The sequence below is a fragment of the Lissotriton helveticus genome, chromosome 6 (genome assembly GCF_964261635.1).
Source record: "Lissotriton helveticus chromosome 6, aLisHel1.1, whole genome shotgun sequence".
NCBI classification, from domain to species: domain Eukaryota; kingdom Metazoa; phylum Chordata; class Amphibia; order Caudata; family Salamandridae; genus Lissotriton; species Lissotriton helveticus.
This window is the reverse complement of record NC_136067.1, coordinates 393,995,910-394,140,088: the sequence shown is the minus strand read 5'-3', so window position 1 is coordinate 394,140,088 and position 144,179 is coordinate 393,995,910.

Sequence of the window (144,179 nt, the reverse complement as noted above, 5' to 3'; positions counted from 1 at the left end):
TGCAGAATGACCAGCCATTTCTAGACTTTAAATAAGCTGTGTAATGTCCTGATGTTATTGAAGGACCGTCATGATATATAATTGCTGCAGTTACAAAAGTCCTTCTTGATATTGACAACTGTGAAGCCACAAAATTTTTAATCACAGTTGTCAATTTTGTTCCATCATGCCTACATCGTTGGAACATTAAAATAACATACTGGCCATATGTTTGTATAAATAATGTTGACAACATTTCAGACTTACATTGGCTACACTCCATGTTGTGATCAGCTGCTTTTACTAGCTTATTAAAGGACACTGATTTACTGTCTGGCAAAGTTAAATATATAAATTTTTCTGAGTCTACACTAGTAGTACTTGATACCCTACAGTTCTCGCAGTCATGCTGCCATTGATAAGAAAGCCCAAACAGGTGATCTACATCTACACCTTCATCATGCAATACATCAAGCATATACATTAAAAACTCCTGACAATCTTGCTGAATATTTTGAGAGAATTGCGTTTGACCTGAACACTTGTCTAACAGATTTCGAATTTCAGACACACTTTCTATTTTTGTTCTATCAGTGCTACATTTCTCTAACACAGAATTCAACAAACTGCAAAATCTCTGATCCGAATTGACCACAATCTCTTGTTTTAAAGTTTCTAGAGAAAACAAAACATTAACCACTACATTAGCATAGCAGTTGACACCAGAACTGTTTTCAAATTGAAAACCAACAACATCTTCAACAAAATCCTTTTCCTTTCTGCTTATAATTTCTGGTTCATCAACTTTTCGTCTTTTTGCTACAACCTCCCTACTATTGGTCACATTTCTTCGTTTCCGGCCTACCACACGTTTCTCAAACAAAGGATATTGAGGCAAATGTGGCGCATACTCTCTTCTTAACCTATTGTATTCCTTAACACAGTCTAGATCCGCACAAATGTTTGTGACATCACACTCAATCAAGTACAATCCCGATAAAGTTCTGACTCGTGACAATGCCACATATGCCATACCCTCCTTGAACACAGAACTGCCAATATTCACCAATGCACTGTCTACACTTAAACCTTGCGATTTATGGATTGTCACCGCATATGCCAAGCAAACAGGAAACTGCTTACGGCGAACATATAAGTCTTTCACAAGCAAAAACCTAGCAGAGCAACGACCAATTAGCTGTACTTCCTCAATGCCATCAAATGTAATTTTTAAAAATTCAATTTCATCCCTATTTCTGTATTTCACAAAATCCACAACAATACCCATTGATCCATTTACCAGACCTCTTTCAACATGTAAATTCCTTCTTAAAATTATACGGCAATTTAAGCACACATTCAGAGTCTTTTCAAAACCCGCAGTTTTAGATATACTCTTCTCTAATGAATCCAATTTTGATTTCAAATTCTCAGACAAAATAATTGTTGATCCCATATGCTCTACTCTGTCAATAGCTTCCAGTTTCACAATCTCTTGGTTTTCTAAATACAACATTTTGTTGTTGAAGATGGCACATTCTGCAAGAGTTGGCATCAAACATATTCCAGATTTCTTCTCAGTAATTTTCTGAAAAATATTCTCAGGCACAACGTCTTGTTCTGGATACAAATTTGACAGTAATCGTGCATGTAAAGCTTCTTTCCCATGCTCGGTCACTTTTCCAATTCTAACATCTTGTAGAATATTCTTGTAATCTTCATCCTTCGCCTGACGCATATTTTCATGCAGTTCAGCATAATTGAAGTTTAACCATATATTACCGTTGCCAATGCTCCCTAGGCACTTCCTGGTATCTTCATGCATGAGCATTTTGAACACAGGTTGTCCTTTCACTGGTGTCAGCTGCAGAAGATCACCGAAAACAATTATGTGTTTGCCACCAAATAACACATCATACTCTGTTTTGAGAACTTCTTGCATTCTCAAATGCACAAAGGCAAGCATGACATTGGAAACCATGCTTACTTCGTCAATGATAAGAAGTTTCATTTTCTTCAAGACTCTTGAAACTTCACAACAAGCATCTCCAGATAACTTGTGGTATTGTAATTTGTTATCATGCTCCACTGGCAGCATCAGTAGACGATGCAAAGTAATACCTTTAATGTTATGTGCTGCCAGTCCAGTTGGAGCGGTGACAACACAAGACAGCGATGACTCAGTCCTTTTCTGCAAATACCATGAAATTGCTTTAATGAGGAAACTTTTTCCAGTTCCCGCTTCTCCACTCACGTACAGTCGGACAGGTTTCAATGACGTACATGAGCACTCTTTCTTCTCATGACTTAATCCATGATCAATTTGGTTGGTAACTTCGTCATATATTTTCCTCTCCTCAACGTTGAGTTTTCTTTCCAAGTCTTCTAAGTTAACCGCATCCTCTTGAGCATGGGCCATGGCTCTTTCCACTTCAATCATGGCAGTGGCAGCTTCATTTTCGATAACTGGTCCTCCTAGTGGATCCTGACTCAATGAAACAGAACTCTGACTGTCCTGAGAACTGTCTCTAGCAATCTCGGCTGCAATCGTTGCTTCCTGCTCGATTTCCGCATTCAACATTTCTAGATATTTGAGAAAAACAGGACATTCTATGGTCTCCTTGGCGGCATTGAAAGAGTGTTCGTAACAGAGGAAATCTCCAAGCAGTTCCTCTTCTGCACGCCAAGGCTTGAAAAGTTGCAAAAGTGCTAAATAGAAAAACTCTTTTTTTTCAGGAGATTCGCCACTCACTTTTCGATGGTTTACCAAGTGGCATTTTCTTTGCTTGACGAGACATCCCTCACTTCCAATTACAGCATACACTCCTTTATCAATATCTTCTTTGATGTTCCTCTTGAATATGTAATTTTGTAGAACCTCATACAGACAAACATTCTCGAGGTGCCTGCTTCTATTTGGATAATATGTATCCAACATGTTGGTCTTCAAAATATCAGTACTGTTTGGCTCCTTTTCCACCAAATACTCAATTTCCCGCACAGGTTTCAGAACTCGATTACGCGTTGCAGCAAGACCAAGACTCGCCCAAACGATACTCCTGGATTTGGCATAGAGACTTGCTGAAGACAACCGGTCAGAACATTCGTAAACTCCGATTTCTCGATGTGACAACATCTTCAGACTGAAACTGTACAACTTCTTACTGAGGCTCTTTTCATGGGAAATGTCCTCCCACATATCCTTCAATTCTGTCTTTTCTTTTTTGGTGATGTAAGATGTCACATACCGAGCCACAGCCATACAGTTATCAGCCACGAACTGTATATCCATGTTAGCATTCCACATGGACAAAATCACTGGGTTGTAGTCGTTGATATACTTGGACTCTTCGTTCCTTTTCAAATTGTACGTATTTTTGGGTGATTTCTTCATCACATTATGTCGCAGCGAAGACATCAAACTGTTCACTCTTCCTTTAGAAATCACCGGTCGTGGAAAGGCGAAACGACATTTGGTGTAGAACTTGTCCTTGTTTCTGAATTTACGACGACAGTACTTTCCACAACGATGGCTTTGGAAGCGTAGAACTTGTTCTCTTAGGCTTTTGTCCTCCTTTGCGTTTGGAACAGCACATGTAGAATACTGTTCTATGAAACTCATCACTAAGTCTTCTGGATCTGTTCCAAATGTAGGTGCATCCTTGATCCACAGCAGCATATGTATATGAGAAGCACCTCTTGCTTGGTACTCCTTTCTCCAGAAGAAATCCAACACCTCTCCAAGAGGTGGATTTTTCTTGTTCATGATGAAAGACATCATAGCTTCAAATCTATGATTGAAGTACCTGCATACATTCACTGGATCCAAAGAGCACAGTTCTCCGGGTGTCTTGAATTCGATATTTTCAATGTTTCCATTTGCCTCTCGTAGAAATTCAAGCAAGTCTTCCCAGCCATACTCGGCACAGCTGAGAGTGAGGAACCATGTGGGAGTTCCTAAGTTCCTCAGCATACATTTTAAATCACCATGACGACGGTACCAGTACTCATTAGTACCACGCTGACACGCCATGAGATTAATCAGGTGAGAATCCAAAATACTGTCTTGCACATTGACTTTATCCATAAAGTCACTTGCCGAGATGTTTTGCATCTGTATACCACTTTTCAAGATGTGGTTCACTGCATATGACAGTCCAGACAGATCGCTTTTAAACAGGAGATGAAACAAATAGGGAATGCATTGTCGAAATCTAGGATCTTCTGCATACAATCGTAAAGTCCGGTATTCAGAAGCAGGAATTTGATGAGGTCGCTCATCATATCTTCCTCCTTGACCTGTTGGAAATAGCTGTGGGAAACACCGAGCTTCCAAACTTTCCTCCCAAACACTAATGGGACTCCCTTTGGCTTGTTTCATTTGAAACAACTCAATAGCATTCCCCATGACTTCCTTGGAATGCAAAGGATGAACACTATAATGTTCATATACTTCTTCACTTTTAGAGGGTTCTACTTTCTCAATTTGACCAACACACAAATCGCTATCCTCTTCTTCACTTACTTCCTCTTCTGCAACATATACATTCTTATAGTACTTATTGCTTTTTTTCAAATACAATGTTGCCTTTTTGACTTTCCTAACATCCACTAAATCTTGCCATATTTTCTTACTCTTTGTCGGAACCCCATTAACTAAGATAACCAGAGATTCCTCTTCCACTTTTTCTACTCCAATTGTATTAATGTTTTTCTTCAAATCTAGAGGCAAATAAACAACTCTTCCATTTAATCCTCTCTGTAAATCTGATGGAGGCAATTTCCCTGTCTTTGGCTCCATTCTTACAATAGCCTGAAAGGGATGGATACTTTGAATCAAAATAGATTCATAAGTATTTAAATCCTTCAATTCAGAAGGAATCTCAACCAATTCCAGATTATTATGAACCGCTCTAGCAGGCATCCGGTTTTGATTTAATTTGTTACAACAATAAGTACACACACGTTGATCCAATCCCAAATCAAAACAATTTTCTACCATCAAGTATGTTGCGAAATCCTTCCATTCACTATTATTTTGCCTTTCACTTTTCGCATATAAATCCACTAACTTAGTCTGAATCTTATAATAAGTGCGTCGACAACACACACAAGTGAAATTAGGCCTCTCACTTGATTTCACCTGAAACGTGGCAATTTCCTTCTGAAAATTATCTGTACTGGAAACCTGTACACTATCTTCCACATTACCCTCTTCTGCTGGGTTAATTTCAACATTCTCCTCTTTACTTCCAAAGTAACAAAACTCAATTTCTTCACAAATATTCTTCACATCTATTTCAGAACCATGCAAAAGAGCAGTGCATAATTGTTTAAGCATAATTGCTGGACTCTTAGCATAATACAACATTCTAACTAATGTCCTCACTTTATTATGATGCACTGCTAGCATCCTGAAATGATGAAAAACACTCTGGCATACTCTCCTGGAAAGACAAGCCAGTGAATGACCATGCAAACCTGTCACTTCTCTCACTCTGCAAGGATCTAATTCTTGCAACATCATCATTTTCTGCTTCAAACTTTTCTTATTAAATGTCCGTACAAAATCACAAAGCAAATTGATGGAATCCTGTCGCACACTGCAAATACTACTACACTTCCAGGTGTACACAGGTCCCTTAGCACGTCTTCCTAAAACCTCATTACCTAACACCTCTTCTGCCTCTGTTGTCACAAGTTTTTCTTTTTCAACTGGACAACCATCTTTCACCTCATAAGCTCGACCACTGGTGTCAACTGCATGCACCAAATCATTATCCTGGAAATAACTCTCCTCATTAAAAAATGCCTCACAACTTGAACTATGCATCCATTCTCCTGAAAAAACTTCACAAAAATTACTACGATTAACTGTTCTCTTCCATCTACTATTTCTTTTCAAATCATAAATTGCCTTGTTTAGCTTCCTAATTCTATTGATTATCAAAATAAATAACTTTCGCTTAATTTCAAATGCCTGATCAATAACTTTCTCAACTTTTATTTTTCTCTTATAAAAAACCACTTTCTGTTGACCTTTCTTAATATTTTTTAACAAATTGCCAATTATCCTGTTGCAGAACATTCGTCTACGAATGTCCCTAAACTGTTGTTTCCTTCTACTATCATGCACAGAGTTATCTCCTGCTCTAGCAGTAACATTTTTGATTGGCCTTTCCTTTCCGTTTAAATTGCTTCTCTTTTTCTGGACTAAAACATTTTCTGTAGTACTACTTTTTTTTCTACAAATGTTTCTTATGAATGATTTCGTTGTCTTACCCGGAGCTTTCTTGGTGACTTGACGAGTTTTTATTGTAGAGGACTGCTGCAACAAGTTTTTAAGCTGCTGTCTTTGACGTTTTGTAGCCTTTCGGATTCTACCCTTAGACGGCATTCTCTAATTTCGAAATGATCTCCAGTTGAATCTGTGGTAAAATATAATAAAAAATGTTATTAACCACTATTACCAAACAGTAAATCAATAACAGTCGTCAAAAATTTAACACACTACTTTTCATTTTTACATAGAATAATTTTTAGTGCATTGGCAAATTTAGTAGTTACAAATAGTAGCAAAGAAATGGAATGCTTCTACATTTTACCTGTGCTGTTTTATATGTGAATTTGAACTAATTTTATGAGCATATTTTTGTATTTTATTAAAGACACTACACACAAGCTGTTTTTGAAGTTGTGTTTAATTTTAAATGAAACGGTTTACATGTTTACTTTTCATTTCCAGTAACTTTTAAAAATAAATGTTTATAGTTCCATAGGCTCAAGCAGGTCAGCTTCCCAGCCTATGTCATACAATTCTGACAAATCGGCATCCTCATCATGTTCTTCATCATCCTCAGGATTTAAAACATCCAAGGGATCTACTTCCACTGATGTTTCAATTACAATTTCAATGATAATATCGAGATCAACGGATTGCTCATTATCACTCATGGTTGATGTTGTCGTTATCTTTAAAGAAAGAGAACAACAATGAGATGTTGCAGAGTAAGAGACAAATCTCAGAGACTATAATAGTAAAATTGTTTAACAAGAGTAACATTTTGCAGCTATTATTTAGCCATGTCCAGCGATGCTGAGGAGGTGAGGCCTATGTCCAAGTTTTCAGTGAACAGGACTCATCTCTTCTTAACCTTGGATAAGCCTCACCGACTCTGTGTCCCCTGCTCATACTTAAATGTAAAGGGGCAGATTTATGTTAACTGGCGCATCCCCACGGATGCACCAGTTAATGTGCACCGCTGCTCTGCCACCCATGGTGTGCCGCATTTACAATGTGGAGCACCATTGAGTAAAAACAGCACAGATGCGTCACGCATCTGTGCCGCAAAAGCAGCACATTGCAGGAATCACGTCGTAAGCGCGACTTGTCTACTGCAATGCACAGGAGCAAGCCACACATTGCATGGTGCATCACTCCTTATGCCTGTTTCAAACAGGCGTAAGGATTTGATTCAGCAATGCTATAAAGCTGACTCAGTGAAATCTTCTAAATTTCACTGTGTTAGTTTTACAGGGCTTTCATGCAAATGAATGCCCACCCTGCAACAAAACGCCTATATGAAACCTGACGCAGGTTTAATGTGGCACAGGACTTTACAGCATGACACATCTGCCTAGATACATCAAGTTGTAAATATGTCGCAATATAGCGCATCTTTTGCGCCGCCGCTACGTCACAAAAGTGACGCACAGCGGCGCAAAAGAGGCACACACCTATCATAAATCTGTCCCTAACATTTTAAATGATTGATTCAGGATGACGATAAGGTGTGCCCTATCCAGAGGTTTGTTTGAGGTGAGGCCTACTCAGGGTTGCAGATGAAATTTACGCTTGTTGAAGAGTACAGAGGAGATAATACATGTTCAGGCCTACCAATGAAGTGAGTCATGTCCACTTCACTCTTGAACAAAGGCCAGACCTCTTCTGTGTCCGTGGACAGGCCTAAACCTCATCTGCACAATGTCATTCGTAAAGTTAGGAAACACAGGTGATGTAATTGAAAAATGTGGAATTTCTTTTCCTCATTTCACAATCACATCACCTGTCTTTCCTTTGCTTAGGTATCTCATAGTGCAGATGGAGTCTAGCATATCAAAGAGTACACAGAAGTTGAGCACTGTATACAACAATTTTGACATTTACAGAAGATTCAGCTTCTTATCTTGTTGGAGATGAAGTGAGGCCTGTCTTGCAACATGGTGCATCTTTTGCATCACTGCTGCATCAGTTTCATGTGGCACGGGACTTTACAGCATGACACATCTGCCTAGATGCATCAAGTTGTAAATATGCTGCCACATAGCAAATCTTTTGCACCGCCGCTGCGTCACAAAAGTGACGCACAGTGGCGCAAAAGAGGCACACACCTATCATAAATCTGTCCCTAACATTTTAAACGATTGATTCAGGATGACGATAAGGTCTGCCCTATCCAGAGTTTTTTTTAGGTGAGGCCTACTCAGGGTTGCAGATGAAATTTACGCTTGTTGAAGAGTACAGAGGAGATAATACATGTGCAGGCCTACCAATGAAGTGAGTCATGTCCACTTCACTCTTGAACAAAGGCCAGACCTCTTCTGTGTCCGTGGACAGGCCTAAACCTCATCTGCACAATGTCATTCGTAAAGTTAGGAAACACAGGTGATGTAATTGAAAAACGTGGAATTTCTTTTCCTCATTTCACAATCACATCACCTGTCTTTCCTTTGCTTAGGTATCTCATAGTGCAGATGGAGTCTAGCATATCAAAGAGTACACAGAAGTTGAGCACTGTATACAACAATTTTGACATTCACAGAAGATTCAGCTTCTTATCTTGTTGGAGATGAAGTGAGGCCTGTCTTGCAACATGGTGCATCTTTTGCATCACTGCTGCATCAGTTTCATGTGGCACAGGACTTTACAGCATGACACGTCTGCCTAGATGCATCAAGTTGTAAATATGTTGCCACATAGCAAATCTTTTGCACCGCCGCTGCGTCACAAAAGTGACGCACAGTGGCGCAAAAGAGGCACACACCTATCATAAATCTGTCCCTAACATTTTAAATGATTGATTCAGGATGACGATAAGGTGTGCCCTATCCAGAGGTTTGTTTGAGGTGAGGCCTACTCAGGGTTGCAGATGAAATTTACGCTTGTTGAAGAGTACAGAGGAGATAATACATGTTCAGGCCTACCAATGAAGTGAATCATGTCCACTTCACTCTTGAACAAAGGCCAGACCTCTTCTGTGTCCGTGGACAGGCCTAAACCTCATCTGCACAATGTCATTCGTAAAGTTAGGAAACACAGGTGATGTAATTGAAAAATGTGGAATTTCTTTTCCTCATTTCAGAATCACATAACCTGTGTTTCCTCAGCTTAGTTATCTCATTGAGCAGATTTAGTCTAGCATATCCAAGAGTACGCAGAGGATGAGGACTGTATCCAACAGAGCAATGTACATTACTTACCTCCTTTGACACTTACAGAAGCCTCAGTTTAATATTTCTCAGTTCAATATTTATTTACAGAAGCACACAAAATATGACCTTCTCATAAATGTGAAAAGCGTTTAAAAAAAAAAAAAAGATTTTCTGGTCATAATTTGAAAACACAACACAGGTTCTATGTAGAAGCACATCCTATCAGTACTTAAATTAGCCAAGCACACATGGGGGCGTATTTACAAGTACCTTACACCACAGGGAAAGGTCTTAAATTAAAATGGGAAAAATAACATCAGAGAGACTCAAAGGCCTTATAAATATGCCCCAAGCAACCTATGAAACTCTAGCACTACATATCAAGAAACCTAATTGATTTCAAAAATCGTTTTTAAACACATCATCTAAATCAATTATATACCTACATTCAAGGGGAAATGACTTAAAATGCTCTAAGACACATGAAAGCGTTTTTTTAAGTCCCTTGCACCATTTTTGGGTCATTTTTAACATGGCTATCTGACTCAAAGAATCAAAATCTAAATTTGCCAAGCACAGATATGGGGGGGAATTTACAAGGACCTTGCACCACAGGGAAAGGTCTAAAATTAAAATGGGAAAAATAACATCAGAGAGACTCAAAGGCCTTATAAATATGCCCCAAGCAACCTATGAAACTCTAGCACTACATATCAAGAAACCTAATTGATTTCAAAAATCGTTTTTAAACACATCATCTAAATCAATTATATACCTACATTCAAGGGGAAATGACTTAAAATGCCCTAAGACACATGAAAGCGTTTTTTTAAGGCCCTTGCACCATTTTTGGGTCACTTTTAACATGGCTATGTGACTCAAAGAATCAAAATCTAAATTTGCCAAGCACACATGGGGACGTATATACAAGGACCTTGCACCACAAGGAAATGTCTTAAAATAAAATGGGATAAATTACATCAAATGAACTCAAAAGCCTTGTAAAAAATAACATCAGAGAGACTCAAAGGCCTTATAAATATGCCCCAAGCAACCTATAAAACTCTAGCACTACATATCAAGAAACCTAATTGATTTCAAAAATCGTTTTTAAACACATCATCTAAATCAATTATATACCTACTTTCAAGGGGAAATGACTTAAAATGCCCTAAGACACATGAAAGCGTTTTTTTAAGGCCCTTGCACCTTTTTTGGGTCACTTTTAACATGGCTATGTGACTCAAAGAATCAAAATCTAAATTTGCCAAGCACACATGGGGGCGTATTTACAAGGACCTTGCACCACAAGGAAATGTCTTAAAATAAAATGGGAAAAATTACATCAAATGAACTCAAAAGCCTTGTAAAAAATAACATCAGAGAGACTCAAAGGCCTTATAAATATGCCCCAAGCAACCTATAAAACTCTAGCACTACATATCAAGAAACCTAATTGATTTCAAAAATCGTTTTTAAACACATCATCTAAATCAATTATATACCTACATTCAAGGGGAAATGACTTAAAATGCCCTAAGACACATGAAAGCGTTTTTTTAAGGCCCTTGCACCTTTTTTGGGTCACTTTTAACATGGCTATGTGACTCAAAGAATCAAAATCTAAATTTGCCAAGCACACATGGGGGCGTATTTACAAGGACCTTGCACCACAAGGAAATGTCTTAAAATAAAATGGGAAAAATTACATCAAATGAACTCAAAAGCCTTGTAAATATGCCCCAATTAACCTATGAAACTCTACCAGTACATATCAAGAAACCTAATTGATTTCAAAAAACGTTTTTAAACACATATTGTAAAGCAATTATATTCCTACATTCATGGAGAAGTGAGTTAAAATGCCCTAAAACACATGAAAGCATTTTTGTAAGACCCTTGCACTATTTTTGCGCCACTTTTAACATGGCTATGTAACTCAAAGAAACAAAATCTATTTCTAAAACACTTGACACAAAGCAACATTTTAAATACACAACTTTCTTCATAATTTTCTCCTTAAAGCATACTATTCTCTATTTAAATTAAATGAATCTTTTCTCACCTTAGCAAATACTTTATGAGTTTCAAAACAGTCTCAGACACACACCAATTTGTCTTTAGCAGAGCAAAAGGTATGCACTCCAGAGTCTGCAAGCAACAATGCCACAGAAATGCTGTAATTCATCACACATATCTCTCATGTCACCCGATCAAAACTCTTCCCTCACTTTTTTCAAATCAACACCCTTCCCCCCTCTGCCCTTTCTGCCTTTTTTGCATAGCAACCACCTCCTGAAAGACCTCTCATGTTTGCAAGTTCACACAACAATGTTTCAATTGAACTCTGAACTCTCAGTACACCTGCGTATCCAGTGCAATCTTTCATAAAATGATTTTTTCTTCACCATTCAAATTACATCTTTCAAAGAACTCATCCATGCACCCTAACTTTCTGTTTTCAGCAATCAAAATCCACCAATCACTGCTACTGATTAATTACCACAGAAACTCCACAGTTTTTTTCATTATACACTCTTATTTTTTCAACTGCCATTTCATTGCCACACTTCATCTGACTGCAGCAGAACCTTCTCTCACCATGTTTTCTGTCTGGATTGTTGGACATAGTTATATCCACTGGGCTCAAAGGTTTGCTGATAACAGAAATTTACCTAACCTCAATTTACAAAATGTGGAAATTAAGTGGATTAGCCACAGAGGATTAAAATGTCACCAATTGATACCATTGGTGAAAACCTTTATGCATTTGCCAAAACCTGACCTGTTAATTGTGCACTGTGGAGGAAATGACTTGGGCACTTTGACTGGTGTAGGTCTGGAAATGTTTTTAAAAGACACCTTTGACCAATTGATGGCACTTTTTCCTCAAACTGCCTTGGTATATTCAAATATATGCCAAAGACAGAAATGGAGGTGGTCGAACCAATTTTGTCCACAAATTGAGAAATCGAGGAAGCATGTAAATAAGTCTGTTTCAGCTTACATGAGAGACCATGGAATGGGCTCCATGTACAACAATAACTTGCGTTACTACATGCAAGATATCTACAGAGGAGATGGAGTTCACTTCTCAGATGAGGGGAACAGAATTTTCATTCTGAATTTAAGACTGTGCATTGGTACCTACTTATAAGTACCTAAATCTACCATAAACCCAAAAGCTCTTCTCAGAGCTACCCTAACTATGATCACCATAAACAAATTTTAAATGTACATTTTTTTTACTAATTTTCACAATTTACGCTTCCTGGAGCGCTACCCGGTACGTGCACCGGACGCTAACCACGCGAAAATTTAAAAAAAATGTTTTTTTTTCGCACATATGGACCTCCGCAGCCACCCTCAGAAAACCTAGGGGGTCAGGATACGTCTACCGTGCCCCCTTCTACCCATTCTGAACATGTTTTGCCCTCCATCTTGTATCTCAATTCTACCGTAATACAAAATGGAGGACTCCCGTAACGCTGCCGGTTTGCGTACCGGGCGCGCACCGGGAAGCGCTCGCTCAAAAAAGGTAGGAAAGTAATTCACAGAAAAACCACTGGAGACACTTTCACCAAATATAGATTAGCTCATACTACATACCAATCCCTACCATTTTCACAAATTTGATTGAAATTCCATTTAGCCATTTAGCCTGTAGACCTCTCTAAATACCCTGAGGTAAATTACTTCACAAAACACATCTGAAGTGTTGGAATTGACAACCAATTAAAATGTTACTTTCATTTTCTACTTTTTTTACCTGACATTTGATTGGTTATGTACCTGAATATATATAAAGAAAGAGAGAGAAACACAGCCATTTTGACTACTACTTCCTGAACTACATTGCAAAATCATTTTCACTCACAACTTAAACTTGTTTTTAAAAGGTAAGATGTTATTTTATAAATTTGAAAACATTTTCAGATAGTTATATACTATCCCTCTGTAAGAGTTAGACATTGAGAAAGGCTTGTTTATTATAATTATGGATTGATTTAGGTTTCTGTGGTATAATTATGAATTTACTTAGGCTTTTTCACAGGCACTTTTTAATAGTACTACTTCACGCCTCAAAAGTACCTGTCTGAACTTAAACCCAACAGTGCCCTATCTCTACTGATATATTTATTTTTTATGCAAATTTCAGCACAAAAATGGAAGGAGAACAGAACGTTTCCTTTGAAATTGTCCTAGAGATTAACAATGAGGAAATCATTGAACCCATTGACTTGGAATTCATGGATGAATCACGGGACCATGAACTTCTACAATGTGTAGAATCTGTGGATTTCTTACTTCATTATCAGGACGGTCAAATGTGGGAAGTTATTTTCACTCAACAAGAGGACATATCGGACAGTCAAATGTTAGACGTTCTATTAAATTTTGAAAAAGAATCAGAAAAATAAAATTATATTCAATATTAAAAAATTATTTGAGTCTTTAATCATTTTTATATGTAATTCATAAACTAGTACCAAATTGATTATAATGTAAAGTCAGACTTATAGTATACTGTGCACAATCCCAAAAATAAATTTATATTTAATAATCATAAATACTGCTACTTAAATAAAAAAAATAAAAAAAACAACAAAAAGAACAATCAATAAACCTACAATATTTCAAAATATCATAGTCTATCATTCTTTTTTCCTTATAGTACGCTCCCCAGACCGTTTCCCGGTGCGCGTACCGGGCGCTCCCCGCGGGGCCCTTTTAAAGCCTCCACATCAAACCTAGGAGGTCAGGGAGGATCTACTATGCCCCCTTATGGTCATTTCCCCCTTTGTTTTGGCCTCCTCTTGTCTCTCGATCCTACAGAGAGACAAGATGGCGGCCACTCCAGACTGTTTAGAATGTTGACAGACACCAGAGAGCCAATCAGCTTCGCTTCGCAAAGTTCCGTTACGCGTCAGGTACGCGAACCGGGGCGCTGCCCGGAGCGCGCTTACAGATATATATATTTTTTGAAGGTTAATTTATCAAAATCCACTGGAGCACATATATTGAGACCTAGCAAAGCCACATCGGGCTACCAGTCCCTACAATTTTGCCAAGTTTCGTGCAAATCCATTCAGCCGTTCGGGCTAAAAGTGAGGCCAACCGCCCTATGGAAATTAACATGGGAAAAACGCGTTTTGGGACCCCCCTTTTTTCTCGGCCCCCCCTTGACGAACCCCCCCCAAATTTTCAGTGGCTGCTCAGACACAAAATGTTCCATTTTCCTGATAATTTTAGCCAATTCCGTCCACAAACGCCAGAGTTATTAGACATAGAATTTTCAAAAATCCCATAGAGAAAAAATCCTAACTATATATACCTACTGGCGACCGCCAGTAGGTAATATATATATATATATATATATTCACTGAAAAAACAATAGGTTTCACACCTGTTATAGTTAGCTGGAAGTTTTACTCGCATAACACCATTGAAATTCCCACGTTATAGTTAGTTGGACTCACTATAACTTGCGCGTGCAATGCACTGCTGATGACATCACATATTACATCACTCATGGCATGGTCAGTGACATCACTCATGACATCACTGATGACACCATCCAGTGAATGTGTGTATTTTTTAAAAATAAATATGTGTTATATATGTATATGTAAAAGTTGATGGAAGAATAAATGTTTAAATAAGGGTTTACATGGATGATTTTTAAAAAAAATTGATTGGTTCACTGGCTTATTAAGTGTATACATATATTAGTGAGTAATGTTTAAATATTTAAATATATGGATTAGTGTTTCACTTTGTGTATAAGTAGCTGCATGGGTTGGTGAGTAGCTACATGTGTATGTATATGGGTTATTAAATGTTTTTTTTTAATATCAATATGAGTGTCTATATGTTTGGTGGGGGTATTACTTAGAACATAGATGCATGAGTGACTGACTCTCTGTTTTTATATGTTTTGAAGACAGCATATGTGCAGGACTGTATGGGTGGATGACTGTGTATATGTGTGTGTTACTGACTGAATGAATGTCTCACTATTGTCTTTATCAGTAACTACATATGTTTTAATGTAGTATATGTGAATATTGATGTATATAAGTGACTATATGTGAGAGTAAGGGATTGTAAGAGTTCCTGTTTAAATAAGTATGTGTTTCTATAAGTGATTGTTTAAGAGAGTAAGTATGTGTAAGGTTCCTTAGAAGTAAGGTGGTAGTGTGTGTATAGCTGTATATGCAAATAAATGGATGTTCAATAGTTTATTTGCATGTGTGAGTATGTGTGATAGTATCTTTTGGATGACTGTCGGTGTGTAACAGGATGCATAGGTGTATCACTACATATGATGAGTGAGTATACGTATGAATGATTATATAGAACGGTTGGTGAATGAGTGGATGTGTATATAGATGGTGGAATTATTGAATTGGTTGTTGTAACTGGTATGGGTATCTCCATTTTTTTGAAAATTTTAGTTTCTATTTTTGAATATGTGTTTCAAGGGTTACATTACAGTGAAAGGAGGTCTGTCACTCTGTCACAAGGATGGTGTCATCAGTGATGTCATGAGTGATGTCACTGACCATGTCATGAGTGATGTAATATGTGATGTCATCAGCAGTGCATTGCACGCGCAAGTTATAGTGAGTCCAACTAACTATAACGTGGGAATTTCAATGGTTTTATGCGAGTAAAACTTCCAGCTAACTATAACAGGTGTGAAAACTATGGTTTTTTCAGTGAATTTAATAGGTTTTTTAAATGCTAATTCCTAACTATAACTGGTGTGAAACCCATGGTTTTTTCAGTGAATTTCAATGGTTTTTTAATAGCAAATCTCTATAGGTATAAAAAGTAAAAAATGTTATAACGAGTTTTATATTGTATAATTATGTAATAGTTTTTTTTTGCCCAGAGCGATCCCGGGGCGCGTACCGGTGAACGCACGGGTAAGCGCAATGTTACGGCGCGCCCCGGGGCGCGTACCGGTGAGCGTCCCGTTATCGCAATTCTCGCGAACGAAAACAACATCGTGACGTTTCGCGTAACCGCGTGATGTGTCATATGACGCACTGTGTAAGCGCACCCGGAAGCACGCGAGCGCATACGATCACGCAACGTCCTGACGCGCTTACGCTACGCGCCCCCGGGCGCGCCCTAGCGTTAGCACGTCGGGTCATGTGATCTGAAAATAACACTTTTCATTGGTGCAGATCAGTTTTGGTTTCCAAATGATGAAAACTCGGATCATGTGACTTGAAAATAACACTTTTCATTGGTCCAGAACAGTTTTGTTTTCCAAATGATGAAAGCCCCCACCTTTTTTCCTTATTCTGAGTTTGTCCTTTGACTGAGGAAGACCTGTTTGGAGATCTGTCTCTAATCTTTTCTACTTTAAAATTGCTACAGTAGCAGCAGCAGCTGGAGCATCTGCACCACCACCACCACCAAGAGGACCACCACAACATCACTTTGGTGGTCAGGAAGAAGAAGAGGAGGAGGAGGATGAGGAGGGGAGAAGGACATTCCTCCAAGAAGACAATACCCCATATAGGCCAAAGGAGCACATAGTATGGGAGTTTTTTTTTATTCCAGAGGGCAAAAAGAAAGTCAATGCACCAAAGGTGACTTGCCTAATCTGTGGCATGGAACTTTCAAGGGGGAACCCTAATAGGAAATATTCATTTGGTAATTACACCATGATTAGGCATATGCAGCGCAAGCATCCCAGGAACTATGCTGCTGCAGAGATGAGAGAAATGGCCAGTAACCTTTCCCAATCTTCAGCCAGCACCTCCAAAAGAAAGCAACCCACTCCATCGGGACCAGACACAAGGGAGACGATGCCAATCATCCAACCACGGTTTGGTGAATTCAGGGTGACTTGTATTTTTTGTGGTAAGACCATCAGCTATGGTGAGCAGAGCGTTCTTGCTGGTGACAACCACAATTGCCCCAAAAAAACCCTAATTTTTTCCTGACTTTTTTTTTTGCTCCAGTTGAGCCTTTTTTTGTTTCCCCCCATAAAAAATAAAAACATTTTTTAAAAGTGTTCAGAAAAGCCAAAAAAAGTAAAAAAATTCAAAAAAACAATAAAAAAATATAAAACAACAAAAAGAATAAAAATACCAGTTCTTTTCAGAACTACCTTTAATTTATAAAAATATACCTATATTTTTAAAGAATCTCTGTCATTCTTTTTTCCTTAGGGTAAGCGCACCGGGGCGCGCACCCAAAAAAAAGAAAAAAAAAATAATGAAGGAGTGAGCATGAGGGAAGAACACAGAGAGAATAATGTTAAGAGGAAGAGAGCTAGAGAGAGCAACACAGAGGGATTGTTTATTACATAGTAAAAAACAGAGAAGGTATAATAGGATGTTATTGAGAAAAGGAAAATGAATAAGGGAGCGAAATTAGGGAAGAGAGACGAAGAAGAGTAAAGTAGAGGTACTGGGAGAATGTGAGTGGGTGTTGAAAGAAAAAGGAAGGACAATAAAGAATGGGGAAAGAAGGGTAGTGATGGAACCGGGATAAATGAAGAACGGTGAGGGAGGGTGAGAAAAGAGCAGTGAGTGTAAGTAAAGAGGGGTGAAAGAGGGTGAAAAAACTGAATTAGGGTAAGACATGGGGAGTGACAGACAGAAAAGAGAGAGCGAGTAAAGGAAACAGTGACTGAAAGGGTCTGAGTGAAACAGGAAAGAAAGGTAAGTAAGGCAGTGTGGATGACTTATAGGGAGTCAGTGGGTGTAGGTGGGGGTGTGGGTGTGTAACATGTGTGTGTCTGGGTGTGAGTGTGTGGGGTGTTTGGGTATGGGTGGAGGTGTGGGTGTGTAAGATATGTGTATGGAGTGTGTGTGTGTGTGTGGGTGTGTGTGTGTGAAGAGTGTGTGTGTGGCTGTGTGTGTGTGTGTGTGAGGTGTGTGTGTGGTGTGTGTGGGGTATATGTCAGAGGTGTGTGTGTGTGTTGGGGGAATGTGTGTGTGTAGGAGTGAAGTAAATGATTAAGGTAAAGACAATGAGTGAGGGAGCAAAGGAAGGGAACTGAGGGTAAGGGAAGTAAAGAATGGGGACTGAAAGAAGTTGAATGTGGGAGGGGAAATAGGGAAAGGGTATTAAACATGGAGAATATGAATAAGTGAGGAAAGCAGAGTAAAGAAACAGGAGTGAGGTAGGTTGAGAAAATAGTAGTGAGGTTAAAGCAAAGGGTGATGACAAACTACATTTTTTTAGTCACACTTACCATATAATAAATGTAACTTTAATTGCATTATTTTACTACATTTTGTATCTGTAAAGAGAGAAGAAAAAATAAGTTATAAATAGTAAAATATATATTTTAAAATTAAAGATACAAATGAAGAGGTTAAAAATCATAACAGTGTATTTAGAAATAAAGTAAGGTAGAAGGACAAAAAGAGGGAAAAAGAAATAGAAGGAGAGCAAATTACTAAGAGTAAGGCATATAGATTCACTGACAGAAAGGAAGAGAAGAAGAGAAAAATGAACTGAACGTAAGAAAGATACTAAAAGAATATGAGTTAGCAAAACTAAATCAAGAAACAGGAGTAAGTAAAAAGATAATAACTGAGAGGGAAAGGAGTCTAATAAAGGATGCATTTAGAAGAATGAGGAATGGAAGATAACTGAGAGTAAGTGAAGGAGACTCATAGAGTGAAGGGATGAAGGGAGAGAGGATAATATAGAAGGATTGAGGGAAAAGGAGTGAGGGAGTTAGTAGACAGAGAGACTAAGGGAAAGACTGAGTGAAGTGGAGTACAATGAGTGAGGAAAGAAAAATGAGTAAGGGAGCAAAAGAAGGAAAGAGAGGAGAAGAGGACTAAAGCAGTGGTACTGAGAGAAAGTGATTCGGTGATGAAAGTAAAGAGAAGGACACTGAAAGATAGGAAATGAGGGGTAGTAATGGAACCGGACTAAAAGAAATAGGTTGAAGAACGATGAGAGAGGAGTAGTGAAGTTGTTGTAAGAGAAATGATAGAAGGTAGATAAACACAAGTGAACATAACACAAGGAGAGTGAGGGACTGAGGACATAGAGGTAGTGAACGGAAAATAGAGAGAAGAGGTCAAAAGAAAGGAGGAAACAAAGATAAGCGAGGGAGAGTGGATGATTTATAGTGATAGAGTGCGACAATACTGGTGAGTGAGTAAAGAGGAATTACTAAAAGAGCAAAGGAGGAAAACACGGAAAAGGAAAGTAGGGCAGACAGACTGCAAGCTTAATAGTTATGCAAGGGAGAGAGGGGATGCAGACAGTTGAAATGAGAATGAGGGGTTGTGAAAGAAGTGGAGTAAAAGAACGGGGTTGAAAAAGAGTGAAAGAAAGACATTATAGGTGAGTAAAAAGTGCTGAAAGAGGGTGGAAAAAGGAAAGTGAGTGTGAGACAATGGGAATATAATTTAAATTACAGAATACAAACTATAGATTAACTTGTACAACATGTTACATAGTTTATTTTTGCTGTTCTCAGGATATATTGAATTTCACTCAAAAAAGTGAATTCAAACTACTCATCATATGACAGCGGGGAAAAAAAACCACAATCAAAAAGATTGTGTTTTAAAAAAAAAACATCTAAACTTAAAAATAACAAATGTACACTAATCTTTGATTCACTTGCTTTTCCTTTAGGCCAAATAGTATATCATGGAGGTCTTTTTCGTTGGAAAGTACTCTGCTGTTCTCTAAAAATTCCATTTCATCGACTTTCTAGAAGAAAACCTCGAAGAACATCTGAAATATTTTCATTATTTTCATGTACTCCTTCTGTTCAGTCATAACTCTTTGCTCATTCCTTAAGGCCAAATAGTGTCAGATGTATCAGTATATTTTCAAATTAATTAAAACAAACTCTAAAATTACAGTTTTTCCGACGTTCTGAAAGAAAGGCTCAAACAACATTTTCACAATATTTAAATTTTCGTAATTCCATCTCTGACTCACTCATATTCATCATTTCCTATAATACTGATATCACTTACTATGAGATCCACTTACAGTACCTATATGACAACTCAATTTTTTATATTATCTTGATCACTTTTACTCAGAATATAATTTTAAACAGCAAACTAACCTTTATTAACTGCTCCCGTCTTCATAGGCCAATTACCTTTACTTAAATTTTGGTTCTAAAAACACTAGATATGAATTTTTTAAGTCAAAAGGCAAACGTTGTTTGAAAGTCAAATGAGTGTCATTACAAAGGGTCCAACCTTTACAACTTTTTAAATAGCATGTGTAATGCCCTGATGTTGTTGAAGGACCGTCATGATAAATAATAGCTACAGTTGCAAAGGTTCTTCCTGAAATTGATAACTGAGAAGCCACAACATTTTTAATAGAAGTTGACAATTTACTTCCATCAGGTTTACATCGTCGGAACATTAAATTCACATATTTACCATAAGTTTGTAAAAATAATGTGGACAGCATTGCAGACTTACATTGGGTACACACCATATTGTGATCAGCTGCTTTAACTAGATTATTAAAAGGCACTGATTTGCAGTCTGGTAAACTCAAATATATAAATCTTTCAGTGTCTATTCTAGTACTACTTGATAAAGTACAGTTGTCACAGTCATGCTGCCATTGATAAGAAAGGCTAAAAAGATGTTTTATATCTACTCCTTTATCTTCCAATACATCAAACATATACATTAAAAATTCCTGACAATCCTGCTGAATAATCTGTGAAAATTGATTTTGACCAGAACATATGTCTAGAAGATTTCTAATTTCTGAAACGCGTTCTATTTTTGCTCTATCACTGCTACATTTCTCAAACACAGAATTCAATAAACAGCAGAATGTTTGATCCCGATTTTCAACAATCTGTTCTTGTAAATTTTGAAGAAAGAAAACAACATTAACCACTACATTAGCATAGCAGTTGACACCAGAACTGTTTTCAAACTGAAATCCAACAACATCTTCAACAGAATCCTTTTTCTTTCTGCTTACAATTACAGTTTCATCTACTTTTTGTCTTTTTGCTAGTACCTCACTGCAATTATTCTCGTTTCTTCTTTTTCGGCCTACCACACGTTTTTCAAACAGAGGATATTGAGGCAAATGTGGAGCATACTCTCTTCTTAACCTATTGTATTCTTTAACACAATCTAGATCAGCACAAATCTTTGTTTCATCACACTCAATCAAGTACAATCCTGATAAAGTTCTGACTCGTGATAATGCCACATATGCCATACCCTCTTTAAACACAGAACTTCACCAAAGCACTATCTACACTTAAACCTTGAGATTTATGAATTGTCACTGCATATGCCAAACAAACAGGAAACTGTTTTCCGCGAACATATAAGTCTTTCACAAGCAAAAATCTAGCTGAACAACGACAAATTTGTTCTATTTCGTCAATGCCATCAAATTTCATTTTTAAAATTTCAATTCCATCTCTATTTTTGTCATTCACAAAACCAACAACATAACCCATTGCTCCATTTACCAGACCTCTTTCAACATTTAAATTCCTTCTCAAAATGATACGACAATTTAAACACACATTCAGAGTCTTTTCAAAACCAGCAGTTTTAGATATAGTCTTCTCTAATTAATCCAATTTTGATTTCAAATTTTCTGACAAAATAATTGTTGCTCCCATATGCTCTATTTTATCTATAGCTTCCAGTTTCACTATCTCTTCATTTTCTAACTTTAACATTTTGTTGTTGAACATGGAACATTCTTTCAGAGTAGGCATCAAACATATGCCAGATTTCTTCTCGTTAATTTTCTTAAAAATATTCTCTGGAAGAATGTTTTCATTTGGGTACAAATTTGAAATTAATCGTGCATGTAAAGCTTCTTTCCCATGCTGACTTACTTTTCCGATTCTTACATGTTGTAGAATATTTTTATAATCTTCATCCTTTGCCTGCCGCATATTTTGGAGTAGTTCTGCATATTTGAAATGTAACCATATATTAACGTTTCCGATGCTTCCTAGGCACTTCCTGGTATCTTCATGTGTGACCATTTTAAACACTGGTTGTCCTTTCACTGGAGTCAACTGCAGTAGATCTCCAAAAACAATAATTTGTTTTCCTCCGAATAACACATCATACTCTGTTCTAAGAATTTCTTGCATTCTCAAATGCACAAAAGCAAGCATTAGATTTGAGACCATGCTTACTTCATCAATGATAAGAAGTTTCATTTTCTTCAGGACTCTGGAAACTTCGGAACACGCATCTCCAGATAGCTTCTGGTATTGCAATTTGTTATCATGCTCCACTGGCAGCATCAGTAAACGATGTAAAGTAATCCCTTTAATATTATGTGCTGCCAGCCCAGTTGGAGCAGTAACAACACAAGACAGCGGTGATTCAGTCCTTTTCTGCAGATAAGTTGCAATTGCTTTAATCAGAAACCTTTTTCCAGTTCCCGCTTCTCCACTCACGTACAGTTGGACAGGCTTAAATGATGTACATGAGCACTCTTTCTTCTCATGACTGAATCCATGTTCAACCTGTTCTGTGACTTCATCATATATCTGTTTCTGCTCAAGGTTTAATTGTTTCACCAAATCTTCTAAATTAATTACATCCTCTTGAGCTTGCTCCATAGCTCTTTCCACCTCATCCATGGCAGTGGCAGCTTCATTTTGGATAATTGGTCCTCCTAGTGGATCCTGACTCAATGAAGCAGAACTCTGACTGTCTTTAGAACTGTCTCTCGCAATCTCTGCAGCAATTGTTGCTTCTTGCTCTATTTCTTCATTCAACATTTGCAGATAATTTGGAAAAACAGGACATTCTATGGTATCCTTCGTTGCATTAAAAGAGTCTTCGTAACAGAGAAAATCTCCAAGTAGTTCCTCTTCTGTACGCCATGGTTTAAAGAGTTGCAAAAGAGCCAAATAGTAAAATTCTCTTTTGTCTGGATTTTCACAACTCAATTTTCGATGATTAATCAAATGACCTTTTCTCTGTTTCACTAGTCATCCTTCACATCCAATGACAGCATGTATTCCATTATTGATATCTTCTCTGATGTTCCTCTTATGAATATATCTTTGCAGAAATTCATTGAGACAAGCGTTCTCAAGATAAGGACTTCTATTTGGATAGTATGTATCCAACATGTTTGTCTTCAAAATATCTGTACTTTCTGGTTCTTTCTCCGCCAAATACTCTATTTCCTGTACAGATTTCAAAACTCGGTTTCGTGTTGCAGCAAGACCTAGACTCACCCAAATGATGGTTCTAGATTTGGCATATAGACTTGCTGATGACAATCGATCGCAACATTCATATGCTCCAATTTCTCGATGTGACAACATCTTTAGACTGTAACTGTATAATATCTTGCTTATACTCTTTTCATGTGAAATGTCCTCCCACATTTCCTTCAGTTCTGTCTTTTCTTTTTTGTGATGTAAGACGTCACATATCGAGCCACAGCAATAGAGTTGTCAGCAACGAATTGAATATCCATGTTAGCATTCCACATGGACAAAATCACTGGGTTGTAGTCGTTGATGTACTTGGACTCTTCGTTTCTTTTGTATGTATTTTTGGGTGATTTCCTCGTCACAGTATGTCGCAGAGAAGACATCAAATTATTTACTCTTCCTTTAGAAATCACTGCTCGTGGAAAACCAAAACGACATTTTGTGTAGAACTTGTCCTTGTTTCTGAATTTTTGACCACAGTACTTACCACAACGATGGGATTGAAAGCGTAAAACTTGTTGCCTTAAACTGCTTTCTTCAGTAGTTTTCGGAACAGCACATGTTGAATACTCTTCAATGAAGCTCATCACTGTCTCATCTGAATCTGTTCCAAATTTGGGTGCATCTTTAATCCACAACAACATATGTATGTGAGGAGCACCTCTCGCTTGGAACTCCTTTCTCCAAAAGAAATCCAAAACCTCTCCAAGGGGAGGATTTTTTTTGTTGGTAATGAAAGACATCATAGCTTCAAATCTATGATTAAAATATCTGCATACATTCACTGGATCCAAAGAACACAGTTCTCCAGGTGTTATGAATTCTATATTTTGTATATTTGCATTTGCCTCGCGTATAAATTGAAGTAAGTCGTCCCATGCATACTCGGCACAGCTAAGAGTGAGGAACCATCTAGGAGTTCCTAAGTTTCTTAGCATACATTTCAATTCCCCATGACGACGGTACCAATACTCGTTTGTACCATGCTGACATGCCATGAGATTGATTAGATGAGATTCCAAAATATTATCTTGCAGATTAACTTTCTCCATAAAGTCCCTCGCCGAAACATTTTGGAGATGTGCTCCACTTTTCAGTATATGGTTTACTGCATAAGAAAGCCCAGACAATTCACTTTCATACAGTAGATGAAACAAATATGGGATGCATTGACGAAACCTTGGATCTTCAGCATATAATCTTAAAGTCCGGTATTCAGATGCTGGAATGTGAAGTGGTCGATCGTCATATCATCCACCTCGACCTGTTGGAAATAGCTGTGGAAAACAACGAGCTTCCAAACTTTCTTCCCATACACTAATGGGACTTCCTTTTGCTGATTTCATTTGAAACAAGTCAATTGCATTCCCCATTACTTCTTTGGACTGCAAAGGATGAACAGTATAATGTTCATATATTTCTTCACTTCTAGACACATCAACTTTTTTTAATTTGGCCAGCTGAACAATCACTGTCTTAATCTGCAGCTGTTTTCTCTGCTCCAACACATACATGTTTGTAGTACTCATTGTTTTTGACCAAATACAACGTTGCCTTTTTGACTTTCCTAACATCCACTAAATCTTGCCAGATTTTCTTACTCTTTGTCGGAACCCCATTAACTAGAATAACCAGAGGTTCCTCTTCCACTTTCTCTACACCAATTGTATCAATATTTTTCTTGAAATCTAGAGGCAAATAAACAACTCTTCCATTTAATCCTCTCTGTAAATCTGAAGGAGGCAATTTCCCTATCTTAGGCTCCATGCGAACAATTGCCTGAAAAGGATGGACACATTGAATCAAAATACACTCATATGTATTTAAATCCATCAATTTAGGAGGAATGTCTACCAACTCAAGATTATTATGAACAGCTCTAGCAGGCATTCTGTTTTGATTTAATTTATCATAACAATATTTACAAATACGATGATCAGAACTCAAATCAAAAGAATTTTCCACCCACAAATAAGTTGCAAAATCCTTCCACTCATAATTATTTATCTTTTCACTTTTTACGTATAAATTAACTAATCTAGTCTGATGCTTAAAATGAGTTCATCGACAACACACACAAGTAGAATTCGGCCTTTCACTTGATTTCACCTTAAACCTGATAATTTCCTGGTCAAACTTTTCTGTAGTTGAAATCTGTACATTGTCTTCCACATTACCTTGAATTTCTGTGTTAATTTCTACACTGTCCTCTTTTTCACTAAAATAACAAATCTCAATTTCTTCACAAATCTTCTTCACATCTGATTCAGTTCCATGCAAAAGAGCACTGTTTAATTGTTTAAGCTTAAGTGCTGGACTTTTTGCATAATGCAACCTTCTCACTAATTTCCTCATTTTGTTATGATGCACTGCTAACATCCTAAAATGATGAAAAACACTCTGACAGACTTTTCTAGAAAGACAAGCCAGTGAATGCCCTTGCAAACCTGTGTTTTCTCTCACTCTGTAAGGATCTAATTCTTGCAACATCTTCATTTTCTGTTTTAGAGTTTTCTTACTATATGTACGTAAGAAATTACAAAACAAATCGATTGATTCCTGTCGCACACTACAAATACTACTACACTTCCAAGTGTACACTGGACCCTTAGTACGTCTCCCTAAAACTTCATCAGTTAACACCTCTTCTGGTTCTCTAAGCACAAGTTTCTCTTTTTCAATCGGACAACCGTCTTTCACCTCATATGCTCGACCACTGGTGTCAACTGCATGCACTAAATCATTCTCCTGAAAGTAACTCTCCTCATTAAAAAATGGCTCACAACTTGAACTGTGCATCCATTCTCCAGAAAAAACTTTACAAAAATGAGTCCGATTAATTACTCTTTTCCATTTACTGTTTGATTTGAAAACATCAATTGTCTTGTTAAGTGTCCTAACTCTATTGATTATTAAAATAAATAATTTTTTCTTAACTTCAAAAGCATGATCAACAATCTTCTCTACACTTTTCTATTTCTTATAAAAAGCAGAACTCTGTTTACCTTTTTAAATATTTTTTAACAAATTTAAAACCACCCTATTGCGAAACATTCGTTTAGGAATGTCCCCAAATTGATTTTGCCTTCTATTCCTATACATAATATTGTCTCCTGCTGCAGTAGTAACATTTTTTCGTAATATCTCCTTCCTCTTCAAATTTGCTCTCTCCTTCTCTTTTTCTACATTCTGTCCAACATTTTTTTTTGATCTACATATGTTCCGTAAGAAAGACTTAGTTGTCTTACCAGGAGCTTTTTTCCTGTTTTTTGAAGTATTTGTTGTAGGAGACTGCTTTAATTTCATTGCTGTTTTTGATTTTTTCCGCTTAGAACCTTTTCGTCTCCTTTCCCTTGAGGGCATATTTCCTTACTATTGAAATCTTGATTTAAATCTGTGGAAAACAAAAATAAAATAAAAAATCATTATAGACCACTATTACCAAACAACAAAACAATGACAATAAGCAAACAATATAAACACTATAATACTTCTACATATGACCTTATCTCTATTTTTTAAATATAATTCTGAAAAAATATTTCGGGCACATGAATTACTTTTACATTATTGACAAGGATTAGATAGTATCTGCATGTTTAAAAAAATATATTTGCACATTTCACAATCATATCACCTGTGTTTCCTCAGATTAGTAAGCAGATTGTACACATGAGGTAAGGACTGTCCTGAGGAGCATAGGTGGTGAGGCCGGTGTCTAAGAGTGCACTGGACTGCACTTCATGAAGCCTATCCCCCACTGCACTCTTAGACACAGCCCTCACCTCCTTTCCACCCCTGGACAGACCTCTCTTCCACTACACTCCTCAACACAGGCATCACCTCCTATGCACCCCTGGACAATCCTCACCTTATCTGCAACCCAGAATAGACCCCAACTCATCTGCACCATTAGACAGGCCTCAGTTCATTTACACCCCTGAACATGCCCCATCTCATCTGCACCCTGTTACCATCAATTATACTCAATGTATTGAGGACTGTCGAAGGGCCACAGATTAGATAATGTTTGTCTAAGGGTCAGAGGAGGTAAGTCCTCTCAATTGCACTCATAGGCACAGGCCTCAACTCCCTGGACATGCCTCACCTCATCTGCACAATCCACTTTCTAATTTGAGGAAACACAGGTAACATACATTTCCTCTCTCTTGCAAACATTCCTACCAAGCATTACCATAAAAATGACACAAACCAACAGCAAACAAGCTCAGTCTGCTTCCTAATCTGAGGTAACACAGGTGACATGATTGTGAAAGGTTCAAATATGTTTATGTAATCATGCACACACTATTTATTCCTTCTCAAAAATGTAAAAGCCATTCATTTGCCCCAAAATCGTTTTTTGAATAACATTTTAGAAACATAACACAGGTCCTATGTACAAGCATTCAACTTCACTACTGAAACCTCACTATTTCACAAAATAAAAATCCTCTATCTTGCAAATGTAGATACCAAGCATTATCAAAAAGCATGACACAAACCAACAGCAAAGAAGCTCAGAGCCTCATTTATGAGGCCCTGCATTAGTTTTGCGCTGGTGATGCGTCACTTTTTGTGACGCATCGGCAGCATAAGACATGTGCCTTGTTGCACCATATTTAAAAAACGACACATCTAGGTAGATGCGTCACTTTTTAAACCCCAGCGCCACATTATACCTGCGTCAGGTATAATGTATGCAGAGGGGGCGTTCCCCCGTAAAAAACCTTGTAATAGTGACGCAGTGAAATCTTTGAGATTTCACTGCGTCACTTTTAGGACACTGTTATGTCAAAATGTTGTACCTGCCTCACAGCAGGCGTAAGACTGACGCAAACCCTTTCACATGGGGCTTTCCCCATTTGAAAACACGCATTGCTGGAGTTGCGTCACTTTTGTGACACACTCCAGCAATGTGTCACTTTTGCGCTTACAGATACGTCAGAAATACTGACTTATCTGTAACTCCTTGCGACATGATGCGTCATACATTAAATATGACGCATCATTGGTGTCGCAAGGAGTGCGCAGTGAAAACTGACGCATCACTGTTTTCATAAATAAGGCCCTCAGTGTGCTTCCTAATCTGAGGTAACACAGGTGACATGATTGTGAAAGGTTCAAATATTTTTATGTAATCATGCACACACTATTTATTCCTTCTCAAAAATGTAAAACCATTGATTTGCCCCAAAATCGTTTTTTGAATAACATTTTAGAAACACAGCGCAGGTCCTATGTACAAGCATTCCATTTCAGTTCTGAAAACTCACTATTTTACAAAATACATTTCCTCTCTTTTGCAAACATTCCTACCAAGCATTACCCAAAAAATGACACAACCCAACATCAAAGAAGCTCAGTCTGCTTCCTAATCGGAGGTAACCCAGGTGACATGATTGTGAAAGGTTCAAATATTTTTATGTAAACATGCACACACTATTTATTCCTTCTCAAAAATGTAAAACCATTGATTTGCCCCAAAATCGTTTTTTGAATAACATTTTAGAAACACAGCGCAGGTCCTATGTACAAGCATTCCATTTCAGTTCTGAAAACTCACTATTTTACAAAATACATTTCCTCTCTATTGCAAACATTCCTACCAAGCATTACCAAAACAATGACACAACCCAACAGCAAAGAAGCTCAGTCTGCTTCCTAATCTGAGGTAACACAGGTGACATGATTGTAAAAGGTTCAAATATTTTTATGTAATCATGCACACACTATGTATTCCTTCTCAAAAATGTAAACGCCATTGATTTGCCCCAAAATCGTATTTTGAATAACATTTTAGAAACAGAGCACAGGTCCTATGTACAAGCATTCCATTTCAGTACTGAAAACTCACTATTTTACAAAATACATTTCCTCTCTATTGCAAACATTCCTACCAAGCATTACCCAAAAAATGACACAACCCAATAGCAAAGAAGCTCAGTCTGCTTCCTAATCTGAGGTAACACAGGTGACATGATTGTAAAAGGTTCAAATATTTTTATGTAATCATGCACACACTATTTATTCCTTCTCAAAAATGTAAAAAGCCATTGATTTGCCCCAAAATTGCATTTTGAATAACATTTTAGAAACAGAGCACAGGTCCTATGTACAAGCATTCCATTTCAGTACTGAAAACTCACTATTTTACAAAATACATTTCCTCTCTATTGCAAACATTCCTACCAGGCATTACCCAAAAAATGACACAAACCAACAGCAAAGAAGCTCATTCTGCTTCCTAATCTGAGGTAACATAGGTGATATGATTGTGAAAGGTTCAAATATTTTTATGTAATCATGCACACATTATTTATTCCTTCTCAAAAATGTAAAACCATTGATTTGCCCCAAAATCGTTTTTTGAATAACATTTTAGAAACACAGCGCAGGTCCTATGTACAAGAATTCCATTTCAGTTCTGAAAACTCACTATAATAAATTTCCTCTCTATTGCAAATATTGATACTATGAATTTTCAAAAAGCATCACACAAACCAACAGCAAATAAGCTCAATGTGCTTCTTAATCTGAACTCTCTATCTATATTGAATGAATCATAACTCACCTTTACAAATGCTTTGGGAGATTGAGAACAGTGTCAGATACACACACCAATATTTCCTTAGCAGAGCAAAAGGTATGTACTCCAGGCACTGCAACCATGAATGGCACAGAAAACCTCTAATTCTATACACATATTCCTCATGGTAACCAATCAAAACTCTTCCCTCTCTATTTTCAAATCAACACCCTTCCCCGCCTCAGCCCTTTCTACCTGTTACCATAGCAACTCCCTCCTCACTGAGCTCTCAAGGTTAAAAGTTTATTCTACAATGTTGCAAATGAACTCAGCAAAGATGTTTGTCCTATCAATAAACCAGCTTATCAGGTGCAATCTTTCTTTTAATGACTTTTTCTTGACCATTCAAATGACTTCTTTCACAGAACAGAACCATGCACCCTAACTTTCAGTTTTCAACTATCTGAATCCACCAATCATTGCTTGTGATTCAAGAGCACTGAAACTCCACAGTTTTTTTTGTGCAAACTCCTACTGTTCCAACTGCCATTTCATTCCTACACTTCATCTGACTGCACCAGAACCTCCTCTCACCATGTACTATGGGGTCGATTAGGATCGCGGACGGAAACGTGTACCGTCCGCCGCGGAAGGTGGCAAGATACTCCGGACCTGTCCGCGGAAAATCCACTACAGCAATTAGGATAAAATATGCTAAAAACGCCGATCGCGGCGTACGGAGCACACCAATCCCCGTCCGCGGCGGTCAGAGTACACCTGAGTCCGCGGCAGGCGGACGGAACAGAAAGAACACCGACCGCCGCGTACGCACATGACCGCGAATACATCCACTTCCCCCGCGATACCTGCGCAGTGTCCGTGTCCGCAATTAGGATAACTCCGCAAGTACCCCGGTAGTCACCGCCATCCACGTCCGCAGCGGTACCAATGCACCGAGAATCCGTGCTCCACAGCGGAGCGCCAACACAAACAACATCCCTACTGTCAAACCAATGCCATACATTGCGACGGAAGTTATCACCAAACACACGAAAATGAACGACCACCCACCGAAAACATCCAAACCAATCACAACACACAATGATCCACCGCCAAGCACCACACAATGCACACCTGGCAACACACCCACCTAGCACCTGACTGCCAATAACCATTCAGACACGGCCAAGACACACACCATAAAATAACTCCCACCCACTCCACAAATCCTCTGCATCACTGCATAGCTGCTAGCAGGATACACGACTTAACTGACAGCAAAGACATATATCATTCACATAACCTACACCCAAACACACCCACCACACAAAGACCCACCACACCATTCCTACACACCACACACCTGCACCTCCCCATTCACGCAAACCCACACCCCGAGCACCAGACACCATGGCACCAAAAAAAAATAAAAAATTCACTGACACCGAGTTAAAGGTTATGGTAGATGAGATAATCCGTGTCGAACCCCACTTATTCGGGGCCCTAGTGCAGCAGACCAGCATAGCCAGGAAAAACAGCATGTGGGACCGGATAGTCACCAGGGTGAATGCCTCCGGGAGCGTCCCGAGGACGAAGCAGGATATACAGAGGCGGTGGCATGATCTCAAGACCCGAGTGAAATCCATTCGAGCCAAGAACTATCTCCGGGCAAATCACACAGGTGGTGGAACCCCCCCCCCCGGAGCCCTTACCCTACACCGAGTGAGAGGACAAGGTGATGACCATCATCCACCCTGAGACCCTTGATGGACTTGCTGAGGGAGAAGAGGCTGGTAAGTACAAACCAAGCACCACGAGCACAACTACATGGTGTGCCTCACACAACTGTGAAGACACATCTCCCAGACCCCAACCCATGCATGCAGTCCACATACTCACCAACGTCGAAATCACTCCAACAGGCCCCCATGTCCATAGGGATGGCGGTGGTGGGTATGAGGGGACGGAACTACAACTCCCAACAGGCCCCCATGTCCATAGGGATGGCGGTGGTGGTGGTGGGTGGTGGGTGTGAGGGGACGGAACTACAACTCCCAACAGGCCCCCATGTCCATAGGGATGGCGGTGGTGGTGGTGGGTGGTGGGTGTGAGGGGACGGAACTACAACTCCCAACAGGCCCCCATGTCCATAGGGATGGCGGTGGTGGTGGTGGGTGGTAGGTGTGAGGGGACGGAACTACAACTCCCAACAGGCCCCCATGTCCATAGGGATGGCGGTGGTGGTGGTGGGTGGGGTGAGTACCAGTGCAGACAGAATCGGCAACAAAATGAAAACAACCTGTCAAGTCCACATTACTCATACTCACATTATCGTTTTGCAGGTCATCCTAATCTGACAGCTGGAACCAACACCCGCCCTCCAGACTCGCCACACACAGAAGTCTCAGGGGACGATTGGGCAGCCACCTCCGGGGCAGAAGATGATCCCGGCATGAGCAGGCAGCCAGGGCCATCTGGCTCCCAGGTCACACCTGCACCAACGACTACGGCCTCTGCCATTGTCACAACACCGGCCACTGTGACCTGCACAGCCACCACCAGCACCACCTCCACCACCACCACTACTACCACCACTCCTGCCCCTGCCACCCTGCCCAACCCACAGGCCAACGCCGTGCCAGCGCCATCCCAGCCACGCAGGGAGAGTGTGAGGCAAGGCAGAGATGCAAGGCCAGATCCGGCAGGCAGGAGCATAGGCCAAAGACGACATGAGGATACCAACACACACAATGCTGTGCAACAGTCATTGGAAGCACTGGCCAGGGTGGAGGAAAGCTATCAAAGTGGTCAGGCACAGGCAGACCGGGCCCACCAGGACTTTGTTGACAACACTGCTATGTTGGGGGCCATTGAGAGGCGGCTTGGCCAACTAGTGGACATTTTTACCATGACAACCAACATGCGGATGCCATGTACATCCGCCAACACCACCCTCCCCACAACCCCACAAACAACGCCACCGCCACCGCCACCTGCGGCGGATGTGGTACCTGATGCGCCAGCGCACCCAGCTGACTCCGTACCGTCACAAAGACGGAGGGGCCGTCCGAGGCTGGAAGTGGGCGAGAGCAGTGTGGAAGCAGCTGGCACACGCTCCAAGAGGAACCGAAAATGACTATAACAGTACCTGAGCATGCCATTCACCCTGCCAACTATCCGGTCCCACCTGCCACAGGCCTGCTGCACTAGGCAGACACCACCCTATGTGGTGTCAGCACGGACATTTCATCTGCCATAACCTTCTACTCTCACTCCCCCACCCCTTCACTCATTTGTAAATATGCACCTACACCCATGCACAATTTGTAAATAAATGCCACTTACTCACTCAATCATGTGTTGCCTCCATGTTTATTCACATGAATGCATCAGAAACAGATGTTACTAGGTACAGGTATCCAACTGGTACAGAATCATGGCGCTGCGGGAGTGACCTAGGGAAAATAGAAACCGCAAAGACACGTCAGGAAACATGATCACACTCATCAGAACACACTGCAGTGCAACATTGAACAACCCACACGCATCACAACAGTAATGGATGAGACGACACACATCATGGAGACGTGCATTGACCAAAAATTAACACACACACACACATGCATGCATCACATTGCAGAACACAGAGATGAAGCACACCACAATGCCACAACACCAGCACACATTCACAGGGCATACCCAAGCAGCACAAGAGGAGCACACTCACAATCAAGGGAAGTAGCGATCAATGATCTGGCGCCTCTGGTCCACACCTTCCTCCTCACCACTATCCTCATCAGTTGACATGGGTGGGTCGGGAGGGCGAGGAACTTGCAGTTCATCAGGGTCCAAGAGCAGTTCAATGTTATTGCGCACAGCCAGGTTGTGGAGCATGCAGCACGCTATCACGATCTTGCATACTTTGCCTGGTGAGTAAGGCAGGGCCCCTCCAGTCTTATCCAGGCACCGAAACCTAGACTTGAGCAGGCCAAATGTTCGTTCTACCACTCGACGTGTCCTACCATGGGCATCATTGTATCTCATTTCTCCAGCTGTAGTGGGATTGCGTATGGGACTGAGCAGCCAAGGTCTGTTTGGGTAAGCCGAGTCGCCTGTGTTGGTGGAAGAGAGAGAGAGAAACATCACAACCTGCATTGTGGGGCACACCATGCCACACAGATATCACTCCTGTCACCACAGCATACTCACCAACAAGCCACGCTTGTGCCGGACGCAGATTAGCCATCAGTTGGGGGACAATGCTGCTCCGCATGATGTGGGCGTCATGTGCAGAGCCAGGGAATCTTGCACACACATGTGAGATGATGTTGTCGGCCTGGCACACCACCTGCACATTGAGGGAATGGAAGTGTTTCCGATTCCTATACACCTGCTCACGTGCCCGTGGTGCAATGATAGCGATATGCGTGCCATCAATGGAACCCACAACGTGTGGTATACGACCCAGTGCATAGAAGTCAGCTTTGACCGCTGCCAACTCCGCCGCCTGAGGGAAATGTATATAGTCATGCTTGTACAGCATCATGGCTGTCAGTACATCCCGGAGTACCGTGCTGAACATGGCCTGTGACATTCCCCCGGCATGTCCAACTGTGTACTGGAATGTGCCTGTTGCAAAGAAATGGAGTGCCGACATCACCTTTTGCGTGGGTGTCATGGAACCTGGATAGGTTCTTCGCGGCAGCAGGTGAGGAGACAATAGGGTCACAAGGTCCAACAATCGACGGCGATCCAGCCTGAATTTCCGGATCACCTCCTCGTCCACCATATCCTCCAGCACAGTGTATGGGCGATGGACATTTGGAGCCCTCCTGTGTGGGAGTAGATGGAATGGAAGTCAATTCACATACAACGCATGTGTGTGCAACTCACTCACATGTCAACGCCCTCTACCAACATGTAGTATCCAGTGTATGATTGTCATATGTGTGACTTCTCTGATTGTCAGGACAACATGGATTGACGTAGCAACAATGTGCACCCACTAGCAACATGATGTTTAGCAACATGTGCAATGCACAGTGTCTCACCTCAACATTACTTCCAACCAGACATGTCACATGACCCACATGTGTAGGCCCAACATCACATGCACACATGCAAGTACATGCACACATACTAAAATAACCCCCCCCCCCATTTCATGATGCACCAATGGCAACACCAATAATGGTGGCCATACGGACATCACATGCATGGGGACACAATAGGCAACACACATGTACAGTACACAACAGAACCCCCACCATAGTCATCATCTGACACATACCACTCACTGACAACTGATTCACAGGTGCCCATACATACGGGATCTACTGTGTAGATGTGAGGTACGACAAACTTGTGTAGGGTACTACCCGATGTGGACATGCAGACGTGATGGACACTTGTGGCTCACCGATGGCCATGGTATGGACACACATGGGATAGTGCATGACATGTGTAGCCACGCAATCACGCACACAACCGTCAGCAGGCAGCTGCAGACAATGGTACAAGGTGCATCATCAGCGAAGATTCAAACATTGACCCCGCCATGGCGGTGCACTGCTTCCGCTGTTTACGTCAGGGCATATTCGGCCTGCCTTCGACATTCACATTGTCTGCACGTGCACAGACCGTCACGCTCACACACCGGCAAGTGCATGTGCAAGGTTCCGGGACGGATGGTCGATTTGCAACAATGTTGTATCACTGGCGCCAACATGGCGGGGCACGTGTTCGGCGGGGGACGTGCAGGCCAACACATCCATTAGCTGATGTCAATGCACATGGCAGGTCATGCCCCCCCTTACAGTGACATTGCATCATCCAGCCTTCACCGGCCGGCCGGCCGGCCCTGCCCTACCCAGGACCGCCGTGCCGGCCATGCCAACCACCGCCGTTGCACGGCCCTTCCACTACCGCCGTGCCAGGCCCTGCCCAGGACCGCCGTGCCGGCCATGCCAACCACCGCCGTTGCACGGCCCGCCAGGGAACGCCGGTAGTGGAAGGGCCGTGCAACGGCGGTGGTTGGCATGGCCGGCACGGCGGTCCTGGGCAGGGGAGGGCCGGCCGGCCGGCCGGTGAAGGCTGGATGATGCAATGTCACTGTAAGGGGGGGCATGACCTGCCATGTGCATTGACATCAGCTAATGGATGTGTTGGCCTGCACGTCCCCCGCCGAACACGTGCCCCGTCATGTTGGCGCCAGTGATACAACATTGTTGCAAATCGACCATCCGTCCCGGAACCTTGCACATGCACTTGCCGGTGTGTGAGCATGACGGTCTGTGCACGTGCAGAAATGGGAGGTGCGAACAAGGGCGGCGTGTGCCCAATAGAATGTACCGTATGCTGTGCAGCGCAACACCAGGGCCAGTCATTGGCCCATTTCCAAACACCCTTCTAGGGCTGACCAATGGCTGTCGCCGTATGCCACTGACATGGCCACAGGGCCCTATAAATGTGTCATGTGCAATACCACACATTCCACGATGACCACCGACTGCTGCCTGTGACCATCACCTCCAACTGCTGCTGCGGAGCTGACCACCGACTGCTGCCTGTGACCATCACCTCCAACTGCTGCTGCGGAGCTGACCACCGACTGCTGCCTGTGACCATCACCTCCAACTGCTGCTGCGGAGCTGACCACCGACTGCTGCCTGTGACCATCACCTCCAGCTGCTGCTGCGGAGCTGACCACCGACTGCCGCTCTTGTGCCCTACTCCGTGACCTTGCCATGTCGAGAGTCAAAGAGATCCGGTCTCGTCCCTTCACCGCCGCGGAGCTGGATGTCCTCGTGGACGGTGTGCTCCGCAACTACGGACGCCTGTACGGCGCACCCGGACAGGTGGTAAGTGCAGTGGGGGACAAGTTGGTGTGCATGAGGTGTACCATGACACCTGGGCTCTGGGATCTTGGCGGTGTGATGTGGGACCAACACATGATTCGCAATGTGCATGGCTGCTGAGAGTAACGTGTTGCCCCAATCTGTGTGACTGGCCAACTGTCCACTAACTTGCACCCTTTTGTCTCCCATCATGGTAGGTCAAGCTGCACCTTCGCAAGGACGTGTGGAGGAGCATTGCACGTGATGTACGAGCAGTGGGGGTGTCCAATAGACGACATACACACTGCCACAAACGCTGGGACGACATTTCCAGGCTGAGCAGGAAGGTAGCGGAAATGACACTAAGGATGATTCCAAGAACGGCACGACTGGCCCGACGCTCAATGACCCCTCTCATGCACCGTATCATAGCTGTGACGCATCCTGCCCTGTCCGAGCGGTTGCGTGTGGATGACCAGCAACGTGGCGGTAAGCATACTGTCAGTGAATGTTGCTTGTGAGTGCAATGCATGTTATGTTGGCCAGACACATTAGTGACTTCCGTGAATCGTGCGTCTCGTTGCAATGCCATGTTGGTGACATTGGCGCAGTTAAAAGTCACTTTCCGGTGCGGCATGTTGAGACGGCACTCGCTAAGCGGTTGAGTGTTGATGCACATGCTGTAGTGCTCCGTCACCCCATGGCAAGACTGGTGTGCAGATGTAGTTGCTCATGCCCTGTCCGCATGCTGTACATGTCGCACGGACAACGCCACTTATTTTGTGTGAGGATGACTGGTAGGGGTGGCCCGTGTGCAGGTTGGGGGATCAAAGTACATCGTCAGCAATGGCAATAGGGATTCCGTACCAGTACTGTACGTGAGTGTGGCCGTGACTTACACCTCTTTTCTGTGAATTTCAGCTTTTGCAGAGGACACTCAGCCACAGACCGAGGAGATGTTTGAAGCCAATGCATCCGGATCAGACGTCGGGCACACGCAGACTGACACAGAAGGGGGCAGCGCCGGAGAGGGGGACAGGACCGTCCCGGAGGACTCGCATCTGGAGACAACATCGTCAACATCTTCCGACAGTGTTGGTAAGTCAGCACTGTTGTCACAGACTGGGAGTGGGCAATCAACACCTTTGGTCGGGACACAGCACACAGGGCCCACCCTGCCGCCAACTGCACCATGTACTGTTCGTGCACGCAGGAGTAGGGGGAACAGAGTAGCGTTCGGTGCCGGAACCGCTGCCCCGGCCTCCGTGAGCCAAAATGCTCTTTGTGCTGAGGCTGTTGATCTGCTGCGACAGCTGTGTGTGGGGCAGACCAATATGATTAATGCTTTCCAAGACCACGATAGGAAGTTGGGGCAGGTGGTAGCTTTCATGGAAGGTATGCATGGCGATCTGGCTGCTCTACACCGGACAGTGCAGTCATTGGGGAACAGTGTGTCGTCTGCCATTGTACAGTCGCAGGGACTGGGTGCAACTTCTGTTCCACCATTACCAACACTGGATGTCTCAGGGGGGAGTCAATTGTCTGACCAGGACTCGAACACAGGTCATTGCACTAGAAGCAGCGTCAGCCAGCACGTCAAGTCTCGGAGGGCTCAGACACCATCCCCTAGGTCAGCTAAATCTGTTCACAGAGACACCGTCAGAGACAGTGGAGTACAGACACGTGATCCAATAGAGGGTTTGGGTTCAATGACTACACATGCTGCACAGGCATCCCACACACAAGGTACTCCCAAGGCAAACCTTACTCCCAGTTCCATTGACACTACCTTGGACATGGACAGTGAGAAGAGGAAGGCACCTCATGAGAGCAGGGACACTCCCAGGGGCAGGGAGACTAGGAAGGGAGGAGCCACTCCCAAGGGCAGGGAGACTAGGAAGGAAGGAGCCACTCCCAAGGGCAGGGAGACTAGGAAGGAAGGAGCCACTCCCAAGGGCAGGGAGACTGGGAAGGAAGGAGCCACTCCCAAGGGCAGGGAGACTAGGAAGGAAGGAGACACTCCCAAGGGCAGGGAGACTGGGAAGGAAGGAGCCACTCCCAAGGGCAGGGAGACTAGGAAGGAAGGAGCCACTCCCAAGGGCAGGGAGACTGGGAAGGAAGGAGCCACTCCCAAGGGCAGGGAGACTAGGAAGGAAGGAGCCACTCCCAAGGGCAGGGAGACTAGGAAGGAAGGAGCCACTCCCAAGGGCAGGGAGACTGGGAAGGAAGGAGCCACTCCCAAGGGCAGGGAGACTAGGAAGGAAGGAGACACTCCCAAGGGCAGAGACAAGGACAGTCACAAGACATACGCACCTAAGAAGAGCACGGACACTCCCAGGGGCAGGGACACACACAGGGAGAAGGTGTGTCCTGGGGATGTGTACACCAAAGACAAGTCTGCTGCCTGGGACAGGGCACCATCCAGGGAACAGGGAAGATCCACAGACATCATTCCTCCTACGGAAATAGGACATCCAAGGGCAAAGGCATCTCCCATGGACAGTGGTGCTGTCAAGGACAGGCATACATCACCCCTTGATGCACTGCGGTTGCTGTTTTCTGGGAAACGGAATACAGATGTCTCCACAGTGGAGTCACCCCTTACCTCCACTCCCATCAGGGCCCGTCAGGAGCGGATGGAGGTTGACCCTGTAGTAGCATCCCCCATGCCACATGTTGCAGAGGCCAGAAGGCAGCCACACAGCAAACGACAAGCTGGCTCAAGCACGTCCCCAGAGAGCATTCCCCCGCCAGCAGATGCACCTCCCATGGTGGGTGATATTTCTACCCAGTCAGGCCCACTTGCCAGTCCTGTCCTGTCCAGGGTGCAGTCACATGTCACCAAGAAACGGAAACACACACCATTGACACATGCCCAACCCGATGTCGGCCAATTGCAACTATCCCCCGCTCCCAGAGCCACCCTGCCTCCTGGCCCATACAGCCCTGTGGCTCATCATTTCAGTGGTCCCAGTGGCGCCGCTGCAGTTGACTCGCATGTGTCAGGTAGTGGCACTGTGTCTGTTGTTTGCTGTCATGCATCATGTAGTGGCACTGTATCAGTTGTGCCTCATCCTGTATCAGGTGCTGGCAGTGTGTCTGGGTCTGTGGCGCATGTGTCGGTCACTCGGGCTGTGGCTGTGTCTCACACTCCTGTTTCAGGTGCTGGCAGTGTGTCTGGGTATGTGGCGCATGTGTCGGTCACTCGTGCTGTGGCTGTGTCTCACACTCCTGTTTCAGGTGCTGGCAGTGTGTCTGGGTCTGTGGCGCATGTGTCGGTCACTCGGGCTGTGGCTGTGTCTCACACTCCTGTTTCAGGTGCTGGCAGTCTGTCTGGGTCTGTGGCCCATGTGTCGGTCACTCGGGCTGTGGCTGTGTCTCACACTCCTGTTTCAGGTGCTGGCAGTCTGTCTGGGTCTGTGGCTCACGTGTCAGTCACTACATCTGTGGCTGTGTGTCACACTACGGTTTCTGGTGCTGCCAGTCTGTCCGATGCGGGAACTTCACGCAATCCACCTGATAGTGTGATGTAAGGTGCTGTTGTCTTCACTCACATGTAATTGGACATGGTGTGTGAATTGTCCATTGTACACAGTCTTCCACTGCTGTGGACCTTGTTACGGGTTGTTGGTGATTCGTACTTGTGGTGCCTCAGATACTGCTGTATGCCCTGTGATGTACCTGCTCTGGTGTCCACACTGCCCTGTTGGTGTTCTCATGCTGCTCTATGCCCTGTGATGTACTGCCTCTGATGTACCTGCTCTGGTGTCCACACTGCCCTGTTGGTGTTCTCATGCTGCTCTATGCCCTGTGATGTACTGCCTCTGATGTACCTGCTCTGGTGTCCACACTGCCCTGTTGGTGTTCTCATGCTGCTGTATGCCCTGTGATGTACTGCCTCTGATGTACCTGCTCTGGTGTCCACACTGCCCTGTTGCTGTTCTCATGCTGCTCTATGCCCTGTGATGTACTGCCTCTGATGTACCTGCTCTGGTGTCCACACTGCCCTGTTGCTGTTCTCATACTGCTGTATGCCCTGTGATGTACTGCCTCTGATGTACCTGCTCTGGTGTCCACACTGCCCTGTTGGTGTTCTCATGCTGCTCTATGCCCTGTGATGTACTGCCTCTGATGGACCTGTGCCTTGCCAAGGACTGTTGGTGCACTTAGCCCCTCTCATGTGCTGCCTCTGATGGACCTGTGCCTTGCCAAGGACTGTTGGTGCACTTAGCCCCTCTCATGTGCTGCCTCTGATGGACCTGTGCCTTGCCAAGGACTGTTGGTGCACTTAGCCCCTCTCATGTGCTGCCTCTGATGGACCTGTGCCTTGCCAAGGACTGTTGGTGCACTTAGCCCCTCTCATGTGCTGCCTCTGATGGACCTGTGCCTTGCCAAGGACTGTTGGTGCACTTAGCCCCTCTCATGTGCTGCCTCTGATGGACCTGTGCCTTGCCAAGGACTGTTGGTGCACTTAGCCCCTCTCATGTGCTGCCTCTGATGGACCTGTGCCTTGCCAAGGACTGTTGGTGCACTTAGCCCCTCTCATGTGCTGCCTCTGATGGACCAGCTCTGGTGTCCACACTGCCCTGTTGGTGTTCTCATGCTGCTCTATGCCCTGTGATGTACTGCCTCTGATGTACCTGCTCTGGTGTCCACACTGCCCATGCTCGAGCCTACATTGTGATGTTACCCCGATTATGTGTAAATAAAGTTGTCATTCATGTGTCGTGGGTTGTCGGAGTCATTCTTGCGTGTGTGATGCTGGTGTGTATTTGTTTTTCCTTCAAGGCAGTGTGTTCGGATAAATGTCTCTCCCCCCTACCTAGGTCACGACTCTTGCAGGTGCTGCCGTCCACACGACTCAGTGGTTTCCGGTACATGTGACTCCCCCCTACCTGGGTGACGACCCTTGCAGGTGGTGCCCTCCACAAGAATCAGTCGTTTCCGCTACATGCCACTCCCCCCTACCTGGGTGACGAGCCTTGCAGGTGGTGCCCTCCACACGTATCAGTCGTTTCCGCTACATGTCACTCCCCCCTCTCTACGTCACGTCCCTTGCAGGTACTCCTCACCAGGCAGCGAAATGTTTGTTGCCTACCTGCGTCGTCCTCGATGGTGGGCCAAGACTAGGACGTGGTGGATCGCGTAGAGTATCGGGTATGCGTGTAGTGCAGGGTCCATGTCGGCGAGCGGCTCGTGGTGGGTATGGTCGCTGTGGTGAATCCGCTGTGTTCAGGCAGGTTGTTTTTCCGCGGCGCTTTTATGTCTATTTTCCGCTATCTTGATTTGGTGGACGGGCGTAGACGTCAGTCCGTACGGCGGCGTATCTGGATTGGTTACGTCCGCTGCGTGGTTGGGTGAGGTTGTGCGGCGGACCGTCATCTACCGCAGCGGACGGATTTTGACCTCTATTTGCTATCCTGATCTGGCGGACGGAGTGTCCGCGACGGGCGGACGGAGAATAGGCATGTTCCGCATACTCCGGTGCTGCGGAGGCACTTCCGTCCGCCATCCTAATGACCCCCTCTGTCTGGATTATTGGACATAGCTACATTCACTGGGCTCAAAGGTATGCAGCTATCAGACATTTTCACAACCTTGATTTACCAAATGTGCACATAAAGTGGATTGGCCAAAGAGGATTGAGATGTCATCCATTGATACCATTGGTGAAAACCTTTCACCATCTGCCACACCCTGACCTCATAATTTTGCACTGTGGTGGAAATGACCTAGGCACTTTGACTGGGGTAGGTCTGGAAATGGTTTTAAAGGACACCTTTGGGCAATTGATGACACTTTTTTTCCACAAACTGCCTTGGTATATTATAATATATGCCAAAGACAGAAATGGAAGTGGTCCAACCAATTTTGTCCACAATTTGAGAACGCACGGAAACATGTGAATAAATCTGTTTCTGCTTACATGAGATACTATGGAATGGGTTCAATATACAACAACAACTTGCATTACAACATGCAAGATATCTACAGAGGAGATGGTGTGCACTTCTGAGATGAGGGGAATAGAATATTCCTCCTGAATTTAAGATTGTGCATTGGAACCTACTTGTAGGTACCTAAATCAGCCCCAGAACCCAAAAGCTCTTTTCAGGGCTACCCTACATCTGATCACTCAAAATTGTTATTTTACTTTTTTCACTAATTTTCACCAAAGTACGCTCCCCGGTACGCGTACAGGTGCGCGTGCCGGGCGCTCACCCCGCGAAAGTTTAAATCGGTGAGCGCTCCCAAAATTTTTTAAAAGTTAATTTACATAAAAACCTCTGTAGAGAAGTTCACCAAATATAGAATAGGCAATACTACATACCAGTCCCTACCATTTTCCCATATTTGGTGAATTCCAATGAGCCATTTGGCCTGTAGCCCTGTCTAAATATCCTGAGGTAAATTACATGACAAAAACACATCTGAAGTGTTAGAATTTACAACCAATTAAAATGTTACTTTCATTTTCCACTATTATTTCCTGACATTTGATTGGTTATGTACATGAATATATATATATAAAAAAGAGCGGGAAACACAGCCATTTTGACTACTACTTCCTGAAGGATTTTCACTGAGAACTTCAACTGCTTTCACAAAGGTAAGTTGTTATTTTGGAAAGTTAAGTATGTTGTGCACTTTAAGTTAATTTGGGAAAATATTTTCTGATAGTTATATACTATCCCTCTGTAATAGTTATAGATTGAGATAGGCTTCTCTGTTATAGTTATGGATTGAGTTAAACTTCTCTTGTATAATTATGAATTTACTTAGGCTTCATCACATACACTTTTTTATATTTCTACTTCCAGCCTGATACCATACACTGCCCAAAGATAACTTCACTGTTAAAAAATCAAAACTACCTGTCTGAACTTAAACCCAACAGTGCCCTATCTCTACTGATATATTTATTTTTTATGCAATTTACAGCAAGAAAATGGAAGGAGAACAGAATAAAATTTATATTTCTTTCGAAATTGTTATGGAAAACAACCCTGAAGAAAATATTGCTGAGAATGATGACTTTGACTTTATGGATGAGTCTCTGGACCATGAATTACTTGAGTGTGTGGAAGCAATAGAATCACAGAATGAAAATGAGGACATTCCAGACAATATATTGTTAGAAGTTTTATTAAATTTTGAAAAAGAATCAGAAAAATAAATGTATATTTAATAATCAAAACTTGTTCGAGACATTATTCATTTTTATATGTAATTCATGAAGTAGTACCAAATCATTATAATATAAAGTGAGACTTATAGTATATTGTGCAACTTTTTTGTGCAACATAAAAAATATTTTTAAAAAATAAATTTGGGAGACAAATATAAGTAAATAAATAGCTAAATAAGGAAGCATTAGAATGGAAATTGTCAAAAGCAAAACATATATATATATACCAAAAAAAACAGGTAATTCTAATTAAAGGGTAAAGAAACAAGGGGTAACTAAATAGGAAAATAAAAGACAAGACGTAAGAAATACGTAATAATGCTGCCAATTAAAATAAGCCCACTGGAGGGCAAAATTGCATTATCAATGGAATACTGCAGTCTAACAATACTGCGAGTCTTGCACAAATAAGAATGTAGGAAGACTTTAAACTAACGGGGATCCAATAAATGAAACCCTTAAAGCCGTTAAAACTGCGATACCGGTTTAAACACAAATTATTCAGCCCAAAAAAAAGCATTGAACTTTGGCGAGGCTTATAATGCGACCTTTTTAAGCTAGTGGTAATCTCCTTAAAAGCTCATGAGATCGAATCACACAAAAAATAAAATAGAAAAATAAAAGTAACAAATAAAAGAGAATAAGGAAGAACATGGTAAACTACATCTCCCATAAAACACTGCACAAGGAGGAATGTTGTTATGAATTACATGTTGGTGCAAAATGTTTTTTATTGGCTGCTTTGAAACCCAACCATTGTACCGTGATCAAGCTATCAGCGATAGCGAAACGCGTTGGTGTGTCTCCATATACCTGTTGTTTAATGGATTAAAAAGAAGCCTGGGGATTTAATGAAAATCTGTGAGTGCGAGGTCATTTTTCTGAAAAGAAAGTGTACGGTGATATATATATATATATATATATATGTCGATACATCACTGCAAAAAGCAATCAGAGGCCAGAGGGGGTTAACAGCACGGAGGCACGTTTATTTGGAACCAAAACAGTGGCGGCGAATGCATTTCGACCTTAAGGCTTCTTCAGCGCCCTGCACTGCGTGGAGTCCTGTTTCCTGTCGACCCAATCCTGCTGCTGTAGATATGCATGCCCTAAATGCTCCTCCCCTAATCCACAAAGGAATGTACTTCGGCACACCTGTTGCTCGTTGCACGAGTATCCCAACTGCAACTCCCAGAGTACACCATGGCTGTGTCTCCAGGTCGGCGGCATGGGGAGCAGAGAAAACACGTTGGTGTGGGCCTGCTAATATTCCGCAGATAGGTGGTACAGAGGTCCCCAAGGTAGGTTCCAAAAATTCGCGCCCGCCACACTGAGTCCCCTCAGACTGCTGCTACCAAATGTGAAGCACGACCGCAGTACATTAGGGGCCATCATTACAACAATAAAACCCCTACCGGAGGTAAAATACCTCAGTTCTCCACTCCTTGTTTTTCACACATGTAGGTCTCCGGACTTCTCGGTACCCCAAGTAACAAACACTGTCAACCAACGTGGTGCCAGATTGTAGTCCGGGTCACTTGTGCAGCAGGGCCCTCTGTTCTGCGCCCGTGGCTGGCGCAGCAATATATGTTCATACATCACTCACACCCTTGCCACACAAATACGAGAAACCCTAAAAATTCCCTGCCACCCAAATACCCTTAAACCCTAAGCCTTAAAAAATATCCCACCCTAAACCCCAAAAATACCCTTTCCCTCCCTAAACCCTAAAAGTACCCTAGCCACCCATAAATCCCTGCCCACTCTAAACCCTAATAATTCCCTGAACCCCAAATACCCTTACACACCCTAAACCCTACAAGTAGCCTATATCCTCATTTACCGTCTAAACCTTAAAAATGTCTGTTTCCTAATATATCTATATTACCTACTGGAAGTCGCCAGTATGCAGTTATAGTTAGGACCAAGTTTCCATAAGAAAAGCATTTTTTGTTTTGCGAATGACTTTGGCGCTGTTTGGCAAATCTTCATGAAAATTTTCAAAGCAGTTTGCCACTCACTTCAGCTGCTGTCATGAAAGTGTTGGGGGATATGTCAAGTGGGGGTAAGAAAAAGAGGGATCAGAAACCACATTTCCCCCATACAATTTCCCATGGGAATTTTAGAGCCAACTACAGCCCAAGCCTATGAATAGAATTGCACCAAATTTAGCAGAAAACTAGATCTTGGTCCAAAAAGAGTGTTTTTTTGCGATTTGGTGTGAATCTGTTTAGTAGTGGCAGAGTTATTAAATAAATAGGAAATATAGCTATCTAGGGATGCTAACCCTCCATGGATCAGAGAGATCGCGTGCTGAGATCTGATTGCCTGCCAACATTTCAAAAAGGAAGTGCTGGCAGCCATTTTGGGAATCAGCTAAGTCCCCAAAAAAGTAAATATAGAGAGAAGGGGACAGGGTAGGAATACCCTGACCCCCTAAGACTGGGTGTGGAGTCCCCTCAGGTCCCAACATTTTTTTTCTCAATTTTGTAGCAAAATTGCAAGTGGATCGGCAAATTTGTGGCATAATTGAAAAAAAGTAAGGTACTTACTGATGAGCTCGGCTCTTCCCCTTGGCTCATATCAGCCTGGGGACCGCTACCTCCCCAGGGTCGAGCCAATGTAATAAAATGCAGGTGAGGGGGCCACATGGTCCCCTCCCTGGGCCGTTTAGAGCACTGTGGACTACCACCTCCCCAGGGCAAGGCAGCAAAGTAAATAGTAGTGGGGGGCTGCATGGACCCCCCTCCAGGGCCCTTTATGGCCCTGGAGATCACCACCTGCCTGGAGACAGCCTGAGTTGAAAATAAGGGTGAGCGGGTGAGTGTGGAGAAGGCACCTCCCTCCCAGGCCATTTACAGACCCAAATTACCACTACCGCCCAGGGGCTTAGAAAAATCTTAACTCGGAGGAGGACCACATGGCCCCTTCTGGTGCTACTTTTGGCTTCAGGGACCACCAGCTCCCCGGGGCTCGCCCTATATAAACAAAGGAGGGGGGCACATGCCAACCCTCCTGGAGCTATTAATGGCCATGGGGACTGTACCTCCCAGGGCTGGCTCCCTATGTTCTGAGGTTCCCACCCTCAGGACATAGTAGTTTGCTGTTACTTGGCAGTAGCTTTGACAGCTCCCCCCAAGTGAGAACAAACAGTAAGTCCAGTCCCAGCAGGCGGGAGAAGGAAACCTGCTCCTGCTAGCTAGGAACGGACTTTTCATATGTTGTCCTGCCCACTGTCAAGCAGGATGGAAAACACATGAAAGAAATTGCTCCCACAGGCAGGAAGCAGCATTTTTTCTGCTCCCTACATGTTGGAGCAATGGTGGCTGGGAGGGGACCTTGGGATCGTTGAACTTTCCCCCCCCCCAACACTGCACACTGGGTTCCCTTGGTGGGCTTTAGGGCACTAAACATCAAATGGCTTGGCCCTAGGGGATTGTGTCCTCAGGACAAAAATCGGCCTGGATAGGGGGCCGCGAGCCCCCTCTCTTTCTTTAAAGGACCTCCTTGGTGGAGGTGAATGCATTGTTGATCTATCGGAGCATAATTTGTAGTGAGTATGACAAGTGGGGTCTTTCTTGTGCTCACATGGTGAGAGCAAAATCCATGGTTCTCCCTTTAAATTACTATGAGTATGCAAATGATCGATGGACAGCTTACCAAAAAAAAGCGCCATTTCTAAAGATTTTAGTGACACATTCTTGATGCCAAAGAATATGAGGACATATCAACCAAACAAAGAAGCACTTGCTTTGTCTATTTAATAGGAAGTATCCTTGTTTGGTGGATATTCACCTCTTTGCAGTCTTGTTGTCTTCTCTATACAATGATTCATGTTATCACAGATTTCTGGATGAAGATGCACGAGGAACAATCCCATTGTCGAAATGCACACAAAGTCACTGAAGACATTTCCTTGTTGCCCATTATGCAGTTGTAGTGTAGAATATTCACTAGACATTTACCAAATTAGGTAGCCCTTACTAATTAACCAGTAGATAGTAATCCAGTTGGGTAGACATGTTATGAAAAACTGTGGGATCTTGTTGTAGAAAGGGCCATGTGAGACTCTGTTCTTTCCCAGCCACTCACCCAACTACTAGCACACCCACATAGACACTCAGACACCCACTCACACCCATTTTGCCACTCTCACATCCACTCACAGACCCACAAATCCATTCACACACTCACCCATATATCCATAAATACACTCACATACCCAAAAAACCACTCACACACCCACTCACAGACCCATACAGTCACTCATATACCCACATAACTACCCACTCACCCTTAAAACCACTCACAAACCCACTTACAGACCCATGCAACAACTCACATTGTCACACTCTCATACAACCATTCATGCACCCACTCACAGACCCCATTAGCTATTGAAACACCCTCTCATCGACTCACAAATCTACTAACACACCCACTCACATACCCTCAAAACTATCCACACAGCCACTCATACACTCACATACCTACTCACAGACCCATACAGCCACTCACATACCCACTCACCAACTTATTCAGCCATTCACACACCTTCTCTCAAATGTTACAAGTTACAGTTAGGAACTAAAATGTTAAAAACCTTCTAAAATCACTTTACAAAATGTACAGGGACAATATAGTTAGAAAACAACACTAAAAAGGTATAGAAATTCACTGGATATTCCAAAGGTTACAGAGACATTACAGTTAGGTAATATTTTACATGCACAAAACCATAGGAATTCAGCAGTTATAGTTACCTGTGCTAACTGTAACTTGCGTTCCATAATGCTTTGCTTATGATCTCGCATATTACATCACTCATGACATAGTCAGTAACATCAATGATGATATCACTCATTTCTCATGACATCTCAAATGACATCACTGATGACATCATCCACAGAACCGCTCACACACCCACACAACTACTCAAACACCCACTCATACAACCACACAGCTCACACCCACTCACAGATCCATACAACCACTCACAAACCTTAGCACACATCCATAGAACCATTTACATACCCACTTACAGACCCATAGAACCATTCACACAGCTACTCACACAGGAAATGTCCTTTAGGACGAAGCCAAAATCACGCTGTGCCTTCACAGGTCTGGCAACAGAACAAATGCATTTTTAGAATGCAATTGTTCTGCACACAAGTCTATATAATGAATTGCTTTAGGGGGCGCAATAGTGGAGTGGTGTTGGAATTAAAGTCCAACACCTTCCCAACTGTTGCGCAGACTGGAGTAGGATTTCTAAATTATACTATTCCAATATCCAGTGCCCCCCTAAGGCATGTCGTTAAAATGACTTGCGTGCAGAACAATCCTATTGAATGGATCACCTGAGTTATTCTCTTTTGAATACCCAAAGACCCATACTCACCTCCTAACCGGAGACATCCATGGTGGTAGAGACTATCCTCCTCGGCTAAGTGAGTAACCCCTTTGTATTGGCTGTAGGTTGTTCAAACTTGAACCTTTCAAAAGATTATACTGTTGTGTTACCCTCTCTGAATTCCATTCCCTATTATGTCAGAAACAGACAACCTTAACGTTGCTGAAAACTGCAGACATGTGGTTACTCAGAAATTGTGACAACATGGTCTAACACTTACAGGTGGAGATGTGGTCTTCATCGTTAATGCTTATGAAGCATATAGGACTGAGATATTCTATTCATGGATTCCATTCCCAGCAGCAGACATTACTACAAGGCTGTTTCACAACTACACACCAGCTGAAGATCCAAATAACTACTCACCATATGAAGAAATAGAAATACCATTAACATACCTGGAGGACAGGAATTGTTTTTTGGGCACCCTACCACAAACAACAGAAGATGTTACACTAGGTCCCCTTACCAATGAGAGAGTGACATGGCCAGTCTTAGCCAGTTACATACCACATGCTGATGTAGTAAATATGACAACATCATAGGTGCGCCGATTGTATAACAATTTAGTAACCTTGTATAGGTACTTGATACATTTGTAATGTATATATTAACATTAAGTTCTGCAAGTACCTCTCAAGTTGCACAATCACAAGTGGGTACACTGGAGATCAGCCCACAAACACTCAATGCAGTCATGAGTAAGGTTCCCATCAGGCGGGAGGAGATTCTGCTCTGATTGCACAGAAGAAACAAGTCAGCTTGAAGCAGTGTTCACCTATATGGGACCCCAGGAAAAACACTGAGTTTTAACAATATGCTTGCCAATGGGGATGGCTCCCTCTGTGGAAGACTGCACCACTTGAGGTACAGTTTTTGCAGCAGTATATATCCAAACTCATAGCACCCCATCATTAGATGTTTTGTCAGAAGTGTTTAAACAGATCCAGACTGAGAACAAGGCAGGGCCTGCCCTGGATAGGCAATTTTGCTTCAGTATCACTGTCATGTTAAGTACCATTAAAGTGGAAGCTCCAGCATTGGCTATATACCATTGTCCAAAGGATTTGGCTACTGGACAACAGGAGAGCACATTTCTTAAAATTATGAATGAATCCAATGCAACATTACATAGAGATCATTTGGGAGCCAAAATAGAAATAAAGATTAATTCAGAGAAGGATCATTTGTAGCAAGCACCCAGTCTTCTCCAAAGAATAAGTGGGATAATAAGAAAAACAAAGATAAAACTAAATCTCTGAGTGTGTCTCCTCAAAAGGGAGCTACTGAGAAGAGCTATAAACTGCACAACTGTGATAACATTGAACAGCCTGACAGGTAGAAGAATACTGATACATGTTTGTCATGTTCCTTTCAGAAGTCATCCAAAAACTGTTCTGAGAGAGGTGGTTGATTGGAGCGTAAATCGGAGCAGTTCCTGAAACTGACTCACAATTCTCATGTGACTACAAAATTAAACAGGAAGAAAAACCTAAAACATCCAAACCTCAATTAAAAAGAAGGTAGCTATACTTAAGCTCAAGCATGCTGCATCTCTGCTTCTGAATAGGGAGTGGGATCTGACCATGCTGGACAGTGCAGCAGAGGTCACAATAGTTTGCCAGAATCTGATGGATTGTATGATGGCAGTAGTGGTTAGTGACAATATCCAGGTAGGAACTCCAGATACACGGATAAGTGTTCTGCATCGCGTTTGGGAGATGCAACTCCAGTCGGAGGAGGATATAGAACGACCCATTCTAGTTCACTTTTCGTTTGCCTATGGCATTCTCCTGACCAAAAAAGGCTGGCCAACAAAATTTGTCATGTGCTTCCCAAATAGAGAAACTGCAATTTATCCTACCTTCTCTGACCTCATTCCAGAACATGGAAAATGCCAATATGCACAGGAGTGGGCATTAGCTGAAGCTCCGGCATCATACTACTTACATGTGGGGTGGAATGATGGTTCCCATTATCATGAAATGCTATTGAGTTTGACCCCACAACCTCAAAGACAATACCCTATTAAGAATGGAGCTAAAAAGCATGTTAGCATACCAATGAATAATCATATCACCTTGTATGAGATTACAGACATTTGAACACAGATAGTGAGTGACAGAGCTTCTATAAAATTGTTCTATGTCAATGACATATATATGACATATAATCGACGGATGACGGATGACAACCTTTCAGTACACTTGACAAGAGTAGATTGCATAGTTCTGGAATTTGCTCACATGGGCTAGAAATTGAATTTGAATAAATCAAAGACTGCCCCCCTCAATGACCTGTTTCTGGGATACAAGTTGTCAAGTTAAGATAAAAGCCTGGTGACACATTTCTTTAAAAAAGTGTGTGCTTCTACAGCCTCCAACTATGTTGAAGAGGTTACAGTCCATAATGGGATTCCTAAATGTTGGCAGAAATTACATTCCAGATTACACAGAACAGGTGAACACCTCTACGAACACCTCCACGAAATCATGCGACCTCTGACCCTGCTTGCAGGCAGGTCGCTCCCCTTGCTGCAGCTGTGGTTTGCCAGACTTTGCTTTGCTTGCTTGCCTAATTTCATTTTCTTCCAGACCTTTGCTTTGATTGCCCATTTTTGGTTTCCATCTGCATCTTTCCTGTGTTTGTTTTTTCCCTTGTTCCCCCCACCGCCCCTCACCCGCCTTTTCCCGCCCCTGCGTCCCTGCGGGCCACCCCCCTGCTCTCCTATTCGCCACCCCGCTCCCACCTCCCAGCTGCTCCTCACTCCCACCTCCCCTCATATGGAGGCTGCGCAGTGGCGAAAGTAGCGACCTCTGACCCTGCTCGCAGGCAGGTTGCTCCTCTCACTGCTGCTGTGGTTTGCCAAACTTTGCTTTGCTTGCTTGCCTAATTTCGTTTTCTTCCAGACTTCTGCTTTGATTCCCCATTTTTAGTGTCCATCTGCATCTTTCCTGGACCTGATTTTTCTCTTGCTCCCCCTGCCGTCCCTCACCCACCTTTTCCTGCTGCTGCGTCCCGTCGGCCCCGCACCCCTGCTCTCCTATTCGCCACCCCGCTCACACATCCCAGCTGCTCCTCCCTCCCACCTCCCCTCATATGGAGGCTGTGCAGTGGTGAAAGTAGCGACCTCTGACCCTGCTCGCAGGCTGGTTGCTCTCCTCGCTGCTGCTGTCGTTTGCCAGACTTTGCTTTGCTTGCTTGCCTAATTTCGTTTTTATCCAGACTTTTGCTTTGATTGCCCATTTTTGGTTTCCATCTGCTTCTTTCCTGGGCCTGATTTTTCCCTTGTTCCCCCACCGTCGCTCACCCGCCTTTTCCCGCCGCTGCGTCCCTGCGGCCCGCCCCCCTGCTCTCCTATTCGCCACCCCGCTTCTGCCTCCCAGCTGCTCCACCCTCCCACCTTTCATATGGAGGCTGCACAGGAGAGAGGTTCGCCTTCCTGCCCCATACGCGGCTCCGCACTCCGAAACTCTCTTCTTGGGATTGTATCAGATTGGCACGACAGTCCCCTACGCTAGGAGGCTCATGAGGCATACCATATTGAGGATACAAGTGTGCAATTCTCAGAAACTTCGAGACAATTGCTGTAGGTCCATACTAGACTGCATTATTTTCACTTTTCTGTAAATATACAGATTTTGTGTAGAAATACGTGAGTAAGGTGGGGATTTGTGCACCCCGTCCTAAAGAAGGAGTTCTACTCTGAAACATGTTGACGCACACATGAGGTGATGTACATTGCATTACTTCAGTACCTCAAAACTCACCCTTTTTAATAGTGCCAGCCCGGGGGCCCATTAAAAGTTGTTTCTGAGTTCACCCAACGAGCCAGGTACTTTTTAACCATCACTTTAATCACTTTATAACACCACCACTCACTCACATTTACAAAAAAACCCACACGCACCACACATAGTCATTGATATTAGTGCTCCCGCGTAGCCGTAGGTAGTAGCACGCCGCATCGCGTAGAGGGGTGCGTAGACCCCAATGATGAAGCATGGGTCCTTTTGGTGTGTGAGGGGTATTTTAAGAACACTACATGCTCCCCACCATTGTAGGGAACACGCATACCCACTGGTGGATTCCTTTTTGTTTATTTATATCAAGTTAGGGAGAACAAATCCACACAAATTTTCTCTCGCTCTCCCCTTATGTTATATTCAGTTTCTACACCGCCACCGTCCAGTTCCGCTCCACCTCCCTCGCCATCGCCACAGTCCCCCGCATCTGAAGAGCAACCACCGGCAGCAGATCGTTCTCCCACCTCGAACACCCTCCCCATCCACCTGCATCAGACCCAAGACCTGCTGTCCTTCAGAAAACTCCTCAAGACCTGGGGCCTCATTTATGAAAAGTGACGCATCGCTTGCGGAAAACAGCGATGCGTCACTTTTCACTGCGCTCTCCTTGCGACATGATTGATGCGTCATATTTATAATATGACGCATCATGTCGCAAGGAGTTACAGATACGTCAGTATTTCTGACGTATCTGTAGGCGCAAAAGTGACGCATTGCTGGAGAGTGTCACAAAAGTGACGCAACTCCAGCAATGCTTCCTTTCACATGGGGAAAGCCCCATGTGAAAGGGCTTGCGTCGGTCTTACGCCTGCTGTGAGGCAGGCGCAAGATTTTGACACAACAGCATCCTAAAAGTGACGCAGTGAAATCTCATAGATTTCACTGCGTCACTATTACGAGGCTTTTTGCGGCTGAACGCCCCCTCTGCATACATTATACCTGACGCAGGTATAATGTAGCGCAGGGGTTTACAAAGTGACGCATCTAAGCTTAGATGCGTCACTTTGTAAATAGTGCGCATCAGGAGGCATGTTTTACGCCGACGATGCGTCACAAAAAGTGACGCATCGGAAGCGCAAAACTCACGCAAGGCCTCATAAATGAGGCCCCTAGCTTTTCGAGCAGTAGCAGCACCTCCTACCTCCAGCTCCTTAAGACCCTCACGGGTGAGTAGTGTGCTATACAAATGTAATGATTGATTGATTGATTGATACGGCCAGACTTTTCAAGCACACACTGGACATTACAGCACATAAAAATGTGCATTCAAAGCAAGCTGACATGCTAGCTTCAAAACATCTACTCACACATGTAAACATAACAAACCTGGTGATTCATGTAATTGCTGGGGCATCAGGCCATACTACATTACATTCAATGAAGGTCACACTGTACCGATTCCATATATATCACATTTATACACTAATGTGGAATGTGTTTTGCTTCAACATAAAAATTACTTGGATCCAGACTGCAGTGCTGAGGGAGAGACCACTGGCCTAGGGAAAACGTATAATTGTCGTTACCCAGGTGCCAACCTTAGAGGCTATCAGAACAAGTGTTCTGAATGCAAAAGCATCCCATCCATGGTGGATACAATGGGTTAACTCACTCACCGCAATAAATGTAGACTACAAATTTGAATCTCCACTACAAACACAAGCCTCGCTGCAATACGAACATGAATATCCTCTGCCTAATGAAGTCATGTCTCTATATCAGTATGTTTACATCATGTATACTGATGGTTCTGACAGCCTGCTGTAAGAAAAAACACCAATATTCAGCAGCTAAAGCGTGCTAAAGCAGCGCATGCAGAATGGATAATTCCATCCTGAAAAGACCTACCTGCGTGACTGAACTGCATAGTTGGCTGTACTTAATGTACTTAATGCTCTAATACTGGCACTAGAGAATTAGGATCTGGATTCCCCACACTGTTAGTGCCCAATTCGTATCATTGTGCACAGTCCATATAATGAGTATTTACACTCTTGGAGTCAGAATAGATTCAGAGATTCAAAAATGTGCTCAATAAAGCTCAATATGCTTTGGGAACAGGTAGCTAAGTGTACACGTTGCAGGAAATTCCATGGCTTATGAAGACACAAAAGCAACAGTGCACACTGCAGCAGTTACCACAATTACTCATTCACGTACGAGAATAGATGGAGATAAAATGATGGCCATCAATATTGCACGCAATGACACCCACCTGTTGAAAGGTTTTCCGCTCAATTACTCCTATAAGTTAGATGCACAAAATGGACCACTTGCTCACATTCCTGGAGTGGGCTATAGAATAATACCAAATTAGGACCGCAGGTTAGGTTTAATCCTATGAGAAACCAAAATACCAGAGCTCTCTCAATAACTGTCAAAAAAGAACATTTGGTATTTTGGTTTTCCATGTATACACAGAGGTACTCTGTACTAAAGTGCTTTATGCAACCATGGTAGTATGGTGCACGTATACCAAAAGAGCACCTAGGTGATATTACACAGATTATCTTACGATTGTGGCTCATTACCAAAGAGGTGCGGTCTGTAGAACCACTACTACCTGTCCTATTTTTTCTTAGGTTTAATTCTAGATGCACACAAGAGTCTAGCATCTGAAAAATGTCATTATTGCAACATCGCTACTTATGGCCAGGTCTCTACAAACAGAACAAGGACCTCAAATACGACATCTGGCAGCAGATGAAGGGCTCCACCGTGGCATATTATCCACCACAAACACTTCTAGTAATTTCAAATAAGCCTCTGGCTTGTGTTTTTCCCTTAACATCAGCTGGAGCTTACAAGTAGGCATAGGTGTAAAACTCCGCTCTGCTCCTGGAGTTCGGCAACTCCGTATTCGGTGTGAAAGGTGGACTTAACGATAAGCTCTGCACTTCACAACAGAGCAAAGGTTTTTTTTGTTGGTGCACTCAAAATATCCTTTCGCACATGTAGGAGCAACTTGCTGGGTGCTAGCAATTGCCCACAAGATTTCATAGCTGTTTGGCAGTGCCACAAGATTTGGTAGCTGGCGGCAAGCCCATTTCGAGATTTGGCGGTCGCGAACACGTCTTTTGGGAACACCAGTGACTTCTGGTGGATGTTTTGTGATGAACGTGATCCTGAACACGCAGGATATATCACAGCTGCAATCTGGGGAAGATTCTCGCCTCGAGAAGCATCAAAATCTTGCCAAAATGACAATTTGGAGACATATACCTCCTCAATTGGACAGTTGGTGTTGCTTTTTTGTACATGGAGTTCTTTGTTTTTTTAAAAAACGTTTTTCACAACTAGAAAGAAGTGCCCCAGAGTCTCCAACTTCCTGTTCCTGTCCATCAGGCCCCTGCCACTGCTGGTCACTTTTCATTAGAATTAGGAGCTGGTAGGATCTCTCTTTGTGTCTGCTGCATATACACACAATTGGATGTAAGGACTTTGTAGTTGAGATTTCACAAATATGTTAAAAAACTGTTGTCTAAGGTTGTTGTTTGTTTGATAGAGGGCATGCACCAGGATTTATTTCAATGTTTATTTAATTTTTTGTGGCAGCGGTGGCCTGTAGATTCAGTATGGCCTAGCTATTTTTTGCACATAATAGTTCTTATTTTGTAAAGCAAAATGTAACACATTTTAGTACATATTCTCCATGTTTTTTAATAAAGTTGCAATAGTCTTTTAATTCACTATGTGATCTAGTCTGCAAATGGGCCTTCTGGCCAGTAGACCCAGAACTAGCCATGGGTGCATAAAATAACTGTTTCTGTGGTTTCTGTTGAGTTGAAACATCATTTAGGCCATGGATGGTATTGAATTAAAATACAAAATGTGTTTTTTTGTGGTATTTTGCTCTAAAGGTTCTGAAGTTCTCACTTGTGCTGTTTAGGCAGGGCACAACATCCTTCTGTTGCAAAAATGGACTGTTGACTAGAAAGTTGTGCATGCTGTCACTTTACATGAACATCAATGAATCAACCCCATGTCTGCTATAGGTGCACAAGATCATTCAATTTTTAAGGATTATTCCATTGCTATTTGTCAGCTGCAGCCCGAGTGCCACATCCCATGTGATGCACAGAAAGCAGACAGATATATCTGTATATTGTTGTTTTTGCTCTTTCTTATGCTTCCTTAATGTACACCATGAAAGTTGATGTTGGTGAGGCTTTATGAATGGATACACTGTATTGTGAATTATTAATAATAACTTAAGTGACCAGTGATCATACTAAATGATATTGTTTGTTTGTACTACTAAATGAACTGCAACAATGTCACGTTTCACTGATGTTCTTCTTGCTTATTTGCTTTTAGGGGCACAACAAGGCACAACATCTCCCAGAGCACTGCCAGACAGAAGGCCTGAGCATGACGTGACACGTGAACACAAATCACGGACATCTCTTCAACTTGTGAAGCTAAGTGCCCCTGCCAAATGACACCTTCAAGATGGCCCTAAAGAAAGGTACAACCAAGAAAGTATCCAGTTAATAGAAGGAGCTTACCACCACTGGTATGTCAATCAAGACCTTATATGGGCAATAAAAAACATGTATCTGCGGCCTCCGGGGAGCAAGATGGGAGCAGCACCCCACGCATCAGCAGACCCACCTCAGCCTAGGCCCAAGCCCATCAGAAAGGATGCTAGTCAGGTCATGGCAACACTGACGAGCAGTGATGTTGAAACTAACTTATCTCATTCACAAAGTAGTAACCAATTGATGCAGGGAACTCAGATAGGTGGACAACCACCACAGTATTCCAGCAATAGTTGTTCCTCCTGAAGTACGAACAGTTCAGGACATTGAACTGTGAAAGGCATGATCATTGAGATGGACCAATGGGGCCTTGTCAAATGCCTGACAGAGATGCTGCTTCCATTTGAGGTGTTCACACAGGAAGTCAGTTACGAGGACAGTACCATTGACCAAGCTATCCAGTTGTTGCATATGCAGCAGGAACAGCTAAAGGAGGTGTCTGAAATGCATGCAGGTGTGGAGGAAAACAAGATTTGTATGAGTTGGTGGAAAGCTTAATCCTTCACTTATTTTTTAATGCAAGGATGCAAAGAGACATTGTGTCATCCAAACATCACATCTGTGCCACAATTCTTGATCCATGGTACAAACCATTGCTTTCCGCTTTCATTCCTTTTTCAGATGGGGATGTTGCAACCTACAAAATATGGATTGCTGAACAAGCCAGTGGGCTAGAAAAAAATTGGTCGGGAATTAAAGGCCCAATCCTCCGGGGCACAAGTTCTACGGTGCATTCGTCAGCTTCAGAGTCTGAGGGCAGTTCTGTTGGCTCATAGCAGCCAAAACCAACAACAAGAACACCAGCAACAACAGGAATATGAGCATCAGTCCCAAAATCTGCATATGATTGGATTCCACTTCCAGGGCTTAAGTCCAGTTCAGATGCAAAGGAAAAAGAGGTAGACCACCAATGACTATTGAGTGGATGTTCCAAGCCTATCTAGATTGTTGTGTGTCAATTTAGATACCGTATATAGATTTCCCGATTCATTCCCTTATATAGGTACAATTCACTGTGCCCTTATTTAGGTATAGAAACCCAGCCTTTATTTAGGCATTGCTCATGCTAACCAAATACAGGCATGGTCAACTACATCTGATCCTCTTCGTCACAACAAGTTCTTGGAAAACCGGACTCTTAAGCCTTTAGGACTTCCCCTTGCCTGGATATTGATTTCTCCAAGAACTCATTTATTATGCATGAACATCTATTCCTTAGGGGTTCATTCATGACGTTCTTATGTCTGACTTGTATATCAATACTGGCATTCCTAAACACCTTCAGGGTATAAATATACCTTCACTTGCTATGGCAAGGCACAGTGCGGTTCGGCTACCTACTTGCACGACGCGGCTCGCCACAGCAAGTCCCGAAGGAAGTCAACTCCCCAACTGACGCACTGACCAGACGCTGTCATCCTCCTCACCGAGAATCCAGCTCCAGCGTTTCTGACTCCCCTTGCGTGGTGTTAGAGAGTGAGTCTCGGGAAAGAGATACCAACCTCTCTCATTCTAAGATATGGAGTTGATTAGAGCCTTGAGAAACTTTTGGCAATTATTGGCACAACTAAACTATAGCTAAAACAGCACCTACTTCTTCCCTCGTACTAGACTTAGGTTAGGTACACCGGGGTAGGATTATTTTAGAAGCACAAGTTGAGGATATTTAGCCTGTGTTATTTATGTATGTATTTTTATATATGTCATAGCTACAGACCATGCTATTGCAGTATTATTTTATATTACTGCTTACGCTGTACGCATTTTACTTCGCATTCTGTCTTACAATTGTAGCAGTTCATATCTCTTGCATGAGAAATAAGACTGTTCAATAAACCCTTTTATTGAAATGCTCGTCTCTCTATTTCTGTGCAACTCTGTAGAAACGAAGCATGCACAGTTGACTGAGTGAAACTGTAATCTATTGTTTCCACAACTCTGGAGATATTGTTCCGACTCTAAGGGAAACAAAGTTGTCATGTTTATGCGGTTGTCAGAAACTAATCTCTTCTTGTTCATTCAAGAAACTTTCTAGTGACCTCTGAGTTAGCTGGCACACACACGTAATTACGTTTGATGTACTCGATAAAGACATACTGACCTCAGTCCTATGTCAAAACTACAGTGTATATTATTCCAATGCGCAGAGCCTATCAGGGATATAGGAACTACACTACAAGATGACCCAACCGAGGTCTATCTTGATCAAAACCCATTGGTTTATTGATTTGGGAAGAGGCGCACATGCCTAGTGCTCAGCAGGCTGGCAAAACACTGTCTGGCTTGCCCAGTAGCCAGTGTCTCCGCTGAGAATGTGTTCAGTGCTGCTGGTGCAGTTGTCACATTGAGAAGGACCAGTCTTTTGCACAAAATGTGGACGATTAACCATGATCAAAATGAATCAGTACTTTATACCACTGAATTACTCCAGACCTGAAGTATGACAGGAGGAAGATGAGGGTGATTGGTCAGACGCAGGAAATGGAAGTAGTGTGCTAGCTGACCTACTTCTAGGTGAATCACCTGAGCTTGAGGACAAACTCTACTTTCTTGACTACTAGGACTGGGAAAACAACCATATAATTTTCTCTCTCTATCACCAAACTACTTTGATGCCAAAAAATAAACCAGCTAAAGCTAGGGGAACATTGTTTTATTTTATTTGTTTGTGTGCTAGCTGACCTACTTCTAGGTGAATCACCTGAGTTTGAGGACAAACTCTACTTTCTTGACTACTAGGACTGGGACAACAACCATAGAACTTTCTCTATCACCAAACTACTTTGACGCCAAAAAATAAACCAGCTAAAGCTAGGGGAACATTGTTTTATTTTACTTGTTTGTGCGCGACGGGATGATGCAGCCCCATCATTTAGACTCATTGTATTGCCGGATTAGAGTAGCACCAGTGTGCAGTTAAGAAGGCCCCCATCCATTTCCCTCAAGGACATTGGAGATACAAATTTGGAGCTGCCTTCATCCTGGGTCTATGTATGCTTTCCTAGTTTACTCCCCTAGTTGTACTGCCCCACAGTATATGAGATTTACAAGACTGGCCAATGTCTGTTTCATGAAACAATGGATCTGCAATGTACCAAGGTGACCATGCTGGAATTCGAAGAACAAAAAAATAGCATGCATTGCACGCAGAGTGATTGTTGTTTGTGAGTATGTTGAACAGCTGCGAACTGGCAGTAGAGCTTCACCCCCCTCAAATACTGTAGAAAAGGAAAAATAAAACAACACTAATTTTATTTATCCTTTCCTGCTGAGTCTTGAGGGCAGGACCTGGGGGGTGACAGCACTGAGGGGTGTGGTAGTGCACTCATTTCACTGCGCATGAAGGTTTGGCTGGCTTTCTGAGGCCAGCCAAACATTCATGCACAGTGAAGCTCTCTCCAACACGAGTTGCCATTGCTAGGGTTTGAGAGAGCAGGCACAGACTCCAAGTCTGTCCTGAAGCAATCATTCTACAGCAGCTTCAGGCTGGGCCACAGTGCAGGCTGGGAACCTGCGCCTGAAAAAGAGGTGCAGAGGAGCTCAACACGGGATGAAACTGGCCTAAGTTACTTTTTTATCATTTTTTATTTTGCTCCCTCTTTTTCGACCCCTCGCCCCCCTCATACCACCTGCCTGCCCACCCCACAACTCGTCCCAAACACAGGCTGCTACTGGTGTTGGGAATGATTTATGTGGTGGTAGACAGTGACACTGGGTGTTTTTTTTAACTGTAACTATTAAGCTTGATTGTGTATGTGGTGATTTACGTTGGTGGCTTAACGATGGGTGATCATTATTTTTCTGAAAGTGATTTTTTCCTTCACCTTTGACACTTTGATTTGTTCACCCTATCCACTCCACACAGCTTTTTTTCTGATTTACACTCGTTGAAGACTGGACCACTCCCTTTAGATGACAAACACAAATCTAATCTGCACAAAAAATAACTCAATGTTTCTTTTGTTGCGCATAGACAGTATTGAACTACCGGTCGATCTATCACATTTGAGTCAGGACACAGTTGGTATGGAGTTGGAGTTGGACACCTTTCTCAGAGTCAGAGTCAGGAGCTGTACAAACACATGACTAATTATCATTAAATGTTCTGTTTGCAACATTATGGTCACCATTTCTTGCATAAAGCAAGCTCTCCTTGTGCTGTCTTTAATTACACACAGTGGGAATATTGTCATACACCAACACAGGGTAGTTCAAAAACATTTGCACATAAATGTGCTTGTTTTTTCTGGTTTTGATACATTAGACCAGTGTCTTATTATTATAAGTTTGCACAGTCACCTGCAAAGAAAATTCTGCTGACAAACACCAATCTGATATAATTAGCTTCTTATCTTTCCGCCGGCCCGGAGGATGCGAGAAATCCGCCACGGATGAATGAAAGACCCACCGCCAAATTAGGATGGCTGGTGGGTCTTTGAATCTGTCCGCCGTTTTTCCGCCGCGGTCGGAAGGCGACCGCGGCGGAAAAGCATTAACATGGCTGGCGGTGTCTATCAGACCCCGCCAGCCATATTATGATGGAGTAGGAAGTATGCTTTTCCACGGCGGCTTTTCTGCCGTGGAAAAGCATACGGACCTTCACTGCGGGGGCCTGTTGCGGCCCCCCTGGGTGAAGGAGGGGTGGGGGGTGCACATGAGGGGTACCTATGGTACCCCCCTGCATTTGCGTGGACAAAGCGGCAGGCACCGCGCGGTGCCTGCTGCTTTGTGCACGCAAATGCTGTGCATGCATTTTTAACATTGCGGCGGGTGCAGCTTGAAGCTGCACCCGCCGCAATGTTAAAAATAGAGGATGTGACCGTCACCCTGGCGGTCACATCCTTATCTGCATTGAGGGATCGCCGCTGCCCCTGCGGACGGTCCCTCCTACTCTATGGTGGCGGTCGGACTCAGGTCCGTCCGCCATCATAATCGGCCCCAATGTTTTGACTTTTGAAGGGACACTGCCAATGTTAAATCAATTTGGGGAACACAGGGTTGGCAGGTTCAGGGGGACGAGGCTGTATTTACAGCATGCCTTATACCACAACAAATGATTTTCCTGAACAAAACTGTGCAACAAACGTACCTTGGGCTGGATAAAATCAAGTATTTAAACACAACAAATATTTCCACATTTGCATGTTTTGCAAACTGGCAACAGTTTACATTAGATGTGGAGGAGCACTAAACGCCATGCAATGCAATGGCACATGCAGTTCATGAGATAACAATGGAAAGGGTTGGTTAGTGTGGCCTTTAGACACTAACAGATGTCAGGCATGGTTCCTGGGTTACACCAAGAGTATCAAGATTAGAAGGCCTGATCTGCATTACGTGCAAACAGAACACTCAGCTGGTAACAACTTACAGTATTAGGAAGTTGCGCCTTGATTGTCTAAAAACCTCAACATTGTCACAGATAAAACAACACTTGTAACTTCTTTTTGATGACATGGAACTATGGGACTTCTTGCTAGGTTCTCAAAAACCATGTCTAAACAGCTCCTTGTATGCAATATATAATGAAGTGTGGAAAGTTTTTCAGCAAGAAGCTGTTGAAAAACTGCCCGAGTTTGACAAAGCTTATATAGAAAAGGTTCTAGCAGTGGTTGATAATGGTATGACCACATTATCTTCCAGGATTTACTCTCTGGGTAACATAGTATTGTGCAATAGACATAATACAACATGAAATTTCCACACTATAACATTGGCAGTCACAACTTAGATCGATCAAGCTATTGAGTTGGACACTTCAGGTACTTTGTTCTGGTTGCTTACCAGAGGAACATATTAAAGAAACAAGCCTGTCTTCATCATGCAACCTTACGAAATAGCAAATATTCATGACATGCAAAGATGTGACCGACACGCTATTACACAGAGAAGTTACCTTTTAATGTTGCTGAAATGCCCTTAGCCGATTGGATAATCCACGAGTTCATTACTCAGTGGATTCCTAGATTACACTTCCTTTTTTTTTTTATAAATTTGTATTTGTCAACTGGAGGTTAATACACAAATACAAAATAGTATACACAATGTCGAAAATATACAGATAACATTACCTAATTCAGTAATTATACACTTGAACACAAAACATTTAGACCCCCAGATTGCCATAAATGTAGCTATTGAGCTGATACCTCTTGCCTAAGCCAGTGCCTGTTCCATATCATATGTTTACCTTACTAACAGCCACCAATCCATAACAGATGGGGGTTTTGGTAATATCCACTCCCTAGCTATAGTTAATCTTTCTGAGACTAATAAAATAGCAAGCAAACTATTGCTTTTAAGATGCACAGAACTATTTCCCATCATGATTTCATTAATTGACAAAGATGCCCCTAACCCCAACTTCTGAGAGAGAACACTCCCATCATCCTGCCAGAATATGGCCAATACCGGACATGTTACAAACATATGTTTTATGTCAGCCGCATATAAGTTACATCTGGGGCATATGTCCGATCACAAGCCATGGCTTTGTCAGATGACCACTTAGCTATTCTTTCGGGAGTATAATATAAGAGACACAACATACGATTTTGTTGCAGTCGCAAGTTGGTAGAGCGGACGGCCTTGTCTATTGTGCTAAGAGCTTGTGATATGGTACTAGCCACTACCGGTGCCCCCAGCACCTTGCTCCATTGATCCGCTAATCTCCCACAGTCATCTGTTCTGTAGCTACTTAACCATTTGTACACCCTACTGATTAGTTTCTTTGATTCTTTTTTTTGTGTCCTCATACTGCCAAAGCTCTTATTAGGATTCCTCCTCTCTCTCCATACCAACATATACCGGCCCTCGGAAGAAGTAAAGAGAGAGAGGAGCCTTCCCTCAAAGATAATACTGTTTCCATTTCTAACTCCTGTTCACTTTGGATGTTACTAAGGAGGCAACGACCAACAGTGAAATCGGCTTAATCATAGGACCCGCTTGTCTTCTCCCTCCAGTTCAACAGAGCAGCACAGATCTTAACTTTACTACTTTGGTCACAGGCCATGTCTGATTCACTAGTATAGATAATAATCTTTAAACATTCAACAAAAGTCGGAGGGGCTTCTGATTTCCACATCCTACAGATTTCTCTCCTTGCTAAGATTACCTCATAAAACATGAAATTGGATCCAGGTGCATTAAAGTGATAGTCATTCAAAACACCAAAGAAAATCAAGCTGGTACTTACATCATTTGATTTCTCCAGCACTGCTTCCAAAAATGTACATACCTCAGTCCAATAGGATTTGATTCTCGGACTATCCATAAACATATGTATATCATCAGCTGCAGGATACTTGCACCTGGGACAATTATACGTGTTTCCTGTCACCTTACACAGCTTTTGTGAAAACCAGTAAACTCTGTAGGCGGTGTACAAGTGGTTCCTTCTAAGCGCAGGTGGTTTTACAATAGCCTGCAACATAACAAAAGAGTCAGACCATATTTTATATATATCAGTATCGTCATTTCCATACTCTTCACCCCAAAGACTTATGACTTCAGTTTCCACATCATCCTCAGCGTCGAGTAAGGCCCAATACCAAAACGAAACTTCCTTTTCCCATTTGTCCGTCCTAGTAACTTGATCCAATTTCGCGTTATCTTCCTTATTGTGCCAGTTATGTGTCACCCACCAAGAGGATATCTGATAGAACTTGAACCTCATCAGTGTTGCTCCAGTTAACCTGCTGAGCGCTTCCCAGCTTATTAAATTAGATTCCTCTTGTAGATCACCCCAGCACCTTATACCTCCCATTTTCAGAGGCAGACTAAGTTGATCTTGTAGGCATTCAGGGGTGCCGGGGGAATCCCAAATTGGGTCCTGCGCTGCATAGTATGAAAGTTTCATTCTTTTTCTTATATACACCCAGATATTTAAGGCTGCTCTTAACATTTTTAGCCTTACTTTTTTGTAGAACTTCGGGTCTCCATATTTATAGAGAAAATGTTCCTGCCCTTGCACCACATCTTTCAGCATGGCCTCAAACAATAACTCTAATGATGAAGTATCTGTCTTATCAGCCAACATTCGGAATTTTTGAAAAATGAAAAGCATAACAATATGTGAGTAGGTCTGGTAGTGCTAACGCACCCACAGTAAGGCTTCTTCTAAGCTTTTTCAATGCTATTCTCGGGCCTTTCATTGCCCAGATGAAACTACCTATTTTGCCTTGTAGCTTAGCTATATCTTCTTTCCTGAAGAGGAGTGGGATAGAATTATATAGAAAGGTGATTTTAGGTAGAATTATCATTTTCACAAGGCTAACCCTCTAATAAATGTTCATAGGGAGGGTAGCCCAGCGTGTGAGTAAACTCACAAGCGCCTTACAAACTCTCTTCCAGTTAACTGTAGGGATATCCTCTAATTTCTGCACCCCTAAATATCTCATTTGGTCTTGACCCCCTGACTTCCCTTTACTTGATTCCATTCCATTATTTCGTTTTTTTCTCTATTAATTTTAGATCCCCGAGACTTCACCAAACCTCTCCGCCTTCTCAATTAACCTAGGGATTGCCTCTATGGGATGTATTCTGTATAGGTGCACATCATCAGTATATAAAGCAAGTTTAAGTTCTAGCTCTCCCATGGGGTGAATTTGGGAGTCTGCTCTGAGCAAGCTGGCAAATGGCTCAATGTACAAATTGAACAAGACCGGCGACAGGGGGCATTCCTGCCTAGTGCCTCTTGTGATGCTAAACCAATCCGTCAGGGCCCCGTTAATCAACACCTTTGCTTTAGGACTGAGATATAATTTTTTCAGCGCCTCAACAAGATTATTCAGAAAATCAAAACTTTATAGTGTCTCCCACAGATATACCCAATTAACTTGGTCAAAGGCTTTAGCAACACCTATTGCTACTACCATTACTGGAGCCTTCCTTGCTTCTACTATACATAAGTGGGTCACTGTAAGGCGAATATCAAGGGGATTCTGAAGCAGGGAAACAGCACCAAATATAAAGCAAAAAAAAAAACTGAATCCTATTCACATCAAAACAGTCCCACACAGAAAGCAACCATTTTATATAACTTTTTTGTGTTTTATTTTCCAAAAATATTTATTCATTTCTTTCAATTAACTATCCATAATTTGTCAATAAATACGTTATACATATGATTAATATATTTAAATATGACTCACATCTAAATCTAACTCATGGGAGTCCCAATATAGACGAAGAAGTGTGGAAAATTGAGGTACATGTCTCAACAACAACAAAAACAAAATAATATATACATAAACAACAACCACTGAAATAGTGAAAAAAGTTGTTTAACCAAAACAAAACATACATCATAGACATTCACAACAACTAAAGATGCGCCGAGGCACGTTTCGGAATCTCATGTACCATCCTTCCTCAGGGCAATGATGGTATATTACATATTTTGATAACTTATACATTCATTTCATTTGGCAAGGCATAAAATACTCATAGTTGAAGCTTTGTCAATAAAATTTGTTGCAAATAGGCAAAATTCGGATGAAGACTATACAGAGCAGAGACCTCATCCTGGATTAAACACTGTATGGCGACGGCCGCCTAGACATAGGGCTCAGAGTGTCTTGATAACTAGTGGGGAGCCAAAAATTCAGTGGGTATTTGTACGTTAGACTAATCCAATAGCAAATGGGGGCTGTGAATGATGTCCTTATACATATAGAGATCAAAAGAAAAGAGCGGATCGTTGTAAACTGTAGATGAACAACCACATCTCCAGCACTAGGACCCACTCAAAAAGCTCCATCCATCGTAGCTCCTCTACCTCAACTGGGTAGGAGAAATTTGTAAAAAGGAAAAATCCCTCAACGGATAGAATCCCGCCATACACCTCGCGTTCTGTATGTACCGCCAAATATCTCATTTGGTCTGGACCCCCTTACTTCCCTTTACTTGATTCCATTCCATTATTTTATTTTTTTCTCTATTAATTGTATACCCCGAGACTTCACCAAACCTCTCCGCCTTCTCAATTAACCTAGGCATTGCCTCTATGGGATTTATCGTGTATAGAAGCAAATAATCAGCATATAAAGCAAGTTTAAGTTCTAGCTCTCCCAAGGGGTGAATTTGGGAGTCTGCTCTGAGCCAGCTGGCAAATGGCTCAATGTACAAATTGAACAAGAGCGGTGACAGGGGGCACGCCTGCCTAGTGCCTCTTGTGATGCTAAACCAATCTGTCAGGGCCCCGTTAATCAACACCTTTGCTTTAGGATTGAGATATAATTTTTTCAGCGCCTCAACAAGATTATTCAGAAAACCGAGTCTCCCACAGATATACCCAATTAACTTGGTCAAAGGCTTTACCAACATCTATTGCCACTACCATTAATGGGGCCTTCCTTGTTTCTGCCATATCTGTGGCCCCCATTACCTGAAAGGTAAGTTCATTCAGCTGCCTCCCTGGTATAAAACCTCTCTCATCTGAATGGACCACCGCCTTTATAACCTTTGGCACTCTTGCTGCCACTATATCTATGAATTCCTTATAATCAAAATGTAATAGCGATATTGGTCTATAAGAGTCTATCTTCTGGGGTCTTTATTTGGTTTTAATATCATGGTCACTGTGGCTTCCGCCCATGAACAGGGTGGATTTTCCCCTCCAATGTAAATTTTATTAAACAGATTTTTTAAGATTGGCACAACCTTGTCCAAAATACCTAGATACTACTCTATCGGGAGCCCATCCGGGCCTGCAGCTTTTCCCCTTGCCATCTTCTTACATTGTACTCTTACTTCTTCCTCAGTAATACCTCCTCGCAAGAATGCCTTATATTCAAAGTGTTATTGATTTTAACCACTCCTGAATGACCTCTTGTCCTGGCGTAATATCCTCCTTATACAGTTCACTCGTAAAGTTTCGGGCTTCTTCATGAATTTCTTCTTCCGCATATATAATTCCTCCCAACCCACTTTTAATTAAGTTCTTGATCGTATTCCTTGCCCTATCTGTTTTAGCTTTCCATGCTAATAAGGAGCTGCATTTCTCCCCATATGCAAAATGCTGAAGCTTGCTGACTTTCCACCTATCTAGAAGCTTCTTGTCTAAGTTAGCCTGAAATTCAGCCTGTAGGGTCTCCAACTCTTTCTCGAAGTATGGTACTATTCTTAAACTTTCCATTTCAGCTTTCTGTAGTTCTTCTTCTTTTTCCTTAATCTTACTTATTTTATTTGCTTCATCATTTGTCAAGACTTTCCTCCTTCCTAACGGTATGGAGCTAAGTATCCCTCTTATATAGGCCTTAAAAGCTACCCATACTATCTGATCCTTAGCTGTACCAATATTAAACCTGAAATACTCATCCGTCGTATCCCCTAATTCCCTAATCACTTCTTCATTCAATAATATAGTCCTATCTAGTGTCCACCTTTTTGTGCCTCTTTTTGCCTGAGCCCCAAAGTCATAACTACTGCTGAGTGGTCTGATAATGTAACCGGGATATGATTTATTGTCTCCACCTCTGTAAACAGCCCCTGATCTATAAGGAAATAATCAATTTGTGAGTGGTGCTTATACTTTTTACTATAGAACGTAAAATTTCTAGTCTGCCCCTTTCTTGCTTCTCCAAATATCAAGCAAGTTAAACTCTTTAATAAAATTTTTTAACCTAGCAAACATTTTTGGGGGGCTATTATATTTAGCTTTTAAAGTACGATCTATTTCTTTATTTAGAACTAAATTAAAAACTCCCCCAATTATAATCGGCCCAGTTTTATTTAACTAACAGACTTCAAGATTTAGGAATGCCCCCGGATTGTCTTCATTGGGCCCATAAGATACTACGCAAACCAAGGGTGTAGCCTGAATTGTTATAGTAGCCACCAACCATCTCCCTGACTGATCTGTTTCCTGTTTTACCACATTTATTCCTGCATTGCTTCTTATGATCAGTGCTACTCCCCTAGTGCTTCCTCTTTGTTCTGAACAAAGCACCTCCTGAATCCATCTAACTTTACTAAAACCCTGTTTGCACTCTTGGGTCTCCAAATGAGTCTCTCTTGTAGGCGGCAAATGTGTGCCTCACTATTTTTCAAAAATGTTATACCCGAGACATCTTCTCCTACTCCTCAATCCATTCACATTCCATGTTATTAATTTAACTTTATTAGGCCTATCCATCCTTGCAACTCCCTAAACTCTTCCATCATAAACCTGAGGCTTGTATGAGGACTGAATTTTTTCTTAATTCCACCTTGCTCCCCACACCCTGTGCTCCCCCCACCCTCCCTTGAGGAACCCTCCTACTACTCCCTTGGCGATTAAAAAAAAACGCAATTCGGGATCCTCCCTTTACAGCAAGATGCATCTACTCAGAAAAATAAAATACATAAATTGGAAGAAAAAATAACTCACAAATGTGTGCTAAACAGTGTCATATTTACTTATGTATTTAATTATATCTGTATTTATTTATCTTTTTTTCCCGATTCTACTGCATACAGAAAATCCCATATCTCAGAATCTCAGAATCAGTTGTATTTACCAAGTGTATGTCTCTTGGAAAATAATCCTGAATCTGGTAGTATTTAAACAGCATATAGTTGGGCAGTTTATGCTTAATCTGCAGTCTCTCGAATCAGACAACGCCGCTGTAGTCATATAGCAATGGTATTTTTGCCATCTTAATTCCATCCTTAAAGGTTTGAGCACCAGAGAAGATTGGGCCAAGTGTATTTAGTGTATGCTGTATTTGGGGAGGCCCTCTATAACAAACTAACTTACAGCAACTACTTTCTCTAGTTAATAGGGTACTTCAATATTGAATAATTTCCCCTCAGTTATGACTATCTGTTGTGCTTCCATTAAGATGGTTCTTTGTCACCCCAGTATTATCTTTTTCCCTTAGACACCGGGCTTTTTGTTTAGATTTCTAGAGACAATAGATCTTTCTCTCTTAAACCTTAAATACCAATGGAGAGAATTTGTATCGCAGGCCGTGTGAAAATCGTACGGGGAGACTGACGGTTCTCCTAACACACCATCCAGTGCGTGTTTTACAATCTATTACGATTAGCGAATCTGGATTGGTTTTGACCAAGAATTAACCTTACTCTGTTCGTATGACACATTGACTGGTTAGTCAGATGTTGCACCCTTCCAATACAATTACCATTGCCCTTCAAAATGAGTCTATGGTCTGGTGAGTCACGTTACATCACCACGTTCGACTCTGTTTCGGCATAACTTGAGAAGAGCACTGCATTACGGACGAGAGAGGGAACACTGCGAAGCAAGCTAGTGAAATATTTCCCTCGCTAGTCAGCAGACTAATTAGAGGAGAGACTGATGATTCTCCGTATGCTAATAACCAGCCTTGGTATAGCCAACCTTGATAGGTACATTATTGAACCAATCCGAGTTTTAGAAACGGATATTTAAACCGGGCGTGTTTGACTTATCATCGGTACACGCCACGGAAAACTTAGAAGCCGGGCTCTAAGATCCATTGAAAAAGGTAAGCCGAATTAGGAGAGCGTAAACTATTATAACGTTAGTTTAGAGCTAGCGCGCATGGACTTTGTAAATACTTTGCTTTACAAGATATACCGCTTTTATTTTTATAGCGGTTGATCTCTGCAAACAGAGAAGTAATACGGCTGCGCTTTTAACTGTTGAAAAAGGAGCATAACTTACGGCTCGACTTGTCAGCAAAGTCACTTCCTAACAGCCATCGATACAGGTATGCCTGTCTCTTTTATGAATAGTGTCACAAGAGATAAACGGTGCAGGGGCATGGCCACAGAAATTCTTTTAGACTGACTGCCCTCATCTTATATACATTTACAGGTCATCCCCTGGCTTATGGTAAACAACACGAGACGCTTTAAACCGGTCTGTGTGTGGCGACGTCACTTTAAAACAGCAATCTATATGCAACATCTTCGACCACATTAAGGTATTTACTCATGATTTCGCATTACAACAGATATAGTTGGATAGCGGTATAGGTTGTACATAATGTACCGTTATCCCCTCATGTCCTCCATCTCAGGTCAGATACTCTGATTCCGGGCATTGCGCCGTATACCCGCAGATAGAGGGACGTATTTGGGAGCTTACTCAATTACTACAGCTGCTTACACAAGGGTAAGGTATATTTCCTCAGCATTTAGACGAATAAATTAAAACAGTACGTCCATGAACATCTCCTCCTTACCAATAGAGGCTTGGCTTAAATACTTTAGCATGTATTCCTGAAATCAGGGTTAGCCTAACATGGTCCCAGACAGATTTGTATAACCTAGTAGGCCTGAATTGAAATGAATGCTGTTCCAAGAGAGCGCAGACACTATGTATATAGGCTAATTGGGTCCCTATTGGGCTTCTCTCTGAATCACAATTATAAAGGATTGTTTTGATATATATATATCTGAGGAATGTGTTATTTCTGTGTTATTTAATTTCTGTGTAAGAAAGGTCACATACAGTATGTTTTAATTAAATGCAAATTGTTGCTAACAAATATGGTTTGTGTAAGAGATCTAGAGACTCTTTTTAATCTATTGTATATCTATTCTAGGGAAATTTTAACGACCCCCTGGTCACGACAGACATTGTGCAAAGTCTTGATAAAGGTGGTCATAATCTTGGAAATCCACCGAAACGCGTCGACGCTTTCTTGTCCTGTATAATTCAAGACTCTGTCATCGTTGTCGACGCATTGATTTTTAGTGTACATAACACCGATGTTAGAAATCAGGAGTCCGAATATACGATTAGGATAGTACAATTTTTCTGTCCTACTGTTTCTGTCTTTGTGTACCAATTAAGCGGGTCATAATTGAATGTCATAATTGAATGTTATGATTTATTATGAAATGTTTTTAGGTCCTAGATTAGTTTGTCTAGTACCCACTGTATTTTATTGTATGTATTCATAATAAATTGTGATTCCTTTTCCCTATTAGTTTGTGGATTTGTACCACTTTTTTTAATTAGGTATGGATTGTCTATGTCATTTTATCTGAGTTTAGTTCAAGGGAACGTTGCTTTCACATGGTCATATAGATCCCCCAAACTTGTAACTCCACAGCTTGCCCATTTACTACCCACAGCGTCCCGAAACATCTCTGGCAATCTTGGATTATGCCATAACGGGAATTTATCATGATAGAGAGAAATAGTGTTGCTAAGCAAAATAGCACGCCATGTTATAAATCATCCTGTATAGTCTTAAATCGAACCCTTTTAAAGTCGTTTGGGTTGTGGATTCTATACAGAAACATCTTGCTCTTGGCCGCTAGCTTAAACTCATGACAAAAGAGGGTACCGGCAGGATTGATAAGACTATGGAGATGGATAATACAGGCTGACCAAAAGTATGTTTTAAAATCTGGAAACTCTAGACCCCCTTGGCTGAAAGGAAGTGTCAACCGATCTATCGCTTGCCTTGCTTTTTTATATCCCCATATAAAACTGCTTAATATTCCGTCTAACCGCTTAAAAAATAAGTTCGGAACACGTAGCGGAATAGAACGAAAAAGATAAAAGAACTTGGGCAGGATCTTTATTTTTATAATATTAACTCTACCAATGATACCAATAGGCAATTTGTGCCATTTTTTTTAAAAGACTTAGCCGTCTCCTTCAACAAGGCTTCGTAATTTAATGAAAACATTCTGTCTATTTGTGCTGTTATCCTGACCCCTAAGTAAGTAACCACTAAGCAGACTCGCTGTATAGGAGTAGGGGCTTTATAATTCAGCAGGACTTGGGTCTTATTGAAATTTAACTTATAGCCTGAGATTGAACCGAACTTACCAGCTACATCTGTTATCACTTTTAGCGCTTCTCCTGGTTTTGGTGAAAAAACAGCTATGTTGTCTGCATGTGCGATTACCTTAAGAGAGTTTGTTCCAGACATAAAAGCACGTATTTGGGGATTATTTTGCAAAGCTTGAATGAATGGCTCTATATAGAGAGCAAATAATAAAGGTGAAAGAGGGCACCCCTGAAGAGTGCCACAAAATACCGGAAAGATTGATGATTGTAGTCCTGAGTATGTTAATTTAGCACAAGGCATATCATAAAGAGATTGTATCTGCCTTTTAAATTGACCCTTAATCCCAAAAGCTGAAAGTGTGGCATAAAAGAAATTTCCACCCCTCTCTCGGTCAAAGGCTTTCTCTGCATCTAATAGTATCATCCCGAGTGAGGTAGATCTTATATCTGCCAAATCAAAGGCTGCCACTGCCATGCTGACATGGGCTGTTGTATTTCTTCCTTGGATAAACCCATATTGATGGGGCACACCAAGCTAGAGATTATTAGGGATAGGCGATTTGCAAGAATTTCTGCATAGATTTTTTTTTTGCATCGGTGTTTATGAGTGAAATTGGTCAATGCGACCCACACTCTTCTGCTGGTTTGTTCTTTTCAAGAAGAAAATTATTTGCGTTTTACTCCCTGATTCAGGGATTTTACAGCTAATTCCAACAAACTCCTGGCTAAGTGGCTCCAGCAAGACATATTTAAAGGTTTTGTAAAATTCCAGGGGAATAGAATCCTCCCCTACTGCCTTGCCCGATGGTAAAGCACTAATTGTCACTTCTAGCTCTTTTCCTGATATGCCCTCATCAAGAAAATCAGATGTCTCACTCCCCATATTTTTCATAGAGCTGTTCTGGATAAAACTAAGAATGTCTTCTTGCTTTGGTCGAATCGCTGGAGTGTACAACGTTTGAAAATACGAAACAAACTGTTCGAGTATCTGTTGTGGCTGCTCATACAAAATACCATTCGCCCCCTTAATTGCCTTTATATGAGTCTTAGCCCTATCATCTGCAACTTTAAAAGCGAGAATCTTACCAAGTTTTTTCCCCGAATTCGTATTGCGACAGACAATATTTAATATAGCTTGCCATACTTTTCTCCTTAAATTTATTCTTCAACTTTGATCTGAGATCTAATAAAACAGACCCCAGTTGTTCCAGTTGTTCAAAATCATTGGTCCCCCTCAAAGCAGCTTCTGCTTGCTGATCTTCTGCCATGCGTATTGCTAGGATAATGCCTTTAGTTACATTTCTTTGATCCTTATTTTGCCACCAAATATACTGTTGTGTAGCCTCTGATAAAGGCCTTGCATGTATCCCATATCACTATGGGAGAAGCAGATCCTGCATTTTCCTTAAAAAAAGCTTCGAGTTGACCTCTGGTCCTGAACCACATACTCATCATCTGTTTATAGATACCTAGGAAACTAGAAGATTCTAGGTACCTTATTCTCCTCTGGGATTTTAAGTGTTAAAAGTATAGGGTTGTGATCTGAGGTAACTTTCGGGCAGATTTCCATATCCATTGACCATAGAATAGGAACTGTAGCCCAAGCCATGTCTATTCGTGAATATGATTTGTGTGGAGCAGAATAGTACGTATAACCTGGAATATTTGGGTATAATGCCCTCCACACATCCCTCATAGCCTGTAGCCGCCCTAACTCCTTGATTGCAGCCCTTATCCTTCACATTCTATGGAATTCTCCTTGTCGAGTTGTGTCAATTCCATAATCCATAACACAATTAAAATCACCCATCACCACCCCTTCCCCCTCCCATTTCAACATTTCAATATTTATCACATCAAAAATAGAGGGATGATCTGTGTTTGGACCATACACTGCACAAAGTACGTATTTCTTCCCTTTAATCATCATCTGAGCTATAGCCCATCTCCCATTTTTATCAGCCATTGTCTTACAAACTACCCCATAAACCATTTAGGCTTTAGTATGGCGACCCCCCGTATGGAAACACTTAGTGCTGTGCAGACTATTACTTAAAATCCCAATTGCTTTAACAAGCCACGATCCTTATAGGCAAGGTGCGTTTTTGTTAACACAATTATTTGTGGGTTATACATTTTTAATTCTTCTGCCACTAATTACCTCTTAATCTTATTGTTCAACCCAGCCACATTCCATGTTAGACACTTAAACCATTCCATGTCAAAAATAATACTCTGCTACCTGTAACCTCAAGCATTTTCGTTTCAATACATCTTTCCTTTATTTTATTATCTTTTTTATTTCTTATTAGCCTCCCGTTGAATTTTACCTTTTTTAACCCCCATCCACCACCACCCACACCCACAGCTCTTACCTCCACTGGAGGCTGGCCCACCCACGTGTATATAGAAGGAAGAATCATCCTCTTCCAAAGCTGCCATTGGATTTGGCAGCCACCTGAGATCCAGTCTCCACGGCGCCTCCTGAGGCTAATTTTCCCTTCATTCATTTTCAAGAGAAAGGCAAAACATGAAACAATAAAATACAATTTTAAAGAAAAAATGTTAACCCTGACTTATCCTTAACAACAAACAAGCCTAGCGCTTCGTCCCTGCACTGCCCCCGCCTTCTGCCATCCATAAAGTGCTTCCTTTGCTTCCCGTTCAGACAGAAAAAAATATGACTGCCCCTCTCGCACTGCTTTTAAGCGTACCGGTTCCTGCAGATACACGTGCGCCCCGCTACTTTTAAGTGGATCTATCAGTTGTCTGAGCTGCCAGCGCCTGTCCATTGTTGCTTTACAAAAATCCGATCGAAAAGAAATTGAGAATGATTCAACACAAATGGGTGATCTGTGTCCCGCATTCAGAGAAACAGCTTGTCGGAGTAAATAGTTTCCAAAATAGATGAGGAAATGACATGGATAACGTGCATCTTACCTACGTTGCACCAATGGTAATCTATGGGCTCTCTGTTTCTGACAATCCCAGTCCTAGTCCCCTAAGTCCGGAAAGGCTTTCTGCAATATCTGTAGTACATAAGCACTAGGGTCTGGCCCTTCTTTCCCTTCTGGAATCCCACACAATTTCAGGTTTTGTCTCCTCTGGCGATTTTCCAAATCCTCTATTTTAAGTTGCATTTTCCCAGCAGATCATCATGCTTTAGAACCATGCTGGTTGTTTTAGTCGTTGTTTCTTCAGTGCCAGCAACTTTCGACTGTAAATCCGTTACCTCATTTGTGAGAGTTCTGACCTTCGAGGTTACTTCCTTCAGAGTTTGCAGTATCCCCTGGTTATCTGCCCTGACTTGGGCAAAAAGCTCCTGTGTTCCCTCTCCCTGGTCTTTGAGGGATTGCAAGATTAATGAAAGCATTGATGCTTCGCCCACTTGAGCATCTTTACCGCGAAGATCTCCCTTCTCTACGAGTGTACAGGGCGCTTGATGGAAGCTTGTTTCCTCAGGCATTTCCTCAGGAGTACCACCCACTGATAATCTGAGTGCCCCACAGATATCATCCACCAAACCGGCATCCGACAGCCTAGAGATCAGGGTTTTTACCCCCCCTTTGCTTGTACCCATCGTCGTATAGGGCTGACAACTTCTGAGTTTTTGTCACAATTTGCTCCCTTTTTTCTCATACCCTCCACCAGGGGGCCACATACTGGGACTTTCCAGTCTTCTAATTAGCTTCCAGACCCATCCCCTGCATGCATTTCCTGACTTCCTGCCATTTGGACACTTATAGGGGACTGACATGATCATCCATTCCTAATCCATGCCGGGTTTTGTGAAAGCCAGCCTGCTTATACTTGAAGCCAGCCTACTCATGCCTGAAACTCCATTACCCAGAATTCCCTGGACACTGCTTTGTCTCCACCCTTGCAGGCCAAGGATGGGTGGATGAATTCAGCTCACCTGTGAGTGGCTGCTGCTAGCCTGCTCACACCTGCTGCATGTGATTACTCTGAGCACTCATAAGCCCCCAGCTCCCTTCAGGCCAAGGTTGGTCATTGTAGCTGTTTACCGGTGAGACAGATCCTTGTTTCCAGTGCTCCCTGAGCTTTTGGTATTCTTGTTTCCAGTCTTTCTTGAGCTTTAGTTATGCCTTGTTTCTGACCTGCTGCTGTTTTCCTTGTTCCTGAATTAGCACTGCCTGCAGTGCTGCCTTGATCCTTGAGCCTTAGTAGTCCTTGTTCTATTGAACTGCAGCAGTTTCCCTTCTCCTGAGATATAGCTATTCCTTGTACCTGAATTAGCACTGCCTGCAGTGCTCTTGTTTCCTGAGTTCCTGAGCTATAGTTATCCGTTGTTCCTGTTCCTGGGCTTCAGCTATTCCTTGTTCCTGATTTGCATGGCTTGCAGTGCTCTCATGACTCTTGTTTCCTGAGCTGTAGCTAATTCCCTGCTCCTGAACTAGCACTGCCTGCAGTGCTACCTTGACTCTTAAAGCTTTAGTAATTCCCTATTCCTGTACTAGAACTGCCTGCAGTGCTACATAGACTCCTGGGCCTTAGCTTAATTATTGTTCCTGCCCAAGCACTGCCTTCTATGCTACTTTGCTTTCTTGATTCCTTAACCTGTAATATTCTAGTATACCCTTGTAGCCTTCCCTTCTGTATATCCTTTTCTAGTCCCTGCCTTTCTTCCCATTTCCTTGGTTTCAGTTCTAGTTGCTGTCTTTCTATTCTGCTGTCCTGCTTCTGTTGCCTTGTATGTTTGTTACTTGCTTCCAAGTGTGCCCTGTGATTTCCTTTCTTTCCTGTTAAGCAGTCCCCCTTGCTAGCACCTTGTCTATTGTGCTTGTGTTTAGTTCTACCCTCTTGCTGTTACTGCCTTGCGTGTTCCTGTTTGATCGCCAGGATCCGTGGGAACAGCTGACTACCTAGGAGGTGTTTCTTGTTCACTGTGAATATTGTCTTTGAGTTGCATTTATAACATCACCATAGGTATAAGCTCCACAGACCCTGCCTTTGCATATCCTACATGTGGGTATTTGCAGTCAGTATCTGTAACAGCAATTGTGGGTGAGAAACTTACTGAGCTTTAGTCTTACCGTGTGGAGCTCCTGAGTGCTTTACCCCATACTCCCCTTTATTGTTAATGTTGTATTATATATATGTCTTGCACATCTGTCCTGGGTGTAGTTAGTCTGAATGCTAAATTGCCTCGTGAGTGACCTTCCTTTCTGAGTCTTATCCATCTTGTTCACTTGTACAGGCATCCCTTTTGGATCCCTTTTTCTCCTCTGACTCCCTGTATCATCCTGGGCAGCGCTGTACTCCTTTTTCTGTGTACATTTTCTACCCAGCTCCCAGTCCTTGCCCAAGTCCCTGGCTGTGTTCCCCACATAGTTCTGGACAGTCCCTGACAGTTTTTTGGCTACGTCGATCTCTGGCTACTGGACTGCTGGCCTGATCCAATTGATGTTTTTTTCCCTCCACCCCTCGGTGTTTTAGACTTGAACTTTGAGTTTTTCTTTCTGCCATCGTGTAAGCTTGAAGTTTGCTTTTGCTTTGTTGCCATTGGGTTTTGCGGTGCAACAGTTCTTTGCCCTTTCTTACATATATGCCCCACCTCAGGCCTCCCTTATATAGGAGTCACATTGTAATTATCCAATACAGACTCAATAAGGAGTCATTAATGGGGGTGGTTTAGACAATACCATTTGCTTCTGAAGTGGATAGAATAGTGCCCTCTGTATCATGTGCACTGCTCCCTGTTAGACTCACCCCTTCTATCGCATCTGTTATTAAGTTAGGTTCTGCGTCCGTTGATTTTATTAATGTAGAGGTAGGTGATTGATTATTCGTGTGACCCAGTCTCCCTCTGAGGACACCACAAGTTGGATCTCTTTATTAGCTTCTTCGGGTTCTGAATCTGGTACGAAATCTGATACAGTCTCTATTACTGTTTCCACCCTCTCATTAGAAATATCCGTTGTTTCTCCATGATTGTTAAGCTTTCTAGGGCTGTTTCTAGGACTATATCTAGGGTCATTAGGAACACTAATCACACAGTTCTCGAGTGCCCCATCTCGGTTCCCACTGCCACCAAGGCTGTTTAATACTGGATCCTGAAGCTGGTACGTAACTCCCATCGGGCTATTTATTTCACTGAGGCCTGAAGGCGTGGGTGGTGCGATACTTTGTTGCTCTCCTATAGCGTGTTCAGAAAAGGGGGTGGTGATGAACAGAGTGTCTGAATTAAGCAGACCACTCTTACCCAGTCCAAAGATCAGGGCTTGATCCATCACCGTTATTTAGCTCACTGCCCCATCCCAGCTCAGAACCTGGCTATATGCAAATTAGTCTGTCCCTGGCCCAGTGCATCATGGGAACAGGGCAGACCAAACTACCAAGCCAATTCTTCACCAGAAAGGAGACAAGCTTCCGGGGACCGGTTTCTGGCATTTCAGCCGTCGTCGGCCCGGCTTGCTTGAATCCTGATGGAGCAGTGAGCAAGGGACTCATGTCTGAGTATACCCTGCCACACCTATAGTGGCCAAAAACGATTCAGAAAAGGGGGTGGTGATGAACAGAGTGTCTGAATTAAGCAGACCACTCTTACCCAGTCCAAAGATCAGGGCTTGATCCATCACCGTTATTTAGCTCACTTCCCCATCCCAGCTCAGAACATGGCTATATGCAAATTAGTCTGTCCCTGGCCCAGTGCATCATGGGAACAGGGCAGACCAAACTACCAAGCCAATTCTTCACCAGAGAGGAGACAAGCTTCCGGGGACCGGTTTCTGGCATTTCAGCCGTCGTCGGCCCGGCTTGCTTGAATCCTGATGGAGCAGTGAGCAAGGGACTCATGTCTGAGTATACCCTGCCACACCTATAGTGGCCAAAAACGATTCAGAAAAGGGGGTGGTGATGAACAGAGTGTCTGAATTAAGCAGACCACTCTTACCCAGTCCAAAGATCAGGGCTTGATCCTTCACCGTTATTTAGCTCACTGCCCCATCCCAGCTCAGAACCTGGCTATATGCAAATTAGTCTGTCCCTGGCCCAGTGCATCATGGGAACAGGGCTGACCAAACTACCAAGCCAATTCTTCACCAGAAAGGAGACAAGCTTCCGGGGACCGGTTTCTGGCATTTCAGCCGTCGTCGGCCCGGCTTGCTTGAATCCTGATGGAGCAGTGAGCAAGGGACTCATGTCTGAGTATACCCTGCCACACCTATAGTGGCCAAAAACGATTCAGAAAAGGGGGTGGTGATGAACAGAGTGTCTGAATTAAGCAGACCACTCTTACCCAGTCCAAAGATCAGCGCTTGATCCATCACCGTTATTTAGCTCACTGCCCCATCCCAGCTCAGAACCTGGCTATATGCAAATTAGTCTGTCCCTGGCCCAGTGCATCATGGGAACAGGGCAGACCAAACTACCAAGCCAATTCTTCACCAGAAAGGAGACAAGCTTCCGGGGACCGGTTTCTGGCATTTCAGCTGTCGTCGGCCCGGCTTGCTTGAATCCTGATGGAGCAGTGAGCAAGGGACTCATGTCTGAGTATACCCTGCCACACCTATAGTGGCCAAAAACGATTCAGAAAAGGGGGTGGTGATGAACAGAGTGTCTGAATTAAGCAGACCACTCTTACCCAGTCCAAAGATCAGGGCTTGATCCATCACCGTTATTTAGCTCACTGCCCCATCCCAGCTCAGAACCTGGCTATATGCAAATTAGTCTGTCCCTGGCCCAGTGCATCATGGGAACAGGGCAGACCAAACTACCAAGCCAATTCTTCACCAGAAAGGAGACAAGCTTCCGGGACCGGTTTCTGGCATTTCAGCCGTCGTCGGCCCGGCTTGCTTGAATCCTGATGGAGCAGTGAGCAAGGGACTCATGTCTGAGTATACCCTGCCACACCTATAGTGGCCAAAAACGATTCAGAAAAGGGGGTGGTGATGAACAGAGTGTCTGAATTAAGCAGACCACTCTTACCCAGTCCAAAGATCAGGGCTTGATCCTTCACCGTTATTTAGCTCACTGCCCCATCCCAGCTCAGAAACTGGCTATATGCAAATTAGTCTGTCCCTGGCCCAGTGCATCATGGGAACAGGGCTGACCAAACTACCAAGCCAATTCTTCACCAGAAAGGAGACAAGCTTCCGGGGACCGGTTTCTGGCATTTCAGCCGTCGTCGACCCGGCTTGCTTGAATCCTGATGGAGCAGTGAGCAAGGGACTCATGTCTGAGTATACCCTGCCACACCTATAGTGGCCAAAAACGATTTAGAAAAGGGGGTGGTGATGAACAGAGTGTCTGAATTAAGCAGACCACTCTTACCAAGTCCAAAGATCAGGGCTTGATCCATCACCGTTATTTAGCTCACTGCCCCATCCCAGCTCAGAACCTGGCTATATGCAAATTAGTCTGTCCCTGGCCCAGTGCATCATGGGAACAGGGCAGACCAAACTACCAAGCCAATTCTTCACCAGAAAGGAGACAAGCTTCCGGGGACCGGTTTCTGGCATTTCAGCCGTCGTCGGCCCGGCTTGCTTGAATCCTGATGGAGCAGTGAGCAAGGGACTCATGTCTGAGTATACCCTGCCACACCTATAGTGGCCAAAAACGATTCAGAAAAGGGGGTGGTGATGAACAGAGTGTCTGAATTAAGCAGACCACTCTTACCCAGTCCAAAGATCAGGGCTTGATCCATCACCGTTATTTAGCTCACTGCCCCATCCCAGCTCAGAACCTGGCTATATGCAACTTAGTCTGTCCCTGGCCCAGTGCATCATGGGAACAGGGCAGAACAAACTACCAAGCCAATTCTTCACCAGAAAGGAGACAAGCTTCCGGGGACCGGTTTCTGGCATTTCAGCCGTCGTCGGCCCGGCTTGCTTGAATCCGGATGAATCATTTTGTCCACCATAAGCGTGGAAGGGTATACTCAGATGTGAGTCCCTTGCTCATTGCACCATCAGGATTCAAGCAAGCCGGGCCGACTACGCCTGAAATGGCAGAAACCGGTCCCCGGAAGCTTGGTTCCTTCCCAGTATAAGAATTGGCTTGGTAGTTTGGTTTGCCCTGTTCCCACCATGCACTGGGACAGGAACAGACTAATTTGCATATAGCCAAGTTCTGAGCTGGGATGGTGCAGTGAGCTAAAAAACGGTGATGGATCAAGCCCTGATCTTTGGACTGGGTAAGAGTGGTCTGCTTAATTCAGGCACTCTGTTCATCACCACCCCCTTTTCTGAATCATTTTGTCCACCATAAGCGTGGAAGGGTATACTCAGATGTGAGTCCCTTGCTCATTGCACCATCAGGATTCAAGCAAGCCGGGCCGACGACGCCTGAAATGGCAGAAACCGGTCCCCGGAAGCTTGGTTCCTTCCCAGTATAAGAATTGGCTTGGTAGTTTGGTTTGCCCTGTTCCCATCATGCACTGGGACAGGAACAGACTAATTTGCATATAGCCAAGTTCTGAGCTGGGGTGGTGCAGTGAGCTAAAAAACGGTGATGGATCAAGCCCTGATCTTTGGACTGGGTAAGAGTGGTCTGCTTAATTCAGGCACTCTGTTCATCACAACCCTCTTTTCTGAATCATTTTGTCCACCATAAGCGTGGAAGGGTATACTCAGATGTGAGTCCCTTGCTCATTGCACCATCAGGATTCAAGCAAGCCGGGCCGACGACGCCTGAAATGGCAGAAACCGGTCCCCGGAAGCTTGGTTCCTTCCCAGTATAAGAATTGGCTTGGTAGTTTGGTTTGCCCTGTTCCCATCATGAACTGGGACAGGAACAGACTAATTTGCATATAGCCAAGTTCTGAGCTGGGATGGTGCAGTGAGCTAAAAAACGGTGATGGATCAAGCCCTGATCTTTGGACTGGGTAAGAGTGGTCTGCTTAATTCAGGCACTCTGTTCATCACCTCCCCCTTTTCTGAATCATTTTGTCCACCATAAGCGTGGAAGGGTATACTCAGATGTGAGTCCCTTGCTCATTGCACCATCAGGATTCAAGCAAGCCGGGCCGACGACGCCTGAAATGGCAGAAACCGGTCCCCGGAAGCTTGGTTCCTTCCCAGTATAAGAATTGGCTTGGTAGTTTGGTTTGCCCTGTTCCCATCATGCACTGGGACAGGAACAGACTAATTTGCATATAGCCAAGTTCTGAGCTGGGATGGTGCAGTGAGCTAATAAACGGTGATGGATCAAGCCCTGATCTTTGGACTGGGTAAGAGTGGTCTGCTTAATTCAGGCACTCTGTTCATCACCACCCCTTTTTCTGAATCATTTTGTCCACCATAAGGGTGGAAGGGTATACTCAGATGTGAGTCCCTTGCTTATTGCACCATCAGGATTCAAGCAAGCCGGGCCGACGACGCCTGAAATGGCAGAAACCGGTCCCCGGAAGCTTGGTTCCTTCCCAGTATAAGAATTGGCTTGGTAGTTTTGTTTGCCCTGTTCCCATCATGCACTGGGACAGGAACAGACTAATTTGCATTTAGCCAAGTTCTGAGCTGGGATGGTGCAGTGAGCTAAAAAACGGTGATGGATCAAGCTCTGATCTTTGGACTGGGTAAGAGTGGTCTGCTTAATTCAGGCACTCTGCTCATCACCACCCCCTTTTCTGAATCATTTTGTCCACCATAAGCGTGGAAGGGTATACTCAGATGTGAGTCCCTTGCTCATTGCACCATCAGGATTCAAGCAAGCCGGGCCGACGACGCCTGAAATGGCAGAAACCGGTCCCCGGAAGCTTGGTTCCTTCCCAGTATAAGAATTGGCTTGGTAGTTTGGTTTGCCCTGTTCCCATCATGCACTGGGACAGGAACAGACTAATTTGCATATAGCCAAGTTCTGAGCTGGGATGGTGCAGTGAGCTAAAAAACGGTGATGGATCAAGCCCTGATCTTTGGACTGGGTAAGAGTGGTCTGCTTAATTCAGGCACTCTGTTCATCACCACCCCCTTTTGTGAATCATTTTGTCCACCATAAGCGTGGAAGGGTATACTCAGATGTGAGTCCCTTGCTCATTGCACCATCAGGATTCAAGCAAGCCGGGCCGACGACGCCTGAAATGGCAGAAACCGGTCCCCGGAAGCTTGGTTCCTTCCCAGTATAAGAATTGGCTTGGTAGTTTGGTTTGCCCTGTTCTCATCATGCACTGGGACAGGAACAGACTAATTTGCATATAGCCAAGTTCTGAGCTGGGATGGTGCAGTGAGCTAAAAAACGGTGATGGATCAAGCCCTGATCTTTGGACTGGGTAAGAGTGGTCTGCTTAATTCAGGCACTCTGTTCATCACCACCCCCTTTTCTGAATCATTTTGTCCACCATAAGCGTGGAAGGGTATACTCAGATGTGAGTCCCTTGCTCATTGCACCATCAGGATTCAAGCAAGCCGGGCCGACGACGCCTGAAATGGCAGAAACCGGTCCCCGGAAGCTTGGTTCCTTCCCAGTATAAGAATTGGCTTGGTAGTTTGGTTTGCCCTGTTCCCATCATGCTCTGGGACAGGAACAGACTAATTTGCATATAGCCAAGTTCTGAGCTGGGATGGTGCAGTGAGCTAAAAAACGGTGATGGATCAAGCCCTGATCTTTGGACTGGGTAAGAGTGGTCTGCTTAATTCAGGCACTCTGTTCATCACACCCCCTTTTCTGAATCATCTCCTATAGCGTGTGTCACAATCTCTGCTATTCTGTTACCAGCATCAGCTTCAATTGTGCCTTCTGTTGTAAATAACTCCGCTGATTGTTTTAATTGCAGAAAGCGCAGTATCGGTTTTCCGAGCCTCCCTGCGCCTACAGTTTGGCCTGAGACATCCGCCTTATGAACCCCTGCACCTGAGTCACCCTCCATACTGCCGGCAGCACTTACCAACAGGCGATTTGTTGCCCGAGTGCTCCTTACCATGCTCGTCGGAGGTACCATAATCCCAGATCCCCGAGGGATCCCACACAATTGTACGCAGAGCACGGGCCGATAATAAGATCCCGGAAAAGTCAGCCGAGCTGCCAAACACACAGCCACCCATGTGGACGGTAAGCGCTGGAGGCCAATTCGTGTAACTGCCTGCATTCAGTTCGGCAATGCGGCAGTACCTCATAAAGAGAAGTCAGCCAGCCTGAGTGGGGCGGAGCAGCACGGTCTACCCAGAATTTACATATTTCTCTTCTGTCTATAAGGATTGCGTAGAAAAGAAAAGATCTGGCTTGGCCCGTAACGTTGTCATCAAGGCCGAAGATGATTAAAGGAAGAGTAATAGACACTGAGATATTCAAGATGGAATCCAAAGTTTTCTTCACCTCTTCCCAGAAGAGGCTGATTACCATTGAGTCGCACTTCCAGCTCCCAGCGACACGTAGGCTTCGGCAGACAGAATTCCCAGCAAGGAAATTCAGGGGGGAGCTGGTGGTGAAGTCTTGTAGCCCTGAGACTTCAGCAGGAGGCAAGCACAAGCTCACGCCCTTGGAGAAATATTCTGCAAGATGATGAAAGTTCCTTCTCCTTTCCTTGGCAATAAAGAAACCACTGCAGGCCAACCCAGCAAACAACACACTGGCAGAGGGGCAGTCCAAACTCCTGCAGCTTCCTTGATCCTTCTTCTTGGCAAAGGTTTGTCTTGTTTTCCCAGAAGTGATCTAAAGTCCTGGGGACTGGGTCCTAATATTTATACCAGTAAATCCTTTGTCCTCTGAAGGCAGAGGGTCCTGTACCTAGTCAACACCGGGTCTGGGTGCATTCTGCCAGAGTACACCTTCTTCCTTTGTCAGTTTGGGCCAGGGTCCTCAGACACACCACACGAGGTGGAGCCAGCACTTTGGAAGGCAGGCACAGTCCAATTCAGGTCCAGATGCTACTCCTCCCACCACTCTACATGCAGATAGGTCTATTCAACCTTGTGCTGACTCACCATGTCTCCTGGAGCCACCCCAGTCCCTGTCACTCACAAACCAGACATGCAATACACAACCTAGCAGGTAAGCTTGGATGGTTAGGCAAGAACGATACCTACTTTCTAAAAGAGGTATTTTCAAACACAGAATGTTAAAACCAACTTCACTAAAAGATTTATCATTGTGAGTTCAGGAATACTAAACTCGAATTCCTAACATGTTCCCTGCGTCAGTTAGGATTATAAGGTGGTATAATCAAATAGCCCATTCTGGCCTATGGGGACTGGGAGCCTTGCAATAGTGAAAAACGAAATGGCTGTAATTCACTATCAGGACAGGCTACGCACATCAGCATGTCCTACCTTTCACATACAATGCACACTGCCCGAGGGTCTACCTTAAGGGTGTCTCATATGTAGACTGCACACAGGCTCTGTAATGGCAGGCCTGAGACACACTTTACAAGCTGCTTCTGTGGGTGGCACAACCAGTGCTGCAAGCCCACCAACAGTATTTGATTTACAGGCCCTGGGCACACATGGTGCACTACACTAAGGTCTGACAGCTACATCAAATAATCTAATCATGGAGCCACTAATCAATTACAGCAATTTAACAGTGCCCAAAGTGTCTAACCAGCAAAACATATCAAAAACAGAGGAGACAATCCATGAAAAATGGATAAGAGACGCACGCCAATGGTACCAGGTCTAACAATGACCGCGCAGTTATGGCACTACACTGTGTGTCACCGGAACGTCAATTAAATTTACGTGCCAGTGGCGCACAGGGGTTTGTAAATAAGCCCTTTGGTGATGGCTCACCAGTCTGTGATTCTAGGCTTTCAGTAACTTTCAGCCATGCTGAAACATAGATGGCTGCTAGACATACACATTGACAAGGCCAATACCTCGGGCATTAAAGAGACCTATTGCCTTTGCCATTGCCTGTTTGTACTGGGATTGCAGGCTTCTGTGTGTTACAAATAAGGATTCCAGTTTTCCATTTTTACTGATTTTTATGGATAAATATAGTCAGAAAACAATATGCTTACTGTCTGTATTTATTTTTAATTGCAGAAAAAAAAAGTTTTTCTTTTGTGAGAGACAATGAAGGATATTTTCTTTAAATATAGGCATTTGTTAACATACATTTGTATATATTTCTAATATTTTTCTGTGGGTGTAGTGTTTTGGTATATTTGCTGCTTACTTTTCTAAAATGGGATGGCCATCATAGCTTACACGCTTACCAGTTAAATTAATATGGAAATATACCATTTTACGACTCCATTAATTCTCAAAACACGAATTAAATATGGATAACTACCAATACGATGGCAAAAAAATAAAGATGGATGAATGCATGAAGGAAATGTTAAAAATATAAATACCATAAAACCGGGACCCCTAATTATAAAGGAGTCTAATGCTGAAACATGTTTGTAAACAGAAAACCAATGACATGCATTAATAAGGAAATTACACTCCCCCATATACAACATTTTTATATTTTCTTTTATGTTTTATTAGACTCCTTTTATTCACATCCGCATTCCATTTGATTGGCATTTTCACATATAAAAAAGGGCTACTCTGATTTTGGCTTCGTTTTTCTGCCTCCTCATCCTTCCAGTGATAGTAACATCCTGAAATGGTCCTGTCTCATCCAAAGGTTTCTTCGTTTTTTTATAAATGTTCTGCCCATATACCTTCTATGGTTATTCTATCTTTATCTATACATTAATTGTTGATTTGAGCTTGGACTGGGGAAGCATCTTTAGAGGTAAAGTGTTATTATTGTCAGGCATAAGTTAATACGAAAGTGTTAGCTTGAGCACCAACCCTCATAAGATTTGCCAAATTCTTGTTAATGTCATGAATCAGAAATGTTGTCTAGTTTTAGGAATTTGAGCCTTAAGAGCAAAGAGAACTTCAACAGGAAGGTTTTAAAAAAAAAAATAATTTTAATCAAGGCCAGCTTAGAATACTGCTCAGAGGCTCTCCATTAACAAACACAGGGCAGAAAGAAATTCGTGAGGATAATGGCACATGCATTGTGCTTCTGCGTCCAATATTGAACGAGTTTTTAAGCTAGTATAACTGAACAAAACAGAGAAAATGTAAGGCCAGTGTTGAAAGAATTAATCGCGGACAGGTGGCTGGGTGGGTGTCATGGCAAAGAAAGACCAATACGAAGCCAAGGTAATTATAATTAGAATCTGGCTCATGTGCTTTCAGCTGAGGATGTACAAACCTCTGTAAGATAGATTGCAAAGTCCACATGCCAGTCAAACTTCCGCCAAGTAAAAACATACATGGGCACAGAAGCACATCTGTGCATCTCATTCAGACAACCCTACACATGTCCGAATTGTCTGTAGTGTCAGGTCGTAATATTATGTAGTATTTTGTTCCTTGAGCCCTGGGATGACATAAGGGTTCTTCCTACACCGGCATGTTTGTTTGGGGCTGCCACAATTCATCTCCGCTTACTGATGCAGTATTATTCACAGGGGGCAGCTCCCAGACACACAAACGTCAGCAGCAGATGTGTGTGTGGCAGCACTGCTTCTTATTATGTTGTGTAATTGATGCGGTCTGTGAGGGCACTGCTAATTAATTAAAACCGCTAAACCTCTTGTTTATTTGAAAATTGCACCAGCTGTATGCTGCAAAAAAAAAAAAAAAAAGAGCATCTTTTGAGAAATTTCCAGAGGGAAAGGGCCAATGCGTGTTAAATGTTACTCTAATGCATCGGACAGTCCGGTTGATTGGCTTGTTGTTCTTTATTTTTTTTCTTGACTCTTTGTTACCTATATAACTATATGTTTAAAAAATATTTTTTTGAAGTGGGTTTAAATATTACATTTCCTTATAAACATATCCTTACATTAAATATAATATGAAACCAACACCAGGACTAGATACTCTAGACTAGACAATCCTACAGGAGCATTTTGAAAAGTTCTTCATACCACTCATTTCGGTTGCAGGATTAAACGGGTTAAGTCTGGAAGCTTTAATTACACTGTTGGCCTTGCAAAACATTTAGTATTACAATAGAAAAAACAAATTATTAAAAAAACGGTCATACATGATACATGATCCTTGATAGAAATGTCACGGAGGACCGAACTTGGGGGCATAATACCAACGTTAAGCGATATTTATCGCTAACTATGCTTAGCAACAAATTTTTTACCGCTAAGCATCGTCAGAAATTATCGCAGATAAACCTTGCTATTATCAAGGTTTATCGCAAATGCGATAAAAAACGGCCGCAATGCATGAATATCGCTGAAAAGTCAGAGATATTCATGCATTACCGAGCTAATGCTCTTAGCCATGTTATCCACCTCCCATTGGATAACATGGCTAAGAACTGCTCAGGGCAGGTGTTAGTTTTTAGAGATATTCGCGCTTAGCGTGAATATCTCCAAAAGTTGGTAATAGGAGATAGCGATGTTAGCGACTGTTTCCAGTCTCTAACATCTTGGCACGCCCACTTTGCATGTCATTAGTGATAAATATCACTGACATGCAAAGGGGGGCCCAAGATGGTCGCTATCTCCCACTAGCGGTCGCTACCTGGTGTTAGCGGCAGCTAGGTAATAGGGAGATAATTTTATCTCCGCTTTCTTGGCTTTTAAAGCCAAAAAAGCGGAGATAAACCCCTTGATAATATGCCCCACGGTTTCCTCATATTATTCATTGGAGTACTACAATCATTCCGCCCCTCTAAGGTTATGCAGAAAAGAGGCAAATCCTTGCACATATCCACTCAGTTGTTTTCAATCTTGTTTCAGGAAACTGTGTGTCAGTAATCATTCAATCATCTCAGGAGACAAATTATACTGCATTTGATTGTATCTGTATAAAGACAGGTTGAACTCCTTTAATGATTCCAATATCTTTTCCTGAGAAATCCCAAACTCCAGCCTTCATTGAATCTCTAAGGTTTAAAGGCAGATCTTTGCAAGCCATCATGGGATACATAACAACAACTTAAGTGTTGCTGAACATTTTAAAAGCCACTTCTCCAACGTGGTTCTGAAACTCCACAACTCTCGGTGTAGTAAATAGTGCAGTTTAATTTGCACAGTAAGTCACGTACTAACTGATTTACTGGACTTGAATCACAGTCCATGAACTTGTGATTATCCTAAAAATTCCTTATTATAACAGGGAATTCCTGTGGCATGAGATCTCTCATCTGTCGATTAGCAACTCCAACAACTTGGATTGTTCTTCCCGATAGGAGTAGCTTCAGAACTTACACTGATCTTACAGTAGAACGTGTAGCACCAGTATCAACCAAGAATGATAGTTCATGGCCTTTTAGCGCACCATTTACATAAGTTCCACTCTGGTCTACCTTCAGGACTGCAACAAATACACCACCCCCTCTCCCCCTCAGGCACCATCAAGCTGATTAATCTGCACTAAAATTGTCTAAAGTCTCAAACATGGGATAATGATGATGCGAACCAGTTCCCTAACTTGACTTCTGGTTTAAGTTTGGAACCTGATTCAAAACAAATCTGGGAGAAGCTGCATTTTGCTGGGGCATTGGGGGTTGTGGCAACTGCATCCCTGGGACCTGAGGTACATTGACATTTTGAGCTGTTGTTCAAGGCACCTACTGCATCGGCGTAGAATTGTTAACTTGTTGAGGTGCAAACTCTGCATTCTGCCCTTGATTCACTGGATTAAAATAACATTCTTGCTTCCAATGCCCCAACCTAGAGACTGAAATCCACCTCCACCCTGGGAGGTGAGGACTCCCTGCTTATACACTCCCAGCATAGGAAGTGCATTTGCAGTCACTAGCAGGCCTTGATTTCCTCTCTGTGCTGCTTTAATTTGTGCCACCATAAACTTTTCATTTAGCTTTTTCTGCTTCATCTCAATCTCGTCACTGCATTATTTTGCATAACGCACAAGTTCACCTACAAATGTATTTATGCCACCATATCAAATGCTGCTGTATCATCACGCTAATCTCAGGTCTCAATCCTGTTACATACCTGGACAAAATATGTCCCATTTCCTTCAGTTACATTGCATCCATCTCACTATACTGCTTAATTGTCTGCAACAATCTCTCATACTAAGCATGGATCATCTCTTTGGGTTCTTGCATTTTATGTTCAATGTTAACAGAATTCATATCCTTGGGTGACACCATAGACTTCAATCATATCATTACTTAATTATACTTTCTCATCACCATCTCAGATGGCCCATTAGCCACTGGATCTCTCTCTGGCTCTATTTTAGGCCAGTTGTTAACTATTTTGCATTCCAACCACAAATCACCCATTACCACAATGTCAAACATAGTATTTAAATCGGTCTACAAAACCTTTGAAATCTTCACAAACCGCTCAACTTGTTTGTACCAATCTACAGGTTTCTCTCTCAACTTGGGAAAATCATTAAAAAAAGGATGCAAGATCACTTCAAATCCATTGTACATGAACATAACCTCCACTAGGCACTTCTTGTAAAGGTAAAACCTTAATATGTTGTCCTCCGTCTCCAGAAGGAGGCTACTCTCCTAACAATGTTCTTGGGTTATTCTTCTTTGACCATCTAACCTCCCACTACTCAAATGTTCCCCAAATTCGAATGCTTTGGATTAGTTTCCTACTTTGCATTTTTTAGCCTATCGTCCTCATATTTCTTAAGTCCTGATTGGAAAAATCAAGTAAATTACTTTTCTGTAGAGTCCTAGTTTGTTCTAAATCTACCTCATATTTCTGTGCCAATTCAGACAATTTTTCATGAGTCTGTCTATCCTTTCGAGCCACATCCTTGCTCATAAACAAAACCTCATCCAGTTGATAAATGTACATTCGATTTAACTCCAAACTTCGACTGATCATTTCATCCATTTCAAGTTTTAATTTGCATACATCTACCAAATTCACCTTCACATCTGGCTGAATTGTCCCCTGACTTTTTTTGGTATTTTAAGTCTCATACGAGGGAACATTGCATTCCTTTTGAGGAACGTTGCGGTCCCTTGAACTGTCCTCTATGTTCTCATCCGTCAGTATACATGTCACCTCCAGTGGCCTGGATACCACCTTAGAATTACCCTTCCGGGGTTCGATTCAGGCGCTATATAAATAAATAAATAAACCTTAGGCGTGCTCTTGAATACATTCAAAGGGTTTCTCATATAAGGGATCCCAGTTCTGACAATCCCAAAAATGAACTTAAAGGCCCAAATCCTTCCTGACTCATAGATGGATCTACACTCAGAGCACAAGGAGGATCTTCACATATGGGAACTAGAGGGACAAACTGCACATTAGGTCTAGTTGCAACCTTTTGTGGGGGTCTCATTTCTCTTGAAATGGAAACATCACTTATAGCACTCTCTGTATGTAGTACTGGGGCTATTTATCGGAACTATGGGTCCAATCGCGAATGGGGACGTATGGACATTCAGCATATTTGGGCAGTAGATTTATTCGAAACCATGGGATGACTGATCACACAAGTTCCTAAATTAGATTGTGTCTTATTCTGATTCCAATTCGGACAGGTATCTTCCTCTGCATTGGTGCTTGTATTCCTCGGCACAGTAGCAACCTTCGAATTTCTGTTTATCATAAAACTCTTGCATTACTTTACTCATGTTTCCTTGTATGGAGGTGATGCTCAGACTGGAAGATACTTAAATAAGCATTTGCAATGCAATAGGTCTCGCATTTGCAAGGGTTTCAGCTATTGGCATTGTAAATGACAATGCCTTTTTATGTGTTTTTTTTTAAAACAGATAAACTAAAGGCATTGTCATTTACAACGCCAATAGCTTACAATGCTCGCAAATGCGAGACCTATTGCATTGCAAATGCTGGATCTGTGCCCCATGCAGCCTGCAGGTTGCGATGCTGTCACGACCATGGAACCAATAAAAGTTAGGAGAAAATACATCTATAGTTATACACTGCTACAATTAGGACGTTGGTAGTGAACATCTTAATTATAGTAGTGCATAATTATAGTTTTCTTTTCTCCTAACTTTCACAATGCAAAGGGGAGAGGATGTGGCCTCACGGCTAGAGCTGCCGACTTTGGACCTGGGGAATAAAGTTGGAGCCTCTGTGCCAGCTCAGCAACATGTGATTCTGGCCGAATCACTTAATCTGCCCATGTCGACCAAAAAACTAATGTGTCCTTGTGTATCGTAACTGGTGCTTATGTAAAGGGCTCCACTATCTTCGGGTCGAGTTAGCGCTAATAAATCTGCAAAATATATTTTTTAAATGCCTTCAAATGCCAAGCAGTGGAGGCAGCTGCAACGCTGATATGCAGTATAAAACAAAAGCGGAGGGGTGCCACATTTATGCAAGGACAGGGTGGGGAGATGATGAGCCCAGCACTGCAGCATGTCCGGAGCCCTTTGGGGCCAAGCGGACTGCTGTTGAAAGCAAAATTAAGTAAAGCACTTGAAATGTAAGCTTTCCTTCCAGGGAACTGTCCTGCATTCAACAAATGCGTTTTCGCAGAGAGGCGGAGTGCCTTACAACTTTTACTGACATAGCATGCATTTGTTTTTCTCCTCTTAAAGTGCAAGCTTTGCTGCTGAGGTATGTTTTTTTCAACATTTAAAAACAAGGTATCCCTCAATTACATCGTCCCAGAAAATCGGGTGTGAGTTGCAGTCGTGAATGGCGCAAGGACGGTGCTGTGCCGATTATGATACATTGGTTTGAACTCCCTTTTCCATAACCGTGCCAGCACTGAGCCTGAAAGCCGCACTGTAGCCATGATTATTTTGCACTTAGCAAATGCCTGAATCCCAGAGCATTACCCACGGAGAGCTCGCTTTTGGCGTTCGGTGTTCAAAGTCTTGAACTTTACCGCGGATTCAGATCGCGGTTGACACCATTTCGAGGGTTGACCAACGGGCGACCCACTGGAATAATTCGCCACCTGACCGTTTCCCTTCCCCTTGTCTTGATAAAGACCCGCCGCGACCACCAACTGGGGCGCTATCAGGGTCGAAACGTCGACGCTATTATTTTGGCCAAGCTAAACTCCAGGAACTTGGACATTAACCATTTGTTTTTCCTTGGAATATTTACTTGTAAAAAACTGGCCTCAGAAACGACAGAAAACACCTCGTTTTCCTCTCCCCTCCCCCCCCCAGGTCCTTTCCCATTGTGGTTTTATTGTAAATAATTGTTGTGTATATAAGTGTCACCATATACATTGCACTTGTCACTTTAATCACTATTGTCACTATTCACGAATTTAAACGTATTGACTAGCAATGTAGTGGAATGAAGTAATTCCAGGATATTGTCTTTCGTTTTCTGTTTTTAATACATATAAAAACTTTGTCTATCAGAGAGTGTGTGCTTGTTCTATGTTTTGGAGCTGTCTTTAGCTTCTACCAAAGGAATTGTTTTTGCTACCCAACAGAACCATTTTGTTTGTTAATTGAATCCCAGGGGGCTGCCTGCGCTCTTCTGCTGGGCAGCGCGTTAGGACTTGGGCAGAAGCCCTGGCTTTCCCCGTGATGGGCTGCCCCTGAGGCGCTGTGTATTTTTCCAGCGGTAAAACCCTGTAAGGAAAATGAAAATGGAAGACGCCAATAGAGGAAAGGAGAGGGGACGGGAAAGGAAAGACGCACTGCAGAACTGCTGAGACACCACTTGCTAATATCTGTTACGCTGCTGCTGCCGTGTGCACGGAAAGGTGGGATGGGAAGATGGCCAGGAAGGCAGCCGGAAAGATTCATCCCCTCACCAAGACTCACAAGAACACGTGAACGGAAAATCTATGGGATAGAGGGACACACAAACAGATGGGCTGATATAGAAATTATTTGAACCAACAAACATGCTGAGCTATGCAAGAGTGCAACCGTCACCGACAGGCTGACTATAGGAGACAGGATCAGGCAGACATGCTGAGATTATGGTACGCGCCATGAGCGTGCACATCTGCTGTCCGGGTGCAAGCCATCACCAGAGAAGACACGCTGTGAGCATGCACATCTGTTGTCCAGGCAAGTACACATCTCCATTCCCCTTTCGACACAAAACTCACAATAGATCTCACCAACATGACAGCGCATGCGCTGTGTCGCTAGGCGAGACCTAAAAATCATTACTGAAGACCCTTACATCAATTTTAGCTCCCTCATCTACTTCCTTCAACCCTTCACCTCTCATTTTCTTTTTACTTTCATTTCCAAACTCTTCACCCGTTAATGCTGGATATAATTTGGTTCCTTCTATTATGTCCACATTTTCGGTTCTGCGTCCCATCTCACATCTGCATACATATGTACTGCCCTTCTAGCACTTCCCTGAAACCTCTTTTTCTCTCTAGCATTTGCAGCACATTCCCATGCACTAAGCACCTCAAATTGTGCATGTATGGGTTGTAGCCTAATTTCATGTACATTTTATCTCAAATTGTTAGTGATCGGTATATTAAATGTAGAATAGAGAGGAAACGCTAATGCACCCTCCTTTTCTGTGATCTTACGCCACTGTTTAAGCTAAACACAAGTGTGGAGACCTATATTTATCGCCATATAAAAACCTGCTGTATTTTCCAGAGGCGCCTTTTCTCACTCTATTACAGGGATAGACACATCTCCTCTAACCAAATCCCATATCACTTTAAAACATTTCATTTTTAATATATGTCATTCAACAGAAAACATGAATTTTGCACCATTTGTTGTTAGATTCAGCAACCAATACCAGCAAGGCATAGTGTAAAGCAACCAACCAATAACAGGTCGGCTTCACAGTAACCGACCAATCCCAGCACAGTGTAACGTCGATCCTTTACAATTTTCACGTTTGTACTCTTTCAGCCTCACACAGACAACCAAATACAATACAACAATTGTCTGCTTTACAAAAGAGATCGACAAAATTGTGTCACAGAAAAAGTCTTGTCAAGCACACATTCAAGTGGCACCTCAACGAGCAAAGGATCACCTTGGTCAGCACAGCATTCTCCTGCGAAATAGGTCCAATGTACTAATCATACACCCCAATCACATAAAAGAAAAGTCCCTATTTTAATTTGGGCTACCGACGACATCTCACAACAAACCCGAAAACATTTAGTAGACAACGCAATATGGTGTCTTCTATATCTTTTAATATTATTCCTGGATTTTAGGCCACTTTGGAACCGTTAACAACTTTACCATTTTAAACACCACATTCGCACAACATAGACAACACCTCCACCAGACATCACACAACCATTACAACAACACAAGCTAGATGTAAGCCATGTGCAAATAAATCCAATGATACTCATTCCTTCCAGTGCTATAACGCCATCCCCGGACACTAGTACTAAGCCGCTTCGCCAAATCAGGAACAGGAACTTCAGAGTTGGAAACAACCTAACCTGGGAGCATTAAATAACTCCCTATTTCAAGACCATAACCATCCTACGTTAACATTTGCTCCAGCAGAGGGGATTTGGGCCCTTTTTGTCCCTTCAGGTTCTAATCTTTTTAGGGAACTTGAGGAATAAAGGAGTTAGATTTCAAAATACAGTGCAACCCATGTGGCTTCACAGTAAAGCTTCAAGCTGGGATAGCAGGTTAAACATGCATTTATTACAAATTTAAAGTCAGCGTCATGTAAATCAATCTCAAAAACATTGCATGACAGCAGGAAATTATCAGGGGACTTTCAGCTCTATGAACAAAGTTAATTTTCAATAGTAGGTAACCAACAAGAACCTCAGTAGCAATGGAACAAAACAACAACAACGCAGCAGAATGAGATGATTGAAAAGCCTCATCTTCCTGTCTATAGTGCATGAAAATGTCGAAATCTTCAATTAATCTACACTATAAAAGGCTAAACTAAGCTTCAATTAGAGTTTCAAGATAAAGAGAAGGGTGTCAGCATGAAACCTCAGTAGACGTTTCCATAGCATGAAGCCATACAGCGAGAAATGTAAGGGACAGAGGTCTAAACCTCTCCTCTCCTAAAGAATGCTCAGCATAGTATGCGTTTAAAGCCACAAACATAATCTTGTTATACTCTCAAAGACCCTACTAAATTATTGTCATGGACCCAATTAGAGACCACCTTCAAACAATACATTCTTTAGCAAGACATGGTCATAGTTCCTTCTTTTTAGATGTATGTTCCAAAACACGTTGATAACTCTTTCTCGTTTGATCTACATATCTCTTGACGACCTTGAGTTCATGCCTTCATTCCACACAGACTAGACCGACCTCGCCTCTGGTTAAATTTTCTTTCACCCATTCTTGCTGCCTTATTAGTTCCACACAAAAAGCATTCATTCCATTCATTAGGTCATCATACCAAGCATCTGGAGAGGAGAGAAACATTCCATTGAAGAAAAACATTCACATTGAAGGTTCAAAACTGTAAAACCCAAGTGCTTAAGGCCTTTGGTCAAGTTAACTAATGCAGAACTCCAACACACGTTATAAATGAATAAATGCTAATACACAAAAAGTCACTTTATTATATAAATGAATCTCTTATGTATACATATTCCATTATATAATAAAGCAAAACATATTCTTACAAAGGCATATAGATTATAACTTGTTATTACTGGAAATAAAACATTAGTGATCACACATTTATAAATGTTGTGTTTACATAGCATGTGCACTTCATATATGACTTTAAGTGCACTTTTCTCTTGCAAGTTACATTATGAGGTCAATTCCGAATCGTGAAAAAAAGCGTCCGTAGGAATCGTATCCGGAGCCCTCTCCGTACGAATCATACACGTCTGTCCAAATCGTGTAGTACAATCCATATCCCGTCAATCAGTCCGAATCGTAGCGAACCGTACGAATTGCAAGGCTGGAACCATACGACATGGACCCTCACAGTGAACCGTACAATTCGTCAACACGCCGTACGACCCGACGAGTATGATCCGGACCGGGGTATGAGGACGCGATTCGTACGGTCCACGTCAGGTAAGGGCGATTCGTACAGACAATCACACAATCACATACACACCGTACAGTGCGTACACCCCATGATCGCAGGGGTACGGTGGTACCCCTACAATCCTGGGGTGTACGCACTGTACCCCATGATCGCAGAGCGTACACCCTGCGATCATGGGGTACGGTGCGTACACCCCATGATCGTGGGGTACAGTGCGTACACCCCATGATCGCAGGGGTACGAACCGTACCCCTGCAGACATGGGGTGTATGCACCGTACCCGGGGTGGGCCGTTCCATACCTTTTTCGAGGCATACTCTGCTTCTCCGGACGTATTGGGTTCCCGTAAAAAAGCATCGTACGGTGCGTACCCGAAACGAATCGTACTTGCTGGGTCAGGAAAACCTGCTTCGAACCGTACGGATGTCGCGTACAGCGGGTTCCGAGGGAGATTCGAACGGAGATTGGAGTCGTACGGTTTTTGTACAATTCTTATGGAGTCCTGGTCCTGGTACGAATCGTACTTCATCGTACGTACGGGGGAGGCTGCAGGGTACGATTCGTACAGGAAAAACGCTCCGTACGGCTATTCGGAGTGGTTTTTCCCGAATCGGAATCGACCCCTATGTCTCATGAATACATAAGGCCAAAATATACATATGTGGCCTATTTGATAATAATGAAGGTACAACCGATTTAATGCTGCTCCAATGGAGTACTCTTAGGTCGTTATACTTCAGTAGTATCACATAGACTATTTGTAAATCATGTGCTGTGTATTTTGGTCTAATGCTCAGTTAAACATGTATACCTTTAACGGGGGTGAAACAGTTTTGAATTGTCTTCCCTCTGGTCAGGGGAGGCCAACTTATAAACAGACTTTAGACAGAGTACATCACATTCCAGACAATAGTTTTTAGAAACTGGGTATCTAGTTGGCAGAGGTTTGCAAACTGTCCAAATAGGGATCACAATTCTAGTAAGGGTAAGCTAGAAGAAACAAACTTTAAAGTAAACTGTGCTCACCCTCTGGCAGATTTAACTTAAGATGCAATGTGTAAAGTATTTCGCAACACACACACACACACAAAATAACACAATGGAGAAAACACAAAAAGATTTCAAACAGGTTTAGAAAAATAGACAATAATTGTATGACAACATAAAGACCAAAACAATATAAATCCAATAAGTAGAACCTGGGTATATTCAAAGTTCAGGTCGTACTCGATTCAGGGCAGGTTGACAGGTTCCACAAAAAAAGTACCTTGGATGGAGCAAAGCATTGACAATTAAGACTCGAAGCAAGAAATTGAGGAAGCGATGTGTTGTCGTCGATCCATGGAATCAGGTGAGCGCTGATCCGTGCCATCTATGGGGCTTCATCGATAAACCCTTTTTTATGATGCAGGGACTGTGTCATCGTCGAACTGTGCCGTCAATCGCCTTCGTACAGAGCCGGCTGTAGAACCGCTGCTTCGAAGGGTGATGTATCGGTTCCGATTGGTGCAAAGTTGCTGAGCCCAAGACTGGAGGAGGCACCTCAGTCAAGGATAGGCTCACAGATTGCAGATTCCAGTAGCACAAGAAGAGTTATAAGAAGAATTTTTTGACCCTGAGACATCAGAAAACAGGAGGCAAGACAGAAAGCCCTTGGAGTCGCTCTGGGTTCAAGTGAAATGGGTCAAGTCCTTGTCCTCAGCTGGGCAGAGATCAGCAATCAGCATTCCTGGTAGCACAGCAGTCCTTACCCCTGGCAGAGTTCTTCACAAGTTTAGTAGTCAACTATCTTAGTAGGCTCAAAGCGCAAGTACTTATATCCAAATGTGCCTTTGAAGTGGGGGTGACTTCAAAGCAGCTTCTGGAAGGGCACGTCCCCTATCATCCCATCCCTGTCTCCCAGTCTATCTTGGGGGATGCTCAACCCCTTGTGTGGGACACGGGACACTGTCTATTAAGATGTGACAGATCACCACTACATCACCTTCCTTATAACGAACCAACTAAGACACATAAACCCCAACTTAATAAACCTAAACAATGGAAAAGGAACACCTCAATGATCTAACCTGCCTCAGCAACAACATTCTATGGCCGCCAATAGAAATGATAGAGGTCCTCGACCTCACTAACCACTACAACTCGATGACTAGATTCTTGACACAGTTGCACCCCTTCCTCTTAAGACTCCAAACCATGGTTCAATAGAAGCCTAAATGACCGAAGACACAACCTGAGACTAGCTGCATGGACATGGAGACCCTCACTAATGCTAGAGTACCTTAAGCAATTGAGATCTCAAAGAAGCACCTACAACAAACACATCATACTCTCAAAAGCAAATTTCTTCAAAACTCAGCTAAACAAGGCTAGAAATCAACCAAGGAAACTCTTCAAAATGATCAAGCAACAATCCGCTCAACAAGCCAACGCTTCCACACTAGGTCCAAACTCCCAACCAAACTGCAACATACTTGCCTCCTACTTCCTTAAAAAATCTAAAAAAAAAAAAGAATTAGCTCCAAACATCAAAAATATACCTTCTCCTACCCCTCACTCACCCCCTTCTGTACAAACCCCTAACCAAAATGCTCTCTCCCTCAAAAACAAAGCGTCCTGGAACACTTTCAAATCTCTTAACGAAAATGACATTCTCCAGATTTAACATCACTTAAACCACCTAAAAACGTCTGCGACCACTTTCCAGCCAATATCTTCAGTGAGATCAAAACCTCTCTAATTACCCTCTGGACAAAGATAGTGAATGTCTCCCCACTGCAAGGAACCCTTCTAAAAACAGGTCCGGTAATCCTAATCCTCCTTGACCTATCCTCAGCCTTCAACACAGTCAAACACAATAGTCTCCTAGACTTAATTGAACACAGAATGGGGATATCTGGGAATGTCCTAAAATGGTTTGCTTCCTTCTTAGACAGCCAAATGCAAAGAATCAAGCTCAACCAATCGATTTCAACCATTACGGCAGTCACCCTAGGAGTACCTCAAGGTTCCTCCCCATCACCTACCAACTTCAATCTATTCATGCAGCCCTTAACTGAATTTCTGAAAGTCTCCAATGTTCACTACCACCTATATGCGGATAACACCCAACTATACCTAAAAGTATCATCACCTGATGATATCCGCGCACTCAATACAACTCTGCAAAAACACACAACTGGCTAACCACAAACCACCTCAAACTCAACACTATCAAAACCAAATTCCTCCTAATTACCCCTCCGCGAGGACACGTCAACCTTGAAGACTGGATGAAACACTTAACAGCCTTCAACTGCAAATCACACATCATAGACTCTGCAAAATCTCCAGGAATAACAATCAACAAAAATCTCAACATGCAGGAACATATCAGTACAGCCACCAGATGAACAAACTTTGATATGAACATTATAAGAAAACTAAAACCCTTCCTTCCCATTGACGACCTCACATCAGCAGTGCAAGCCCTATTAATACCCAGATAAGACTATGCGAATACAACCTTATGTGGTCTGCCGAAATCCAGTCTGGCTCCACTAAAAGCCTCACTCAATGCGGCCGCACAACTTATCACCAGCTCCAAAAGGAATAACCACATCACCGCTGACCTAAAGGCACTGAACTGGCTCCCTTTTGAGGCAAGATCACAGCTAAAAATCGCATGTATGACACACAAAACCTTGCACTTCAGCACACCAAAGTATCTAGCTGATAAACTGGAACTATCATGCAGTGGGAGAGCATCGAGAAGCACCAGCACCTGGCTACTGAAACAGCAAAAATTCCGGGGGAAAAACACATACAACTGTACTTTCTCCGGTCTAGCACCTAGAATCTGGAATTCCCTACCCCCGGAAATTAGAATTAACCCCTCTAGCACTTCTTTAAAAAGTCAAACTGCTTTTACTGAACAAATTCCTTCCTGACCCCATCACTTAACTTGCTCTCCATAGAGAACTTACATATGGTCTTCAAGACCAATGACTATCACACTCTTGAGTACCCCTGGACCCACTAAGAATGTTTGTCATCAAGTTTACCCTCCCTACTTTCTACTCTCATTTTGTACCTATTGTATTAAACCTCTATGTGATGTAACCTTTGTAAAGCACTCTGATACCCTTCCAGGTTCTAGTCCACGCTATAGAAAACCTTTCAAATAAATAAATAAAAAATGTGTCAGCTCCTACTTCCCCTTCCTGCCTCAGAAGGCTATAAGAATGCGGATGAGTCCTCTGTTGCACCTACCCCTCCTGTGTAAGTGGCTGTGTAGAGGAAATGCACATAGTGTAGCTGACACCCAGTCCAGACGTGTTTTGGAGACAGGATGCAAGGCACATATAGCAGTAAGAACTGAGAAATGTCCACGGTCTAAAAGCATAATTTCTACGTCCAGGACATGTAAACCTAAAAGTACGTGTCCTACCTTTTACATACACAGCACCCTGCCCTTAGGGCTATCTAGGGCCTTTCTTAGGGGTGACCTATGTGTAATAAAAGGGGAGTTTATGGCTTGGCAAGTTGTTTTAATACTAAAAGTTTCAGTAAACTGCAAACTCAGACTCTGCAATGGCAGGCCTGACCCACGTGTGAAAGGCTACTTCTGTGGGTGGCATAATTAGTGCTACAGGCCCACTAGTAGCATTTAGGTTACAAGTCCTGGGTACATGGTATACCACTTTACAAGAAACTTAGAGGTAACCTTAATATGCCAATCAGGTATACACCCACACCTCAATGTTTAGGGGAGAAACTCATGCACTTTAGCACTGGTTAGCAGTGGTAAAGTGCTCAGAGTCCTAAGGCTAACAATAAGATACATCAAAAAGTGGAGGCAATCAGGCAAAAAGTTAAGGGAAGACCAATCTAAGTATGAGAGGTCTAACAACAGTAGCATTCGTTCATAAATGAGAGCTTAATTTTAGTTAAACTGGTGGGGGCCTGTTTAGGCCATTTATTGCCCTTACCTATGGCAGTTCTGTCTTGACTTTGGAACCAATGTTATGTTACTGTTAGGGGTGGGTGAAGAACTCTGCTCCACCGGTATGGAGCAGAGTTTTTTCTCTTCAGCCGCTTGCCAACATTACGTTGGCGAGCGCTCGCAAGAAGTAATTGCACGCTCGACCTCCTTCTGGCAAGCTTTTTTAAAGCGGGTGGTCGCAACCACTTGTGTTAAGAAAGGTTTACTGCCCTACTCCAATTTGAAATTACAGGAATACACTATATTTCTAAGATATGGTGCATTCATATGCTTTCAGTCAGTGACGGTTCTAATTTTGCAGCTGTGCAGCAACGCCGGCAACCCGTGCATCATGGTGCAAAAGTGTCTGTGTTCTTGGCATGACTGTTTTGTGCAGGAAATGACACTTTCCTTCACAAAAGCAATCATGGGTGATTTTTATCCCTTTCTATGTGGACTGTGGAATGCCTCACAGGTGGAAACAGGAAAAAATTAGAAGAAATGTAAACATTTCTCCTTGTTATGCCTGCTCTAGGATGGCACAAGTTTGTGGAGCTGCTCCAGGTTTATCTGATGTTATAAATCTGGGGTAACATCAAAATACATGGGTGTTCAGTTGGAACACCCACAGCAACACCAATGGAACACCTTTTTCATGCAGAGTAAGGCAGCGACTTGCTCTGCCTCACCTTACTCCATATCTACATGGCCATAAAAAGCCATGCAGGATCGCTTTACATAGATATGGTTAAGCCCTGTGCACCACCGGAACATCACAAAAACTGACATTCCAGTTACATACAGGGCTTGTAAATGTGCCCATACGTGCTTCTGCAAATGTTAGCAATGTCTTCAAGCCCCTACAGAGAGCAAACCTCCTATCCCTCACAGACCTCACGCAATATCCAAATACAAACAAGAGGAACCAGGGTTCCAACCAGAACCAGCCAGCACATCATCACATTTGTACAAAAGATATTATAGCACCATATTTTGGAATGTTACATATATAGGAATACATCAGAAGAATGGCATGCACAGTCGAGGTAGCAATATGTCTATACATAGAACCACAAACTGTAATATAATTCAAACAGGGTCAAACAGCATGTACACCAGTGAATGTGACCAAATGGCAGGAAACAGCCAACCCCTCACATCAAAGACCCACATGTGTGGGGATAATGCAGGTTTAATACACTTTGACCCAGTAGCAAGAAGCAATGTATTATTATGTAGCCCCACAGGGGCTAGGAACAGGGGAGACAGATCTGTTTCATGCCCAATTTAAAAATGGTTGCCATATATCCCGAGGCCTCGAGGTCAGGGGCATTAGTTCCCAGAATACACCAAGTTGAGTGTGACCATAAGTTACGTCTGATAGCCCATCCTTGAAAATAGGTACCTTTTTCCTCCCCCACTTGATAGCAACCTGCCTTCTCACATATAGCAAGAGAAGTGCATGCAACTTGTGCTGCTTTGGTGGTGTGTCCTGCACACAGCCTAAGAGGCCTAACGCCGGTGAGGGAGCATCTGTCCTGCCAACAATCTGGTTAATCGCAGTAAAAATCTCCTGCCAGAATTCAAGCAGCAGGGGACAGTCCAAAGCAACATGTAAAAAGGAGGCCGAGGCATACCCAAAGCCCCAACATTTATCATCCTCCCTTAGCTTCATGCGATAGAGGCTTATTGGTGTTCTGTAGTATCTGTGCAGAAATGTAAAATGTATCAGGCGTAGCCAATAGTTCGGGGAAAGTTCAGTTAGCTGCCTACAGCAGAATTCCCATTGTTTTTCCGTCACCTGGGGATCGAATTCAATATTCCACTGTAGCAAGGACTTTGGCTGCACCACCGGGGCTGTAGTTTGCATACTAGTATACAGGCGCGTAACTGATTTCCACGGTGAAGGCGATTTCAGGATTTGCTCTAAAACTGGCAGTGTCGGGGGAGCTTCCGGAAAAGCCACCCAAAGTGCATGACATGCGGTTTTCATTTTGTGATAAAAAAACAACTCTGCAAAGGGCACAGCGTGATCCTCAGTTCCAGCAGGGGGGGGCCTAAACTCACTGGTTCGGATATAGGTCCGCAAGCGTGTACCAGTTCATTTCCTTGACCAGGGTTTTACTCACCCCATCTTCAATGCAGGGCAACATGGGGTTTCGCGCCAATGGCACAGATGGTGCGTACAATATAGGGACATTAGCTCTCTTCTGAAGCATAGTCCATGCCCATCGCAGGATGCCTGCCGTATCTACATCTCCCCTAGGGCGGTGTGACTTCTGGTACAATGCCATCCCATGTGCCACAGAGGCCACTACATCAATCTCAACCGCCACATGAGGCTGGTACGGCATCTGATGCACCCAAAAGTGGAGAAAATGTGCCTGGGCACATAGTGCATATAGCTGCATATCCAGGGGCGCCCTGGCCACCCTGTCTCAATGGGAGAGTCAATAGGTCCCAAGAAACCCTGGCCTGCCCTCCAGCCCATACCAGAGACAGTAGCTGCGATCGTAAGCGTGAGAAAAAATGCTGTGTAAGGGGAACTGGCACGTTAACAAACAAATATAAAAATGTTGGCAGTATGACCATTTTTGTCAATGCAATCTTTCCAGCAATAGACAGGGGCAATTTAGACCAGACGGCCACCTTGCCCTCAAGCCACGTGTATGCCCTGCCGAAATTCAGATTCCAAATGTCCTGCAGGTTTCTGCTTATCCACACCCCTAGGTACTTGACAGCCTCGGCCTCCCACCTCAGGGGAAATTCCGATGTCACTCTGGGAGTACCGTCCATCAGTGGGAAAATTACAGATTTCTTCCAATTAATGGAGACACCCGCCAGCCCTCCGAATCTAAAAATTCCCTAAGGACAGGGTCCAAATTCTCTTCTGGGTTGAGAATGTACAGGGTTACATCATCCGCATATAGCGAAATGAGAAGGCTTCGCGTGCTGAGACCAATGCCCCATGCTGTGTGGTGTTGCCGGATCCTGGCAGCAAAGGGTTCCATGGCAATGGCAAAGAGTAGGAGCGAGAGTGGGTACCCTGTTGCGTGCCCGCGCATGATACAGAGCTGATCTGACAGCAAGCCGTTCACCCTGACCCGTGCTAAAGGCAAAGTATACAATAATTTAATATGATTTATGAACTGGAAGCTTAACCCCATGCATGGTAGCATTTCAAACGCTTTCATGGCGTCTAAAAAAAATGGCAGCAGCCTGCACTTCCGGGTGGAGGTAATGCAATATCGAAAACAACGTGTACAAATTGTGTGACGTCGACTGCCCAGTTATGAATCCTGATTGGTCCGGGAGTGCGATCATTTGAAGGAGTGGTTGTAGTCTGTTTGCCAAGAGTTTAGCATATATTTTGACGTCTACGTTAATCAGTGACAGTGGCCTGTAGGAGTCTCTGCCTTCTCCATCTCTGCCTTCTCAGGCTTCAGCAGTGTAATAAAGACAGCCTCTCTCATTGAAGCCTGCAAAACACCCACCTCCAATGCCTCCTCATACACTGCAAGCAACCTGGGGGCCAGTTCCTCCACATAGGTCTTCAGGCCATCTGGCCCAGGGGCCTTATCAAGCGGTAGGCTTTTAATGACCTGAGCCACATCATCCACCGTAATGGGGAGGTCTATATATGTTCTATGGGTATTATTAAACCACAATAATGGAGTCAAAGAAATCCTGCAATTCTTCTGGGCTTGAAGTCTGGGTAGCGGTATACAGGGAAGCATAAACATTGGAGAACTCAGTAAGGATCTCTGCTTGGCCCCTTACAGTGCCCCCATTGGCGGTGTGTATTTCATGGACAAATGTTGTGGACCTAGATGGACGGATCATGCCAGCCAGCATGCGGCCCGGTCTGTCTCCCTCGCCATACCATCTCGCCTCTGCATATTTGCCTAAAAATTTGACTTCCCGTTGCGATTCCTCCTCAAATTCTAATAGTTTTGCCTTTAGAAGTACAGCTGTATTGGGGTGATTTAACAAATAGAATCATTTCTCTAATTCCCGTATCTGTCTCTCCAAGGAAGCGATAGTACCCCTGATAGCCTTCAACACCCAGGCTTGCCTTGCAATGCATTGACCTCTGATAACGACCTTGAAGGCCTCCCAGAGCGATGCCTCTGTGTCTACCAACCCAGAGTTGAGAGTAAAGTACTCCGTAATGTTGGATCGTATTTCCTCCTTGAATGCCTCGTCTAACAGTGCATGGGGGGGTAAACGCCAAGTGAAAGCGCGCGAGGGTACACCAGGCAGACGCAGCTTAAGCAAACTAGGGGCATGGTCCGATAACGAGCACGCCAGGTGGACCACCTCCAGTGTCCAAGTGGCCACGTCCCCTGAAATCAACCAGTAGTCCAAGCGGGACCAAGCGCTATGATGGCTGGAGATGCATGTCCCCTCCTGGAGCCCCGTGTGTCTAGTCCTCCAAATATCCCACAGATCTCCATCTAGAATGATGTCTTGCAGTGCAGCGCTAGCTTGTGGATGCAATGCGTGAACCGAGCCCTGTCGATCAATGGTGTCATTTAATATGGCATTAAAGTCCCCGCCCCAAATCACCACACCACAACCAGTTGCTCTAATTCTTGACCAGACGTCATGGAAATTGTCTGGAGAGTCCACATTTGGACCATCACTACCATGCCTCCCAGCTTCCCCTGCAATATAATGCACCTTCCCTCAGGATCAATGTATGCATTATCCTCTGCGAATCAACACCGCAACTCCCCGTGCATAACTAGAATAACTAGAAGTGTGTGTAGTCCCCCATCTACTGTGGCGCAACGGTTGCGATGGCGCCACATGGAGATGTGTTTCCTGCATGAAGCAATTTTAAAATTGCACTTTGTATTTCGTGTTTGCTTTCTGCACTTTTAAATCGCATTTCCTGCACTGCACGCTAATAATTGGGGATTTGAGCTGTTTGTTGGTCTCTAGATATGGAATAGTTGTTACTGACACTCACCAATTCAGGATTAGCCTTCTAAACTTCTAAGCGGCACCGCCGAGTAGGCGCGGTAAACCGCACGTCTTTACGAGCTGCTGACACACCCCACGCCCACCTGGAGGCGGGGCGGCTGTGCACAGTCAGCTGACGCGATCGGCGTCTGTACAAAAGCATACGGAGATGCCTCCGCGCAGCGGACGTGGGCAGCGGGCGCACCTTGGGCCCGCCGAAGGTGCGCCTAAGGTAAGCCCGTCTGTGCCCATCCGCGACAGGCCAGGACACGGGGCAGGAACCTCTATTCCATCTGAGTTAGGCTCAGTGCAGGCTAATAGACTGGTTTATTCTGCCGCATCGCTCAGACATATTGGGAGGATTAGGGCCAGCACACAGGACGTGGCTCTAAACTGCCGCTCCAAGTTTCCCCGCATATCTAGAGGGCCCAGTGGCCTGTGGAACATGCTTGTTTCAGAGTGATCCTTCATTCAAACCTACCAGACCAGATTGCCTTTGGAACTCCCAGGCGAGTGTAGAACACCCTACTTACTTGTTGTGTAATGTAAGGTCTCTAGTAAAACATCAGTTTGAAATTTGGGATATGATTAATTCGGAATCGCCTGAAATCATTTTTATGACAGAAACCTGGCTAAATCCCGCTAATCATCCAGCGATAAACATTGCCATCCCAGCTGACTATAAGTTCATTCACTTGGATAGAGCAGGAAAGGTGGGAGGTGGAATAGCCATTGCCTGTAAACACCACATAAACATCTTGTGGCTGAACTCCATATCAGAGGAGGAGCTGGAAATTGGTGTTTTTAAAGTAACCTTCTCTGCTTCCGAGAGCTGGTCAGGAGCCTTAGTGTATCGGCCGCCTGGCCCCAAAACTGATTTTCCGATAGGTTAATCGACCTGATAGCTATGAATGCTCTGGCAACCAACAAATTCCTATTCTTAGGAGACTTTAACTTTCATGGTGAACTGACTGCCACGGCGGAGGTGAACAAACTCCTTTCGGACATGGCACAGATTGGGCTAGTACAAAGAATCCAAGGCCCTACCCACATAGGGGGACACACTTTAGATTTAATTTTCACTAACATCACCTCTTTAGAGTATGAGCCACCGTTGCCCCTCACATGGACCGACCACTCCCTGATCAAGTTTTCCTCCTCACGGGCCTCACAGGACACTAACAGCCGGGCTAGAGTTAGCCGTAATACGTCTCTGAGACCATGGAACAAACTCACCCTACAAGCCTTTGAGGCGGTCTTCCAACCCATTTTCCAGTCGGAGGAAAAGGGGGTAGAGTCAATGTTGGCAGGATTTAATGAAGGGGTAAGGAAGGCACTGGACTCTATTATCCCTAGTAAACCTAAAGCCTGTCCAAACCGAAAAAGGCCGTCAGCCAAATGGTTTACATCTGAACTCAGCCAGGAAAAGTCGTCCTGCAGAAAATTAGAGAGACAATAGAGACGACTAAAAACTCCTGTATCCAGACAAATCTATAAAACAGCCTTGATGACTTACCACCAAAACCTCAAGGCGGCACGTTGCCTGTTTATTGCCAATCAAATTAAGGGCTCAAAAAATTGTGCCAAAGCACTATTTGATATTGTAAAAGGCTTTGTTGAGCCAGAGGTATGCAAGCAAGCGGTAATTGAATCCAAAGACCTATGTAATTCACTGGCTGATTTCTTCCAGGAGAAGATTGAGAAAATCTATACCATTTTCCCTCAAACTAATCAGGCAAGCTCACCTTGTCTGATCGACCCCCCCCCCCCACTAGAACAAGTACTGTGTGCTTGTTGGAAAATGTTGATCCCATCTCCCTAGCGGATACGGAAAGGGCCTTAGTATCAGCAAAATCAGGCTCTCCTGCAGACCCTTGCCCCCCTAAGATCATGCCATTACTGGCCCACGCCTTAGCCCCGTGGGTACAAAACATTTTTAATTGCTCTATCTCAGAAGGAGCCATTCCCCTATCATTTAAAAGAAGCTTTTGTCCGTCCGATATTAAAAAAACCTACAGCAGATCCTATGGATCTGGCCAATTACCGACCAATATCTTTGCTTCCTTTGCTAGGTAAGATACTTGAAGCCCAAATCAACAAGCAGCTAAATTATTTCTTAGAGACCAATAGTATTCTGGACCCCTCACAGTCTGGCTTTCGGCAAGGATATAGTACAGAGACGGCCCTCCTTGCAGTGACCGATTCACTGAGAACAACGGTGGACAAGGGCGGATCAGCTATTCTGATCTTACTCGACCTCTCCGCCGCCTTTGATACCATCTCTCACAGTAGGCTGGTGGAGAGGCTCAGATCCTTTGGTGTCTGTGGTCTAGCCCTTAAATGGCTCCAACACTTCTTGACAGATCGCTGTCAAACGGTCACCATGGGCCCCCATCAAGCAGGAAAAACATCACTAGACAAAGGCGTTCCCCAGGGCTCCTGCCTTAGCCCCACCCTGTTTAATATCTATATGGCCCCTTTGGCGAAGGCAGTGGAAGCTCTGGGGTTCGAGGTCATCTCGTATGCTGATGACACTCAGCTGCTATTTAACATCGGGCCAAACCCGGAAGCAGATAGACTTCGTTTTGTATCAGGAATTATTACAATCTCTAACTGGATGACCGACAATCGTCTCCAGTTAAATCCGGGCAAAACTGAAGTTATGCTCCTAGGGAAAGCCGCAGCTGTTTGGTCACAGGATTGGTGGCCATTCCAACTTGGCCAGCCTCCAACACCTAAACAGTGTGTGAACAATTTGGGTATTACACTAAATCACACCTTATCCATGCTAGACCATGTGGCCTCAGTCTTAGGATCCTGTTACTATAGGCTCAGGATGTTAAGGAAAATTCTACCTTTTGTTCCAACTGAATGTTGCCAAACCTTGACACAAGCCTTCGTCCTAAGCCGTTTGGACTATGGAGACGCTCTACTGGCAGAAGTTGGAGCGACTTCCCAAAAAAAGCTCCAGGTTGTTAAAAATACGGCAGCCAGGATGGTCCTGAACATGCCATCAGGTTCCCCGTCCCGTCCCTTGTTGAGGAAGCTACACTGGCTTCCTATTAATCAAAGGGCTTTTTTTAAAATCTGCTGCCTGACTTAACGTGCTCTCCAGAGACTTGGTCCCTTGTATCTGCAAAGGAAATTAAAAAAGTATACCCCAAACCGTTCTTTGAGATCCTGTTCACTGCAACTTCTCCAAGTGCCCCGCATCAGGCTGCAAAGAATTGGGGGCATGGCCTTTTCCTTTTTGGCCCCCAAGTATTGGAACAGCCTCCCTGCTTATTTACAAGCCATTCCGTCCTATTTAACCTTTAGGAAAATGTTAAAAGCCTTCCTATACTAGGTCCTTCTTTCCCTGGGTTGGTCCCTTTATTGGAGTACTCTAAGTGAAGCGCCGAGATGCCTCCCGGTGAGTTGAGCGCTATATAAGAGCACCTGACATGACATGACATGACATGTCAATATTGTGTCTAACTAGATATGCATGTACAAGTCTGGCCTTCCTACCATCGTTCAGCACCCTAATGTTCCAAATAAGGACATCCGGAAGCGCAAACTCAAAATTGTTGCTTCCACACCATGCAGCCATCCCCTAGTCCATTGTAACACTTCAGATGTATTTGTAGCAGTGTTCTGGCTTTCAACCAAATAACCGGACCCCAACCCCACCCCCTGCCCACATCAACCCCCCAATCAGGTTGTAGTGTACCCTTCCCAGTTTTAACCTTCGAAAACATCAAATAGACAAAAAGGAGGAGATTTCCCAGGAGGGCAAGGTAAAACCGGCGTACTACCCTGCCTGCACAGGGTGGCCGGGAGTAATGCGGAAAGGCCTACAGCGACAGCTATCCTACATGAAAGGAAATCAAAAGCAAACATGCATGTGCCCCAGGGATGCCAGACTCCACCCTCCAGTTCTGCAAGACCAGCAGGGCACAAAGGCAGAGTAAAAGTACAAAGAAGAACAAAGAAGAGAAAACAAAAAAAATCAGTACTTGTTCAGCAGACATATTAACTGCACAGCATACCACCTTCTAGTTGCATGTGAAATAGAGTAGAGTTTACGTGCCAAATCAGTCATTGTCACTGAGCCGGCCTTCCGTGTTTCCCCCAGTGGCTCCGGTGGACCTGGAGCTCTTCCCGCCTACATGCTTGGCGAATTTGAGGGCAGATCTCGCATCCGTGAAGTAATGGGCCGTGCCATCGTGTGACACCTTGAGTTTAGCAGGGTAGAGCAGGGAGTAGGGGATCAGCGCCTGCTTGAGGATGCGCGTGGCCAGGAGAAATTCCCTGCGTGCCACCTGCACTGCCGGGGTGAAGTCCGGGTAAAAGGAGATGGTATTCCCTTTATAAACAATCTGGCCCTTTTCTCTCGCCAATCTCAAAATAAGGTCCCTGTCTTGATAGTTCAATAGTTTAGCCAGGATCGGCCTCAGCGTCCCACCAACCGGAGGTTTTGGCCCCAGGGACCTGTGGGCTCTTTCAATCACTAAGACTGAGGACAAGTGAGGAGTAAACACCTCATGCATGAGATCTGACACAAATACCTCCATCTTGGAAATAGCAATGATCCCTGGAATTCCAGTAATTCGGAGTTTGTTCCTTCTAGACCTCGCCTCCAAATCATCGTTCTTGGCCCTAATAATACCCAGCAGTTTATCCATATTCCGCAATTGCTCCTTGCTTTCCACCTGGAATTCATGGAATTCTGTGTGGCTATTTTCCAGACTATCCAGTCTGGTCTCATGTGTATTCACCTGCTTTTTTACAGTGTCTAACTGCTCAGTCAGGGTATCTAGCTTTATGTCAATGTCCGCAAGCTGGAACGCATTTCCAGCATCAGTGTTCGCAGATCTTCCCCACAATCCTCTTCCCGGGAGCCGTGCTGTGAGCTATTCTGGGCATCCGGGTCTGGGTCCATGAGCCTCATAGATCATTTGTTTTCAAATGTCAGCTTGGGCTGTTTGTTGTCAGGCTTACCCATGTCGACGTCAAACAGTAGGCAACCCAGGGCTCACCAACCCGCTTTCGTATGCCACTTCACCTCACAAATAGCTTACTAACAGCAGGTCCAGCCAAGTCTCAGATGTCCGGGCACTTCTGTTGCAGCAGCACACCGCACCGAGCCCGACCATGCACTATTAACAAATAAAGTATGGAAGGGTAACTGGTGTGGGTTCCACTGGCGCAGCCCCAGTCCCAACAGCACCAGCACAGCACGTTACGTTAGGTCATTAACGAAGGCAGCAGGGTCCGCAGTGCACAAAATGAGTTGAGGTCACTCTCACAGTGAGGGGCAGAAGTGCAATGCGGTACAGCAGACGTCTCCTGCTTCGTGCTTTATGTAGTTCAAATAGAAATGGTTCTGTCGGGTATGCACAACACTTAATTTCAGCGTTATTGTTTGATTTTGAACTAGTCGTATAATCCAAAATACAAAACCATCTAGATAACTTAATGGCTGATCCCACCTCTGAAAGAGAAAGAGTGAGGCTTCACACAGTCAATGAAACAATAGCCTGCAATCAACTTTATATTTATTTCATTGGAGTCCTAGAGTTAGGGGGCCTGTAGGAAGTGTCGACGTTTCGACCCTATCTTGCGCCAACTTGTTGGTCGCGGCGGGTCTTTATCAAGACGATAAGTGCACGACAGTCCCGGCTGACTGATTAGATCCAACCAGTCGGAAACTACAAGCCGGACTTTTTAGCCGAGGGAAATCGAATTGAGACAGGGCATTTCAAAGCTGCCGAATTGAAGATTTTATCGGGACCACAGGTGACATTCTTGCACTTGGAGCCCAGGACTGTCGTGCACTTATCGTCTTGATAAAGACCCGCCGCGACCAACAAGTTGGCGCAAGATAGGGTCGAAACGTCGACACTTCCTACAGGCCCCCTAACTCTAGTACTCCAATGAAATAAAAGAAATCTAAAGGGTTCAAGAAGTTTTACAACAGTGGTTGGCCTTTGTGAAACTAGACCTTTGTATTTGTATAGATTGTTGACCTGAATGTATTGATGATGTATGTATTGTCTTTTATGTTATTGTTTTTTTTGTGTGGTGAACACCATTCATTGTTTCACTTTCTTTGCACTATATTTATGATATGGACAGTCTTTGTATAGACGAGAATATGATTCATTTAATATAAAGAGAATATAAAGTTGATTGCAGGCTATTGTTTTATTGACTGTATGAAGCCTCACTCTTTCTTTTTCAGAGGTGGGATCAGCCATTAAGTTATCTAGATGGTTTTGTATTTTGGATTATACGACTAGTTCAAAATCAAACAATAACGCTGAAATTAAGTGTTGTGCGTACCCGAAGGAACCATTTCTATTTGAACTACCATTTAACCCAGGTTCTGAGGGACACAGGGTCAACCCCGTTTTTGTTTATAAATCGTGCTTTATGTAGCCGCCCAATTATAGCGGCACTATCGTCCATCCCTCGGTGCCAGCACCAGCACCCGTCTTGTAGCGTAACTTCATGCACCACTGAAACCTCCAGTGTTAGCGTAGATAATGCGGCCCAATCCGTGCAGGGGGAGTTATAATATGTGCACTGTTGCCAGCTGGCCATCCACGCCTCATAGCCACATGGTGCCGGTCGAGCCCCCCCAAGCCCACTAGCCTCCTCCAAAATGGCGGGCCTGAGCCTCTGGAGATACGTCTCACACAGTTTCTGTGGTAGGCCACCACCCTTCAAGGCCGCCGCTCTGCCCCGTGTACCTGTGGACGGGTAGGTGAAGACAGCCGCCGCTTCTATCCTCGGCTTCCAAGCTCCTCCTGTGCGTCGCTGACGCTCGGGCGCTCCCAGCCTCCACCGTCTTTCTCGCAGCCGGGCTCGATATTTCAGCACATAAAATGGCGGTCGCGGCCCTGCTATACCCGCCTCACCGAGCAGCGTTTGCGGGCAGCAGACTCGCAGAGTGAGCGCACATCGGCAATGCCCGCAGGGACCATTGTAGGAACATCCACCGCCACCAGTTGTCCACTCCACCGCCTGCCATCCCCCAATCCTCCGTAAGCGCCATGGGCCTCAGCAGCCGCGGGCTAGATTTCCGACACAGTCCGTCCCCCGCAGGATGCGAGCTCCAAGGGGTCTCCCACTGAACAGTGCTATCGCCAGCGGCGCCGGCAGATTTCACACTCCGCAAACAGCAAAGATATTTATGTTTTGGCATCGGAGTCCCCACACCCGAGGGGGCAAATGCTGCGCCGTTTCAGCTCTCCTTGTGCTGGATTTTGATAGGATTTGTTCCCGGCCAGGGGAGCTCGCTTACAAAGTGGCATTGAGAGTGGGAGTGGGCAGTGGGAGAGGAGTTAGCCTAACGGCTAGGGCGCTCGACCTCGGACCTGGGGATCTGGGTTCGAGTCTCGGTAACGTCGCCAAAAACCTCCTGTGATTCTGGGCAAATCACTTAATCTCCCCGTGCCTAAAATGAATGCGTGTCCTCATGTGTAACGTAACTGGTGCTATGTAAAGCGCTCTGATACCTGATTCAGTTCGGGTCTAGTTCGCGCTATATAAAACTCTGCAACAACAAAACAAAAAGTGGCCATTCCGCGGCTCGGCCATCCACGCACCCCTGGTAACTCTTTTATACTGTGGAAGAGAACTGGAGAGTCTGTAGGGGAAGGTCTGTGTTGAACTTCAAGTAGTCAGACTGGAGTAGAGAAGCAGGGGGTAACAAGGCATTTTACATGCTGCAGTTTGTATGTTTGTATACTCCTCTCATAATGGAATGGCCGAGGAATGCTGGGTAGCATAAATTACTATATCTGAGGCTGCCTACCTCACTATGGAGAAAACACAGATAAGACTGTAGAAAATTAAATTATATATCTTATGTGTCCACAACACCAGTTTTGTTTTGTTCAGAATTTGCTGCTCACTCACAGAATCCAGGAGGCTGACATTCAGAAGAATGCAAGTTATGATGGGAGCAAGAGTTGTGTGAGCCACAGAAGCTACAGAAGCGATGGGTGGCATGAGAGGATGGCACTGCACAGTAGGGTACTCACAGTTTTTATGCACATGTATGACACAACTTATGCAGCTGCTAATTCTGCCTGACCATGTACTGAGCTTAGGAGTCAGTATAATGTCACCATAATATGGATTTTTGGTCAACCATTTGCTGATGACTGAATGACTGGATGGCTTGCTTTTCTGTCTCAGTTTTCTGCTCTTGATTGGAGGGCTTTCCTATCTTGTGCTTATCCCACTCAAGAATATTTTAGTCTCTAGGGGCCAGATGTAGGTAGGCTTTTACCGGTCGGTAACGGCCGAATTCGGCCGTTACCGACCGGTAAAAGGCATTTGAGATGTAGGGGGCAAATTATTACAGAATCGGTAAATTTACCGATCGGTAAATTTACCGATTCTGTAAATTACCGAATCGGTATTTTTACCGATTCGGTAATTTTGAGATGTAGGTGGGACTCTACTGAGTCCCACAAGCCTTACAGAATCGGTATTTTACCATCAAATTCAATTTGATGGTAAAATACCGATTCCGGTGTGCATGCACATGTGTGCATGCACACCTATGCCATATGACAGGCAGACCTGCCCTTAGGGCAGGTATGCCTGCCACATGGCACCCGAGCCTCTTTTGGGGGTGCTAGAGGGTGTCAAAGTGACACCCCCTGCACCCTTGTGAAATTCGGTATTTACCGTTCCGGTAAATACCGAATCGGTAATGCCCATTCATTCCTATGGGCTTCAAAGCCCATAAGAATGAATGGGCATTACCGGTCGGTATTTACCGAATCGGTAAATACCGACTTTTACCGATTCGGTAAATAAACATCTGGATTTCCCTACATCTCCCCCCTTCATATTTACCGACTTTTAAATACCGAATCGGTAAAATTCGGTATTTAAGGGTCGGTAAATATGCTTTACCTACATCTAGCCCAAAGTGTTCTGAATGGATTAGTTGCCTCCTCCATCTGCCTACATCAGGATGTTTTCAGCATGAAAAATGAGCAAGTTGATCAACCTCAGAACCACCTTAAATAGAAGCCTTCTTTTTTCAATGATCTGGTTGCCACCTAGCTGATCCGTCCCGATATGACTAGTATTTTAATGCCCCTGAATGTACAAAAATCAGCATTTTTTATTTAGCAGTGCATGCTTTAAACATTAAATGTAAGAGTGAAACACCATAACATATTCTACAGTTGCCCTAATGACCTCTGACTCATAATTCCAGTAAACAAAACAGAAAGGTTATGTTAAAATTGAATGGGGGCAATTTCATTTGATGTTCTATTCAAGTTTAATGTCTGGACATTTACATAATGTTAACAAGTGATGGTTGGTATTTTTATCTTACTGTTGCATGGATATATAGGATTTGTAGGTTCTCCAAAAACACTTGATGCCTACAGCCAACATTTGAGATGCAACTTACAATGATTTCCCATTATATACCGACTATACAGCAATTCATATGGTAAAATGTAAAGAACAAAAAATATGTATGAAGGAAACCAACGTATTTTTGAAATGTAAAGAAGAACCTGAGTTTAGGAACAGTGTTATTGGTACACCTGTAAATGAGTGGTTACCCATACTAACTAGATTCAGAGCTCAATTTGCATACTGTCTTCTTGCTTGCTCAATGGTTTACATTTGGAAGTCACAAATGCACAGAAATCCAATTGGTAATAGCAAATGTTCTACTATTCTGTATTGCCCAGTGTTTCCCGATAAAAACTGTACTCCCCTACTGTCATTGGAGCCAGCTCTTCTGGGCGCCCAATTCCCAAAATCATGCACCCAGGCTGTGCTAGGGCCCATTTCTGAAAAGTAGACCCCCCAGGGGAGCTCCGGGTGGTTGACCTGTGTGTATTTCAAACATATTTTTTTTCTAGAATCCCTGTTTGTCTATACACACCTGTGTTCCTCACATTTCTGGGAATCCACAAATATCTTATCACCCAAAGTTTTCCCGATAATATGAGTACACCACTTGAGTGGGTGGGCCTAGCACCTGCCAATAGGAAAGTGCCGAAAACACAACATAGGGTGGGACACCTGCATCCTTTTTTTTGCCCAAATGTTAAATTCCTAGAGTCTAGTAGGCTTCCTTCCATTCACTCACCAATGGTGCCAATTGGGGATCATCCCCCTAGGGACCTAAAGACTGTTTGACCCCTTTTATGGTGACACATGGCACTAGGCACGGGTGGACTAATTCCATCCATTTGTTTTTTTCTTAAAACTTAGACCAGGTGGCTAGTGGGCTGTCTCCCTGCATGAGCTGATTGGGTGTAATTACCCTCATCTGCTCCCAGACAGACACAAAGACTAATGCTGTTGGGGTAGTGAGAGCACAGGCCCTTGTGCAAAGGACCACTCCCTCTGCAAAATATTCCTGGTGTCTATGGGGAACGCTAAGCAATCACATTCAGCTCAGCTGTGATTGCCTGGTGCTCTGCAGGGAAAGGCTGATATCATTGGAAAATGGAGTCTCTCAGCTTTTTGACAACACCTCCAGTTTAGCCCAATACCCATGGAATTTCAGCCCCTTCCACGCTCCCAGGAAAAATAGGAAGTGTGATGTAATTGAATCACCAATGTGATAACTTGATTTACATGTGAATCACAGCACCCTGAGTCACAGCAAGAGTGTCTCTCACTCCAACCAAGGAGGTTGTGACAGGAGGCACCGGAGTAGCACATAACATCTGCTGCCTCGGTGTTCGGTGCTTAGATAGGGCCTCTACATCCATAGCACCAGGTTGGGAGCCCTATGAATGTAGAGGTCACATCCATAGTACCCAGGCTGTTAAGTAATAAAAGGCATTTACTTTATTTAGGTGATAATTAGTTCCATTTTGTATGTTTGAGCAATTTTTTCAATAACACAAAAGAAGAACTTTAATGATGATGCACACTAGTCTGTGGTGGGAAGAAAAATGGTTACTATTTTGAAATGGAGAACTTTGCATTGATATTTACCACAATGTTATATAAATATCATACTCAGATGACTTAATGCTTCACTAATTACTGTTGCACATAGAGCACACTCTTATCCTTCCAAATCTGTTTAGTCACATCAAGCACCTAACTATGCGTGCATGCAGGATTTGCCTTTACTTGCTCTGCCTTCTTTTCTTTTCATTCATACACCAAACTCTGCATAATAACGTATGTGTTATCGGAAGCTGAGGCAAGATGGCGGCCGCGACACTGGCCGAGTGAGCTGACTTCCGGTGCTCTCCTGAGAATCACCACCCCTCTGTCTTATATGGTTCGTGACGATGTAGCAGTTTAGCTCTGAAGGAAAGGGAATTACGCTGCTCCTGGGCATGATTTGATACTCGTGGTTGGGGCGCCTGGACTTACCTGCACCAAGCAAGGCTGAAGGAGACAACGAGACACGCCGCCTGACTCCAGGCGCAGCCACTAGTTGGCCGGGAGCGGAAGGACCTGCAGACCGAGCAGCTGGCGGAACAGGTGGTAGAGGCACCACAGTCCGCGCATGTCAAATGGTTACCTCGATTTTCAAAGCCCAAAGCCAAAGAAAAAATACAGAAGATGTGGATAAAACCTTAGTGAAACGAGTGGGTTCCCCCACTGTACCAGTGGAATTCCAAGCTCCCGAGCCTATAGATAAGGCGCTGAATCCAGGTACTCAGACTTTGACCGCCTTTGGGACAGACTCTGATAATAATGACCCATCTAGGAATGGTACAGGCGATATGGGGGACAAGATGTCCTAAGTGGGGCTGAATTTGTCGAACGCGATATTGAAGGTAATCAGGGTGATTCGGCTAAAAATTTGTAATCAGGTTGTGTAAAAACGATCATGCTGCCAGAACAGTGCCTTATGGGTAATGTATTTTCTCCTGGGGGGAGGGGTGAGCATGGGGATTGAGCTGGGAACACTTAGCTCAGAACTAAGGGCTACGAAATCCCTATCTGACCTCCAAGATGCTCAAACCTGCTCTGTAGACCCTGTGAAGGATGTAGACTCCGGGTATTAATTCTACTCCATGTCAGACCCCTCTCTGTCTTCAGATGAGGAATTCCTTAGGAGATACTGGGCGGAGGCTGAGAGTGACGCAAGTAGTCTCTGCTTGGCTGAGGGAGAGCTTTGGTGAGAATTCTCCTCATATCTCTGATACAGTTCGTAAAAGGGAATTTGGCATCTCTGCTATAGATAAAGTCCCCGATCCACAGGCTCAATGGTTTGTGATTACTCTTTCTCTTCTAAACTGGATGGAAATGGTTTAATCGACAGAGCTACACCTGTCAGACTGTTAAACTCAAATCAAGCTGCCCCTAGTGAAATAACCCTCTCTACTATCTACCAAAGCATAGCGGCTCATAGAGAGGAAACTCGCGCGGAGAGCTCACTCACCCAGGGGGCCTACCGTAAGCTTCAGAACACAATACGTAGGGTTCTGCTCTGACTTTGCCGCCGGAATTGGAGAAGCAGAAGCTAGAATATCCACACTCGAAGACGAGCTTGTCGCACAAAAGACTCACATATGTTCGTCAATTTGTAGTTGAGCTTTTTACTGAAGCATTTCCGCATTTGAAGCATTGGGACTGGAAAACTGAAATTCAAAGGGCTCACCGATTCCCATTCAATTCACGAAAACAGATTGGTTTAGCTGCCGAAAAGCCTTGTGCTATCTTAATATGCCTCAATAATGTTCTGGCCCGAGAGGCATTGTACGATTTTGCTAGGCCTTGTAGTGTCCTAGCATGGACACGTTCTAGTGTTCAGGAGTAATGTACTATACTTTACACCCACCCACCACAGACGTCATGGTGTCACATGACGCTGCCAATAAAAGAGGCCGAGCGCACGTGCTCGTGGCCATTCTTACTACCCTTAACTGAGTGTCCGTGTCACGTCATTACGACAGCATGAGGGCCTAGGACCCCATCTAGACACTGGCGACGAGGTAGGTAGTGACGCCCACGCGTGCCACTGCCAAGCATCCTGAACAACGGGGGAGAGAGCTGCCCGCCTACAGGGCACCCCCCTGCAACACGGCGCAACGTGCCAAGAAGCCTGTGGGCACGTCGGAGCCCCGCGACACAGCCTGCAGTGACCGGGAGCCCACCCTGCACTTCGGAGGCCCACCGTGAGCCGCCCCTGCCTGAGAGTGCCTGAGGGAAGATGAGCGACCCGAGCGGAGCCCACCCGCATCGGTCACGACAGAAGGCAGAGTGAGTGCCCAGCGGTGCCTACCCCGCATCAAGGTGCCCAGCTGAGAAGCAGCGGGACGTCGCGACACAGCGGAGCCCACCCGCGATAGCCGCGACACCAGCCAAACCGAAGGTGAGCCCGCAGGCTGCCCGAGTAAAACCAACCAGGGTGACCGGAGGTCCGCGGAAGCTCACCCCGCCTCCGCGATGGTCATGAACAATGAGCGGGAGGGAGTGGAGTAGCTAACCACCTCCCGCCCCCCCTCGCGACGAGACCACAGCCGTGATTAAAAGCGGAGCCCACCCGCAAAGTAACGGCGCCATGACGGGTGTGACTCAGCGGTCCGCTGGCATCACTATCCCCTAAGGAGGGTGACTACCCTGCATACCAGCATGCCGCAACCCCCCTCCTGCCCGCGCGTAAACTGTGAGGCTGCAGCGGGCAGGAAGTGATAAGTGACCACTGCCGCAAGTTCAAAAAGCCGGCGGGGGCCGCCCCGCATGGCTACAGCGCCCCCGCCCGTACGGCGCGAGAAGTAAAGAAACTGCCGCCTGCACCGCCTCTCGGTGCCCCGAGTCGAGCACTACACACCCTCCAAATAAAGTGCTGAAGCAGAGCCCACCCGCTCAGCACAGGACATGCTCTGCCCTCCGTGCAACCGGAACTGTGAATAGCCGGCACCTCGCATGACCACACATCGCCCAGCACAACCCCAGCCCGCGCGAGGACTGCAGAAGGCTGCCGCGGGCCGGGAAGGCGAAGAACAAGCGGCCAGCGCCGCCAAGATAAACTTTAAAGTGCGCGCGACAGCACTGGCTGCGAGGGGCCCCCAAAGAACCAAATAAATGCAAATGCCAGTGAATCCGGCAGGACACAGAGCATTCCCCCCCGTGCGCAAACACGCAACAGTGCCTCACTCTCACGCATAAGCCCTCCTGCCCCCAAAGGTGACAAATACAGAAAAGGAACTCACCAGGAAGACAGCGTGAGGTCCGGTTCCCAGCGTGGCTCCAGCTCCCGGTACAGCCCGGGAGAAGCTGACTGAAGGAAAAGAAAACACGGGAAGAAGGTAGCTGCAAGGCAGGCTGCTGCTGAATCAAAGCTAATTGCAACACTGCCATCTAGTGGACTGATGCTGGAACTGCAGCCAGGAGAAAGGGAACAGAAACAAGCCCACGACAAGGCAAAGACACAGAGGCAGCACAGGGCTGGATTGACAGCTGCAGATAGCTGAAGGAAAGTGCAAGCACGCGCCAGCGTGGTGTCAGGCCACCACGCAACTGCCAAGGATCAAGAGACACTGCACAACTATGCACCAGTGGCGCAGGGACGCCACACACACGCAGCAAGCAAGGGCGCAGCAGCGCAGGTGACCACCACACCAGCAAGGAGTCTGCAGCTGCAAATTACAGCGCGAGGTGCAAAAGAAAGGAAACGCAAGGAGGACGGTGAGGCAAGGAGAAGCACTAGCGCCTCAGGTAGTAAGGAAGCACTGGAAGAACTCCTAGTGAAAGACTGCATGAGCAAGGACGGAGAGAGCAGTGACACCTTGTGGCCACAGGTGCTCACCGCAACATCAACAGCTCCCGCCAACGAACAGAAGCAGCAAGTACCCAATGACACGGACGAACAAGGGCGCAGAGTGCACGCCCAGTGGCTGTCAACGCCACCGCAACCAGGTGAAAGAGCGCACGGAGCGACTGCGCAAAAGAAGCTCTACGAAGGTACAAGTCAGCACCAGAGAGCGAAGAAGCTGCACCCAAGGAACCGGAGGGTGTGCGCAGCAGGTGTTCAAGCACACCGAAGAGTAATTGCGCAGACCATGCGCCACATGGTGACACGACGCCACCGCAAGGAGGAAGAAGAGCGCATAGAGTGCCATCGCGCGGGGAGGTATCCCGGACGGTCACACGACGTGACGCATCCCCGAAGACGACCAGTCAGATGGTCGCACCGCGACGCCGACCAGCCAGGTGGTCGATCACAGAAGCCGACCCATCAGGGGAGTCGTGACAGGAGGGGACCGATGCAAAGGTCCACAAGAATCATTGCAGCACAAGGCCCGACAGGAGGACTGAAGGCAACCTGCCAGAGATCGGCAGAAGTGGACCGGCAAGCGGTCCAGGACGTTCAACCACGAAGAGGTCTACCGACGTAGACCCACGAAGTCACCCAGAAGAAACTAGATTAAGGAAGGTTCGCGACACTAACTCTGGCTGCTGAGGAAGAAGGAGAGAGTGTCCTCCGACAAGGACAAGACCAGGGAGACACATGCAGAGTGCGCGCGCTGCATGGAGAAGCCTGGCCAGGCAAGAGGAAACTAGATCGGTCCAAGTTATGTCGTGAATCGAAAAGAAGAAAAGGATAAGAGATCTGCGTGGCACGTTTGCCACCGCAAGAAAGGAAGAGAAGGAAGAGGTCTGAGTGGCACGTTTGCCACTGCAAGAAGAAAAGAAGGAAGAGACCTGAGTGGCACGTTTGCCACTGCCAGAATGGAAGGAAGTGTATCAGAGTGGCCTGTTGCCACTGTTAAGAGTGAAAGGAGAAGTCAGTGTGACGCGATGTCCCCACAGTGAGCCAACTGAGGAAAAGAGAGAGGAGTGTAGGAAGACAACTCACACTCCCGAGGATAAGGAAGGTGACAAGCGCCAGGACACCGGAGCACAAGTCCTGGTGAACGCTGTGGCACCGCAAGAAGACCGGCTAATCCACGATGCTTCCGCACACCCAGGATCTGCGGAGATGAGCAGGCGAAACCGTTTGTGACATCCACCTTTGGGGTCACACGGACACTGGACAATGCCAGCCGTGGTGGCCCTTGGGCAGAGGCCTCCGGGACCACAGTCCCCACGACGAGAGATGGTCATCAGCTGCCCGTCCGCAAAGGTCCGGGGAGGGCGAAGACATTGTAAGCAAAGACCGGAGCCAACAGCCACCCTCCGGAGGAGGCTGTGGACCCTGAGGTGAGACCCATCATCTCCTCCATACCCCCACTGACGGCGGCGTTGGAGCAACATGGTGCGGTACACCCAGCCCAGTGCAAATCTGGAAAAGAGGGCCTCAAGGATATCCCGTGGCGGGGGAACACCTTCGAGAGGGACAATTCTGGTGAGAGGGATGCCTTGCAAGAAACCCGTTTTTGCCAAGTAGGATGCATGCCGCGGATGAAGACAAAGCCAGGACTGGATAACGCACACCAACGTCTAGCGGCAAACCACAAGAACTCCAACTGAGTTTGTCGCCACAGAAGGAAGTTAATGAAAGAATGAGGACAACCTCAGGGCAGAGTCGACAACAGACTGAATCCATCGAGCACCCCTGGCTGATGCCCGAGTGAACTAGTGATCTCTGCGGCAGACAGAATATAGTCTGCAACAACCAGTATCGGCGGATAAAGAGACTCTGCAGTAGTTTGGTCACTGTACTACATCCAAGTAATATGTGGTTTTTCTTCACAGGTTGAACTTTGGCATTGGGTTTTTGTTATTAAAAATTGGGAGGGATGTAGTGTCCTAGCATGGACACGTTCTAGTGTTCAGGAGTGATGTACTATACTTTACTCCCACCCACCACAGACGTCATGGTGTCACATGACGCTGCCAATAAAAGAGGCCGAGCGCACGTGCTCGTGGCCATTCTTACTACCCTTAACTGAGTGTCCGTGTCAAGTCATTACGACAGCATGAGGGCCTAGGGCCCCATCTTTACAGGCCTGATAGGGAAAGGGCAGGAAAGAGTTGTAATTTCTTTTTGAGACCTGATTATTGTTAGGCAGCTGTCGAAAAAAGATGGTAACTTTGCCAATTAATTCCATGTTTTCAGGAAAAAGGAGCCCAGATGTTTCTGCTTAACCCTGCTAAGCTGAGCTAATTCAGGAGAGAGAGGTCTCTGAAGGAGCTCTCCATCACAGAGGGCCAATGGTCCTTACGCCTCTAGAGTAGGGTGGAAGGGGGAAAGAGGGAGGGGCAGGGATATCAGGGGTCTAGGGTGTAGGGTGGGATGGGGGAGGGGAGGTCCTGGGGGTTCTGTTTTGTTTTCTTTTTCTTTGCTTTTGCCTTTGGGGTTTGGGAGTGCAGGGGGGTACACAATTGTTGTCTAATTTATTGAATCAGTGTGAACATCTGCCTGTCATAATGAAAACCTCCAATAGTCCATTCTTTAAAGTTTGTTGCGAAGCTCTGTATTATTTTATGAGTTTAGGGAAAGAATTGGCACTTTATTGGGCAAATGGATAAAAGGGATAAATACGTATCTGCTCTTTAAATGTTAAATGTTTGTGGCTTTAATGATCGCAAAAAAAGGAATTTATTTGCTAAACTTATTCAGCTTATGCAAATTGAGGTGCTGTGTGTACAAGAAACTCACATACCTTGGAGAAAACAAGATTGGCTTAAGGATTTGGGTTTGAATCTATTGGCTAGTACATGTCAGGGCACCAGTACACAGCGTTGCCATTTTAGCAAAGCACAGATTTATAGTATGAAAACGCAAGAAGGTTATTAATGGCATTTCCTTCTCCATTTGCTCCTTTGATGACCCTGAGGTACTGAACTATCTGAGTATAGAATTAGCTTGTTGGCCATATCCGTTAATTCTTTGTGGTGACTTTAACATTCATTTAGAGAGCAGTTTTAATCTTGCAGGGCATCTTCCGTGTCAAGGTATAAAGGGTAGGACTTTTAGAGCACTACAGGGGCTAGTTAGGGAATATGGGCTTGCGGAGGTGTGGCAAAGTCATAGACCTGGGGATCCGAGATTTACTTTTTTTCAGCTCCCCATAATAAATTATTCAGGCTGGACTATTTTTTTATTTCATGTTAAGCAGCTGATAATGCCAGCATTGAACTTCCCCCAAGAATAATATCAGATCACAATGCACTAATAGTGGAGCTTCTGTTCAGTGGATTTTCTAGAGCTCTTCCGACATGGACTTTTGATCGGGAGCTGATATTGGATCAAGGATATTGTACACATATGGCTAAATGGAGCACTGAATTTTTTAACATAAACAGAGGTTCCAGTTCCGAAATTATAGTCTGGGAAGATTCAAAGCTGCCCTACAGGGCGAGACCATTAGCTTTTCTTTGTATTGTCAGAAGGTGGTTAAAGCTAAAATTAGTGGATGGATAGCTGAGATGGAGCTCATAAGGAAAATCAATGCTGCTCAAAATTTAGATGATTGTCAACAGCTTATAGAGCCTATTAAAGCTAAAATAAACCAATATTTTGCAGAAGAGCTAGCTGCTAAATATGTACAGTATAAGGCTGACATTTATGAACTTGGGGAAAACACTGGGAAATTACTGGCCAAATGCATACAGAAGAGGGGGATCGCAAATAGAATAAGTAGAATTTTAGATCAATACAGTCAGATACAAGATGCTCCGCTGGGAAATCTAGATGTATTTAACACATTTTATTAATGACTACATGCAGCAGAAGGCGAGGAGACCTCAGAGAGAATCATGTAATTTTTAAATGAACAACCTACTGTGAAAGTTACATTAGAACAGAATGAGAACCTTGCTGCCCAATAACATGGGAGGAAATCGATAAAGCAATAGTCTTTCTAGCTTTCGGTAAGGCTGTGGGGCCCGATGGGATCCCCTTAGAATTTTTCAGAACATTCCGGCAAATACTTAAACCTGAGCTTTTATCACTATTTCTCCTTGCTCAATCTGGTCAGACCACTAAATCTTGGCAGAGACTACTATTGGAGTTAAAAAAAAAAAAGCATATCTGTTCTCCATCCGGCATCATACAGACCCATTTCACTTATTACCGCAGATAGTAAGATCGATTAAAAAATAATTGCGTCCAGGCTGGGAGCAATTATAACTCCATTGGTTTCTATCCGTCAACACAGGTTTATCCCTAGCCGGGACAAAACAGATCATGTTAAATGGGTTATTGCTCTTTTTGACTTGGCACAGGCCACTAAGTCACCGATCTGATGATCATGTTAGATGCAGAGAAAGTGTTTGACAGGGTCTCCTGGCGTTTTCTTTGGTCAGTTTTACAATGGAAGGGATTCGGTAATGAATCCATTCAGGCAGTACAAGCAGTCTATATAACACCAGAAGCGTCCATCCGCATAGCTGGACACGAATCACAAGCATTTAATATTAACAGGGGACAAGGCAGGGGTGCCCCTGCTCTCCACTGTTATTCTCACTATATATAGATCCGTTCCTTAGTAAATTGGAAGTAGATTTGAACATCGAACCAGTTAAAGTTAATAATACTTGTTATAAGGCATTGGCGTACGCCAATGACATTGCGATCCTCACAAGTAATCTAAGGCTAGCTTTCCTAGCAGTGGAAGATCTGGCGAAACAATTTGGTGATGTCTCAGGATATAAATTAAACATTGTTAAGACTCAATGTTTACATTCAGATAGTTCATCTCCCATAGACATCCCAACTGTGTCAGAGGCCACTTATTTAGGGGCAAGATTTCTGCAGCAGCGGAATGCATAGCGGAACTTAACATTTTACCGGAGATCCACTCAGTTAATAGGACCTTAGAGAGACTAGATCACTTACATTTATCATGGCCACTGCAATGTTATTAAAATGTCAGTTTTCCCAAATTCTTTCTATTTTTTTCGGACCATCCCCCTGGTATTTTCAACATTTCTTATTACAAAGGCTAAAAGGGCTTGCTTTCCATTTTTATGTGGATATCGCTGTTCTCGGGGGGAAATCAAGTGCATAACTCTTCCTCGACTTAGGGGTGGATGGGGGCACCTAGTATTTTATTATGTCATTGAGCAGCGCTACCACAACATATGGGAGTACTTGCTGTTGGAGATAGGGCTGTAATCCTGGATGCCATGAGCCCCACTATATATGAGATGCTCCTTGGGGATCAAGCTTGGCAAATCTTAGTCAAAATTTTGGAGCTTAGCTACTAGAAAAAGACTACATTTAAAATTGTTCACTCAGCGTATATGATTTGGGAGAAGATACAACGTAAGTTCAGGGTAACCAATATTAATGCATATACTCCCTTCTCGGCTTGTGGCCTTTTACCAAATATATTTCAGGATAAAGTTATATTTAGGTGGGGCAACACAGGTATCAAGGCTGTAGGGGATGTGTGTGTTGATGGCCAAACGGCCTCATTTTTGTTTCTGCAACAAAAGTTTGGTCTACTTAGGAGGGATCTTTTCAAGTTCTTACAGATTCTGAGCTTTTTAAATTCAAGTTTGCAAGGAACGAATGCTAATCTGAAAGAAATTGGCTTGATATAACTGATGAGGAAACTATCACGGATAGGGAAAATATATCAGTCACTATTGGATGTGTTCCCTGATGATTTAATTACCCAAAATTCTAGTTGGGAGAGAAAGTTAGGAATAGAACGGATAAATCTGGAGTTATCGCTGGAATTAGCTAATCAGGTGCTAATGTACGTTAGCCTAAAGACTCCTTTTTTTATGTCAGCTTTTGACTTATATTATACCCCCGCAAAGACATCGAAATGGGCTGGCTCACAAGGTAGCTCATGCAGTAGATGTGGGCTATGGGCTGCAGACACCGTACACATGGTTCATACCTGCCCCGGTTTAGCACATTTTCTAAGAGATAGGGATTTCTTTTTTTAACTCAATTCTCGATTCTCCCATAACACTCTCATCTGATTTGATAATTTTAGGGGTAGAACAGAATGAGGAGGGACACTCTCGTAGAAAATCTGAGATTGGTTTTATGTTTGCGGCTATGGCCATCTTATGGTTATGTATAACATGTCAATGGATTAGCCCAGATCCCCCAACTCTTTTTAACTGACGGTTAATAATATCGGCAGTATATAATTGGCAGTATATAATATTGAAATTTCGGTCTACCGAATGCGTGGGTGAAGGAGACGAGAGTGGGGTCAAGAAATTTGGTCTCCTATCACCAGATGGTTAGAAAAGACTGTCTAGTACGTCTAGATAAAAAAAAATATATATATATTTTTGCCTCTTTTGCTCTTGTGTGGTACCTTGTTTTCCAATTCTTATTTCCCTTTTTCACTTTTGCTTCTAGATATCTAAGAATGAACTGTTGTGTTGGATGTTTAATAATTAATTGTCAAGATAATACTATATATCAAAGTTTAAAGTATATATCTGATTTGCTAATGAAGATGTATTCACTGTGGGAGGCGTGGCTAGCCGAGCTGCAGAATGGCCGCTTTGTAATCGAGCTCCGCCGGCCGGGAAACTATCCTGTAATTATCCTACACACGCAGTTGCGGCATGAAAATACCCTCCCCGGGTTGTGGGGACACCGGCGCCTGCGGTGGTGCAGTTACCGTGAAAATTGCACACTGATTGCTGCAGCTACCAGCGACTGGGAGGAGCAACGATAAAACCCTCACAGTAACGTGTAAGCGGAGGCTGGGCTGTCCTGAAAATTTTGCCCGCGGGTGTGGAGGCCTGCTGTTCCTGGGGCGCACAAGGCGGTGGACGGCGGAGCTGAATGCTGTGGGTGGCGGCCGTCTGTTCAACAATATCGGCAGGCACTGGAGAGCTGGAGGCTACACTGGGAGTCGGAGACCTGCCCAAAGCAAGACACGGTGGTGAGAGGGGCGGAGAGCCACGGCGGCCATTTTGTGCATTGGAACCAGAGCTGGGCAAGGTGGCGCCCTGATGCGGCTGCTGTGCCCACGGGGTTGCGTAGGATCCTCCGCAACACTGCCCTCCCCCCGTGTGGGGAAGAAAGCGGAGGCCTGAAACGTGGCGGTTCTTCCAACCGGTGAGCGCTGTGTGAGGCAGAGGCAGAGAGTTGTGCGGAGCGGCGGCGGGCCCGCTGCAGCAAGCTCTGCGTGGAGACCAGGGTGTTCAGCGGATGAGGCTCGTGGATATGGACATCTGCTGACCCAGAACCGCACTGGGGTGGATAGAGAGGAAAGCGGTGAGCCCATAAGCGGTGGCAGCCTTTGCTGCGCTTCGAGAAGAGGCGGGAAGCCAGATGAAGGCGAGGAGGCATTAATTCAATGTGGGCACACTCAAGGCTGAGTACATTGGTGCCTGAGCCTGATGCGGAGCAATCCAAAGGCGGCGGTCATTGTGCACAGAACACGCAGCACGGAGATACCCAGGTCAGCTGGAAGTATGCTGGTGGATGTGTGCGATTCACAGATGTCCTTAGCTGCACGAGGGCACACAAACTGCTGGATGTGTGTATGCAAGGGATCTTCACCATGACACACAGGAGGGGGAAGAGTGTCAGCCTGTGATTACTAGTGAAAGATCCTGGCATTGAGCTTGGAACTGGGAAAAGGCATGGAAACAGGGAGGTTTCGGAAGGCACTCTACACCCCTGATTGCAGATGAAGGGGTGCGTGGGCGGCTGAAAGTGGACATAGGATGAGAACCCTGACTTGGCCCGCGTGCTGCATGCCACGCTGCCCATGCTAGCGTAGAAGTTTTAGCTCGTGGGACATTTGTTCTACCTACGGTGAAACCTGTTCCTACCTGCTGCTATATCGAGGCCTGCCTGAAAGTGTGGTATCACCAGGCGCTGTGAACTGCGCGACTGCTGGGGACGCGCCCTGTTCTTTGGGACTGAGCTCATCTGGCTGACTCGCGGCCGCTTGAGAGGTGGGTGGCGTTACAGATAAAGTGGTGTGTACATTGGGTGAACTGCTGCTTGGGAGGAATCATGGGCAAGCCTGATACAAAACAGCCCAAGCAAAACTTTGAAAGTAAGCAAGCTACTAGGCAAACTGAATCCGAACCTGACACGCAGGGTGGCTCAAGCCTGAGCTCACAGGCAGAGGACCAGGGAGAAGATCTGCTAACATTGATGTTGGAAATGAGATCCAGCTTGCGAAATATAGACACAAAGCTAGATAATCGGACCGCGCAGTTAGACTCCGTGAAGAAACAGGTGACCACGCACAAGACCAGATTGGATGGTTTGGAGAACAGGCACACTGAATTCCATGAGTTTCAGACCAAAACTAAGGAACAATTGCTACAAATGGATAAATTGCTGTGTGTCATTAGGGCAAAGAACGAGGATTTGGAGGCGAGGTCTCGAAGGAATAACCTCCAAATTACTGGAAGAGACCACAGCCAATTTTCAAAATGGAGGTGTTCGTGTCGAACCTGCTACATGAGTTGTTCGACCCCCATTTGTCCCCAGTATTCGTGATTTGTGACTGAATTATCAGGACAGGGACCTCATTCTGCGCCTGGCAATGCAAAAGGGGCAAATAAACCATAAAGGGAATAACATCTCCTTCTACCCAGATTTTACACCGGCGGTGCAGGCGGCACGCCGAGAGTTTCTCCCAGCCAAACGTATCCTTATGCAGGCTCAGATACCTTATTCCCGGCTCTACCCAGCTAAGCTGAAGGTCTCGCACGATGGCACTGCTCACTATTTTACAGATGCCAAATCTGCACTGAAATTTGCCAACATTGCCGGCGGCAAGAGGTCTAAAGCTGCTGGAGCTGTGGAAGGACACCCGGGAGATTGGCTAAGTGACAATGATTGATCTATATCTTGGTTTCTGCTTAGTTTGACTGCTGCAATTTTTATATTATGCACAAGTGTTCTTTGCAGACATACGCCTTTGGTTTTCTGTGATTATCTGCTGCAACTTAGCTCTGCACTGCGGGGTGTCGGGCCCCAGGGGCCCTGGGGCACATATCTGTCTGATGTTGCATATGTCTTAATCACCGATGACTGCCTGTCTGCATTACTCCCGGCCACCCTGTGCAGACGGGGTAGTTCGCCGGATACACCTTGCCCCCATGGGAAGTCTCCCTATATTAAGTTTGCAGTGGTTTAAAGTTGGTATTGGGAGGGGTATGCTACAACCTGATTGGGGGGGTTGGAGTGGGTGGAGGGTGGAGGGGGGGTTTGGTTGTTTAGTCTTATGCCAGCATGCAATTGCGGGACACTTCGAAGTAGTGCATTGGATTGATAGCAAGCTGCGGCGCTCGGGAGCAAGGGTTGGATGCAAGTGTCTTTCATGGGACCACATAATCTCACCCTGAATGTTCTCACGTGGAACGTTAGGGGGCTGAACGAAGGCCGGAAGGCTAGACTGGTGCATGGTTATTTGGCAAGGCACAACATACAACATTGACATCTGCTTCATGCAGGAAACGCACCTCAATGTACAGCCATCACAGCGGCTGCATCACAGTCGGTGGGGAGGAACATACTCTGCGATATAGTCCAACCATGCGCGGGGAGTGGCGGTATTGATTCGGAGAGGGTTGGACTGGCGTGAAGAGACTGCATATATTGATCCCAAAGGGAGATGTGTAATTCTAAATGGGCGATTGGGTGGTATGGCTATTATACTGGCGGCTGTGTATGGACCAAATGTCAACTCCCAGACTTTTTCCGCAACTATGGACACGGATTAGAGCAATTGGGTGCCAAACGATAATCTGGGGCGGAGACTTTAATGCCCTACTGAATGATGATCTCGATAGACAAGGCTCGGCCAGCACCCTACACCCTCAGGTCAGTGCGGCATTGCAGGAAATCATGTCTGATTCGGAGAGGGTTGGACTGGCGTGAAGAGACTGCATATATTGATCCCGAAGGGAGATGTGTAATTCTAAATGGGCGATTGGGTGGTATGGCTATTATACTGGCGGCTGTGTATGGACCAAATGTCAACTCCCCAGACCTTTTCCGCAACTATGGACACGGATTAGAGCAATTGGGTGCCAAACGATAATCTGTGGCGGAGACTTTAATGCCCTACTGAATGATGATCTCGATAGACAAGGCTCGGCCAGCACCCTACACCCTCAGGTCAGTGCGACATTGCAGGAAATCATGTCTGATGGCGATCTGCTAGATATATGGCAGGTCCGGCACCCGGAGCTTAAGGAGGGCACATGTATTTCTAGCCATCATGTGGCTTGGTCCCGCTTGGACTTTTGGTTGGTATCGCACGATCTTGCCACCAGGACACTTGAGGTGGCCCATCTGGCACGCTTGTTATCAGACCATTCTCCTTGTATGCTTAGACTGCACTTGCCAGGTGCTCCCCCACACGCTTTTACATGGAAATGACCCCCTCATGCACTCCTAGACGAGGCCTTTAAAGAGGAAATCCACTCTGACATTTCTGAGTAGTTTGCGCTTAATACTGGGTCGGTGGCAATAGAAGCCTCGCTATGGGAGGCTTTTAAAACCGTGATAAGGGGACAATGTATTGCACGACAGGCTGGGGTGCTTAAGGCTATATGAGGCACTATAGCGGCCTTTGAGGGACAGATTAGAGACCTTGAGAGACAATTCTATTCTATGAAGAACCCTGAGACAGCTGCGCTACTAAAGACAAAACTGCTGGAGTTTGCAGAGGAATCGCAGCTGGAGGTAAAATTTCTAGGTAAATATGCAGAGGTAAGGAGATATGGCTAAGGTGACAGACCTGGCCGTACACTGCCGGGTATGATTCGTCCACCTAGATCCACTGCATTCATACACGAGCTACCAATCAGAAGTTCTTCACAAGTTCTCCAACTTTTATTCTTCCCTGTATACTGCCACACAGGTATCTGATCGAGAGGGCCTGCCTGAGTTTCTAGACTCCATTGCCCTAGTATGGTTCAACAACACACACAGAGTTTATATGGATCTCCCCATCACGGTGGAGGACGTAGCACAGGTCATAAAGAGTTTGCCACTTAATAAGGACCCCGGGCCCGATGGCCTTACTACCACTTTCTACAAAACATACATCGAAGAATTTGCCCCTAGATTGCTCGCAGTTTATGAGGAGGCATTGTAGGAGGGCATTCCTCCAGCATCAATGAGGGCAGTGGCGGCTGGTGGAATTTGAACCTGGTGGGGCTTTCTAAGTAGGCCCCAACGAACGGGAGCGAGCGCGCGAAGCGTGCGAGCCCGACGGCAATAAGGGGGGTGTGGGGGGGTTCTCCCCCCACGAAGAAATTTTTAAAAAATTGCCATTTTTTGGTGCAATTTTCCGCACTATTTCTGTGATAAATGGACTGAAAAATGAGTTCTTCTAGGCATTCATAAAAGAAAACTCATACATTATTTCAGAGAATTTCTGTGTTGCCAAGCAAGACTGACTTCTGAAGAGGGCCAGGGTACTACGCCAGGTTGCACATCCACAAAGAAACACACTTGTAATTTTGTTCCTACCAAAAATGACAGCTGGCCATTTCCTTTTCTGCATCAGCTATTCAACGTTGATTGCCCAGTAATCTTTATCACATATTAAATAGCTACATGTATAAGAGAATTTCATCAGCGCTCCTAGAGTCAGGAGGGTACGCACAGGTGGAAGGCGGTTTACAGTCCAGACCGCAAGCCTCTGGAATGCACTACCGCGCGACCTGAGAACTGAACCACACTACCTCCGCTTCAGGAAGCAGCTGAAGACTTTTCTTTTTCCCCAATGATCTCTTCCTATCTGAACCACTGTATCCCCGTCCCATTCCTCTCTTCCCCTCCGTCTGGCCCCCCCATGGCAGGTCAGGGTAGGGTTCTTAGCGCTGGGATACCTACGGGTGACTACGCGCTCTAGAAGAGTTTTTAATAATAATAATAATAATAATAATAATAAGAAATATCAATTTGAAACAAACAATAATTTTTAGGAAGTCAGCAAAAGGTGTGCATTTTTGAGCAAGGCAATTTTGCAAAATAATTAAGTAAATATTGTATTTAAAATAGTTCATATAGCGCTCTGAAGCCCTTGGGTCTATCAGTATTTTAGAAAACCACTAAATAAAAATAAGTTAGGAAATGAGTGTAATATGCATTGCTTATAATATAAGAAATATCCATTAAAAATCTTTCATTTATTTAAGAAAGAAAGAACAAAAAGGTTATTTGCATAAGCAGGCTAGGTACAAATGTTTTACTTTATTTTTAAATACTTTTCATGCCACTCTCAGGCCCTTGTGGCAGTCAGTATAGTAGAAACTGGCTACATAAAGATAAAATATGAAAATAAATAAATGTATATTTTAAGAAATATCCCTCCAAAACCAATATGATATTTGTAAACACAAACAAAATTATTTTAAATAATACTATGTAAATTGTTTGAATGCCACTCTCAGGTCCTTGTGCCCTTCAGCCAGCACAGCAGAAAAAGTTAAACAAAAAGAAATTATGGAAATAAATAAATGTACATTTTAAGAACTTTCAAAACCAATATATTTTTAAACACAATTGACAAAATAAAAATAATATTTAAATACTTTGCATGTCAATCTCAGGTAGAAGGGTTCCTGTCCCTGTCAGTACAGTGGAAAACGGTTAAATAAAAATGAATTAGGAAAATAACTAAATGTTGTACATATAAAGACATATACCCTCAAAACACTAACAAAAGTATTTTAAATAATATTAAAATATGAAAACAAATATATATAAATTCACAGATACATAAGCACACATATATAAATACATATCAACTGTACAGGAGTTTTATGAATATTAAATGGAATGAGAACATTTCCAACAGTACTTCCTAATGTTATCAAACAAAACAAACTGAGCTATAAACACCTGAAACTATGATCACACATCAGATTCATATTTTCTATTTATATAGAAAGTTTGCTCGTCGATCTTTAATATGAACAAACTTTTCAATTGTTCTTTTGTTGAATTCTGGTATTTCCTTTATTAGCTCTTTTTCCATTGACAGCATAGCCAAGGCATTAAGTCTAGCTTGAGTCATAGTGTTTCGCAAAAACGTTTTTACTCTCTTTAGTGTGGAAAAACATCGCTCAGATTCTGCTGTTGTCATGGGTGTAGTAATGACAACTCTTAAGAGCTTTATGGTCTCAGAAAAGGATTTTTCTAAGTTGTTTTCACACAAAAAGCTAAATAAAGCCATGGCACCACCAGTAGTTTGACGGAAGTCTCGTCTTCCATACAGGACCGAAAGTTCTGTACTCAATCTGGCTTTGTCTAACATAGGATAGGCTTCTACCGTTTCTGCGAGTGCCTCAGCTGGGAAAGATTTGTCATGGCTTTCAAAAAGGTCACTTCGCAATAGTGTTGCACTTACAAGATGCTTTGTGAAAGCAAAGCGCTCTCTGGCATGGACCACAATAATGTCACAGACTTCTTTTGCTTCTTGGGTTAAGGTATTTATTTGCAGTCTCCGGTTTACAAATGTACATTCTTGTGGCAGTGTAGAATCCAAACTGTCAATGGATTCTCGTATTTTGGTGATGCTTGTCACAAAGTCTGTAGTAGCTTGCTGGACAGACACAGTGTCAAAGTCTCGCTTTTGCAATTGATTATATAAAATGTCTACCTGGGGCATTATTTTGAAAAAAAGAAACAGAAAGAATATAAACTCTCTATCATCTAATGTTCTACTAAATCCCTTAGCTTCACATATAGTATTCGACTCAAAATCACCACAGTTTGCAATGGTTGACATGCATTCAAGAAGATCTTCTCTGAATTCATAAATTAGCAATATTGCTCGAATATTGAAGTTCCAGCGAGTTGCAGACCATCTTGGAAGTCTTCTTGAAACTATTTGTTCAAGAATTTCCGTCCTTTTCGGAGAACGTGAAAAAAATGCTGTTATACCACCAATCTCTGAAAAGAAAATTTTAACTCTAGATATTTTGGAGGAAGCCTGTTCCATAATTAGGTTAAGTTGGTGGGCATAGCAGTGAATATAATGTGCATTTGGGTAAACATCCCTGATTTTCTTTTGCACCCCACCTGTTGCACCACGCATGACGCTGGCACCATCGTAGCTTTGAGCAATTACTTTTCCTTTAGCACATTGCTCAGGGAAAACAATGTTTAATTCATTAAGAATGGCTGAGGCAATTGTTTCTGCAGATGAGTCTTTTAGATGTGTGAAACAATAAAATCTTTCAGCTACCTTGCAATTTCCATCAATGTAGCGGAAGACCAGAACTGACTGTGTCTTAGTAGAGACATCAGTTGTATCATCAGGTTGGATAGCTACATAATCAGTGGTTCTCAACTGCTGTATAATATAGTCTCTTATTACTTCCAGCATACAGTCCAGCAATTCATTTTGAATAGTTTTAGAAGTGCCTTTAAACACGGTGGCTGTTTTTAAATGTGTTTCCATAGCACTGTCAATGCTGGAGACAAAATCAACAAGGCCCCTGAACACACCAGGATTTAGAGACTCTTCAGTTTCATCATGGCCTCGTAATGCCAATTCAAAGGCACCACAAAATCGAATACAATCAATCAATTTTGATAAAATGTATCGGTTTTTATCCACTTCTGCATTATGTTTTCTTACTCCCACAAGGTATGCTTCATTTAATTGCTGTACAATGTCCGATTTTCCAAAAAGAGATAATTTTAACATATTTGTCAAATGGGATTTACATGAATCATGTTTTTTTATTTTTTCAGCCAGATGCTTTAGGTCAGTAACTCCTGTTTTTGTCCAGGTAACTTCACCTCCAAAGAGTAAGCATGGGAAACAGAATAAAGCATTTTTAGAAGCGCTACCAGTAAGCCATTCAATCCTATCATACCACGTACTGGTAAAGCGACGGGTGTACCCCTTCCCCCTATCTTTTGTAGACTGCTCAATTTTAATTTGAGGTTTATCAGCTCCTAATGTTTTCACTTGCAGTTTATCTGCATGTGTCAAACCCAAAAATGGGTTTATGAGTAAACTGTCAACTGTGTTCATTGTGTCCAGCAATATATCAGATTGGAAATAGAAAACCTAGCCTGTTTTTTTAAATTCCCTTGGTTGAAGAGACAAAAACGATATTACGCAAAATACTAAATAAACACTAATATAAATTGTCATGCACACACAAGTAACAGCAATTATTCATCCACATCCATCTTCAGTCTGACAGGAATGCAACTGCAGCAGCACGTACAGCTGTTCCCCAAGCGTTATAGCCTTGTACATTTTTGCAGAATTTCTCCTGGGATCCTGTTAATAATTAAAATATGGTATGAGCTTCGAGGCTAGGTGCCGTAGCATACACAACACCAGTGGTGATTGAAAATCTTGAGCATGTCAATTCAGTGATCTGCCTAGAATTTAAAGGGTGTACTTATAAATTTTGACTTGACTTTTGATGGCAAATAATACAAAACATATTGAAAAATGTCTTCAAAAGAATGAGAGAATAATTGAGCAATACCCTTTAAAAGGGTTCTAGGCAGATCTCTGATATATCCAGTACTCATCTGTACCCAACACAGCAAAATAAATGCATAGTTTTTCAATTAAGAGTTTAACATTGCAGTTAGACCATTTTGATATTCTACACATTGATGAAATGACCTATTTTACACACAAGACAGACTAAAATTACAGCCTATAGACAGTGCTAGTCCTATCAGTGATCCTATTACTAAATGGACAACAGTCACAACTGTCACAACACATTAGATCAATTTTATATATCCAACTCACTGTACGTAATCTGTGTGCAGTAAAAATTTTGTGTGCAAAAAAATAGGCTGAAAAACATTGCTGTAAAAAATATTGTCGACTGAAAAAACTAGAATGAAAATAAACAGTGGCCTAAAACATGGTAAAATGCCATGCATTATAGAGCAAAGATGAGTGTACTGGGATCAGGGGTAAGAGGCATCCCCCTAAAGTAGACAGGAGCATTTAAAATGAGGTGGGGTAAAGGGGCCGGAGACTAGCAATGCATTTTAACAATTCAAGTATAGTTAGCTTTAAGGGATAGTTAGGAGATTTTAGGGTATCACTAAGTAGGAGTAGAGGGCTATAATGAATTAGAGTAGTACTTTTTTAAGCAGGAAGAAAGGATACAATATATGGGCAGTTTGGGGTTCAAAGGATTTAAAGGGTGAAAAGCATTAAGGGATAGTAAGGGATTATCAGGCCACAGTTAAATAAATGAAAGTGTATAAAAAAATAAAAGATTTCAAAATCAACATTTTGGGATTTTTCATAGTTCATGATAAAAAACAAAAAATGATTCCCTTGAACTTTCAACTCGCTACAAGCTCACACTCTCTGAACTGTTCTGCTAGGATAAGCCAACAGGCAGTCCTCCACACCTAAAGACCACACAGTTGGCATCCATATACAGCTGAATGTGGACCTTTGCCGTAAATAGAGAACCATGTCCTACCTTGTGGCCTGAGATTAAGGACCACGAAGCTGAGTTTTGATCAGTGTCCTGTTACAGCAGAGTCAGAACTACCACTTGTCCTCTTTCGATATCTCTCAGTACTGATCTTGAATGTGATTATATCACGACCAGTTTTAACTCCAATTTTTCATGTGCTAAAAGAATTAAAACAATACTTATTACCAGCAATTACATTGCATTCATGTAATGTTTCAAGCCAATGTGCTTCATGTATAATAATGTTTTACACAAAACAAATAAAAATAATAAATTCAGGTGTTTTTCAATGGAATGTGCATGAGTGCAAGTGAGCTCCTGGGTCTCTGCAAACATGGTGATGTGTGAAATTTTGTGTAGAGTTGAATATTTCTGCAAAGAAGTGCATGCCCATGTTTAAACATGAATCTATGTGAACGAATGTGTGTGTATGTTTGAGTATGTGTGCATTGCAGTGAGCACCTGTGCCGCTGGCCCGACCTCTAGAATCCTGTTGAAGTAGTGAGCAGAGGTATGGGAACACCTCATGTGACTAGAGGAGGGATGGTGAGTTAAGGTTTTAGACCGGCTACATTCAGGGGGCTAGAGAGTCAGAGGACAGATAAGCCAGTGATCATTTTCAGCAACCAGACCCCAAGGTTGAAAACTGCCAGCACCAAGGCCACTGCCACCTCTAAGTAGCCTATACTCCATCGCCTTTCTGGAAAACAACAGTTGGCATAGGGCGACCCCTTGGTTCTACGTGGAGCACTCTCTGCCAGCCGGGTCAGGAATTTTTTTTGTTTATGACTTGCGCTAACTGAAGAAAGCTATATCGAGGCCTGCCTGAAAGTGTGGTATCACCAGGCGCTGTGAACTGCGCGACTGCTGGGGACGCGCCCTGTTCTTTGGGACTGAGCTCATCTGGCTGACTCGCGGCCGCTTGAGAGGTGGGTGGCGTTACAGATAAAGTGGTGTGTACATTGGGTGAACTGCTGCTTGGGAGGAATCATGGGCAAGCCTGATACAAAACAGCCCAAGCAAAACTTTGAAAGTAAGCAAGCTACTAGGCAAACTGAATCCGAACCTGACACGCAGGGTGGCTCAAGCCTGAGCTCACAGGCAGAGGACCAGGGAGAAGATCTGCTAACATTGATGTTGGAAATGAGATCCAGCTTGCGAAATATAGACACAAAGCTAGATAATCGGACCGCGCAGTTAGACTCCGTGAAGAAACAGGTGACCACGCACAAGACCAGATTGGATGGTTTGGAGAACAGGCACACTGAATTCCATGAGTTTCAGACCAAAACTAAGGAACAATTGCTACAAATGGATAAATTGCTGTGTGTCATTAGGGCAAAGAACGAGGATTTGGAGGCGAGGTCTCGAAGGAATAACCTCCAAATTACTGGAAGAGACCACAGCCAATTTTCAAAATGGAGGTGTTCGTGTCGAACCTGCTACATGAGTTGTTCGACCCCCATTTGTCCCCAGTATTCGTGATTTGTGACTGAATTATCAGGACAGGGACCTCATTCTGCGCCTGGCAATGCAAAAGGGGCAAATAAACCATAAAGGGAATAACATCTCCTTCTACCCAGATTTTACACCGGCGGTGCAGGCGGCACATCGAGAGTTTCTCCCAGCCAAACGTATCCTTATGCAGGCTCAGATACCTTATTCCCGGCTCTACCCAGCTAAGCTGAAGGTCTCGCACGATGGCACTGCTCACTATTTTACAGATGCCAAATCTGCACTGAAATTTGCCAACATTGCCGGCGGCAAGAGGTCTAAAGCTGCTGGAGCTGTGGAAGGACACCCGGGAGATTGGCTAAGTGACAATGATTGATCTATATCTTGGTTTCTGCTTAGTTTGACTGCTGCAATTTTTATATTATGCACAAGTGTTCTTTGCAGACATACGCCTTTGGTTTTCTGTGATTATCTGCTGCAACTTAGCTCTGCACTGCGGGGTGTCGGGCCCCAGGGGCCCTGGGGCACATATCTGTCTGATGTTGCATATGTCTTAATCACCGATGACTGCCTGTCTGCATTACTCCCGGCCACCCTGTGCAGACGGGGTAGTTCGCCGGATACACCTTGCCCCCATGGGAAGTCTCCCTATATTAAGTTTGCAGTGGTTTAAAGTTGGTATTGGGAGGGGTATGCTACAACCTGATTGGGGGGGTTGGAGTGGGTGGAGGGTGGAGGGGGGGTTTGGTTGTTTAGTCTTATGCCAGCATGCAATTGCGGGACACTTCGAAGTAGTGCATTGGATTGATAGCAAGCTGCGGCGCTCGGGAGCAAGGGTTGGATGCAAGTGTCTTTCATGGGACCACATAATCTCACCCTGAATGTTCTCACGTGGAACGTTAGGGGGCTGAACGAAGGCCGGAAGGCTAGACTGGTGCATGGTTATTTGGCAAGGCACAACATACAACATTGACATCTGCTTCATGCAGGAAACGCACCTCAATGTACAGCCATCACAGCGGCTGCATCACAGTCGGTGGGGAGGAACATACTCTGCGATATAGTCCAACCATGCGCGGGGAGTGGCGGTATTGATTCGGAGAGGGTTGGACTGGCGTGAAGAGACTGCATATATTGATCCCAAAGGGAGATGTGTAATTCTAAATGGGCGATTGGGTGGTATGGCTATTATACTGGCGGCTGTGTATGGACCAAATGTCAACTCCCCAGACTTTTTCCGCAACTATGGACACGGATTAGAGCAATTGGGTGCCAAACGATAATCTGGGGCGGAGACTTTAATGCCCTACTGAATGATGATCTCGATAGACAAGGCTCGGCCAGCACCCTACACCCTCAGGTCAGTGCGGCATTGCAGGAAATCATGTCTGATTCGGAGAGGGTTGGACTGGCGTGAAGAGACTGCATATATTGATCCCGAAGGGAGATGTGTAATTCTAAATGGGCGATTGGGTGGTATGGCTATTATACTGGCGGCTGTGTATGGACCAAATGTCAACTCCCCAGACCTTTTCCGCAACTATGGACACGGATTAGAGCAATTGGGTGCCAAACGATAATCTGTGGCGGAGACTTTAATGCCCTACTGAATGATGATCTCGATAGACAAGGCTCGGCCAGCACCCTACACCCTCAGGTCAGTGCGACATTGCAGGAAATCATGTCTGATGGCGATCTGCTAGATATATGGCAGGTCCGGCACCCGGAGCTTAAGGAGGGCACATGTATTTCTAGCCATCATGTGGCTTGGTCCCGCTTGGACTTTTGGTTGGTATCGCACGATCTTGCCACCAGGACACTTGAGGTGGCCCATCTGGCACGCTTGTTATCAGACCATTCTCCTTGTATGCTTAGACTGCACTTGCCAGGTGCTCCCCCACACGCTTTTACATGGAAATGACCCCCTCATGCACTCCTAGACGAGGCCTTTAAAGAGGAAATCCACTCTGACATTTCTGAGTAGTTTGCGCTTAATACTGGGTCGGTGGCAATAGAAGCCTCGCTATGGGAGGCTTTTAAAACCGTGATAAGGGGACAATGTATTGCACGACAGGCTGGGGTGCTTAAGGCTATATGAGGCACTATAGCGGCCTTTGAGGGACAGATTAGAGACCTTGAGAGACAATTCTATTCTATGAAGAACCCTGAGACAGCTGCGCTACTAAAGACAAAACTGCTGGAGTTTGCAGAGGAATCGCAGCTGGAGGTAAAATTTCTAGGTAAATATGCAGAGGTAAGGAGATATGGCTAAGGTGACAGACCTGGCCGTACACTGCCGGGTATGATTCGTCCACCTAGATCCACTGCATTCATACACGAGCTACCAATCAGAAGTTCTTCACAAGTTCTCCAACTTTTATTCTTCCCTGTATACTGCCACACAGGTATCTGATCGAGAGGGCCTGCCTGAGTTTCTAGACTCCATTGCCCTAGTATGGTTCAACAACACACACAGAGTTTATATGGATCTCCCCATCACGGTGGAGGACGTAGCACAGGTCATAAAGAGTTTGCCACTTAATAAGGACCCCGGGCCCGATGGCCTTACTACCACTTTCTACAAAACATACATCGAAGAATTTGCCCCTAGATTGCTCGCAGTTTATGAGGAGGCATTGTAGGAGGGCATTCCTCCAGCATCAATGAGGGCAGTGGCGGCTGGTGGAATTTGAACCTGGTGGGGCTTTCTAAGTAGGCCCCAACGAACGGGAGCGAGCGAGCGAAGCGTGCGAGCCCGACGGCAATAAGGGGGGTGTGGGGGGGTTCTCCCCCCACGAAGAAATTTTTAAAAAATTGCCATTTTTTGGTGCAATTTTCCGCACTATTTCTGTGATAAATGGACTGAAAAATGAGTTCTTCTAGGCATTCATAAAAGAAAACTCATACATTATTTCAGAGAATTTCTGTGTTGCCAAGCAAGACTGACTTCTGAAGAGGGCCAGGGTACTACGCCAGGTTGCACATCCACAAAGAAACACACTTGTAATTTTGTTCCTACCAAAAA